This window comes from Pocillopora damicornis, chromosome 1 (assembly GCF_964200805.1).
Source record: "Pocillopora damicornis chromosome 1, jaPocDami1.2, whole genome shotgun sequence".
Lineage (NCBI taxonomy): Eukaryota > Metazoa > Cnidaria > Anthozoa > Scleractinia > Pocilloporidae > Pocillopora > Pocillopora damicornis.
The window spans coordinates 35,031,591-35,138,094 of NC_142670.1; the positions used below are offsets into that span (position 1 = coordinate 35,031,591).

The following is a 106,504-nucleotide window of genomic DNA, read 5'->3' on the forward strand; positions in this document are numbered from 1 at the left end:
TTTTTTTTCCCGTAGGAGAGAAAATTGAAATGCAGGTATTGGAACACAACGAAACCCCAGGAGTGGAGGCCCCTGAATTGCCTGCACCACAACCAGGTCAGTTAACAAATATACGAGTTTTGATGCAAACAATAAAGCTGTAATTGACTTTTCAATCCAAAACTCTTGGCAATTATCTATAGTTTAATCAATTAGGCTAGCAAATATTAGCTCTCTCAAATTGAAATACCTATAGAAACCATAGCATTCCTTTTCTGCTCTGATAATTTCTGTAGGTGCATTTTAAGAAAGGATAGATACTTAATTCCTTTTTTTCATTTTCTTTCCCGTAGGAGAGCAAATTGAAATGCAGGTATTGGAACACAACGAAATCCCAGAAGGGGAAGTCCCTGAATTGCCTGCACCGCAACCAGGTCAGTTAATAAATATAAGAGTTTTGATGCTAACGATAAAGCTGTATTTGACTTTACAATCCAACTCTCTTGGCAGGTATGTATAGTTTAATCAATTAACCTAACAAATATTAGTTCTTTCAAATTGAAATACCTATAGAAACTATAGCATTCCTTTTCTGATCTGATAATTTCTGTAGGTGCATTTTGAGAAAGGATAGATTAAGGAATGGTTTCCCATGTGACAATAATGGGACGAAATTAGGTTATATTACTTTTGGTTGATAAGTTACCTCCAGACATTCTGGTGATAAATTGCCATATGCACTTTTTAAGACCTCCACTCAAGAGATCCCCATTCCTTTACATTGGTAACCTGTACAGTGTATTATGGACGGAAGATACCATCGTCTCCCATATGACACGGTTGTAGTTAATAAATGATACATATATATTGACAATGATCTTTCATTGTTTCCAGTTTTCAGTTATATTGTATGAAGAATAACTTAAAGATAATTCTTTGCTCTGTTGACAGCAATTGAACAAGCCTGTGGAGGGGATGCGAATCCATCTTCCTCAGGTAAAAATTTATTTATGAAAGAAATATAAAAAGAAGGCGTTTAAGAGAAGTACTATTATAGTACTGCAAAAGTCACAGTTGCCCAATGTGACTTCAACTGCAAATTACTTTTTACAAACGGTCTTAGGAATCGCCAAAATGAAAAAAGGTAATGCGTCTTAACAGCTGTATTTGGCAGAGGTATTATTTCAGCAACTATTTTCATGCGCCCAAATTAACTTGCAGATTTAAATGTGAGCTTTGTACCTCAGTGTTATTTCATAAATCAATAAATAATTGAATACATCTGAAATTCTGACGTACCTAAAATAAAATTTGTAGAGATATATATTGCAGAATAAGACATGAACCATAAGTATCATGAAACATTTTACTCTACTTGTTCCTTAAAACAGATTATCAGGAGGATTTTGACATCAGACCACCCACTACAAAGACTGTGGAAGGTAAACACCTTTTCAATTTTCATTTCATTTTTTTCGGAAATTTCATAACTCTAAAAAAAACCAGCGAATGGTGGCTGGTGCTATCAAGCTGGCGCACTTGGTATACTTGATTGCATGGTTTTGTACGTCACACCAATAAGACTGGGGTTATCATGTTAACGCTTAATCACCAATCAAATCACGATTCTAAGTCTGTCACATGAAAAAATTTACGAGAGCAGCTTGTCGGTCTCTATTTCCGGTAAGTTACAAACCCTTTCTCAGTTACTAAACCTAATGGGTAGATGAATTTAAAAAAGTCTTATTGGAAAGTTTGTTGTCGTCAAAGACTTAAGACTTAGTTGCGTTGTAAATGTAACTAACGTAACTTTTAATAATAAATCTGATTTCACACAGCTGGTAAATCTGAGGAGCAAGTGGAGGTTGAAGAGATTTCGGTGCCCAGTAACAAAGGTAAAGGAGATAATGGGTTTTGATTGGTCACTAACCATTAATGATTTTAACTTCTAAGTACAAACACAAAATTTAATGACTGTATACTAACTTTTTTCGTATCAAATAAATCATTTTCTAAAGGAGCTAAAAAAGGTGAAGAAGAAGTGAAGGCGCCTGAGCCTGACATGGATGTCGCAGAGGAAGGTAACATTTTTTTATAAATCAGAAGAGATAAATTCAAATTGGTCCACACATGCTTTATAAGGTGATGCATAATCAGTCTACTCAATTGGCTGAAAATCACTTGAATTGCTTAGTCGAAAGGTCGTGGTTCATATCGGGAGGTGACTTCATTGAGAAAAAACAAAAAAACCACACCACTTGGGCATTATTATACCTCCTCGTAACGAAGAGCCATAACTTTTTATACAATCAAACATTTATGAATTTATGAAGCCGTTTTACTAGTTTGTTTGTTTGGGTTTTTATGGATACAGAAATAATTTTCCCAGATACAGAAAACATAGCCGCCTCCTACCCCAGCTCATTGAATGGACATGGTTACTTTGATGTTGTGTACCTCAGTTTTCAAAACACCTCAACACAGACATGCAAAAATTTAATGAGCTTTGATAAGTGGCAGCCCTCTTTTCTGTGTTTGTGAAAATTATTATTGTATCGCTTAAAAGAAAATGAGCGCATTGTATTTCAATCTCTTTTCGTATTCCATCCAGGGGAAGAAGAGGTGTTTGATACCAGACTTTAGTTCTTTGTTTTCGAACCAAGGTAAATGCTTATTACGTCTTCTTTAATACTGAATACCGCTGACTAAAGGGTTGTGGAAAACAAATCCCTCTAAAGAAAATGGTTTTTTTTTGTTACATACATCTTTCTAATCTTATAGAATACGTGTAATATTTGACATGTAGAGTGAACTCTATGCTAAATTTTTTAAATCCTTGGCTAATTCAAACCAATTTCAAATTTGATATTTAACCGCAACTGTAATGATTGAAGTTATTGGAGATGAGGAAGGAAGTCTGATTTTTTATTGCTATAATATGCTGTTTGTCTTTTTTCAAAGTTACTTGCGAATTTTTGTCAGCTATCCCCTTCATTGTTGGCAGAAAGGGTACCAAAAAATTTTCAAATTGATCAATTTTTTTCTCTGCTTTTGTCGATGTATGATTTGAAAAATTACAATTAAAAAAAAACTTCTGGGTGGCGAGTATATCGCACTGATGAGTGCTCTCTCTGTATATGCTTGTATATTCATATCTGCCTTCTGTCCTTAAAGCACTGACCAGCTCACTGATTGACAGTCTGGTCACTTGACTTTCTGACCAACTGGCCAGTAAGCCGTCAAATTGAACTGACTACCTGAGCTATGACTACAGGCTGACTGACAGATGGGCTGATTATCTGCCTGACTGTTTTCCGGACTCTCCACCTGGCCAGTGGGCATGGTTATTACTAACTAGATTATATTATGGCTGCAATACACTTCAATGCAGACATGTAAACATTTAATGCTAGACTGACTGATTGTCGGGTCAGTATATCAAACAAACAACTAATCGATAATTAACTTTTGCATTCATGGATTACCATGCTTTTTTCTTTTGCGTCTGACAGTCTACAAGAGCCAAAAACATTGCCATCAGTATGGAGACCGCGAGTGCTAGAGAAAAACTAGAAAAAGTTCAAAGAAAAGGGAAAAAATAATTCTAGTAATCAATACGTATGGTCGTATGGTAACATCTTAGTAAAAAAAAAAAACGGCTTTTTAATCCCTTTTTTTTAGATTTAATTTTAACAATAATTAGTAATTAAGTATAGTTATGGTAATTATGGTACATTATGGTAATTAAGTATAGTTGGAGTGGAACATATTGTGCTATATCTGAGTAGGCGTGTAGTGGTAGTTCATCTTTCTTTTGTTTTCTTTTCCCGTTTTTGGTTTGTTTGTTTGTTTGATTGTTTTTGTAACATGTACATCTACCTGACACTTTAAGTCTGTTAGTTTTAGCGTATTTCTAAAGACCATGATTGCTACACCGCAGTTAAGTCGGATGGCTCAAAACGGAGTACAACAATATCAGGGGTGTAGCCAGCCTAGAGTCCTGTACCATTAAATTTTATCATATCACTCTTGCAAATTTTGAAACAAAAATTGAACTTTCTCAGGGTATATGCCCACGATAAGTCGAAAAGCTGGCTATAGTCCTGATGTAATAAGATACTCTATTCTGCATACTGATCTTTCCATCATTAAATAAAATATAGCTGAGTAACTGTTTTGATTTGCAATGCCTCACTGGTTTTAAAAGTAATGTTTAAGCTCATTTCCATGGAAAATGTTAAGTTTATTCGGAGCTTACTCATAGTTTAGAGGGGATTTGATGTCCCAGAAGAACTTTCTGGTAGAGTTCCTGATATAGAAAAGAGCATAGAAGGTTAATAATGTGATAAAAATAGAAAACTAACGAGCTTTAAAAGAATTATCAGATATTAATCTGCACAACAACTATTTAGATAATTCATTTCTAGGTTTTGTTTAAACACGAAAAATCATCTAAAATTTGACAAGAAAAACTTAGACAAATGCACGGGTTGAGGACGTCCACTTACAAGATATTTGAGGGTACCCTGGTAATCTAAATAGTTCATTTCTTAACATTTTAGAACTCATCCGCGAGCATTAAGTCATAAGGAGTTAAAGTGACGTTAATTTTGGGTTGTACATTAAATTAAAGAACTTAAACTTGCGGTTAAGATTTCCGCAGCTAGTAGACATTAGGCGGTACAGTAACAATCTGAATAGTTCGAACATTACTACAACTCGTCCGGCGAGTATTCAGAATACGTGTCGAGTTGTTTAATTTCGTTAGTATCTCTAGCTAAAAAAAAAGGTAAAAATGTCACACACACAAAAAAAGAAACATTTACTGGATAAGACGTCATGCATTAGAGATTTGACAATATATTGAAAGACCTAACTAGCTCATTTCTAGAATTTTTATAACTCGTATGAGAGCATAATGATAGCTAAAAGGTAGAGTGACGTCTATTTTCGTTATGTTACTACGTTCTTTATGAACGCAAATTCCTTAAAAAAGAAATTAGAAAGATGTTGTGGTAACGAGTAACAAGTCAGATATAGGATATTAATTGGTACAACAACAATCTGATAGTTCACTTCCACAACAAGCTTGCGAGTACTTTGCATGCAAACTACGTTTAGAATTGTTAGAGGAAATAAACAAGGTCAGAGTTCGTTTGTTAGAGGTTTTTATAGAATGAAAATAATTTAAATAAGTCCTGTCTTAGAGTTTTTATAACTCGTTTGCGAGAATTATAGTCATTAGTGACCTCTGTCATGGCTGAAGCCTGCCTCTTTACATAATTTACATTATTATTAACATTAACCTGAAAATCGACAAAAAAAGAAAAAAGGTCTTAGAATACCACTAACTTAGATATTTAGTAGTGTTTTTAAATCTAATTTTGTAGTCCATTTCTAGATTTTTTTTAACTCACAACGAGAATTCTAGTTAATTGTAGTATGTGGTATTTTTTTTAACTTTGTTCCAACGTGATCATTAACATGGCTTCTACAGTAAGAATAACTTGAATGTGTGAGTGGCTTTTTGAGGGAAGTAACACCGAGTTACGAAGAAGGGTTCCAGATCTACTGCAAAACGTTAACGAAGACTTCAATAAAACATCTTTATGACCTTACACATGAGTCCGTTCTCAGTTTACCCTGTCAAGGTCTCTAAGTCACGCTTCGGGTTCATCCACAGTGTGGATTATGTGCCACAATGACCTGTGACAAGTAAACTGATACAAAATTGCTTTCTGTATCTCTCATAATGTTGAACGTTTCGTTTTAATGAATTATTCAGTCTGAATTTTTCCCAGAAACTGAGCTGTTTTCTTTTAAAACCATAATGTATCTTCTTGACGCGACTCTCTTCGAGGTTTTTGGTTACACCCGATGTAAAAAAAGGGGTAACAAATATATATTTCCGGGAGGTTAGGAAACATTTTTAAGCTTTACATTTCTATCCTGAGACCTCCACCAAGGGTGGGTGGAGTGACGGTTGGCATTTAAAAAACCCTCAGATATGAAATCTTTACTGCACTGTGATTGGTTTAGAAGTCTCGCACCACCCTTTGTTCTGTTCTAGGGTGTTGACTCGTCATGAATTTTAGTCCTTAGTGACTGCTTGTGATATTTCCTTCTTGTCAACCGCTGAGCGAACTTAAGAAATTCAATAATTTGCCATTGCGGTTAAATTTACTGGGGGACTAGAATTTACGCTCCAAAGTTATATTTCCAGTGAAGGACTCGAAGGTGTAACATGTAGAGATACACAGCTAATTATGACCACACTTGAAAGAGACCTTCAGTTAAACCTGAGTAAATCGAGCCACAAACCCGAGTGAAACTAACTTAACTTAAATAACTTAACGTCTGTACAACCCACTAGAAGCAAACCCGAAAATCTTCCCTTCCATTCTACACTCTTCCTCGTGCTACACAGCTAACCTTGCCTCTGGAAGCCTGACACAGTGAGGACGAGCATAAACTTGGGGTAAGTGAGAGTAAAATCGAATTAGAATGAAGGAAGGTGTCATACCTTCCCAGAACCTCGCCAATTTTTGCTCGCTCTCTTTTACTCTTCTCTCCTCTTACCGCGAGCCAATCACCAGCTATGCCTTTAACGACAAAAAAAGAGGTTTTCTCACAAATTTAATTCACGCGGATCACATCTACATGAACTGATCACTTTATAAAATGAAACACATGGAGAAAAGGTAAATCAATAGAAGGCGTTCATGCATATTAGCTTCTCAATGAATATTTCTGCAGTTAAACCACTTTTTACATATAATTACAAATACAACATTCTTTTGAAATATACTCGAACTTATATTATCTTCAAATTCACCGGTGTCTTCTGTAAAAACTCCATTGACGGGACAAGCTAAGTTTTCAACTCCACCTCGAGACAGAGATTTCAACATTTTAGTTGGCACCTTTGATATACGATTGTGGAACACCAGGGTACGCGTATCGTCGACTCTCAAGTGTTTTCATTCCTATGTGAAATTGCGTTAGTTAATCGTATTCTTCTCACTTTTTTCTTAAGCATGAAATCTTTAATAAACTGTGATTCGTCTAGAAATCTCGCGCCACCCTTTTTTTCCTACATACGACTATGGAATACCAGGTTACGAGTTTGGTTCGTTAGCACGTAGCGTCTACTACAACGCCTTTGCGCATTTACGGGCGGAACGGGGAAAGACAGAATGTGGCCGAGACTAGTTCAGAATCATTATATACCACTTCGATAAACAAATCATGGCCGGTGTTAGAAATTGACTCCAATAGCACGAATGGTAATGTACACTGAAGAGGTTCGAATGGTGAGGACTGAGCCGCTCTCCTTGTTTCAACCAGCATGCATTTCGTGCGGGTAGAGTTTCACAATTGGTTCAATTTAACGCACTATAAAGATGGAATTTTAGTCTGCACTGTTTACAATACAGCGTATACCCAAAGCGATGCAAATGACAGTAATTTCCTTTACAATTTCGAATTACATTTTATCGGCTAAAGCAATACTTAACTGGATGAAACTTTACAAGATTACCAAGTTAAGTATAAATCAGAGCTGGAAAAAATATCCAGTATGGTTTCTAATTAAGCTGCCATAAGCCCGGGGTAAGTGTTTAATCATCATAAAAAATAGTTCTTGTTGCGCTGGGGCTTGCAGGAGGGCGAGACGAACTTGTGGGTCTTCTTTTGTTTTTTATTTTAACTTTCCTCTTCGATAGCATCAGCGCCTAAAGAAAAAAATAAGTGAACTTACGATGAAATTTCGAGAAGTGTTCGATGGCCGTTTGGGTTCTAGTAATATTTTCGTAATTCTTCAAAGAATTCCGAACCAAAGTCGTCCGGTTATAAACGTTTTATTGAATTATTGGATGCAAATGTTGACAAAAAAATAATAATAAAAAGTTTCTCAGGTAAAAAGATAGAACTAAATTGATTTTTCGAAATGTTCTAGTTGCATTTTTAACACTGAGATATGCGAGTCCAATCACAAGCCTTTCATTTTCCCCAAACGGTAATCTTTTACAGCGTCGTTACACAGTTTTCTGTAAATACCTGTGTTAGTATGGGCCGTACAATCACATTACCAGGAGGCTGCATTCAAGGTTCACCATCTATTTGTACGGGCATCTCTGATTTTAATTTGATGTTGATCTGTAATGAAGTAAAAATAATTGTCATCAATTAAAAAAAAGCATTGAAGCGGATGAACGAAGAGGGTAAATTTCTAAAGAAACTGTGGTTCTGCGTCGGTGTGGGGGGGGGGGGGGAGGGGGGGAAAGGGAAGGGGTGGTATTTCATGAGAGTGTTTTTATCAACTGATTTCATAAAGTAAATATGCAGAAAAAAATGACGCTACGCCACTGGTGGGAACATAGTAACGTGAAACACAGAAATTACAAGAGAATATTACGAGGATAATCAACTTATGGCTTCATTATGTTATTTACTGGATTACAACCAGACATCTATACCTGGGCTCCCTGTGCTAGCCGAATACCAGTCCTGATTCCACTTTGAATCTGACCCTTTCAATAAAGAATTCGTCTCAATTAAGAACTAAGGCACCATTTTTATCGCTAAATAAAAACGTTTCTTATGCAAATATTTAAGAAGAAAGGAAAAGGCAGGATACAAAAATTGTGGCAGTTAGTAGAAAAAAATACGCGGAGCAGATTGGAGAGAACAGTATGGTGCATATGCCTGCTGATGTTAGGGTGTGAAGGGTAAAGATGGTGGTGATTCTGACTCACTAGGTGCATTACTCCCTGAAGTCCAACCACCTCGACAAGACCGTCACAGTGACAAGCTGGGGAATGACCCTGCAAAAAGATTCAAGCAATTTCAATTGTGTGTGGAAAAGGAATCCGGGATTGCCTTTATTTCGTTTAACTTTGCTTTGCGATTGGTCCAGATAATTCAAGCCACTCTCTGAACCAATCACGGGCAAAACTAAAACCAACGGTGGTTTGGTCATTTGCTACTTCCCGTGCTATTGGCGGTTTGGACAATTCTACTCTTCGCACTTATTGGCCTCTTTATAGCTAATGCGCTGAATCTTTGAGTCTTTTCCAGACCTCATCTTCTAGGGACAACATATCATGGTTATTTTATCAGTTGTTTGGTGCTAAGAATATGAGCAGATATCACCACTAAATTCATGAAGTACTACATACATCTTCTTTGTCTGGTCCCCATGCATCTGTGCCTGCTCCCCAACTGGCCGGAAAACAAATTTTAAAAAAAAAGTTAAAGCGCAAAATTTATACAAAAGAATAAAAGACTTTACAAGTAACGAAGTAATAATCGCAGGTCAGCTGCTATCAAAGCAATCTCAGAAAAGAAGCCTTAAAAATTCAGACTTTGACTAGAATCGAACCCTGGCCTCCCAGATAATAGGCGGGGACTGCTGCGAAGCCACGTGATGTGAGTGAGACAAATTTTAAAAGGTTGTTCGTTCCCGTAAAGGAATCAGATCATAATTATATGAAACAAATAATGTTGACCTACACGAATCATACTTTCACCGGGGATAAAAACTGTGCAGCTTAAAATTACTTGTTAAAGCCGATGTTCAGCGATTTTCTTGCAATTAAATTGAAAATCTAACCACTGCAAAGTTAATTCGAATTAATTTGATTGACCTCAATTTCCAGCTTTTACTTACCTGCCTATGTTCAGAATTACAATTCCTTCTGGTGTTGGTAAATCAAGTTTTTTGCCATCAATCTGCAGCGAAAAGGAAGTAAATAAGATACTGGTCTCTAGAAAGTTAAAGAGGACGAAAGGCAAACAAGCACCGCAAAACGCCAAAACAAAACGCCCAGGTGTGATTGGGGCATGAAATAAAAATTGTGCAACTGATATACATGCAATCATTAATACAACTGACAGACGATGATGATTTGGACCGACACTCGATGCTAAGAAAGTTAATTCTGATACAGGGGTTTCAATAACCTTTTTCTATAAGCAGCTGTGGATGGTAAAATAGGCGGCTGTGCCCGAAAAGGGGCAGTATGGTCAAACCCAAACATGAGCCCACTCGCAGGGTAAACAAAAGGCAATAAGAGGTCTTATAGTCAGCGATACACCCCTTTTATTGTGATCAGCCATTCGATACCATCGTTCTACAGATTAATCACCTCTATTTCGACCTCTTGAGTAAATGTCCGCGAGTAGCCTTTGACCATTTTCTTTATACCTGCTCTAAAGTAAACTCCTTTGTTATGAAGCCTGAAACAAAAAGAAACCAAAAAAAAAAAAGGGGGGAACTAGAGATTAAACACAGTCGCACTAACAATTAATTGCAAAACACAAAGTCGGGGGTTTTTTTTAACCTCAACGGAGGTTAAAATTTATCCGGAGTTTGAGTACATTAAACGCAGTAAAGATGAAACAACAGTAAATCTCAGAAGACTATGGAACCTTTGTTACCATCCAATGGCTTTCGCAATCAACACTCTTTTTCTTCAATCGAATGCACTACGACTAATTTTGTAACCTGTAAATTTACTCCTTTGTATCCTCACCTGCTATGGAATTTATCAGGTGCTTCCTCCCTCTGAAGATGAAAATCTAAACAAAGCTCAGCTCCAATTCCGATGCCAAAGTAATTATTCATGGTAAAAATACTAGGATCGTCTTCTCTTCCTCCCATCGAGCCAAGCGCACTGTCGTTTGACATTTTATCTGGAACATTAGTGTCCGCTGAATCAAACATGACACACCATCTATCAAGAAACACTTCGTGTGCCTGATCAACGGCCACGTGAAGCGATACAGGACTCTCGCCACCAGAGTAACCACCTCCCCGATGGAGAACACGAGAGAGATCATTACCTGTAAGTTGAGAATCTCGTTCAATTTTCCACTCATTTTCTAGCTGCTATAGAAATCACGAGAGAGATGAATACATGTAAGCTGAGAATCTCATTCAATTTCCCACTCATTACCTTGCTACTATAGAAATCACGAGAGAGATTCATTCATACGAGAGTCTCATTCAATTTCCCACCCATTCTCTTTTCACATTGCTATACCACCCGAAACGGCAGCTTTTCAAAATACGCTATAACGGTTTTTCTACTAATTTAAACCTCTGCTATTAACCGTAACTTGAAAATGCATATAATTACCGTATAGAGTTCCAGACTTGCAGTAATCAATACTACTTGATTTACTTTCAAATACTACGAACTTTTCAGGCCTAAAAAGGGAAAATCTGCATGACTTTCCAGGGTCTCTATCGCTTAGAAAACACGAATGACTAAGTCATGATTAGTTTCAGATTTCTATCCCATTGACCAAGTTTGTCGAACGAGTCTTGAAATCTATGACATATCGCAGAAAAACAAAACGTACAAAGGTACTTTTGACTCTGGAAATAAATTTTCTTTAAGTCGTGGGGAACACGAATACTTTGGAAAAAATCCACTTACCAATGCCAAGAGGAAGAACTGCTGATGCAGGTAGCTTACACTTTATCTCTTAAACAACATCATCCAAACATGACAGCACCAAGCCAACTGTGCCATTACCACCACAGATCAAGACACGAAAATCAGAGATAGATCTGAAAGCATAAACTCTGAAACAAAGATAAAAATCGATTCATATTTTAGATATTCAGAGATTTAAAGACGATGGGACAAAGCTGACAGAAGAAGACAAGGCTTATAGTTTTGAGTATAGAATAGCTGTAAATGATTAATTTGGGAGGCAACCTATACAACAAAATATAAATCGCTCTTCTGCAGGACGACGTCATATAAGGAAAACTAACCGCCATGCCTTTTTTGGACTAAAAATTTTACATCAATCTTTACCACTTCCTTGCTTGTTCCATTTTGAAAGCGAGGCTTGGGGGGAGACATTGGGTTATCTCATGTAAATATGGGTATCGCCCTTTAAAGGGTGCAATCTGCACTGGAAAGATTCTGCACCCACCCATATCTGGCAGTTGGTCAGGGAAATGAGGACTCAAGAAACGTACATTAGCCCCTCGTAAAACAAAGGTACTTGTTTAGAAGCATCTAAAAAACACACAAAACAGAACTTACTTTCTCCTAGAATGTTGCCAATCAAAATTTTGTATTTGCTTGTGTCAAGGCCAACTGGGAGACTACCAATGCAAATGCATAAACTGCCCAAGGGTTCTATGTTTTGCCTCAGGTAGAATCCTGTGAGTTTCATTTTCCTTACAGACTTCTGAAAAGAAAAGAAGTACATTAACTTTTATAAGGAGTCTAACACCACCAGATGAATATAAGATCTATAATTTATCATTGAAAATCACCTTGCAGTTATCAAAGGAAGTTAATAACAAAATGGGCGCAAAGACATGAAACTATGGAAAGCAAAGTTGTCACCATCTTACCACCATACATTCAATGGCTGTAACTTAAAAATAAGAAAAGTGGAAGATAAAAAGGTAGAGGAGCCCTTCACCCAGATAATTAACCCTTTACACCCAAAGATCAGTGTGCATATTCTCCGTGCTGTTTTCTATACATTTCCTACGGTGCTGACATGGAGCTTTTGGTTAACAATCAAGAGCTCTGGTATTTTTTGATCATTATTTAATTCTCATGACCTTAATGTTTGATTCAGGGGTGATACTGTAAGGAGAAATTAGATGTTGGTCAGTCTAAGGGGTAAAAGGGTCAAACTATTATACTGTTTAATACTACATAACTACATCTACTGTTGACTTACTACGTGAGAGGTTGATGATTCTCTGTTAGCTTCTGTCCTTCAAATGACAACCAATAAGTTTTCCAAATGTACTTCCTATTAGTTTTTATTTACAAAATTATATTACATTATGATTTGTGTATTGGTAAACAAACATTAAACTGTTTGTCTGATGATGTCAGAGTCAGGCTAATTGATCGATCAACATCTATTTAATCCATCAACACCTTCATCAGGTGTTGAGGTCGAAAGTTGATATGTCACTATTTGTAGCACATTGGTTTGTAATTATTGGTGGATTATAGCTTGCTGTCATTGGAGTATTTCGATACTCATTAATTATTACCTTAAAGGTCTACTTTGTTACTGATCAGCTGTTATGCTATTTGATAGTAAGCATTTCAATTTCATCATCTCTACTGACGTATTAGATTTGTGTATAAGTTGAACAGTTAAAGTTAATATCTAACCCTCTACCACCTTGAGTGTTGTACTATGAATATTGACAAGTTTTCAAGCAGAAAGCTAATAAGAAGACAGGTCCTTAATGGTCGGCTAATGGTCGAATAAATGAACATTAGGTTATATTGTTTGATTCAGTATCAAATTTTCATGGCTGAAAACATAAATATGTATCAATCACACAATGCAGTGGACTGATATGTTGATTTTGCAAGTGCAGTGTATAGGGGCCATCTGATTACATCAATCAGAAATATAAAACTATGTAAAACCATACTATGTAAACTTGACATCATTGACATCATTGACAATATGCAGACCTCCTTCCCTGAAGAGTTTAAGTGAGATGTGTCTTTGTTTTGCCTTCTTTAAGTGGTGCACTGTCGCATTTTGGATGACAACTACGGCTGAAAGTTTATTAAAAGGCATATAAAATTATATATATATATAAGGAGTGTATCTTCCACTATGTTCCCCAAATTTTTTCACCAAAGAGAACCATCACTTCTGGATGCGATAGAGGGTCAATCTTTTTCTCCGATTCTTCTGGGCTCTCTCCGTCCGCCATATTGAGTTGATGTTCATTCCCAGGCTTTCTCGAAGTGCAAGAAGAGTTGCGCCTGCCTCCGCTTGCCACGATAAGATTACAGCCGACATTTCAATACACTCAAAGATCGCGTAAATTGGATGATGATTTCCAATGAAGAACAACTTAAGATTGTTGTTCTGTGGTACTTTTTTTTTTCATGTGGGTATGCTGCTGGAGCTAAAAAGAAGAAGGATCTATAAACTAATGTTGAGGTATGTGAAGAGATTGAAATCTCAGACAAGCTTCTTGCGCTTAAATTACTGGTAGTATTTCTTTGTGATCGATCGGGTGCTAATTTCTGCAATTTTGAATTTTGATTTTATCTTTCTTCGAAAAAAAAAAGCGAGCATTTATAAAGTCTGTGAAATTGATATTATTTGAGGGAAAATTCACGAAATTTGTCGCGATAACCTACCCGCGCGGATTTTGTTATGCAGTCGAGAAAATTAGAAGATTAAGTTTTTAAACTTTGCGTACGTACGGTACGTACGGGAGGAGTTTGGGTGAACTTTATGGCAAAATATGTTATACTGAAAAAAATCAATATTCGTTTGTTCGCCAAACGTGGCTAAGCTAAAGCTTGTTGTTGGAATATCGATTAAACTGTTGATATGTATTGTGTACTGTATGCCAGTTGATAACACTTCTGTCGTAAATGTGAACGAGATTAGTCCTTCGCGGGCGAAAGACACTAAAATATCACGCGATATTTTTTTTTTGTCCTTTTATCGCGGTATTTGTTTCATCGATATTCAAAATAATATTTTTCAAGCGCTCCTCATGGAGAAAAAGTGGAAAATTAAATAACTATGAACATTTTTGCTTTTTTGTTCAAATACATGCACACTACATAATAGTCTGGGCTATTTGAGAAGGAGTGTCACTACAGGTGGTCTAAAGTGATGCTAGAAATTAATAATTTGTTACAAATCTCGTCTCCTGGAAGCAGTGATTAGGTTAACATCATGGCTTTGACATTCTAGTTTATATGAAATATAACTTGTAAGGACTTAAAAGCATAGATCTTATTAGAAATCTGTAGACTGTTCTTCAATAGATGGGTGCAACTGGTTCACATGTGATTCATACAACGTAACTCATACAATGTAACAATGAATCATATTCATACATGTACCAATCCAATAAGCACAAGATTTTAATTGTAATATATATTTAAGAGAAAAAGTATGATTTGTGCATTTCTGAAGAGTAGTTCAAATACCTGACTGTGTATATATTGTTGAATTAAGACAAACAAAATGGAATTGAGAGGGGAAATTCCTACAGTCTCATTAAAACATTCACTAGAATTTTCATTCAAAGTATGATGTTGAAACTCAGTAGAATATGAGTGACACAACATGTTAAGAATATTCTCAAAATATTTATACAAAAAAAAGTACAGGCCACTATAATTTTAGCAAGAAAACATGGTCTGCACATTAATCTGAATGTTCTCTGATCTGTGATGGCTTTTAGTTTTCTTTTCAATAAGCTATTTTATTGCCAAATTTGGAAACTGGTGGGCAATGGACATAATCAAGTAAATTGTGTTAAATTAGATGAGTATTGTAAATACAATTAAGTGAGGGGGCAAAATCAGATCCAAGGGATTAAAGACATTACTTAAATTCCCTCTAGGGTTTGCACAGAATGCAGTTATTTAATTTCTTAAATTATAGAAATTTTCACACTAATCAGGAAAGAATGCAAAAATGAGGACTAATTAGTCTAGATGAAATTTTGAGTTTTCAATTCTTTTTCTAGTTTAGAAGCTTGACTAGTAGAGCTAGTAAATATGTTTATGTTATGTCATTATCTGTCTGCACTTGTTGGTTTTATATCAGAAATCTCAGTCCTTGAATATTTTAACTGCTGACTTGTGTGTAATTACCATATGGACAGACTTTCCATGAAGTATTCTATATAAAATCATATGATCTTTCTATTTCAGTACAAGCCTGCTACCTGTGAGGACAAAGCAGATAATGGCCACATTGTGTCTGTTCACTATACAGTATGTACATATATGACTTTGCTTCTTACTTGAAAGCATTACAGTGAATTCCTAAGGAAAGGATGCTCTCACATCCTTACATCTTTCAAGCCAGAAATTTGAACCAAAATTGTTTTAACCCTTTCACTCCCAAGATCTAATTTGTAATTCTCTTTACTATCTGCCATACAATTCTTATGATGTTGGTTCAGAGAATTTGGTATTGGATCAACTTATCATCCCATGATTGACATTCCTCTCTATTCTCATCACTTGCCTGCTTGATATTGTATTGATATTGTAAGGAGAAATTCTGTCTTGATCACTTGTGGGAGTGAAAGGGTTAATCACTTGGGTGCCAAGCTGTTATTAGTAAATAGAATTTGGCATCCTCTCCCTTTAGCTTTCTGTTATCATTTTAAATTAGACTGCCTAAACAAAAAGACACAAATAAACCGTCAAAATAAAAAAAAAATAAAAAAAACCAACAACAGCACAAAGTAAACAACAACAAAAAGTAAAAACCTGTTCTCAATTCTTATTAGAAATGTAGCTATTGCAAATGTTTGAATTTCCTTAATTTTTCAATGAACTCTTTTAGGGTACACTGGTGAATGGACAAATGTTCAACTCATCCCTAGCAAAAGGAAGGGAGCCACTTGAGTTCCAGTTGGGCAACGGGAAGGTTATCATTAAGGTAACTTGCATTAGGACCTCTGATTATTTTGCTATACTATCAGGATGATTTATTTTGGATTCATAAAGCCATTAAGCCAAAGTGATCAGTCAACTGCTCTCTAGAACAAAAAAGATAAAACATTTTAAAATCATGAGCTGACGAGAACACATTTTGGCAACAATTAAATTGCATAAAGCATGAGAAAACTCAAGTGAGCACTTGACTGGCAATTGGTTTTATTTTTTAATCTGATATGTTGAGAATATGGAGCAAGTGTTCTTGGCCAATCACATAGAAACGTGAAGTAAAACCATAAAATCAAACATGGTTACTGTCAATACTTACACAAAGTCAAATAAAAATTGTTCTAATTGTTCTAAGATTTTGACTTCTTTTACTATCTGGTTTCTGACTCTTTTCTAAAAGTTCCTAGTTAACCCTTTCACTCCCATGAGTGACCAAGACAGAATTTCTCCTTACTATATCTGTACCATATCATGTAAACAAGTGACGAGAATTAAGAAAAATATCAATTATGGGATTACTAATTGATCCGATACCAAATTCTCCAAACTGGCATAATGAGAATCATTTGGCAGACAGTAAGGAGAATTGCTATTGAAATCTTGGGAGTTAAAAGGGTTAAAACAATTTTAGAGATGCTAAGATATCCCAATTCTTCATTTCATGTAAATGAAGTATTCTCTTGACTTATGATTTGGGAATTATTTAGCTACTATAGTTTTGCTTACAACTATGTGACATTTTGTTGGTCATGTATACATACATAGTGAGGTATAAAAATTATAGGAGGAAACATTAAAAGCTAGACTAGAAAGGAACCACTGTGTCCTGAGTCAAGTGTTCTTACTAGTGAATTTGATCATATGAGGTTACCTTTTGTGATATCTAATACCTGCTTAAAATTTTACTTCTAAGCGACAAGTTGGGGTGCAAAAATTGTGCCCATGGATTGATACTATTTTCCAAGTTCTATTAATTTGAAATAAGCTATTTGCAAACATAACTGACAACAAGATTGGCATGGCAACTTTTAAGTAAAACTCCCTTTGGGCTTCATAGCCCCTTACTGTCTTAACTGCCTTTCTTATTCTTCTTTTCACATTGTTTATTCTCTACAAATAAATTCAAAAACCCCTTTTGGTTGATCATTTTTGTAGCTCCCTCAAATGAGTTTAAAGAAGCAGTGCTCAGGCTGATATTTTTTAACAGTCCTCGATTCTATTTTTTCTCTTTTCAGTGAAAAAAGAAAATTGATCATCCCTCCTCACCTAGGGTACGGAGCTCGTGGAATTCAGAATGTTATTCCTCATAAGTAAATGTTGATTGTAAAAATGATCATGGAGGAACAAAGGGGGCCTGTAAATACAGAAAATGGCACGAGCGGAAGTGCAAGTCCTGATTTATTACACAAGTGATATTTGGGAAATTTACTTAATTGAACTTGGACGATCATAACATTTCAGAACGTCACAAGCAGCCATTAATCATTAAATGCAAAAGCAGTTTGTATGATTTTTTATTTTTAAGTCATTTTCCAAATCTCTTTGTATGTCCTCAGTCACACATTACTTAGAATAAGAAATTTCCAACGAGTTGGAAAATGCTAATATTTTCTTTGTAATGGCAATTTGATAAAATAATTATGACATTTCAACCAAGTTTAAAGTTTTTTGAAATATTTAGAACTTAGCATTTCTTGTTTGTCTTTAATTCTGAGGACATGCAATATGTAAATCCTGTGTTGCAATCTATAACTTATTTTATTGAGCATGAGTCATTGACCAGTCATGATTGAGATATCTGTTGGATATGTGGTAATAGCCAAATAGGGAAAAAAATTTATTTAAATTTCTTGTTATAACACGGAATGGGAATGGTCAAGAAGCCTTTCCTTTTCGCTCCCTTTGCAAGATTTCTACACGGCCCCATTTTTCATTATGCAGATAGTTTATGGATAAAGAAAATAATGGCAGAAACAATATTTTGCCTTTAGGACTACAACTTTGATTTGTTTTAGAATAGTATGGGGCTATAAAGAAATCTTTCTGCTAATCGGGATATTAATATTATTCTACGTTACTGAATAAGCAGCAAATCCTAACATTTTCTTATTTTTGCTCTATTCACACATAGCCGACTCTGTACTTATTTTTACCACCGAGCTCATGTCCATTAAGAGGAAGTCGCTTTTCGATCCAAAGTTACTGCTGCAAATAGGATTTTGGCCGTTCCTGGCTGGAGTGATTTTGTACTATCTGTATAGAAAGGCATGTAAGAAATCTGGAAAGCCTGAAACAAAGTCGAGCAAGAAAAATAAAAGGAAGTAATAAAACTGTGAACCTTTTTATTTACGAGGTTATTCGTAAATGATATCACAGTATGCCTCTTACTCGGCATCAGTTGACTATGACACGATTTTGTACCCTAATTTGGGAAACTTTCCATGCGCAACGCTTGAAGTTCGTTGACCACTCTGGAGCAATCAGCGTAGAAACCAGAACTCGGTTAGTGATTGATAAAGGTGACAATCAACCCTTTAACTCCCAAGATCTGATTGTCAATTCTCCCCTCTAGCTACTACACATTTCCTTGTTAATTGATTACGAGAATTAGGTGTTCAATCAAGGAAGTAAATTGTACCTGATGAGTCTGAGTGTTCACATTACCTGTTTGCTGTATAATATATGAATACTAGAGGGAGAAGTTACTTGGTAATCACTTCAGGGAGTTAAAGGGTTAAAGTACATTGCCTGAAGCGCGGGCAAACGCGACTGACCAATTCGCGACTAGCTTTTAATTTAGATTTGATTGGTTGAGAGGATGGTGCGAGTTTTCTGGACCAATCACAGAGCGCAGTAAAGCAAACCCAAAGAGAACTTGGCTTGCTTTTGACACTTCACACTTACTTTAGACAGCGAAGATTGTTCTACATTTTCTTAAGAACCAGTCAAATGATCTATCGAAAAGTATTGTCCGCCTCTATTTACGATTATTCAAAGGTAATGCTATTCACGAAATGACATGGAAAGTCACGGTTAGTAGAATTTGTTCGTTTGCTCGTAATGGCGCTTCTACATGTTATCTCTCTTCTCATGGTTAACTGAAGAGATAACTTTACAAGAAACGAGGGGATTTAATTTAATTTAATTCAGCTTTCGCTCCCTGAATTCTTTCGGTTTCTGATGTGGAAGCCCGAATTGAAAGAACTTACCGAAAGTTTAGTTTAGAAGAACTCATAACTATGCTTAAATTTTTGTTCACCGAAAAAATTAGGAGAATCCAGGCATTAAATGACTGAACGTGAGGATTATTAATTAAAATGCCAATAAATACCTTTCCAAGTCATTTTGCAAAGGAGTGAAAAATACCCATGGTGTTTAGGCCGCATGTCAACCCAATCAATGATATATTTGCGATAACAAATTTGTTTGGAAACCAATTTTACGCAAACAACGAAAATGATTTGAGGAGTAAAAATTTACATAAGTCATTTGTAAGGTCAACCTTAACAGTAGTGATCTATGAGAAAGGCTTTAAACACGCTGTCCCCCGCTGACAAAAAATGGATATCTACATATAACACAACTCATCACCTGACGGATATCACCCGCTGTGAGCGTGTGTGGGTGTGTGGGTGTGTGAGAGGAGGGGGGAGGGGATTGGGCGATAAGGGAAGAAGCGGGACTGCCCGCTCCTAGAACCGATCAGATCAGAAAATTGTAAAATACCCCCCCTTCACGAACTGAGAAAAAAAAGAGAAAGTGATGGTAAACTATCAACCGGCTGAGGAAGGTCCTTGTGGGGTAAACTTGAAAACCTTGCCCTCTAACGGAGAGTTAAACTCTAAGAACCTCCCCATATCAAACTCTTTCCCCAGTGCGACGAACATTTGTTTTTCTCGGTTCCAAGTGTACGCAACCACTAACCCCAGGTAATGCGCATGCTCTCTGTTACGAATTTTCAAAATGGCGGACAGGTCAAAGAGGGAAATTAAAAAACACAAAGCGGTTTTGCAATGAATTCTCATGATACACCCTCGTTAGAAAGGCGAATCCGCGGAAGAAAGATACAAAACTGTATGATATTGAGATCGATATGATATTAAATCGATACCGAGGGCATGTTTAATTGCTTTCCGCCACGATTATTAGCTTTGTTGACAGCTTTCTGAAGGCAGAATACTTTCTTTCTGAACACTTCTGATATGCGGCTATTGATTATTACACCTCGTATACCTGATTGCTCAAACACTTTGTTTACGATTGTTGAAAGGACCGACTCATGGTTCTCCGTCTTCGTCTTGACATTGCTTTGAAATAGTATAGACTAGTAAGCTGAAACGAAAAATTAATCTGGGAAGTTTACGAAAAATCCAGCAAACAAGCTTTAAAAAGGCATTTATTTAGACTTCATACTTCAATGAACTTCACAAATCTTACTTGTTTATCTTGTAAGTAAACGATGGCAGATTAATTCCCGAAGCGCTTTCTGAGTTTCCCGATTCCTCTCCTACTGCTTTCACGGTTACAAAACAGGAAAAATCAAAAGGAGGAAGATACAGCTGTTTTGAAACGCCATTTGACGAAGGTAAATCTGCTTTTTGTTCGACACTTTACATATCAAAACAAAGGAAATTTGTCCCTCTTTTTGATTCTGGCGGTACATTTTTAATTTGCGACTGCGTAAAAGAGATATCGCCCGAGACCCTGCGCTCGGTCGTGTTTTGATCAAAAACGCCTTGTTAATTTCACGCAACCGCTCGGAGAAAAGGTAAAAATGACGAGGGAAAAACTTTACCTTCAAGTTAGAAAATTAGCGAAACAGAAAGCCACAATATTTTAGTTTAATATTTCAGAGGTACATTGAGTGCTTTTTCCGTAGAGAATCCGCACGATGGTAAAACATTCGAAAATTACACACGATTTGAGTGGGGTGTTGAAGTGGGCGTGGTCACTACATTCATGTTAAGACTATTTGTACCCCATGAGTTTGATATGAGTCGGTAAATAACATATTTATCTTTCCACTGACGGGTCATTTTCAATCCAGGGACATTATATCGTGGAAATAAGTTTCGTTTTCGAGAAGTTGAGAAAATGAAAATGCTTTTGAGATGAGATCCGTAGTTTTGGATTCTCGGTTCAAAAAAGTAAGTCAGTGTTAATGAAAATAAAAAAAAAATGTATTTAGGGCAAAAAATTTGGCATAATTTGGATTTGAAAGTCAAATACTGTTATGAAATAATAAAAGCGTTGGTTGCCGATGAATAGTCACGTCAGTCATATAATTTAGTCAGTTTATTCAGTTCATCGCAACATTTTATAAATTAGTTTTTAAAACTGCTCAAAGAGAAAAGGGAGAAGAAAAAAAAACAAAAACAAAAAAAAATATACCTTATTTCAGTTCCTCTTTTGAGGTAGACGTGGACTTAAGAAATTACGTGATGGAAATTTTTGTCTATTTAAAACTCTCAATTTATTAAAAAGCAACAGTTAAAACAGCTGTAAAACCCTTTACCCCTTTGTGAATTAATTGTCTTCTGCTTATGCGGATAAATGCGATCAGATTCTTTCAGAGTAAAGGGACAATCAACATTCAGGTACTAAACATAAGAGCTTCGTTTCTTTCTGTTCTTATTTCATAATAGTTTAATTCATCTCTCTCGCTCACTATACGGTACAAAAGTTAGATTTGAAAGTAGAGAGAATTTTTTTGTTGATAGGACATAAGCTTCCTAGATGTTGACAGATGGCGATCCTTTCGATGACATCATTTTTGTTATGTTTGTTACCACAATATTTATCCTAAACTATTCTAGCTTCTGAAGTTCTGTAATTCGATCATTTTAGTTTGTTTTCTCTATTTTTGTGATTTTTATGTTATAGTTAGGTGCATTTTCCGCCTTTTTTGAGAAACAAAGGACACGAAAAAAGTTAAACAAATTAATCGACTAGTTGATCGACATAGAAAAGAGTCTAAATTCTTCGACAAACACAAATAGTAGTATTATCCTCGAAATAATAAACAAGAGTGTATGTTTTGTAATGGTATTTTCCAATGGAGATTCGAATTTTACTGAAAGGGAAACATATTCCTTGTAAGTTGTTCAAACGTTAATTTGAAAGTCAAATGACACCTGAGGAAAAAGACACGAAGAAGTCAGTTTGTGAACGATAAACAGTTATATTCACAGAGTATCGGACATAATCTTTAGAAAATAAAATTTACAACTCTTCGATTTTGTGGAATTTTTCCAGAAGCCTTGTTCAAAAATCTGTCCTGATGAGAGATTGAAAAAATTGCTGAATTAATTATTCTTTTACGTGATATAGAAAGCGCGCAACGCATACAGATCTTTTTTCCTGTCAGTTCTTTGATGATGTGCTGTCTAGCAATTTTTGCAGTAGAGTGATAAAAGCGCGATTTCTCCTTCTATCGTCAATATATGATGATATTGAACAGATTTACTTTGATAAGAACGAGACCGGTTAAACCACAAAATCGAAAACGTAACATTTCTGTGGCTTTTCTTCATCTAAAGATTAAAAAACACTTTTGAATAGTTTCTCGCGACATTCGCACCATAAATTATGCAAAGTATAACTAGTATATTTATATAGATATTGAAACATCTGTTGTTTAAAGGGCAATAGCCGTTCTCTTGCCAAAAAGAACGAATAGTAACGGTTTTAGAATTTAAGGTAAATTTTAGAACAATGAAGAACCTAGTTATTCTATTACGAGCTCTTTTTATCTAAAGGTGGCGAGCCTTCCTTTTTATTGCTAGATAACTACATGTACACAGTCAGTACAGATGTCGATCCTGTCGATGAATATGCTAGGTGCTTTACCACAATATAGTTTCTAATATGTCTAGAATATTTTTCCACTGCAAAATCAACTCGATTCCTTTCAGTTTTAACCATTGTATCTGTGAGTTATGCTCTAGGTGTGCATTTTACGCCCTGTCAAAACCAATACACGACAAAATGAGTAAAACTTGAATCAATTCATGATGACACTTCATTTAATCCATCGAAATCTCATTTCCCTCTACCAACATCGTTATATTGTCAAGAAAAATGGTGTTGAGAATTTTGGAAAACGATCAACTCGATCAAATGAAAAATTCAAATGACATCAGAGCACAAACAAGAAGCAGGCAGCTTGTAAAATTATCAGCTGAGTGATGGATAAAAGGATAACTGTTCACAGCGCGAGGATTTCAATTTATTTCCTCCAAAACTCTTATTGTGTCATCAATATTCTTGCTGAAGGGGTTGGAGAACACCACACGGGAAAAAAGAAGCACTTTCTTTGTACGAAGGAAAATTCCAAAAAATTTTTACATTCTTTCTTTTTTACATTAAAAACGCATGAACATAATATTACTTAATTAATATTTACTTATATACTTTATATTTACTTTGCGCCACGGTGGGAATTTTGTTCAGCGGTTCAAAAGGAATAAAAATCACCTTTATATTTCTTGTTTAGAGGATGAAAAGCGCCAAATATAGTATGGAATATTTTTATCGTTCACCATGAATTAGCAATAAGTTTATCAACGATTCATCTCCTAACTGAATTCTAAATAAGCTCAGTGATCACATTGGAATTCCTATTTCTTATTTTAATGCATTGTTAAGTGGTCTGTTAGCGAGAATTGAGAGACTGATCTGATCCAGTTTGGGTGCATGTCGATGAACTACGTAATCAAACCTGAAAATATGAACTTATCGAGATACTTTAAATGGCCTCTTTTCCGAGATATTTTGGCTGAAAAAGGAAAAAAAAGCGTTGGTCGCCGATGAATAGTCATAATTAAGTCGGTTCGTTCAGTTCATTGCAAAATTATATGAATTAGTTATTAAAACTGCTCAAAGAGAAAAGGGAGGAAAAAAAAGAGAGCCAAGTAGACCTTATTTGAATTTCTCTTTTGAGGTGAACGTGGACTTGGAAAATTACGTGATGGAAATTTTTGTCTGTTAAAACTCTCAAGTTATTGAAAACAACAATTAAAACAGCTTTAAAAACCTTAATCTTTGTGTGAATTAATTATCTGCTTATGCGGATAAATGCGATCAGATTCTTACAGAGTAAAGGGACAATCAACATTCACGTCCTAAACATGAGAGCTTCGTTTCGCTTCGTTTCTTTCTGTTCTTACCTCATAAAATTTTAATTCATCTGTCTAGCTCACTTTACGGTACAAAAGTTAGATTTGAAAGTAGAGAGCAGTTTTGTTAACTAGGATATTAACTTCCGAGACGTCGACAGGTGACGATCTTTTCGATGAAATTATTTTTGTTCTGTTTGTTACCACAATATTTATTCTAAACTATTCTAGCTCCCGGACCTATAGTTCTTTAATTAGATCATTTTAGTTTCTTTCTTTGTTTTTGTGATTTTTATGTTATCGTTAGGTGCATTTCCTGCGTTTTCTGAGAAACAAAGCACACGAAAAAGTGAAACATAATTGTTTTTTCACAGCACTTCATATAATTTCTCAGAATCAAGTTTCTCCTCACCATTAACGGTACATTTTCAAGAAGAACGATGTTTAGAGTTTAGGAAAATTGATCGACAGCGAAAAGAGTCCAAATTCTTTGACAGACACGAATAGTAGTATTATCCTCGGAATAATAAACAGGAGTGTTATGTTTTGTAATGGTATTTCACAATGCAGATGCGAATTTTACCGAAAGGAAAACATATTCCTTGTCAGATGTTAAAACGTAAATTTGAAAGTCAAATGCCATCTGAGAGTAAAGACACGAAGCAGTCAGTTTGTAAACGATCAACAGTTACATTCACAGAGTTACTCTTCGACTTTGCCGAGTCGTCTTAAAAGCTTTGTTCAAAAATCTATGTTTCGATAAGAAAATGAAAAACAACTAAGGAAAACGAAAATATATGCTGAATTAATTATTCTTTTTACGTGATATAAATAATCCTTTTTCTCTGTAAGTTCTCCGATGATGTGCCGTGTAACAATTATGGCAGTAGAGTGATAAAAGCGCAATTTCTCCTTCTATCTCCAATTTATGTGGATATACTTAAGCAGATTGCTTTCGAGAAGAGCAAGGCCGGTTAGACCACAAAATTGCAAACCTAACATTTCTCTGGCTTTTCTTCATCAAAAGATTGAAACACACTTTTAAATAGTTTTTCGTGACTTTCGCACCATGAATTATACAAAAGATAACTAGTATATTTATATAGATATTGAAACATCTCTTGTTTAAAAAGCGATGGCCGTTCTCTTGCCAAAAATAACGAATAGTTACGGTTTTTTAATTACAGATAAATTTTAAAACAATGAAAAACCTAGTTATCCTACGAACACTTTCTATCTAGAGGCGGCGAGCCTTTCTTTTGCATTACAAGATAACTGCATGTACACAGTCTGTAGAGATGTCGATCTTGTTGATGAATGTGCTACCTGCTTTACCGCAATATATTTTCTAATATGTTTAAAGTATTTTTTACTGTAAGATCAACTCGATTCCTTTCAGTTTTTAACCATAGTATTTCTAAGTTATGCTCTAAATTAATTCATTGAAATCTCATTTCCCTCCACCAACATCATTACATTGTCAAGAACAATGGTGTTTAGAATTTTGGAAAACAATCAACTCGATCAAATGAAAAATTCAAATGACATCAGAGCACAAACAAGAAGCAAGAAGCTTGTAAAATTATCAGCTGAGTGATGGGTAAAAGGTTAACTATTCACAGCGCGAGGATTTCAATTTATTTCCTCCAAAACTCTAAATGTATCATCAACATTCTTGCTGAAGAGGTTGGAGAACTCCACAAGGGGAAAAAAGAAGCATTTTTTTTGTAGGAAGGAAAATGTTCAGCGTTTCAAAAGGAACAAGAAATCACCTTTAAATTTCTTGTTTAGAGGATGAAAAGCGCCAAATATAGCATGGAATATTGTTATCAGTCGCCATGAATTAGCAATGAGTTTATCAACGATTCATCTCGTAACTGAATTCTAACTAAGCTCAGTGATCACATTATAATTCCCATTTCTTATTTGATTGGGTTGTTAAGTCGTCTGTAAGCGAGAATTGAGAGACTGATCCATTTTGGGTGCATGTTGATGGACTGCGTAATTTAAACCTAATAATATGAACTTATCGAGATACTTTGAATGGCCTCTTTTCCGAGATAGTTTGGTTAAGAAAGGAATAGAAGAATGATTATCCGCTCTACAAAATTTCGCACTTGTATCTGAGGTTATTAAAAAATAAAAGACAAGAATTATGATAAGGAATCAAATTGGAACTAGCTTTTACTACCTTTTACTATTCCTCACATTTAGGATTAGTACGGGCTTTGGAACCGGTAGCGGACTAGCAAGACTTTTTAGGATTAAAACTTTTAATACTCTTCACATTACTATTATTACTTCTTTTCCAATTATCTTAACCTTCTTTAAAGTTCAAGAAGTAAACGTAAACGAAGCGTGTATCTGTTAGTATTCCTTAGATTTTTATAAGACATTTAATGTAGTTTTTGATTTTTAAGGATTTTATCATTATTTTGTAAATATTTTCAGTAGTTATGGTGAATAAAGGATTATTATTTCTACCTGTGATCAAAATAAAGGGGAAAGAATGATTTTTATTCGAAAATTGCCGACTCTATGTAGATGAAGTTAATACAAAAATTGCTTTCTTATAAGGTGAATAAAAGCGTTTAAATTATTTCACATATGGCTTCCTTTGGTACATATATTACTCCACATGTTAAAACAAGACAAAAAATTACATTCACAAAGCTGCTCCTTCAATTATTTTTTCTTTTTATTTCGTGTTCCTATTTTTGAATTCTTAGTCCAACAAAACATTTTAGAACCGCTTTATTAATCTTTCTTGTTGGCTTTTGCTGACCATAGACAGTGGCTTTTTCCTCCTTTACCATAAAATATTGAAAGCTTAATAAAAGACAGGATTCGAATTCAATTTCTATTTAGATTCTGAATGCAGAAAAAGTCATCCATCAGTCGTAAGGGTTTCAAGAATTAATATTTATTTTGATGCTGATACTAGATGACATCGGCCTCGGTAACTAAAGTACATTATCCCAATTTCAGATTTAAAGAAGAGTTAATTCTCTCACCATATCAACATATTTTTTTCAGAAAACAGATGTCGAGAAAAACAAGATTCATCGTTTATGGACTATCCAGTCCCAAACTACGTAATGAACCGAACGAGAGATTCGGCTTCTTTTCAGTAAACTTTTTTTCCAGAGTTGGTTCTAAAACTAGAAATGATTTCCAAAACTCAGGTGAAATAATGTTTTTTTAAAATATTGTCAATCAATTTTGTCGAAGATAAAAGCATACATAAACATAATTTTCTATTTGAAAACAATTATTGCTTTTCACTGCGTCTACATGGATTTTGTTTAAAAAACTATGTTGTAGGTCGTATAGTGTGATCGTCCGGGTGAGTGTAGTTCTGAAAAGAACTGTTGTTGGTGAACCAACAACAGTTCTTTTCAGAATTACACTCACCCAGACGATCACACCATACGAACTACTGATACTCTTGGGTTCAAACCATTTACTTTATTAAATCTATGTTGGCTTACTCAGTGAATAAGGAAAAATTAAGCATATTAACTTTACTTCTAGAGCACACAACATTGTGATGGTATCTTCAATGGCCAAGTGGAGTTTCATCCTTGTTTTCTGTAAGCGCCCTAGCTGTTTACAACCATTATCTAAAAATTTTAAGCTTTTTAATTTTTTTTTTCTAATTCAGAGGGAGGGGTCCCATGGGTGGGATGGGCGCCACTGGGAAGGGAATAGAGGTAATGAGTGGGATATTCGTCGAAGGAGGGTACTGAAGAGTTAGAGGATGAACGAAGATGGCATCTGGTGAAAGATGAGCAAGAGATCCTTATCTCTTGAATATGAGTATATCATGCAACTTTTAAGTTTAAAAACTAATCACGTGAAATGGGGCGCATTCTTTGTTACAAATTATCCAAGATTGTCCCATCTCAAGTTGAAATAAGGATATCCTGCATATTCTGCTGGTGCACTAATTTTTATGAGATTTCAATTTCTTCAAGCTCGATAAAATTATCTCATGTTAAAATTCAATAAAATAATTGCAATGAAATGTATTTCAAAACCAGTAATAAACCAACTTTTCTCTATCCTCAATACACTTTTTTTCACAAGGAAACTAGAATTACAGTCTTAATTCTAAATCGCCAGCACGTTTTCCATTTGGAATCGGATACTCTTTGGTGCAGTGGCTATAAAAAAACTTTCAAACTTGGTGAGCCCTAGCCCCGACTGACAATTTATGTTGTGTTATTGAGCTAGTTACTTCATAGAACGTCTGTGCTTATTTCTTCATTTAGTTTTTGTTTCTGTCAAGCTAGGATAACCTCTGCGGGGCAATATATGGATTTTTTAAGATTTAATTTAACTCGAATGTTTAAAACTGTCATTCGTTTCGTCCCAGCTGGAGCAGAGGTCGACTTTTCGGTACTACTTCACTCTCTCCTGTGCGGAGTATAAAAGTAAATTTTTATTTAGGATTTTTTTAATGTTTTAAAATCTAATATATAGAGTAATTGTGCTTGCAAGACAGAGGTCAGTTTTTTTGCAAGCCACTGTCTTTTTCTTGGTCTTAATGTACCATTTAAAATTTCTTCACAATAACTATCAATTGTTTTTGTTGCAACCAGACTAATTGACTCGTTGCAGTTATTGCAGGTTTGTTTAAGTATGACAAGCAAGCACGAGCACAAGATTGGCAACGAGTCCACGAGTTTGACGGAAAAAAATTCCTCTCAGTTCCACGGGGAAATTATGTGGAACTAAACTTTACAATACGCAGCAAGCTTCCCGGACTATGTATATGGGGATTAAATCTTGAACTTCGTGATGGCAGTAATCAGTCAACCAATCTTCTCGGTGAATTCTGTGGAGATTACGGAACTGGAGTATTGCGATCCAGTGGACGATACATGTGGTTGAAATTTATCCGAACAGATCTCTATGACTTCGACATATTCTATACCGCCAGATCCATCAATGAAACAGGCATGATGTTTCTTTAAATAAATCAATATATACCTATGTATATATATATATATATATTACTAATTGTAAATTCCAGAAACAACTAGATTTTTCGTTAATAGAGTAAGAGAGTTGGTAAGTTTTGAGTTTGGTAAAGAGGTAGAAAAATACGTTTTTTGTCTGGTCTCGAGCGTAGGACGAAGAAAAAACTCTGAGTCTCCATGAGGAATCAAACCTCAGACCCTCGGCTTCGATGCTCTACCACTGAGCCACAGAGACTCTACCGTGAGTGAGGTCTATTATAAAGTTCATATGACACGCGTCTTGCATACTGCTAGGATGAACAACGTCGATAGCGTCATGTTTGTAGGTCAAATTGTGGATCAAATTGTATTGAGCAATTGTTACCTCGCCTAATAACTACCAAGTTAATGATACGGTAGACCTCCGCGGTCTATTACTGTCAAGTTTACCGATCAAAACTTCACCGATCTACATTACGTCAGAGGCCATCGCGGAGATCCATTTTGAAAGACGCAATTCCCACACACGGTCGTTTAGGTTGATATCTTGGGACTCTTCATACCAAATTACAAGGCAATGAGTAAAGTTTAAATACCCTACAGACTCTTCAAAAAAATGCACCTTCACGTGCAAACGAAGTAGATTGATTTATGCTTTTCAGGTTTATACAGCAATTCACGCCATTGGATGACTACATGTCAAGTTATGTCAAAACTCGGAAAAACTTAAAATACCAACCCCTTATAAAATCATAGAAACGTCCTGCAGAGTCTCAGGAAGTTCCTAGCAAAAACAGGATTTGCGGTAACTACTTAACAGTAACCCGTTACAGGCCTTAAGTTCAATTCTGCTGAACGGCAATTTTGATTTCATTTTTTTTTTCTTTTTTTTTCAACTTAAAAAGCGGCCTAAGCACGCCGCAGCAAAAATGAATGGTTGCTGATCGAGTGCGAGCAGCGAAAATTGCCAAAACTACAAGGCTTTATCCATTTTGGTGGATTATTTCGCCATTTCTCAACGAATTTCTTTACGTCTTTTGCTGAAAGCCAGGCTTCTTTTTTACTTTCACCTATGGACTCTTTTCCTTTTTAATCTTTATCCATTCACATGCTAGTTTTAAACGCAGACCGATAACAGAGATTTTCGCCCGCATTTCAGTATTTCACCATAATGTTCTTGGAAATTATAGTGAAATCAATAATGCTTAGTTTGACATGAAAAAAAATTTAAAACATAACAAAATAAAAAGTTGGCACTCGAAGGTCTATCATATCCTTAAATCCACAAACAGACAGGCGGAGACAGAGGAAGGGGAAGGATACAAATAGAATCCGTATGTTACTTTGGCCTGAACACTGAATTGTGTCAGAATCAGAATATTTTTTGACGTGCATGTATGAGTTATTCTCCCGAACTGTCTCTGAGATTTTCTGCATACATGCACCATAATAATTCCAACAATTACTTTCCTTTTTTCTTTGAAATCTAATATAGTCAATCCTACGTTGGATCAAGCTCCAAAGACGCAGTATCTATTTTTGAACAGAACCTCTTACCTGTGGTGCCCAGTGAAAGGCGCGCCGGCTCCATACATTGTATGGAGAAGAGATGGTGTCGCTGTTCAAAATAGTACCAGCATAACATTTCAGCTTAAAGTAACTTCAGAAAACAACGTGAATTACAGCTGCGAGGTAAGAAGAGATGGAGAGGTATTAAGAAGAGACATCAGCCTCAGAATTGAAGGTGAGGTATAATTGTTTTGTTGAAGTATATCAGTACTTTACATAATTGGATTATCTAAACCTGTACTTTTTCATTTGCTCAAAATTCTAACCACCCGGAAAAAAGTTTAAACTACTTTGGTAGTTGGATCTTATTTAACCTTTTAAAATTAATTTTTCTATATCCCTTTAATTTAACTTGTATTTTGTTTTTAGGTTTGAATTTTAATTATTGGTATGATAGTTATCTGGTGAAGGGAAAGGCGTATATGATGATAACCAACGGAAATTCACATTTGTACGCTTAGACTTGTTTCTATTCTAAGTGAAGTTACTATGCCACAGTTTGTCGATTTTGGCGCCTGCATACAGTGTGCCTGAAGTTCGTGTTTTCAATCCAGTTTTCATCTTTGATTCATGATCAGTTAATTTACATCGTAACTCTGAAGTGTTCATGTAATATTGGTAATTGTGATTTTACAGTAATGTTCTATCAAAATGAAATATTCTTCGTTGCCAGAACAACTGACTTAACTCTTTCAAATTTGAAGCCTTTGTTGACGAATTTTAACGGCCAATCATTTCTTGCCTCATTTTAGAGTGCCCAGACCCTTGCGAATGTGGCGTCTTCCACCAAACTATTGTTAGTGTGAATTGTAATGGAAAAAGCTTTGACTCAATTGCATGGAAATTTCCGCTTGCCATATCAAAATTGTGAGTGTAATTAAACAGTTATAAACACCAAGAAAAGGTTGACCCAGAGGACTGCTTCTCCACCAAAGCCCTATTCTTAGAGGAATTCCTCTCATGCTATCTTGGACCTTATTCTCAAAGGAATTACTTTCATGTTATGGCAAGACTCAAATCGATTAGGATAACCCCAGGAAAACGTAAAATGTACCATAACAGGTAGTCGAGTCGTGGGAATTCTTAATGTGCACAATTTTCTACGCTGGATTGGCTATATCCTCCAAAGATCTACAAGGAAGGGTTTGATCCTAAAATAATTTAACAGAGATAAGTTCAAGAATAAGGCTTACATGTGGGATTCAGTCTCTTTACTTGATCCTCTCTTAAAACTAGTAACGCGTACGTCCTGAACCGTGCGAATTTAACACTCAGCGTGTAGTTTAATAAAAAATTGGGAAATGAAGGATTTCCTTTATCGGGTTGATCAAAGAGTGCAATTCGTTCTCAAGCCACGCTAACGAAGAATCTAAACTCATTTTAAGTTTTAACTCTCAATTTCAACAAAGGTTGCAGCACACAGAGCTGTAAACGTTCTATAATAAAAAAACTTATCAGTTCAGTTTGGTTTATCTGTTGACGTTGTGACAAATTTAGTTTGCGCTACTTTTTCACTTTCACTGGTGTAATAACTGACCAGGAATCAATGTAACTATCTTGATGCCAAGGCTAAAGATAAGGAATAAATTATTCGATCAATGAGATTTGAACCATAAAACAGTTGCTTAATACCAAAGGAAGTAAAAAAACGCCAATAATAAGAAGCACCGCATGAGCCAATTGCTAACACTGCTCTTAACATTGCAAGGTTCACTGACCAACTGCTGAGAGTGTTTGACTCCAGATTGACAGGTTCGGATTTAAGCCCTGGCCAGATCAATGTATTTTGTTTTGGGGAAAGACATTCTCTCTAGCCAGAGATAAAAAATAGATACAGTGAAACTAAGAAACAATATCCCTACTCTTCAGAAAGTGACAAAATTTCAGGCGGTGATGGATCATTCGGCTGACAAGAGTAACCTATCATTCAAGATAAGATATTAGTCATTTATTAGTTGTTTTATTTATAAATTTCCTTATAGTTTTGACAATGAAGAGATTAGACGTTCAAGTGTCATTCTTATCGTAACGGTTGTGCTCAGCATGTACTTTACACGTTCTAACGTTATCTTGATAGGCACTTAAGCAACAACAAGCTGAGGGACTTGCCGCAAGGAATCTTCAGTAATTATACCCAGCTGGAGTGGCTGTAAGCCAGGACTATTTGTTATTTGTGTCAGACACATTTGTAATGATTCTTGATAGGAATTTGAGTAACAGTGAACTAAAGGACTCCTCACCGAGTAATCTGCGGTTTTAATGTTGAGTCTTTCTAGCTCCCAAAAATCATGACTAGCTTCGCCCAACCTTTACATGAACACCTGAAGTGTACCTGAACTCATTACTTCAGTCACTGTGTCAGTGACACGGACTGACGTGTGATCTTCTGGCCTGATCGTCCGGATGGGGGTAGTCCTGCGAAGGATTGTTGTCGACTGACAATATTTATTTACTCGACCCTTAGGATAACCTCCACTGGACTTATCGAAACGTTGGAATTGGTTCCGAACACAATCCTTCGAAGCACCACTTTCACCCGCACAATAATAATTATCCGATAAATTATTCTTAATTTGGGGAGCCTCCCAGCTAGAGATTGCGAAATCCCCCCCACCCCTGCTTTTTTAGTGTTAGTGGGTATTTAACCAATGCCCTCTCCCCCTCCTTCAGGCTCTGGGTTTACATAGAGCTCCCAAATCTAAGAATTAAGGCACAGTCTCCAAAAATAAAGAAAAAATACTTAACGTGAAAATGGAAGGAGCTCACTTTCAGTTCTGGTTAAGCAGAAGATAGGCTATATTCATGGCTGATAGAAAAGAAATGATTACATAGATTTGTTTGAGCCCCCCTATCAAAGCTCACACGAAAGTACAGCATTACCGGATGCACCCTTTGATTTAATGTAATTATCGAATACATGGTAATGAACACCACCCTCTATCAATTCTTGGCAGGGATATTAGCAACAACCAGTTGAAGGAATTACCATCAAGCATATTCAGTAACAATACCAAGATGTACTACCTGTAAGTTCGGACTCCTTCTCCTTTTTGTAAAGAATGCCTCTAGAGGAGAAAGTTTCTTCTTCTTGCGCTTGATTTTAAATCTACTATAAAGTATACGTTTGTTTGGTAAAGAAAAATAAACAATAGACCATCAATGAAGCAACACAAAATAAGACAACTGGTCAGGTCGAATTTAACGTATGCAAGTTACAAATTTATTCTAACATTCAAGTTGAACCTTGTGGCGAAGTGATGTTATCTCACTTTTCCAGCTTTACAACAAAATGTGTAAAGCACTTAGTTGTTCTCAGTGCTTAAAAATTTAAAAACCAACAAGTTTCAATTAGTTTTGAGCCATATTATGATTCATAATGCTACCTTAGGTTCTTATATCTAAAAAAACGGAAAAGAAGACATCGGTTCTTGTAGAATATGACTTTGTTAGGGGATTAGAACATTAAAAAATAAGAAATTTCTAGTATACACAGTTCCTTCACTTAACTTTCATAACTGGAGACACATAGTTTGTCTTCTGACTTTTTATAGACCTGTTTCATACGTCCCCAATATTAAACTAAAATATATGTAAAGTAAAAAGTAAAGACTATTCTTCTTAGTTTTAATCCTGCTGACATTTTAAAAGGAAGACAGTAGGACGTAAACAGATAATTTCAGGGACAATTAGTGGCATTCAAGGCTTTATAATAATTAGACTGTGTCGCTAAAGTCACAGATTTGTATTATTGCTTGATACATTAGTCTTGATAGACCCGTCAGCCCCCGCTACAAAAAGCTGAGATCGGAATCCATCTTACATGCAGGGAGGATGTAGTTTTTAATTAGTTGGTGATTATTCACCCCAATGAAATCAAATTAATCCTTAAAAATTTATACAGTCATCCATTCAAGCACTTCTCAACCTTATTCCCTTTGGAGTGTTGAGTTGGGAAAAGGGGGAAGTGGGGGAATAGCCTATTTTTACTACCCAAAGGGAAGTGCGTCTCGTTGTGTCGTTAAATCGTCCTTGATTTCGATAGATGAAAAGAAAACTCAGGCACAATATCATTTATTCGAGTCTCTAATTAAGGCTCTCTAAGAGTCTTATTCATTGTGTATTAATTTTGGTCCAGAGAATGTGACCATCACTTTTGAATGCGGGTTGCAAGTTTCAATTCTGCGATAAAAAGACAATCTGTATAAAACAAAGTGAACTTTATCAATGCTGGAATGCTGATTATGCGAAGCTGTCGAGAGATGTACCCATTAGTCGCATCTTCTTCATTTTCAATACATCTGCTTGTAATCAAGTGTAGATACCGGTCACAAGTTTCAATTTCTCAATTAAAGAAAATCTGAATAGGATTTTTGTGATATACTATAACCGAAAAACATCCAATGTAGAGTATAAACCTTGACTTGCATAAAACTATGCATGTTTTGTTGTTTTTCCCCCCAAATTGTAGGAGGGTCCTTTAATGGTAGGACTGTGGTGCAAGATATCGTGACCTTGTAGAACCATGTGTTTTTGGGTTAGTAAGCCATCAAACCTGTCAGACATGAATTTTACCCTCGATTTACACTCGAAGCTGGATATCTATCGAGTAGTATCTCCCATCACATACATTGCCCAGAAGCCCTGGATATACATACACTCTGGTTTCACCTTTATCTCCAAGGAAGAGAAAGGTAGAATCGATACAGTCCTAGAGATGTGGAATAATTACTGCTTGGCAAGACGAACACAATTTTCGAGCGTTAAAGAAATTTCAGTCTTAGTAGAGCGAGACTGACATGTAAGAATGTAAGTGGATCTGGACTCCTGACCAAAGAGATGCCTTCGAAGAGATCAAAGACGCTGTTGCAAAAAAGCACCAGAACTCAAGTACTTCAGAAAGGGTGACCCAACAGAGGGCCAAGGAGATGCGTCCAAGAATAGACTTGACTTTTTACTAATACAGCATGGTGAACCAGTGACACTCCCGTTGGCAGAGAGGAAGTACTCTAAGATCGAGAAATAATTTTTGTTCCCGGTCTTTGGCACGGAGCACAACCACCAATATGTGTTCGTTAAGAAAGTCATCCTGCGGACTGATCAAAAAGCCCTGGTCTTTATTATCCAGAAGCCCTTAGCATCAGCACCCAAGAAGCTAGAGTGCCTTGTTACCACTTCAGCAGTATGACTACGAAATAAGCTACAAGCGTAACAGAGGTATGCTGCCGGCCGGCTATCTATCGTGAGCTTTCATGAAGGGCTGTGAGCTTACCCTCGCAGAACAAGTGGTCGATCGCATTCATACCGACCACTTCTTTTCCGTTCCAGATCACCAACTCAATGAAACCCAGAGAGAGAGATTCCTGACCCAACTCTACAGAGGGTAAAAAAGCACAGTCTTGAACGGCTTCCCTGATACAGAAGATGATCTCCTAGCAGTCATCCATCCGAGCCACTCCAGACGAGCCTCAAGCACCTCCGTTAGCAGACGCTACAATATGACCCAACAACTAGACAAAGCCAGAGCGGCAAAACCAAGAACTGGCCAGTCACTTTCTGTAACACCCAACAAGCCCCAAGTAGTGTAGACCAGACCATTAGATCTGGACAGTTGTCAAAGCCATCAAGTTACTTGCAGGACCATGCATAAGTAAAATCGAATGGCTGTCTGTAGGCCACCTTCCTCATCCACCTCCCGCTTGAGAGTTCATAGCCACAGAGTACATATCACGGACCATAAGGCATGCAAATTTTGCTTCACGAAGCCTAATCAGGAGACTAACTTACCGGTTTCTTTTATTCAATTATTTTGAAGTCTGAAGCAAATTATTTTAAAGGTGATTTTTATCTTAAATAATGACTATACCTGGCATTATAAACCTGAACATAGCGTTCTAGTTTGCACCTGCTCAATTTAACACGCTGTTTATAATTTTTGATACAACTATTGAGACGTTTTGTGTCATTATTTTAAGTTTCCCACTCTTGTCCTTTATCGGTAACCATTTACAGAACTTCAAGAGGTCAAGTTTGACAAGGCCACTCGAAATCAATGGAAAAACTACTTTAAAGGAATGCTAACTCAGCTTTTACATGCGCGTTGTTATTGCTCAAAGGAACGATTACAAAATCATAAAAACAGAGGTAAACATTGTAAGTACGTTCGTGACTAAAACGTAGAGACAATTATTAACTTATCGCTGGCGTTGAAGAGATCCTGTCATTGAGCAGAAAGTGCCACACAGGGAGATCCGATCGCTATGGCTTTTTGTGCTTTAAGCATCTAACCTCTGATCACGAGTCTACAGGTGACGTCCACAGCAAAGCAGTGCTCGTTCGCCGATGACGCAGGTGGGACGAGCTCTACTTCAGAGATGAAGAGATAGCTAGAGATAACACAATCGTCTCGCGAGAATGATAGTTTTAACGAAGAGAGACCGATATGCAAAGTAGGGAAAAAACATCTTTTTTCCTAATAAAATGCGCCTTCATCTGCTCGAGGGGTTCAAGACTAACGCAAAGAGCGCCTTGCGATGCAAAAAATGCTGATTTTTTACGTCCAGACAACGGAGAGAAGGAATTCGACTCTGAATTTTTAGATTTCATCAGCTTTTGATCGATTTTTAGGTGTAGTTATTTTAAAAATGGATTCAATTTCTAGCCACATATTGTTTTATTTTATTAATTTTTTTTCATAAAGATAAGTATTAAATCACAGTACATACCTGCCGGATATCTATAGCTTGGAAAGACCTTTTTTTCGCTGCTGTAAAAGACAATATTCCTACAAAACGTCCGAAAGGTCGTTGCCCTGTTCCTTGGCTGTCAAGTGCAATTCTCAACCTGATCGAGAAAAAGGAGTCTGTACGTAGGAAGCTCAAGTCGCATCCATCCGTCAGGCTGAGGGAGAAATTTCGTAGCTTATGGGCTCAGATCAAGCGTATGCTCACGAAAAGTAGAGAAAAATTCTTTGAGACTGTGAACATGGACTTCAAATCCAATCCTGGACGCTTATGGTCAGTTCTTAAGATAAACTCCAAGACACGTAGCATCCCAGAGCTGGTCTCCATGGAAACAGGCCATCAAACCTCGACAAACATGACGTCGCAAGCAGGTAGCAGCAACGCATCAGTCCCCAGCCACAAACACCGCAGCAAATCTTCACTTCTCTGTGCGAGTTCTTCCGAGGCTAAATATTTGCGGAGATTTAGAAAAAAATTGCAAAAATTGACGTCAAACATGGAATTTACCCTCCATTTACACTCGAAGCTGGAAGACTATCTAGCAGCGACGTTCATCACATGTATCGGGTCAGAAGCCCTCGGTATCCTTGTTTACCTAATAAAGCAGGATATCGAGGGCTTCTGCTTTGCCTCTAAAGAAGAGAAAGGCAGGGTCGAGATCAATCTTAGTTTCTTAGCAGATGTGTTCCTAGGCCTCATTCAGAACATAAAAGAGACATGTTCTTTTGGATTGTTTGCCCATAACGATAAAATGTAACCAAAAACAAAATTACAAAGGAACCCACAAATCAGTCCCGCTTGAGCCAAGGGTCAAGAGTCAAACAACATCAAGAGGTTGACAAAGCCACTCGAAATCAAAGGGAAAATTACTTGAAAGGGATACTAACTCGGCTTTTGTATGCGTGTGGTGATGCTCAAAGGACCGATTACAAAAACCGAAAAAAAAACAAAACAAACAACACAAAAGTAGACGTTATAGGTACGTTCGTGGCTAAGACGTGGAGACAATTATTAACTTATCACTGGCGGTAAAAAGATCCTGTCACTGAGCAGAAGGGATCACACATAGAGCTCCGGTCGCTATGGCATTTTTTGTTCTTAGCGTCCAGCCTATGATCACGTGTCTACAGGTGGCGTGCACAGAAAAGTAGTGCCGGTTCCCCAATGACGCTGGTGGGACAGATTATACTACAGAAATGAGATAGTAGGGCATGCAGAGTACCCTGGGTCCAGATTTTGGCTTCCTCCCAAACAAAACGAAGTGATGGATTATCCCAAAAGCGGACAAGACAGAAAGTGGGAAGAAAGTATTTAAAGAAACGGACATCAACATAACAGTATAGAATGGAAGGCATAACGGAGCGATAGGCTAACGAGAGTATCAAGAGGAACTCGTCAATGAGAAGGTGCCTGATTGGGTCAGTGAAATAGGTTAATTGGCAAAGTTCGCTTAGACACAGCCACAGGAATGCCATGCCGTTACCACGTTCGACTTAAAACATCGGTGTACTTACTTTCTGGCAACACTGCTCAAGTACCAAGATCTACTAGAGCCACTGGAGAATATAATATCTCTGGGACTTATTACTTGGATAACGAAACGCAATCAGTTAGATACGGACATCCAGAGCTCCTATTTGCCTGGGAGGCGCCTGTACCTTGCAAATCCAAGGCGGGAACAGTCAAAGTGACAACGCACCTCGTTAAGCATCTCAAACATCTTAAACACAACAGCTACCAGACGAGTCTCTTAGTAAGTCGACACACAATGTAATCAGTTGCGAAAGACCAGGAAAACTCAAAGACACCAAGGTAAGGGCACCACCAAAGATTAAGCTGGTGCTTGACCCGGCAGCTGAAAAAGGGTCATCGGTATGGCTGACACACTCCGAGAAATGGGCTCCAATTTGATTAAACAGGAGTTCTGTAACGCTGTCAAACTACAATACGGCTGGCCAGTCGACGATATTCCCTCCAAGTATCCACGAGTGTATGCGGACAAGTTTGTACGTTAGACAACGCCAAGATTTGTAAACGGGGCAGATTTGTCATACAACGACATAATGAGCTAAGAGTTCTCGACATTGAACACGGAATCATAACATCCCTAATATTTACCGGCAGAATGAGCGAAAGCGATTTTATATTTTTTTCTTTTTTATAAAAATGGGCCTTTGCTAGGTATCCTTAACGCTCAGAATATTCACCAGATTCCAGTCATTGAAATGCGACCAATGTTCGATTTGATGGGATTTCATAAGGCAAGAAAAGACAAAATGCAACGTCAGGGAAAGAAAAAGAGTTAAAGAACATTCTATGTGTACCGCAAATAATCAACTATAAGAGTTTACAGCTTTACGCTTACGAGCTGTCAGTGGATTATGAACCAAGTCTCAATACGACCATTAGGCAAAATACGAAAATGCTTTCGAACAAAGTGGAAGTACTCGGTTTGAGTCCAGAAATGTTCTTTGGATTTTTATAGAGCTGTTTCATGCATCTCTAAAGATTACTAACCCTTCAAGCAAGATCCTTCGTAAGCCAAAGTTCTGTGTTTGCAATAATGGTACTAATGCTGGAGACAACTTAAACTGCAGTTACGATTGTTCCTTATCGGTCTTAACAATAAATTGATATTTCTGTGAAACTTTATCAGCTTCAGAGCTCAGAGGCCTATTTTCAAAGATGGCTGCTGTTCTAATGTTGTAAAATTACACACTATTTGCGGCTCTTTTATTCTGCCGTGACCATGGGAAATTAGCCTTTTCCTTAGCAGTCCTACCACAAATTAGTGGCAAATGGTAAAAAAGGAGTCAATTAAGTTTATCGGGGTTCCTCCTAGGAAGGATGTAATTGAAGAAATCATAGATGAATTTTGCTATAGGCACCAGCAAACGAAGATCAAGATTTAGAAATGGATTTGTTCGGTGCTTACCCGAAAAAACTCTAGCTGGTCAAAATATTGATGATAATGATAATGCGTTTAGAATGATAAAGCAGCTGAATAATTCTTACAAACACTAACTGTCGTCTTTTGCTGAAAGGTACTTGCACGACAACCAGTTGGAGGACTTGCCAAAAGACATATTCAGTAACAATATCAACCTAATAGAGCTGTAAGTAAAAAAGTAAAGAGTATTTTCAATAGTTTTACTCCAGGCCTACTGAATTTGTAAAAGGAAGACAAGAGGACATAAACAGATAATTTGAGGGACAGTTGAACAATTTAAGGTATAACAATGATTAAACCTTGTAGCCAAGGTTATAAATTATGGTCACATTCTAAGTACGCAGACCATTAATTTATCCTAGCGGCCAAGTTGCAATTATTGCGTGAAAAATTTATCTCCAGACCGATTTTGGTCAAAAGTACTTACCAGTGAAACCTGTAGTACTAAGCGTACGACGTAAAGCGCATGAAATGTGCTTGTTTACAACGAATGAGCCTGGAGAGACAACAAGAAAACTCAGGCACGATATCATTTATTCAAGTCTCTCGATAAGGCTCTCTAAGAGTCCTATTGAATGTGCATTTAATTTACTCCAGAGGATGTGATTATCGCTTTTGAATGCGGGTTGCAAGGTTGAATTGTACGATAAAAAGACAATCTATATTAAACAAGGTATGAGTTATTTGTGTTGGAATAATAACTATGCGAAGCTGTCGAGTGGTATACCCACTAGTCACATTCTCTTCATTTACAATATAATTGTTTATAATCAGGAGAGGACATTGGTCGAAAGTTACAATTTCTCAATTAAAGAAAATCTGAAAAAGGTTTTTGACATATTATCACGGAAAAACATCCAATGCAGAGTAAGAACCTCGAATTGCTTAAAACTATGCATGTTATGTCGTTTTCCCTCCAAAATTGTAAGAGGGTCTTACAGTGGTAAGACTGTAGTGCCAGATATCGTGAGCTAGTGACCTTAAGTGTTTTTGAGCTGGTAGGCCATCAAACTGGTTCAAAGTCCTGTTTACCTTGTTTTTTCTAATAATTCGGGCCGCTAACGCTACATGGAAGCAGCTTTTAACCTGTTTTGCAGTCGAATTTAAGTTGACTTTGGACCTTAACACAGCGACAGAATCTAGACAAATATGACGTGGCTAGTAGATAGCGGCAGCAATGCATCAGTTCCACGCAACAAACATTGGAGCAAATCTTCACTTCTAGTGTTCAAGTTCTTTCGAGGCTAGAAATTCGAGGAGATCTAGAAAAATATTGAAATAAATGACTTGAAACACAGAATTTATCCTCCATTTACACTTGAAGCTGAAAGGCTATCGAGTAACGTCTTTTATCACATGTATCGGGTCAGAAGCCCTCCATATCCACCCTGGTTTACCCTTTACCCCTAAGGAGGAAAAATGCAGGATCGATAAAGTCTTAGAGATGTGGATTAATTACTGCTAAGTAAGACGAACACGATCAAAAGTGCAGAGATTATTAGGGCTAGTGAGGTACTTTTTCAAATGCGTATAAAACCTTTCAAGAATGTAAGAGCCACTACGCCGCCGTTTACGCAAGAATGCTTAGTGGATCTAGACTCATGAGCAGAAAGATGCTTTCAAAGAATTCAAAGACGCTGTTTCTAAAGCACCAGTACTCAATTACTTTAGTAAGAGTGACCCAACAGGGAGACAAGAAGATGCGTCCAAGGATGGGTTTGGCTTTTTACTGTTGCAGAATTGTCAACCAGTGACATATATAAGTCGGGCGCTCTCGGTGGCAGAGAGTAAGTATTCCCAAGTAATTTTTGGCGTCGGTCCTTGGCATTAAGCGTATCCACCAATATGGACGGCTTCTTTGCTGCAGAAGATGATCTCCTTGCGGCAATCCATCCCAGGCGCTCCAGACGAGCCTCACGTACTTCTGCTAGCAGACGCTCATATATTATTTTCACAACTAAGCAAAGTTATAGTGGCAATACCAGCAAGGCCCAGTCTATGTCTGTAACACGAGAGAAGCCCTAAATAGTGGACGACAGGCCACTAGATCTGATCAGTGACCATAAGGCATGCAATTATGCTTCATAAAGCCTGATCAGGAGACTAACACACCGGTTCTCTTTTAATCAGCTCTTTTAAACTCTTAAAAAAAATTAGATTATTTTGCACAAAAATTTGATTTTAGGTCATGACTATAACTGGCAGTATAAACCTGAACGTAGCGTTCTTCTTCGCACGTGTTGGATTGAACATGCTTCATATAATTTTAAATGGAACAGTTGAGACATTTTGTAATTATTTTAAAATTTCCCACTCTTTTCCTTTATCGGTAATCAACCCCTAGCCTCCCTTGCAATCAATGTTTTCGGGCACATGAAAACAACACTACATGACCGAACATAATCTTACCCGTAACGTTAGTTTTTGGGAAGCTTTATAATCTATTTAAGGCATTAATATGAAACACGAAGAGAAAACATCGCATCCTAAACAAAAGAGTCTGTTAGCGGGTGTGTTTTAGGGCGTCATGTAGAACATGAAAGATATATGTTCCTTTGTAATGTTTGCACATAACTGTAGAAAAAGACCTAAAAACAAACTTACAAAGGTACTTACATATCGGTATCGCTTGAGCCAAGGGTCAAGAGTCAAAAAACATCAAGAGGTCCAGGTTGTCAAGGCCACTCGAAATCAAAGGGAAAATTACTTGAAAGGGATGCTGACTCAACTTTTATATGCGCGTGGCGATGCTCAAAGGACCGATGACAAAAACAAAAACAAAAAAAAAACTAGAATTAAACGCTAGAGGTACGTTCGTGGCTAAGACGTGAAGACAATTATTAAATTATTATTGGCGGTAAAAAGATCCTGTCATTGAGAAGAAGGGACCACGTAGGGAGATCTGATCGCTGTGGCTCTTTTTGTTCTTACCGTCCAGCCTATGATCACGTGTCTACAGGTGGCGTCTGCGGCAAAGCAGACGTAGTTCCCCAATGATGCTGGTGGGACAGGTTATACTACAGAAATGAATAGAATGGAAGGCACAACGAGGCGCGGCCATAGGCTTACGAAAGTAGCAAGAGGATTTCGTCAGTGAGAAGGTGTCTGATTGGGTCAGTGAAGTAGGGTAATTGGCGGAGTTCGCTCAGACGCAGCCACAGTCACAGTCATGCTATGCTGTTTCCATCTCGGGCTTAAAAAAATCGGTGGACACACTTTCTGGTAACACTGCCCGAGACATTAGGATCTACTAGAGCCACTGGAGAAAGCAAGAACTCTGAGATTTATTCCTGGAATATCGAAACGCAAGTGTAATCAGCTGGCTACGACCATGCTAGCTCTAATGTTCGCCTTGGAGGCGCCTGTGCCTTGCAAATTCAAGCCGGAAGTACGCTTCATCAGTCAAAGTGTCAACGCACCTCGTTAAGTATCTCAAACATTTCAATCACAACAGCTAACAGGCGAATCTCTTAGTAAGTCGGAACAGAACGTAGTCACTTTCGAAAGACCAGGAGAACCACAAAAGATCGAGAGAGTGCTTGACCAAGTACCTAGAGGATCTAACAAAGCACAAGGCTGGTCATTCATGCACGCGGACTCTACGAGCACCAATGATCGGAATTCTTTGATGTCAGGGTTTGCCACCCAAATGCGAAGTCCTATAAGAGCCTAGAGCTACAAAAAACCCACAGATATGCATGAGAATAATAAGAAGCACCACTATTTAAGGACAGTTCTCGACATTTAACACGAGACAAATATGATAGTACTCGAAAGTAGTACCATAATTGTATCTTTGTCATCATTATCATTGTTATTATTGCTATGGTTGCTTTTTTTCCACAAAATGGGCCCTTGTTTGGTAACCTCAACACCGGCTGCCTTGTCATTGAAATGCGATAAATTTCGATTTGATAGGATTTAATGACGCAAGAAAAAATAAAATGCAACGCCAGGGAAAGAAAAAGAGTTAATGAACATTCTATGAAAAGGGGGGAGAAGGGGGAGGGGGGGGGAGATGGTCACTACTAGAGGCCTATTTTTTGCCACCCGAAGAGAAGGGCGCTTCGTTGTGTCGTTCAGTTGTACTTTGTTTTTGAATCTGCTGACAAGGATGAGTTTGTTAGTTACGCCGTAGATAAACGATAGACCATCAATGGAGTGACATCACAAAGTCTCTAACCTCTATGTGACATATAAAAAAAAAGTCCTGTCATATTTAAAGTACGCAGGTTACTAATTTATTCTAGCATCCCAGTTGCACCTTGTTGCGCCCAAGAGTTGATTCAATCTGACAAGTTCATGAGGATCTAAGAGTCCCAAGTACACACCAGTGAAAGAACTAAATGTTCACTGCAAAGTGGAGAAAGGTGCTTATTTCGATAAGTGCGGGAGGCCTAGAGAGACAAGAAGAAAACTCAGGCATAACATCATTTTTTGGAGTCTTTCAATAACAAATCCATCCTTTGAGAGATAAAAATCACAGGGAGGACACTGTGTATCTAAAGTTAAAAAAAATTATTCAGACAATTTGTGTCTTGGTATGTTAAACTCCCCCTCCCTGTAATCAACGTCACCTAGCTTGTAAGAATGCTCTAAATGACAGTGTGTAACCTTAGATCTCAATATGTAAAACTGGGCAGAAGACATCGGTTTTTAGACAATGTGACTTTGTCAACAGATTATAATTCTAAAAAAATGTCATTTTCGAGCATTCACGGGGCCTGCACCATGTTGACTAGCACAATGTAATCAAAACCCCTCCCTATTACTTTTGATAGGCTTTTGGACATCAACCAGTTTTTTCTGCTCAACACCACATACCATTCCCATTTATATATCTTCATATTTTGCTCGCTATATTAATTATCAAAGAAAACTTGTGAAGTGCATTCCGAAGTCAATGTGTTCTGAAGTTAGTGTTTTCAAAAAGAATTTCCTTTCTTATCGTAGTTTATTATATTGCATAATCTCTTTGTCAAAGACTGCACTCCTAAGTTTCGGCTTTTAAAAGTTTTCCCATGATAAGCTTCTTTGGTCAAACAGTGGCATAGCTCGTCGAAAAGAAAATCTAGTAAACCAGAGAAAGAAATCTGTACAATGAAGGAACATCATACAGCGTCAATCTAGAGTTTGATTAGCGAAAAATGGTTTAGACATGGCGTTATCATTTGTGCTGGTACAAGTGAAGACACTGTGTATGTAAAGTTGAAAAAAACTATTCAGGCAATTTGTGTCTTGGTATTTCTTAAACTCCCCCTCCCTGCAATCAATTTCGCCTGGATTATAATGAGGACTGCTCTAAATGACAGTGTGCAATCTTAGGCCTCTATATGTAAAACTGGACAGAAGACATCGGTTATCAGACAATATGACTTTAATAGCAGATTATAACTAAATTATACGTCATTTTCGAGCATACACGGTGCCCCCACCATGTTGATAAGCACAATGTAATTGAAACCACTTTCTGTTACTTTTGGTAGGTTGTTGAACAACAACCAGTTGAAGAAATTACCATCAGGTATTTTCAGTAACAACACCAAGCTGAGATCGCTGTAAGTTTGGAGTCTGTCTTATTTATGTAAGGAACGCGTTAAATCCATCGCGCATTGATATAAATAACAACAGATACGAGCAGCGATGTCTTAGCTCCAAATGAAATCAGCTACGAAGCAGGAATGTTTTATTTTTGTGAACATGGAAATTTATTCCCCTGCAAGTACAATGGAGTAGTAGTGTAGGTCAAATGCACCCTTTGACTCCACATTCCTGCCCCCTGTGCTACATCCCTATCCTTACTTCTGCTGAACACTACATACCATTCCCATGTAAATATCTTCAAATTTTGCTCACTATATAAATTATCAAAGAAAACTTGTGAAGTGCATTCCGAAGTTTATGTGTTCTGAAGTTGGTGTTTTCAAAAAGAATTTCCTTTCTTATCGTAGTTTAGTATATTGTATAATCTCTTTGTCAAAGACTGCACTCCCAAGTTTCGCCTTTTAAAAGTTTTCCCATGATAAGCTTCTTTGGTCAAACAGTGGCATAGCTCGTCGAAAAGAAAATCTAGTAAACCAGAGAAAGAAATCTATACAATGAAGGAACATCACACCGCGTCGATCTCCATGCAACAAATCGAAACAGAGTCAGGTCAATAATCACTGGGACACACCTTAATTTACCTAGTGCTCTGTCCAGACAACGGAGGGAAAGAATACGACCGTGAAATTTAAGATTTTATCAGCTTTTGATTGACTTTTTAAAAGAAGCCATTTAAACATTTCATAAAATATAATACCTACATAATAGTAGTATCATAATTGTTATTATAAATGTCATTGTTATCATTACCAAATGTAGTTATTGCTGGGGTTGCAGGATTTATTTGACACTTTGTTGTATCCTTTGTTTGGTATCCTTAACCCTGAGACTCTTCACCAGCTTCCTGTCATTGAAATGCGATCAATGTTTGATTTTATATGATTTATAAGGCTAGTAAAGATTATATGCAACGCTAGGGAAAGATAAAGAGTTAAAGTACATTCTATGCGCACCGACATCAAATAAACAACTATGAGAGTTTACCGCTCTACGCTTGCGAGGTGTAAATGGATGATGAACCAAGTTTAAATGAAACCATTCGGCAAAATACGAGAAAATACTGTAGAAAAAGGTGGAAGCACTCGATTTTGAGTTCAAAAATGTTATTCACATTTTTGTAGAGCTGTTTCATATGTCCCCAAAAGAACATTAGCCCTTCAAGTAAGATCCTCTGTGAGCTAAAGTTCTGTGTTTGTGATTACGGCACTCATGAGACAACTTGAACTGCAGCTACGGTTGTTCTTCATCAGAGTTGGTCATACAGTGATATTCGTTGCGGTTCCAATGTAATAAAATTAAACATCTATTTGCGGCTCTTTTATTCTGCTGTGACCGTGAGAAATTAACCTTTTCCTAAGCTGCAACACCTGGCAAGACCCAAGTAGTGGAAGCCGGAGACACTAAATCTCGACGGTTGTAAAAGCCATCAAGTTACTCGCAGGACTATGCATAAGTATAATCGAATGGCTGCCTGTAGACCACCCAAAATATGAAAAAAGGGAAACATTGAACACATAGAGCCTGACTTTACTCGTACGAAAGATTCACAGTAAGTTTTTTTTAATTTAAGCTTCCTCAAAAAATTGTGTCTTTTTACCATTTTCTGTGAGAATATGGATGTAATTGTAAGCCTGTGGTGTGAGGTCAGGTGGCCTAGTAGACCCTATTGGTTTGAACTGGTAGGCCAGGAAACCTGATCAAAGCCGTGTTTACCATGTCCCCTCTGATATTTTGGACTGCTAACATTGCTAATATATTTCATTATTTTCCCTACGAAATTTGACACCGAGACGAATATTCCGTGACGTTACAACAAGGGGCACTAGAAGAGCTCTCACAGCACATACTATCAGCACACAGAGATTCTGCGAGCCTCTTGTGCTGGCTGAGGCGCGAAACGTTTTTATTCGTTAGTTTCCTGAGATGAAAACTAAATTGAAACGACCATCATGCTTTAACTAATGACATAATGACCCTGATATTACTTACCGTTCAACAGAATTCAAACTATGTTTAAGTTCTCGCATTCGACGTCTCCTTGAAATATGAGAAAGCCCATACTATTTTTCCGTTAATGATAGATTTTGTAAGCGGCCCACAATCAATCATGAGATATTTTTTTTATGAAGTAAGAAAGATCTTATCACCAATCCCTAGCTTTCAAGTGTTTTTATCCCTTTCGCTCGCAAGATCTCATCATTAACTCTCTCTACTGTCTTATAATTATCATGACAATAGCTGGCAATATAAACCTAAACACGAATAAAGGGGGTAAGTTTCTAAAGAAACCGTGGTGCTGCGTTGGTGGGGAAGTATAACAGGGTAATTTAGTGTTAAAAACTGAGTTGAACACGTAAATTGGCCACCGTAAAGAGTGTAAAGGCTTTACCCTCTACGGGGGCCGGCTTATGTTTTGAAGTCAGTTGATAACACCAAATTACCTGCTAAACCAAAGCATAGCGTTTTCATTTGCGCATGCTCAAATGAACACACGGTGTAGACAAAGCGGATAAATGAGTGTACATGCTTGTAACACACGAGAAATTTTACGCGCGTAAAGGAATAGGAACGACAATATTTACATAGTATAACTATCGAGGCAAAATGGCGGCATTTTTTAAATTCCCATTGTCTGTTTTCATTTCACGAGGAGAAACCCAAACCAAAACAGAAAAGACTAACGTTTTCAGGAAAGTTTCCGTCTGCGTCACTAAAACCTTCTAAAACCTTAAAACCTTCTACGTCACAAAATAAAAATATGTTGCAGAAGCAGGTGTGGATTTATCAACAGAAATAGAGCATCCTTAATATGGCTACAAAGTTCGTAGCACCTTTTGCCTTAAGCCGGCGACACACCTTGGGATTTTATGCGCCAATGGCAGCCAATTTGATCGCCACAGATAGCTGTGGACACACTTGGCGATTTTTTTTGCCGATCGCGACAATGTGACACTTCATCCCAGGTTCCACAGGGTGACGTTTAAAAATTGCGCCAACCAATATAAACAAACAGAATGGCGACAGCGAAGCGAAAAAGTTGTTGGCTGCTGCCATAATTTTGTACCCAAAGCGCTCCAGGAAGCGTTCTTAAAAGTGGGACAATGGAAAAGTATGGTCAAAGACATGGATTTATTGAGACGCAGAGTCTTTCTTGAGACGATTACCGTAGTCGCTCGAAGTTACACCAAATAAGCATGGCTTTTCTGAACACAGTGTGGTCAAATTTACCTCTTTTTCTTCGGTTCAGAAACAATTTTCGATGCCTTTCTCCATTTTGAAAAAAATCATGTGATAATATCGCCCAACTTGATTGGTTAATTTTACTACCGACTCCCAGAGTAAAAAGGCGAGAAAATCGCGGGAACGGGCAGACTTAGCGAATGCCAAGCCTTGCGTATTGTATCGCTGGGCAATGAAATGAGGGAGAAAAGGCATATGTAAGGCATTCAGTTGTTTTTAGTGCTTAAAAAAAAAACAAGAAGTCTCAATTGGTTTTGAGCCAGATTTTAATTCATAACGCTACCCTAGGTCTCATTATCTATTTCTGAAAAGAAGACATCGGTTCTTGGACATGTGATTTTGCTAGAAGATAAGAAAATTAAGAAAAATACGACACTTTCAATACCCGACACCCTCTTTCTATTACTTTTTGTAGGGCGTTGGACAGCAACCAGTTGAGGAAATTACCATCAGGCATTTTCAGTAGCAACACCGAGCTTGGATATATGTAAGTTTGGAGTCTGTTTTATTTTTGTCTAAGGAACGCGTCAAATCCATTGCGCATTGGTGAAAAAAAACCAGCAGATACGAGCAGTGTTGTCTTGGCTCCAAAAAAATATCAGCTACGAAGTAGGAATGTTTGGTTTTCGTAAACATGTAATTTATTTCCTCTGCAAGTAAAATGGGGTATGGGTGTGGGTCAAGTGCATCCTCAGACACCACCCTCCTACCCCCGTGTTACATCCCTGTCCTCACTTCTGCTGAACACTACTTTACGAATCTTTAAATTTTTTAGATCATTTAATTTTGCTCGTTCTGCAAATTATCAATGAAAACTTATGACGTCTATTTCAAAGTTAGTATGTTCTGAAGTTAGTGCTCTGAACGAAAATTCTTTTCTATCTCTGGGGTTTTTTTTATTTTTATTTTATTTTATTTTTTTTACACAATCTCCTTGTCAAATACTACACTTCTAAGTTTCGCCTTTTACAAGTTTTCTAATGGTAAGCTTCATCGGTCAAAAAAGTGGTATAGCTCATTTTAAAGACAACCAAGTAGACCAGAGAAAGAAATCTATTCAATGAAGCATCATTACACAGCGTCGATCTCTAAACTCCAAGCAACAAATCGAAGCAGGGTCAGGTCAATGTTCAGTGGAGCACTCCTTAATTTACCTATTTCTTTATCTTTGTGATATGAGAGTCATAAGTACTTGCTAGAGACACTTATGGTGTTTAACTTGCACAAGAAGAGACGTCAAAATATAAATAAGTATCTAGTTCGTTTAGTATCATTATTTGGCATGTAGTTTCTATAGGAATTCGATGTTCAAAGTTATTTAGGTTTAAGCCATCGCAGTGAGTTTCCAAGTTGGACACGTGTTGTTTAACTTCAATAAGTGGACGCTCATATTTTGTCGACGAACGTTTTATAGAGCTGTTTCATACGTCCCAAATAACGAACTAAAATATTTCTTGGTCAAAAGTGAAGACCATTCTTCCCAGATTTAATCCTACTAACTTTTTAAAAGGAAGAAGAGTACATGAAGAGATAATTTCAGGGACAGTTAGTGACGTTTAAGGCATTAAAATATATAGACTTTGTCCCCAAAGTCACAGATTTATATTAATGTATGATACATCAGTCTTGATAACTCTTCAGCTCCCAAGAAAAAATGCTAAGCTTGTAATCTATCTTATATGAAGGAGTAATATAGTTTTTAATTACTTAGTGATTATTTACCCTAATAAAATCTGATTAATCATTAATGATTAATATATAGTAATTCATTCAAGCACTTCTCAGCCTGATTCCCTTTAGACCGTCGAGCTGGGAAAAGGGGGTAGTGAATGCCCACCAGAGGCCAACTTTTGCTACTTAAGGGGAAGGGCGCCTCGTTGTCTCGTTCAATCGAGCCTGATTTTGAATGTGCTGACAAGAAAAAGTTCGTTACTTAGGCCGGAAGACAAACCAAAAAACATCAATGCAGCAACATGACAAAGTCTCAAGGCTGCTATGTGACAAATCAAAACAAAGTCTGGTCACATTTTAAGTACGCAGGTTACTAATTGATAATAGCGTAAAAAATGTTCTCAATGTGACCAGTTTTTAACTGAAGCCTCTAGAGGTCAAAACAACTTACCAGTTAAACCTGAATTAGTTCGCGTACAAAGTAAAGCGCATGAAAGCTGTTTATTTTCTATGAATTTACAAGGCCTGGAGAACAACAAGAAAACTCATAACATTTATTCGAGTCTCTCAGTAAGGCTCTCTAAGAGTCCTATCGTGACTTGGTAGAACCATGTGTTTTGAGATGGTAGGCCATCAACTCCTTTTTAAAGTTCTGTTTACCTTGTCTTTTCTGATATGTCGGGCTGCTAACGCTAATGGTGGCGTGGCAAATTCTCAGAAAGACATATAGCAACTTTTAACCTGTGTTTTAGTCGAATTTAAGCTGACTTTGAACCGAGACACAGTGACAGAACCTAGACAAATATGACGTCCCAAACAGATAGCAGCTGCAGCGCATTAGTTCTAAGCCTCAAACACCGCAGCAAATGTTCACTTCTGTTTGCCAGTTCTTCTGAGGCTAGATCTTTTTGTGGATCTGGAAAAGAATTGGAAAAATTGGCTTCAAACATGGAATTTACCCTCAATTTACACTCGCAGTACCGAGTAGCGTCTTTCATCACATGTAACAGGTCAGAAGCCGTCAATATTAACTCTGGTTCACCATTTGCCTCCAAGGAAGAGAAAGGTAGGATCGATAAAGTCTTAGAGTCGTGGACTAATTACCGCGTAGGCAAGACGAACACAATTTACGAGCGCTAAACAAATTTCAGTCATAATAGGGTAAGTCCATTGCTGAGCAAAATTCATCAAGCTGGAAAAGGAGAAGTTCGAATTCAAATGAAGCAAAGTGCCATTCATTGGACATGTGATGACAAAGAATGGATTGAATTCGAAGGCAGAGCATAGGAAATCGGATGCAACAGTCAAGATGGAGCGAACAGCACATGTATCAGCAGTGCAGAGTTTATAGGGCTAGTGAGGCACCTTCCTAAATTCCTTCAAAACATTTCAGAAATGTGAGACCATTACGCCGCCTGACACACAAGAATGCGAGTGGATCTGAACTCAAGAGATTCAAAGCACCAATATTCAAGTACTTCAGCGAGAGTGACCCAAAAGAGGACTAAGGAGATGCGTCCAAGGATAAACTTAGCTTTTTACTGATGGAGCATGGTCAACCAGTGACATCTAGATGTGGGGCACTCCCGTTGGCAGTGAGGAAGTGCTCAAAGATCGAGAAGGAATTTTTTTGCCCCGGTCCTTGGTATACAGCGTGACCACCTATATGTGTTCGGTAAGAAAGTCATCCTGCAGACTGCTTTTGTCGCGACTTCAGCAGTATGACTACAAGATACGCTACAAGCCTAGGAAAGGTATGCTGACAGCAAATACTATATCAAGAGGTTACATCAAGGACTGTGAGCGTCCCCCCCAGAAGTAGAGGTCGAACGCCCACATACCTATCACTACCTTCCAGACAACTAATTCAAGGACATCCAGACAGAGAGAGAGACGACTTGTCCCTCTGCGCTTCAGAGCTTGAAAAACAAATCTCGGAAGGCTTCCTTGTTGCAAACGTTAGACTAAACAGCTAGACAAACCCACATGTGGCAATACCAAGTAAGGCCCAGTCTCTCTCTGTAACACCTGACAATTTTCAAGAAATCGCCCATAGATTCTGTACGCAATAAGTCTACTGGACTTCAAGAAATACGACGACAGTTGAAAACGCTCAGATGGGATCTAAAAGTGTGAACAAGGACCACGAGAAATTTGTGCGTGGCACCGGGCAACCGAAAGCTTCGTCGAAAAGTGGAATTATTTCTGAGGTCCAAAATGTCCGGTCGGAAATCAATCTCATCGAGAATCAGTTGATCATGAACCAACCAATTCATTTAGATGGACATAATCGAGGGGTTCTCGAACTTAAACTGGCGGAGATTGAAAGCAAATTGACATATTACAAAGCCAATTAAAAACAATTTAAAAAAGGAAAAAGCAAGCCTTTAGAATATTTAAAGTCCAATTTCATTGAAAGGAACGACTTACTTCATATAATCTGAGAACTACTGGGATCATAATTGCACTTCTCCTCTCAGAATTTTTGAAGTGAAGCTCTAGTTACGGCAATGCAGTGTTGTGAAATAGCTTAGGTCGCCACTTGCGTCAAGCGTCATCGCTGACAGAATTTAAACTTTAATAAACCGTCCCAATTTTTTAGTCAGTTCTCCTTTCATTATATCTGTAGCACGGCATCCTTGCAAATCTGTATTATGACTTGCTATATTTTAATCTTTTAGAAGTACAGAAGGTAGAAGTACGACGTTCTTACTTGGTAGACTCAGTGTCAGTGTCTATATTTATAATCATAATCTTGTAATTCCACGAGGATTGACCGTGAGTAAACGTAAAGGTCTTTCACGTAAATTAAGTGACACATTCTGACATGTAAAGGAGGCGATTTATGTTAAGAGCGTTTTATCGGATAACCATTTATTTTTTTTATTCTTTATATCAGTATAACAAATTTCTTATGCATATCGATGTTTTACTTGACAATGCCAAACTGACAGCTTAAAGAAGGCCACTATTAACAATTTCAAATTGCATTTCTAATTTTTTTTCTTTCTTATCTTTCAGAGTCTTGTCTGATAGCCCGTTGAAGAGTTTGCCATCTGACATTTTCGCTACAAATACTAAATTGATTTGGCTGTAAGTTAATTTTTCCTCTATTAAGGAACATCAAACAATATTTGTCTTTGTATTTTAAAACACACTAACCCACTATTACGTGTTTATAAATGTTTGGGTACCACTTTTAGCTTGAAAAACAAGAAAAATTTCACTCTGATATTATGATTATACGCTGAGACTAACAGATCATATGACGACATTAGAAAGGCTTTAAGGAAAGAGTATAAAATAAAATAAATTGGACAATGATCCTCGAAGTTGACCGGTATTTCATACAATTGCAAAAACTGAGAAGCCCGAGCAAAAATTCAGGCTTCAACAAGATTCAAACCCGTGCCTCCCCAAACCTAGCGGGGTGCCTCAACCAACTGAGCTAAGACACCACTCGTTGAGATCAGGGCCCATTTTGGAGGGTTCTTCTATCCCGTAGAGGAATATTATCATATTTTTTGATGAAATAAATTTTGCGGATGAAAATCAAGCAAAGCAATAATCCTTGCAGGTAAGGTGCAATTGCAAAAACCGCGCCTGTGAAGATCAGTTTTGTACTTGATTTTCATTTGCAGGTCAAAATGAAACTTATTTCCTAAGAAAATAGGATCAAAATACAAGACAATATATCGCAAGAACTTTCGGAATCATGTAAGGAGGAAAATACGATGGTGTATTCGAGAATCAGAAAGATAACCTTTCTATATGTTTTCGGAGCAACAGATTCGGAAAGGAAACGGGGAACCACAAATTATCGTAAGATGAACCGCCAAAAAAAAGAAAGCCTGTTTCAGTTCATCTATCATGGGAAAAGGCCCGAAAGGTGGCCTAAGACCGATGTAGCTGGGGGATTGTTTTCGAGGCCTTACGAGTAGCTTGTTTCTCCGTCAAAGGGTACATAACTGAGTTAGGATAAGCACGACAGACAAAACCTTGCTCGTCTTGACAAGTGAGAATATTAAAACATATGTACGTGGCTGCACCATTTTGATTTCACGGCAAAATCTCAATAATAATCATTTTGAGTTGTCTACACAATCCTCAAGCTGCATTTCAAAACTGAGTTTATTCCACTAGTCATCTGATTTATTACTTTATATGCATCCCAGCTCTGGCCTTTATTTAGTGTGCTAAATTTTCGTCGAATTCATAGGTACTTGTCTGAAATGCAATTGCACCACCTACCTCCAGGAATCTTTGACAAGAACACACAGCTAAGGAGTCTGTAAGTAACCTCATTTTTTTCTGTCTGATCCGCGCTCCTAGATTCTTAGTGATGCAATATATGCGTTAATAAGATTGACAAAATTTGCAAATATTTCATTCATAATATGTAGCTATTTAAGTACAAAATAAATTCACCTTTAATTAACACTACTAGTCAACTTTCGCACCAGCAGAATAAGAACTCTAATCTCAGACCAGCTGCACAACAGTTCTACAGGCCTCCAACTGCTTTTTGTCGTTGTCGTTGTTTATTAAATTTACCAGATTATTCGTTTCGCTTCGCAAATTAAGAATTAATATCAAACATCATGAAGATCACATATCTACTGTTGCGTTCTGGATCTTTGTCCAGGAATAACCGTTTATGAGATTCCGTCCTCTGTATAAAAGGCATCAAGAAGTGCCTTCATGAAATAAAAAGAGTATTCAAGTTTCCATCATTAACAAATTATCATATATATGTCAAATGGAATTATGTTGTAAGACGCGTATTACGTGTGAAGTTAGCACAAGCAACCCTTCACGCGATGACGGCGATGCCGACTATTGCTCACATTTCAAAACATCCTTAACTGTCCTGAACAAGTTAAAAAAAGTTTTCAGTAATACTGCTACCTAAACAGATAAACTTCTTGTGCATCTTAGAAATATTGATCAGTTTTATATGGTAAATAACGCAGACGTCTGAATGACAACGACATGAAAGAATTGAATGGAAGTGTCTTCAAAAACCTGATATGGCTAGAGGAACTGTAAGTAAATGTATCAATACTGTTGTGGAAAAAATTCCTTATCCTAAAAACAAAATTATGGATGATAAAATTTACTAACTGCTTTGGCTGGATCAGGACATATCGTAATCTGCTGAATCATGTTGTGAAAATAAAACAGAGGCAGATAATGATTTTATAGCACTGCATCGAGTTTGGGAACGGTCGATTGGTTAAGTTTTTATTGTGTTATTGATAAGGTAATATGCTGAATCGTATCTCTTCGTATTGCACTACATCCCATTGCGTTATATTGTATAGTCAGAGGTAATATATGGCTATTTTCTTTGCTGTGGATCAAATAATACAGCTATCAAAGAAAAACTGTTTTCATAACGCAGCAGCATTCCCCTCTCCTACTGCCCTGTCTATACTTGTTTTTCCATTTCATTTTTTTCTTTTCTCTTTTCTTCCCTTCCCGTCAGTGATCATAAGACAAGGCGGTAAATAAATGTTTCAATAAAACTAAATAGATTTTGCATACAGATCATATTTTTTTTCAAATTACAACACAGATGGTTGCAAGACAACAACTTCACTGAATTGCCTCCTGATTTATTCCAAGATCTAAAACTCCTAAGCCTACTGTAAGTCAACTCAAGTTTTCCCCTTGTTTAAACTCAATAACTGCAGAGAGTGTTCCAGCATTAATTAAATTTTTTCTCCCTTTTGTAAAATTACAGCTCGTGATTGCTTGTATATTTTTACACAGATCCTGCCAGTATCATAATTTTCTTTCCTTTATGTGATTAAAGCATGTAACAAGAAAATGATCTAAAATCTTCCCATCTGCACCGATAGCACAGAAATTAAAACTGAATCATCCTATATTGTGTTTTCGTTGCTGAATTGACATTTTTAGTACAAAGATAATACATACATTAAGGAAATTCATGCATGGTATGAATATCAGAGTTGTTTTCATTGCACATCTATCTCTGTTTTGAGCCATGTTGGAATATTTTTTTAGATCACGAGCTTAATGATCTCTTCATTGATACACGAGAGGCAGCCATTGTCTATGTTGGGGAAAAGAGTTCAGTGAATACGCAAATTTCAAGTTATTAGCGGCCTATAATTGCTTTTCTTGTAATAGATATTGACCAAACTAAATGAATGAAGAGACTCTTGAATATTTTCTGTATTATAAGACAAACATTGCATGTATATATATGACTACATGCTGCTCTTTGGTTGGTTCTGATGACTAGCAATTTTATGTACAATAAATAGAATGAGAGATGGTAAGTTTTGATCTCAGTAAAGAAAATAGAGAAAGATGTTTTTCGTCTTGTCACGAGCGTGTAACAAAGAAAAACTTCTGAGTCCCTATGAGGAATTGAAAATCAGACCTTCAGAGCTCTATACTGAGCCACAGAGACTCTATGGCGGGCGAGGTCTATTACGAAGTCTATGACACGCGTCCTGCATACTGCTAGGACCAGGAATGTCGATAGCGTCACCGTAGATAATTTTTTCTTTATCCTACATTCGTGACAAGACGAAAAACATCTTTCGCTATCTTTATGTATTTTAACTTGGAAATTTCAGATCGCAGGCTTAATGAAAGTGCTTTTTTTTGTCTCGTCATTCCAACCAGCCTTCTGTCAAATAACAAGTTGAAAAGTCTACCGGACGGACTTTTTAACAGCCTTTCCAAGCTGACACATCTGTGAGTGAAATTACAATTTAACCAAGGAGATAATTGTGAAGAACCAAATGATCATTTTTAAAATATTGTTTACAAAAGCATAACCGTCACAGCTAAAAAATCATGACTTTTCCAGCTTGAATTTGTTAATCTGGTCAGTTGAATTAGAGGATGCTATTTTATGTGGTTGTTGTGCTTTGATTAGTAATGTTAAGGTACTAGGAGGTGTAAAAGTTCAAAAGCTTCTGTTTAAATAGGAACCTTATGAACTCCCAGATTTGTTTTTTTGCAGGATAAAGTACCTTCTTTTAAAATATGATAAGCTATTAACTAACGATGATGATAATAATAGCAATGATAATAATAGTAATAATAATGATGATGATGATGATGATGATGATGATGATGATGATAGTTGTAACGGAAAAGTAATTTTGCATTTGGATTGCATCTCCCTGCCGCAGGTTTGTTTTGTTTTTTTACCTTTTTTTTGGCTTGTTTGTTTTACGGTTTTTGTGTTATTGAGGTTTTCCCCCAAAAAAGTCGGGGAATGACATTTCCTTGATTTACCCGTTTTTCAATTTTGTATAAATGAAACATGTTTCATTTAATGTTTTCCCTTAAAAAATTAAACATTTTTTTTATCGTAGCGTTCTTAGCAAGGATAATTTGCTAGGATCTTCTTGAGCTGGAATTTAAAACATTAACCTTTTTTCTGGGAATATGTCTGAGGGATTTAGGGGAAATAAACTGAAAAGGGAAAGCAAATGCACCAGTAAACAATATTTTCTGAGAGTTTGGTAGTTCCGTCATAAGCGAAATCTTTGTAGCTGTGGTAATAATTGTTTTCAGGGATTTGTCAAACAATGAAATTGGAAATCTGCCACCGTATATTTTCAGGAACATTACAGCGGTAGAATTTCTGTAAGTAAGATAAATATTGGCATAAAAAAAATTATTAGTTATTGTTATAGGATTTTCTTGAATATAAAAGCACTTAATGACTATAAAAGCTTCCTAGTTAATGACAACTTACTTTATAATTTACCTCTGGAAGGCCAAGGTTTTGTTTTCCTTGTTATCCGAGTTGACAATATCTAAGAATTTGTTGTATTGCAGGATCAAACTACCCTGGCACTAATGTTGTAACTTGTAACAGGAAGCGAACCAATAGTGATTTTTTTTCAACTTCAGCTTTAAACAACAGTCCTCGTTCGAGGCCCATGGGAATAAACTTGAGAGTTTTTGTGCTTAATCTTGAGATCATTATAGATATGTCTAATGTGTTATTTGAAGATTAAGATATAAAGACTGGGAGCTATTTTACTGGAAAACGTTGCCATTCCCTGCCTTAACTACAGAAGTTACCTTTAAAAAGCAGATTTAAAAATATCACTCCCACATGAGCTAATTTCAGTCTAAACTGCCCATGATGCTCTCTTCAGGAAAATGGACTACAACAAAATTGAGAAACTTTATGAAGATCAGTTCCAGGGCTTGGTGGAGCTGTTCGATTTGTAAGTACACTTAGACCTCAAAATCTTTCTTCATGATGATCTGAATCGCACACTGTACACAGTAATATTATTTTAATGTTAACTCCATTATAGCTTTAATAAAAATTGCCTTACCCAATCATGTTATGTTAATGTATTTTAAAATTTATTTCATTATCCATTCCACCTATTTAAGATATCTCTCAGAGAACAAAATCGAGGCTCTGCCTGACAAAATTTTCAAGGGCGTCAAAAACCTCAAAGCTCTGTGAGTACAGATAATCACGCACAAAAGAATTCTACAATATTTGAAGTGATGGAATGAATATAATATAAGCGTTCAAAATCTGAGATTTTAGTCCAAAAATTTAACATGATGTAGTACAGATATGGTGAAAGTTACCTTGTTCAACGAAGCAATGTTGTTCAATTTCATGTTGCACTAAAACTGTGCCTTTTAATATAAACAAAGGTAGATATCATAGAAACAAAAAGAAAAATTTTGGAGATCTGTTTAGTTTTAACGAAAAGTCCATGTAAATCAATTAGGACAAGGAATATGGCTACTGCAAGTCCCCGTTTAGGACCTAATTGTAAATGGTTACGTACTTCGTTTCAGCAATATCTTCGGCAATAGGATACAAAACGTTACCAGCACGACTTTCAACTATGCCCACGAATTGCGATTTTTGTAAGTTTACTGAGAATGACAGATGTTTATCTAGGCAACTAAACTTTGTTGCAGATATTGAAATCGGATAACTTGTGGGCGAGTATTCTTTTGATTTTGTTGTAAGCAAAGAAAAGACTCGTAAATGGTAGTTTTTGAAAATAACTTTGACACACCAGAGCAGTATTTCCCTGGATGAGGCCGGAAAGAGTCTTTTATACAGCGAACGAACTCAACCGAATGGGCTGCCACGTTCATAAAATCAGTAGCCATCAAAAGTTTCCAAGAAAGCATGATGAGACCTATCTTGGGCTTAATGTTCAGATTTGAAAAATCTTTGAGAAAATATCATGCTAGGGTCCGTAATAAAAATCCTCAGTTAGGGTTCTTTATTTTGTCCTTTTGGACAGTTTTTTTTAACATTACATTAGCTTGATGAATCTTATTCTTGAAAATTCATTTTTTGGAGTGAATCATTTTGTTCGGTTAATTATGATATAAACCAACTTAATGTTCACATCATGATTATTTGAAATTACAGGTTCATGCATTACAACCTGATGGCTGAGCTCCCCAAAGGCTTTTTCAGGCACTTGACGCACATCATCAGAGTGTAAGACTCCATAACGATCCTTACCTTCACTCACCCCTTCAAACAATCATTTTAACAATAGTCTATGTTATTAATCAATTAATGATTATTAATGGCTTTCAAAGATGCAATAATGAAATGATATTTCTTCTTTTTCTTCTTCTTCTTCTTTTTTGGAATTTTAGAACCTTGGACACCAACCTGATGTGCTGCCATCTCGATCTTTTTAGGCAGGATGCTGATTGCGAATATGTCTTCAATGATAACTTTGCAAGCTGCCACTCCATGTTCCGCCACCATGCTCCAAGGAGAACTCTTTGGATTGTCGGTCTGCTCTCGTTGTTAGGGTCTTTATTCGTAGTTGGGTGGCAGTATTTCTACCCTGATAACAATGTGGTCCAGTCTATCATGTTGGTGAATCTAGGTGTATCTGACGGCATCATGGGGATATACCTTATCATTATAGGTATAAAAGACCTGCAATGGTCAGGGGAATACTATCTGCATGACTATGAGTGGCGCACCGGGTGGTTTTGCCATTTCAATGGTGCCATGTCTGTCTTTTCAAGTGAAGTGTCAGTGATGATGATTTCTCTGATCGCATTGGACAGACTCAAGAACATCGTGTTTCCTTACACCTTTGCAAAAATTACCCCAAGGCAGACCCGTATAATGTGCGTAGTTATCTGGCTGGTGGGAGGCGTTATGGCATTCCTTCCCTTGTCCGGAATGCACTATTTCAGTGAGAGGTATTACGGCAATAATGTAGTGTGCCTGCCCCTGCAGCTTTCCCCTGAATTACAAAAAGGCTGGGAATACTCCACTTCCATCTTTATCGTTTTGAATTTTTCCCTATTCATCTTCATCATGGTTGCTTATATTGCCATCTTGTGGAAATCATGGTCGTCAAGCAGACAGCTTGGTGCACATGGAACTGTTCGTGAAATACGAGCAAGAGCACAAAGTGCTCAGGCCAAAAGAGAAAGAACACTTGCCAAAAGAGTCTTCTTCATTATTCTGACCGATTTCTTGTGTTGGATGCCAATCATTGCTATCGGCATCCGTTCCCACGTCGAGAAAACATTTGATCCACCTGGTGATCTGGCAGTGTGGATTGCAGTGTTCGCTCTGCCGATAAATTCAGCCATCAACCCATTGCTGTATACGCTTTCTACTCCACAGGTAATATGTTTCTCTTTTTTGTTACTTTGGAATAGCACCTACCGTTATGTTCAAATTTGGTTTCGTGTCAGAGCAGGCTGGCAACTCAATTTTGTAAGTGTAACGATTGACATACAAAACAAGCATGAAAAAGTAAATGATCGGACAGATTTTTTTAGCTTCTCCGCCGTTGACTTTAGCCATAGAGACCAACGTGACTTCTAAATACGTTACTTGAAAGTCATAACGTAAACTATTCAATATATTTTGAATGTCTAGGTTCAGCCTGTGTTGAAAGCAAAACTGAGGAAGTTGTGGTCCAATGTTCGATCTATTTTCAGCAGAGGACAAAATCAAGAAGGTACAGTTTTAAGTTCCATTGAAAAATACCATGATAACAATAATTATATTTCAAACCTTGAAATGAAAAAAAAACTAAAAAACTAAACTATTAGGGAACATTGAGACAAATGGATGCCATTTGCGATAGATTTTTAAAATAGCATGCCAGTCAAAACTCATTCTGCAAACAATTCTCAAAGTATGAATTGCTATACTTCTGTCTTAAATCATAAGGTTAAGATTCTCAATTGTAGAATGCTTTTTTTTATATAAACCTGACAATGGCTATTAAGTTTTAAATTGGCGTTACTTTTTCATATGAAAAGCAGATAATGATCAGCAGGGACAGATTGGAAATGGAGATGAACATGCTAACGTCGAAGAGGGTAAAAATAGAGTGCTTCTTAGTGTAGTCACATACGAAATATCTTCTTCACGCCTTTGTAGGGTTCTCTGTATGATACTTTTCTTTCCTTTCTCTTTTCTATACTTGATTCCTTTTTTCATTTCCTTTCCCGTAGGAGAGCAAATTGAAATGCAGGTATTGGAATACAACGAAATCCCAGAAGTGGAAGCCCCTGAATTGCCTGCACCGCAACCAGGTCAGTTAATAAGTATAAGAGTTTTGATGCGAACGATAAAGCTGTAATTGACTTTGCAATCCAACTTTCTTGGCAGGTATGTATAGTTTAATCAATTAGGCTAGCAAATATTAGTTCTCTCAAATTGAAATACCTATAGAAACCATAGCATTCCTTTTCTGCTCTGATAATTTCTGTAGGTGCATTTTGAGAAAGGATAGATTAAGGAATGGTTTCCCATATAACAATAATGTGACGAAATTAGGTTATTTTACTTTTGGTTGATAAGTTACCTCCAGACATTCTGGTGTTAAATTGCGATATGCACTTTTTAAGACCTCCACACATGAGATCCCCATTCATTTACATTGGTAACCTGTACAGTGTATTATGGACGGAAGATACCATCGTCTCCCATATGACACGGTTGTAGTTAATAAATGATACATATATATTGACAATGATCTTTCATTGTTTCCAGTTTTCACATATATTGTATGAAGAATAACTTAATGATAATTCTTTGCTCTGTTGACAGCAATTGAACAAGCCTGTGGAGGGGATGCGAATCCATCTTCCTCAGGTAAAAATTTATTTATGAAAGAAATATATAAAGAAGGCGTAGACAACCGCTTGATTTAAGAGAAGTACTAGTACTGCAAAAGTCACAGTTGCCCAATGTGACTTCAACTGCAAATTGCTTTTTCAAACGGTCATAGGAATCGCCAAAATGAAAAAAGGTAACGCGTCTTAACAACTATATTTGGCAGAGATATTATTTCAGCAACTATTTTCATGCGCCGAAATTAACTTTCAGATTTAAATGTGAGCTTTGTGAAACATTTTACTCTACTTGTTCCTTAAAACAGATTATCAGGAGGATTTTGACATCAGACCAGCCACTACAAAGACTGTGGAAGGTAAACACCTTTTCAATTTTCATTTAATTTTTTTTCGGAAATTTCATAACTCTAAAAAAAACAGCGAATGGTGGCTGGTGCTATCAAGCTGGCGCACTTGGTATACTTGATTGCTTGGTTTTGTATGTCACACCAATAAGACTGGGGTTATCATGTTAACGCTTAATCACCAATCAAATCACGATTCTAAGTCTGTCACATGAAAAAATTTACGAGAGCAGCTTGTCGGTCTCTATTTCCGGTAAGGTACAAAACCCTTTCTCAGTTACTAAACCTAATGGGTAGATGAATTTAAAAAACTCTTATTGGAAAGTTTGTTGTCGTCAAAGACTTAAGACTTAGTTGCGTTGTAAATGTAACAAACGTAACTTTTAATAATAAATCTGATTTCACACAGCTGGTAAATATGAGGAGCAGGTGGAGGTTGAAGAGATTTCGGTGCCCAGTAACAAAGGTAAAGGAGATAATGGGTTTTGATTGGTCACTAACCATTAATGATTTTAACTTCTAAGTACAAACACAAAATTTAATGACTGTATACTAACTTTTATCGTATCAAATAAATCATTTTCTAAAGGAGCTAAAAAAGGTGAAGAAGAAGTGAAGGCGCCTGAGCCTGACATGGATGTCGCAGAGGAAGGTAACATTTTTTACAAATCAGAAGAGATAAATTCAAATTGGTCCACACATGCTTTATAAGGTGATGCATAATCAGTCTACTCAATTGGCTGAAGATCACTTGAAGTGCTTAGTCGAAAGGTCGTGGTTCATATCGGGAGGTGACTTCATTGAGAGAAAACAAAAAAACCACACTACTTGGGCATTATTATACCTCCTCGTAACGAAGAGCCATAACTTTTGATACAATGCCAAAACCCAACATTTATGAATTTATGAAGCCGTTTTACTAGTTTGTTTGTTTGGGTTTTTTATGGATACAGTAATAATTTTCCCAGATACAGAAAACATAGCCGCCGCTTACCCCAGCTCATTGAAAGAACATGGTTACTTTGATGTTGTGTACCTCAGTTTTCAAAACACTTCAACACAGACATGAAAAAATTTAATGAGCTTTGATAAGTGGCAGCCCTCTTTTCTGTGTTTGTGAAAATTATTATTGTATCGCTTAAAAGAAAATGAGCGCATTGTATTTCAATCTCTTTTCGTATTCCATCCAGGGGAAGAAGAGGTGTTTGATACCAGACTTTAGTTCTTTGTTTTCGAACCAAGGTAAATGCTTATTACGTCTGCTTTAATACTGAATACCGCTGACTAAAGGGTTTTGGAAAACAAATCCCTCTAAAGAAAATGTTTTTTTTGTTACATGCATCTTTCTAATCTTATAGAATACGTGTAATATTTGAGATGTAGGATGAACTCTACGCTAAATTTTTTAAGTCCTTGGCTAATTCAAACCAATTTCAAATTTGAGATTTCACCGCAACTGTAATGATTGAAGTTATTGGAGATGAAGAAGGAAGTCTGAATTTTTATTGCTATAATATGCTCTTTGTCTTTTTTCAAAGTCACTCGCGAATTTTTTTCAGCTATCCCCTTCATTGTTGGCAGAAAAGGTACCAAAACATTTTCAAATTGATCAATTTTTTTCTCTGCTTTTGTTGATGTATGATTTGAAAAATTTTAATAAAAAAAAACTTCTAGGTGGCGAGTACGCCGCACTGATGAGTGCTCTCTCTGTATATGTTTGTATATTCATATCTGCCTTCTGTCCTTAAAGCACTGACCAGCTTACTCATTGACAGTCTGGTCACTTGACTTTCTGACTAACTGGCCGGTAAGCCGTCAAATTGAATTGACTACCTGAGCTATGACTACTGGCTGACTGACAGATGGGCTGATTATCTGCCTGAATGTTTTCCGGACTCTCCACCTGGCCAGTGGGCATGGTTATTACTAACTGGATTATATTATGGCTGCAATACACTTCAATGTTGACATGCAAACATTCAATGCTTGACTGACTGATTGTCGGGTCAGTAGATCAAACAAACAACTAATCGATAATTAATTTTTGCATTCATTGATTTGCATGCTTTTTTCTTTTGCGTCTGACAGTCTACAAGAGCCAAAAACATTGCCATTAGTATGGAGACTGCGAGTGCTGGAGAAAAACCAGAAAAAGTTCAAAGAAAAGAAAAAAAATAATTCTAGTAATCAATACGTATGGTCGTATGGTAACATCTTAGTAGAAAAATCTGACCTCTATTTTTTTAGATTTAATGTTAACAATAATTAGTAACCTTGTTGTCTGAACTAATCATTGTATGGTAATTTAGTATAGTTGGAGTGGAAAATATTGTGCTATATCTGAGTAGGCGTGTAGTGGTAGTTCATTTTTCTTTTGTTTTTTTTTTCCCGCTTTTGGTTTGTTTCTTTGTTTCTTTGTTTTTGTAACATGTACATCTACCTGACACTTTGAGTCTGTTAGTTTTAGCGTATTTCTAAAGACCATGATTGCTACACCGCAGTTAAGTCGGATGGCTCAAAACGGAGCACAACAATACCAGGGGTGTAGCCAGCCTAGAGTCCTGTACCATTAAATTTTATCATATCACTCTTGCAAATTTTGAAACAAAAATTGAACTTTCTCAGGGTATAAGCCCACGACAAGTCGAAAAGCTGGCTATGCTCCAAGTGTGATAAGATATTCTATTCTGCATGCTGATCTTTCCATCATTAAATAAAATATAGCTGAGTAACTGTTTTGATTAGGAATGCCTCACTGGTTTTAAAAGTAATGTTTAAGCTCATTTCCATGAAAAGTGTTAAGTTTATTCGGAGTTTACTCTTAGTTTAGAGGGGATTTGATGTCTCTGAAGAACTTTTTTTTAGAGTTCCTAATATAGAAAAGAGCATAACTGAGCGTGAAAATCTTTAAAACTCGGAATGTTTGTTTTCCATTGAGGATTTTCGTATCTGCTCACGTTTTAATAACGTAAATTACGGCGCCTGATATGTTTACAAACCTTTGTTTGATTCTTCTGTTGCTACTTGCCGGCTCGCTTCAGTTCCGAAATTTCACTTTCAATTATCGGAAAAAAGCTAAAAAGAAGTCCCGGAAAGGCTCGAACATAGTACAGTTTGGCAGATGGCTCAGCTCTATGCTCTATACTCTCATAGAGCACGCTCTTTCAACCAATGACAGTGTGCGTTATATCTGAACTTTATTATAACATTAAATAAAATATAGCTGAGTAACTGTTTTGATTAGGAATGCCTCACTGGTTTTAAAAGTAATGTTTAAGCTCATTTCCATGGAAAGTGTTAAGTTTATTCGGAGTTTACTCATAGTTTAGAGGGGATTTGATGTCCCAGAAGAACTTTCTTGTAGAGTTCCTAATATAGAAAAGAGCATAGAAGGTTAATAATGTGATAAAAAAAGAAAACTAACGAGCTTTAAAAAGAATTATCAGATATTAATCTGCACAACAACTATTTAGATAATTCATTTCTAGGTTTTGTTTAAACACGAAAAATCATCTAAAATTTGACAAGAAAAACTTAGACAAATGCACGGGACGTCCACTTACAAGATATTTGATGGTACCCTGGTAATCTAAATAGTTCATTTCTTAACATTTTAGAACTCATCCGCGAGCATTAGTCATAAGGAGTTAAAGTGACGTTAATTTTGGGTTGTATATTAAATTAAAGAACTTAGACTTGCGGTTAAGATTTCCGCAGTTAGTAGACATTAGGCGGTACAGTAACAATCTGAATCGTTCGAACATTACTACAACTCGTCCGGCGAGTATTCAGAGTACGTGTCGAGTTGTTTAATTTCGTTAGTATCTCTAGCTGAAAAAAAAAGGTAAAAATGTCACACAAAAAAAGAGAAACAATTACTGGATAAGACGTCATGCATTTGAGATTTAACAATATATTGAATGACCTAAGTAGCTCATTTCTATAATTTTTATACCTCGTATGAGAACATAATGATAGCTAAAAGGTAGAGTGACGTCTATTTTCGCTATGTTACTACGTTCTTTATGAACGTAAATTCCTTAAAAAAGAAATTAGAAAGATGTTGTGGTAACGAGTAACAAGTCAGATATAGGTACGACAACAATTTGAATAGTTCACTTCCACAACAAGCTTGCGAGTACTTTGCATGCAAACTACGTTTAGAATTGTTAGAGGAAATAAACAAGGTCAGAGTTCATTTGTTAGAGGTTTTTATAGAATGAAAGTAATTTAAATAGGTCCTGTCTTAGAGTTTTTATAATTCGTTTGCGAGAATTATACTCATTGGTGACCTCTGTCATGGCTGAAGCCTGCCTCTTTACATAATTTACATTATTATTAACATTAACCTGAAAATCGACAAAAAAAGAAAAAAGGTCTTAGAATACCACTAACTTAGATATTTAGTAGTGTTTTTAAATCTAATTTTGTAGCCCATTTCTAGATTTTTTTAACTCACAACGAGAATTCTAGTTTATTGTGGTATGTGGTATTTTTTTAAACTTTGTTCAAACGTGATCATTAACATGGCTTCTACAGTAAGAATAACTTGAATGTGTGAGTGGCTTTTTGAGGGAAGTAACACCGAGTTACGAAGAAGGGTTCCAGATCTACTGTAAAACGTTAACGAAGACTTCAATAAAACATCTTTATGACCGTACACATGAGTCCGTTCTCAGTTTACCCTGTCAAGATTTCTAAGTCACGCTTCGGGTTCATCCACAGTGTGGATTATGTGCCACAATGACCTGTGACGAGTAAACTGATACAAAATTGCTTTCTGTATCTCTCATAATGTTGAACTTTTCGTTTTAATGAATTATTCAGTCTGAAGTTTTCCCAGAAACTGAGCTGTTTTCTTTTAAAACCATAATGTATCTTCTTGACGCGACTCTCTTCGAGGTTTTTGGTCACACCCGATGTAAAAAAAGGGGTAACAAATATATATTTCCGGGAGGTTAGGAAACATTTTTAAGCTTTACATTTCTATCCTAAGGGTGGGTGGGAGTGACGGTTAGCATTTAAAAAACCCTCAGATATGAAATCTTTACTGCACTGTGATTGGTTTAGAAGTCTCGCACCACCCTTTGTTCTGCCTTTTAGGGTGTTGACTTGTCATGAATTTTAGTCCTTAGTGACTGCTTGTGATATTTCCTTCTTGTCAACCGCTGAGCGAACTTAAGAAATTCAATAATTTGCCATTGCCGTTAGATTTACTGGGGGACTAGAATTTACGCTCCAAAGTTATATTTCCAGTGAAGGACTCGAAGGTGTAACATGTAGAGATACACAGCTAATTATGACCACACTTGAAAGAGACCTTCAGTTAAACCTGAGTAAATCGAGCCACAAACCTGAGTGAAACTAACTTAACTTAAATAACTTAACGTCTGTACAACCCACTAGAAGAAAACCGGAAAATCTTCCCTTCCATTCTACACTCTTCCTCGTGCTACACAGCTAACCTTGCCTCTGGAAGCCTGACACAGTGAGGACGAGCATAAACTTGGGGTAAGTGAGAGTAAAATCGAATTAGAATGAAGGAAGGTGTCATACCTTCCCAGAACCTCGCCGATTTTTGCTCGCTCTCTTTAACGACGAAAAAAAAAGGTTTTCTCACAAATTTAATTCACGCGGATCACATCTACATGAACTGATCATTTTATAAAATGAAACATATGGAGAAAAGGTAAATCAACAGAAGGCGTTCATGCATATTAGCTTGTTAATGAATATTTCTGCAGTTAAACCACTTTTTACATATAATTACAAATACAACATTCTTTTGAAATATACTCGAACTTATATTATCTTCAAATTCACCGGTGTCTTCTGTAAAAACTCCATTGACGGGACAAGCTAACTTTTCAACTCCACCTCGAGACAGAGATTTCAACATTTTAGTTCGCACCTGTGATATACGATTGTGGAACACCAGGGTACGCGTATCGTCGACTCTCAAGTGTTTTCATTCCTATGTGAAATTGCGTTAGTTAATCGTATTCTTCTCACTTTTTTCTTAAGCATGAAATCTTTAATAAACTGTGATTCGTCTAGAAATCTCGCGCCACCCTTTTTTTCCTACATACGACTATGGAATACCAGGTTACGAGTTTGGTTCGTTAGCACGTAGCGTCTACTACAACGCCTTTGCGCATTTACGGGCGGAACGGGGAAAGACAGAATGTGGCCGAGACTAGTTCAGAATCATTATATACCACTTCGATAAACAAATCATGGCCGGTGTTAGAAATTGACTCCAATAGCACGAATAGTAATGTACACTGAAGAGGTTCGAATGGTGAGGACTGAGCCGCTCTCCTTGTTTCAACCAGCATGCATTTCGTGCCGGTAGAGTTTCACAATTGGTTCAATTTAACGCACTATAAAGATGGAATTTTAGTCTGCACTGTTTACAATACAGCGTATTCCCAAAGCGATACAAATGACAGTAATTTCCTTTACAATTTCGAATTACATTTTCTCGGCTAAAGCAACACTTAACTAGATGAAACTTTACAAGATTACCAAGTTAAGTATAAATCAGAGCTGGAAAAAATATCCAGTATGGTTTCTAATTAAGCTGCCATAAGCCCGGGGTAAGTGTTTAATCGTCATAAAAAATAGTTCTTGTTGCGCTGGGGCTTGCAGGAGGGCGAGACGAACTTGTGGGTCTTCTTTTGTTTTTTATTTTAACCTTCCTCTTCGATAGCATCAGGGCCTAAAGAAAAAAAAAGTGAACTTACGATGAAATTTCTAGAAGTGTTCGATGGCCGTTTGGGTTCTAGCAAAATATTCTTAATTCTGAACCAAAGTCGTCCGGTTATAAACGTTTTATTGAATTCTTGGATGTAAATGTTGGCAAAAATAATCAGGTAAAAAGATAAAACTAAATTGATTTTTCGAAATGTTCTAGGTGCATTTTTAACACTGAGATATGCGAGTCCAATCACAAGCCTTTCATTTTCCCCAAACGGTAATCTTTTACAGCGTCGTTACACAGTAAATACCTGTGTTAGTATGGGCCGTACAATCACATTTCCAGGAGGCTGCATCCAAGGTTCACCATCTATTTGTACGGGCATCTCTGATTTTAATTTGATGTTGATCTGTAATGAAGTAATAATAATTTTCATCAATTAAGAAAAAAAACATTGAAGCGGATGAATGAAGAGGGTAAATTTCTAAAGAAACTGTGGTTCTGCGTCGGTGTGTGTGTGGGGGGGGGGGAGGGGGGAAGGGAAGGGGTGGTATTACATGATAGTTTTTTTATCAACTGATTTTATAAAGTAAATATGCAGAAAAAAATGACGCTACGCCACTGGTGGGAACATAGTAACGTGAAACACAGAAATTACAGGAGAATATTAAGAGGATAATCAACTTATGGCTTCATTATGTTATTTACTGGATTACAACCAGACATCTATACCTGGGCTCCCTGTGCTAGCCGAATACCAGTCCTGATTCCACTTTGAATCTGACCCTTTTAATAAAGAATTCATCTCAATTAAGAACTAAGGCACCACTTTTATCGCTAAAAAAAAAAGTTTCTTATGCAAATATTTAAGAAGAACGGAAAAGGCAGGATACAAAAATTGTGGCAGTTGTAGAAAAAAATACGCGGAGCAGATTGGAGAGAACAGTATGGTGCATATGCCTGCTGATGTTAGGGCGTGAAGGGTAAAGATGGCGGTGATTCTGACTCACTAGGTGCATTACTCCCTGAAGTCCAACCACCTCGACAAGACCGTCACAGTGACAAGCTGAGGCATGACCCTGCAAAAAGATTCAAGCAATTTCAATTGTGTGTGGAAAAGGAATCCGGGATTGCATTTATTTCGTTTAACTTCGCTTTGCGATTGGTCCAGATAATTCAAGCCACTCTCCGAACCAATCACGGGCAAAACTAAAACCAACAGCGGTTTGGTCATTTGCTACTTCCCGCGCTATTGGCGGTTTGGACAATTCTACTCTTCGCACTTATTGGCTTCTTTATAGCTAATGCGCTGAATCTTAGAGTCTTTTCCAGACCTCATCTTCTAGGGACATGTCATGGTTATTTTATCAGTTGTTTGGTGCTAAGAATATGAGCAGATATCACCACTAAATTCATGAAGTACTACATACATCTTCTTTGTCTGGTCCCCATGCAACTGTGCCTGCTCCCCAACTGGCCGGAAAACAAATTTAAAAAAACGTTAAAGCGCAAAATTTATACAAAAGAATAAAAGACTTTACAAGTAATGAATTGGTAATCGCAGGTCAGCTGCTATCAAAGTAATCTCAGAAAAGAAGCCTTAAAAATTCAGACTTTGACTGGAATCGAACCCGGGCCTCCCAGATAATAGGCGGGGACTGCTGCGAAGCCACGTGATGTGAGTGAGACAAATTTTAAAAGGTTGTTCGTTCCCGTAAAGGAATCAGATCATAATTATATGAAACAAATAATGTTGACCTACACGAATCATACTTTCACCGGGCATAAAAACTGTGCAGCTTAAAATTACTTGTTGAAGCCGATGTGCAGCGATTTTCTTGCAATTAAATTGAAAATCTAACCACTGCAAAGTTAATTCGAATTAATTTGATTGACCTCAATTTCAAGCTTTTACTTACCTGCCTATGTTCAGAATTACAATTCCTTCTAGTGTTGGTAAGTCAAGTTTTTTTGCTATCAATCTGCAGCGAAAAGGAAGTAAATAAGATACTGGTCCCTAGAAAGTTAAAGAGGACGAAAGGCAAACGAGCACCGCAAAACGCCAAAACAAAACGCTCAGGTGTGATTGGAGCATGACATAAAAAATTGTGCAACTGATACGCACGCAATCATTAAGAGTTAAATACAACTGACAGACGATGATGATTTGGACCAACACTCGATGTTAAGAAAGTTAATTCTGATACAGGGGTTTCAATAACCTTTTTCCATAAGCAACTGTCGATGGTAAAATAGGCGGCTGTGGCCGAAAAGGGGCAGTATGGTGAAACTCAAACATGAGCCCGCTTGCAGGGTAAACAAAAGGCAATAAGAGGTCTTATAGTCAGCGGTACACCCCTTTTATTGTGATCAGCCATTCAATACCATCGTTCTACAGATTAATCACCTCTATTTCGACCTCTTGAGTAAATGTCCGCGAGTAGCCTTTAATAGTAGTAGTAGCCTTTAGTGCATTAAACACAGTAAAGATGAAACAACAGTACATCTCAGAAGACTATGGAACCTTTGTTACCATCCAATGGCTTTCGCAATCTCTTTTTCTTCGATCGAAGGCACTACGACTAATTTTGTAACCTGTAAATTGAATCCTTTGTATCCTCACCTGCTATGGAATTTACCAGGTGCTTCCTCCCTCTGGAGATGAAAATCTAAACAAAGCTCTGCTCCAATTCCGCTCCCAAAGTAATTATTCATGGTAAAAATACTAGGATTGTCTTCTCTTCCTCCCATCGAGCCAAGCGCACTGTCACTAGTGTCCGCTGAATCAAACATGACACACCATCTATCAAGAAACACTTCGTGTGCCTGATCAACGGCCATGAGAAGCGATACAGGACTCTCGCCACCAGAGTAACCACCTCCCCAATGGAGAACACGAGAGAAATCATTACCTGTAAGTTGAGAATCTCGTTCAATCTCCCACTCATTTTCTAGCTACTATGGAAATCACGAGAGAGATGAATACATATAAGCTGGGAATCTCATTCAATTTGCCACTAATTCTCTTGTTACTATAGAGATCACGAGAGAGATTCATTCATACGAGAGTCTCGTTCAATTTCCCACCCATTTTCTTTTCACTGTGCTATACCACCCGAACGGCAGCTTTTCAAAATACGCTACAATCGTAACTTGAAAATGCTCATATAATTACCGTATAGAGTTCCAGACTTTCAGTAATCAATACTACTTGATTTACTTTCAAATACTACGAACTTTTCGGGCCTGAAAAGGGAAAATCTGGATGACTTTCTAGGGTCTATATCGCCTAGAAAACACGAATGACTAAGTCATGATTAGTTTCGGATTTCCATCCCATTGACCAAGTTTGTTGAACGAGTCTTGAAATCTATGACATATCGCAGAAAAACAAAACGTACAAAGGTACTTTTGACTCTGGAAATAAATTTGCTCTAAATCGTAGGGAACACGAATACTTTGGAAAAAATCCACTTACCAATGCCAAGAGGAAGAACTGCTGATGCAGGTAGCTTACACTTCATCTCTTGAACAACATCATCCAAACATGACAGCACCCAGCCAACTGTGCCATCACCACCACAGATCAAGACACGAAAATCAGAAATAGATCTGAAAGCATAAACTCTGAAACAAAGATACAAATCGATTCATATTTTAGATATTCGGCGATTTAAAGACGATGGGACAAAGCTGACAGAAGAAGACAAGGCTTAGAGTTTTGAGTATAGAATAGCTGTAAATGATTAATTTGGGAAGCAACCTATACGACAAAATATAAATCGCTCTTCTGCAGGACGACGTCATATAAGGAAAACTAACCCCCATGCCTTTTTTGGACTAAAAATTTTACATCAATCTTTACCACTTCCTTGAATGTTGTGCCGCGTAGCACTGGGAACACAAATGGTGAAACAGAGAATTAACTCTGAAGAGTAAATTAAAGTGCTATTTAAACCCATGAATAACCCACAGGGCGTTAGCCCTAATAAAGGGAAACAGGGAACCACACGAGGCAAAGAAAAAATCTTTTGACCTCTTTGCCTCGTGTGGTTCCCTGTTTCCCTTTATTAGGGCTAACGCCCTGTGGGTTATTCATGGGTTTAAATAGCACTTTAATTTACACTTCAGAGTTAATTCTCTGTTTCACCATTTGTGTTCCCAGTGCTACGCGGCACAACATTCATATGTACCCTTACTCTCTTCGCCGCGATTCACCATCCTAAATCGTCCCCGACTTTCTCTGTGCGACCTCGTAGCTCAGTCGGCAGAGTAACGGTAGATCTGATCCGGAGGTCGTGGGTTCGATTCCCACCGAGGTCAAAAGATTTGTTCTTTGCCTCGTGTGGTTCCCTGTTTCCCTTTATTAGGGCTAACGCCCTGTGGGTTATTCATGGGTTTAAATAGCACTTTAATTTACACTTCAGAGTTAATTCTCTGTTTCACCATTTACCACTTCCTTGCTTGTTCCATCTTGAAAGCGAGGCTTGGGGGGAGACATTGGGTTATCTCATGTAAATATGGGTATCGCCCTTTAAAGGGTGCAATCTACACTGGAAAGATTCTGCACCCACCCATATCTGCACTATGGCTTGATTAGCTCGGCCTCGGTCAATTCTCGTGGACACAAGAGTCTAAGGAAATAGTTCCTACTAAGTAAACAACTTCCGTGTAACCTCAACAAATTCAGGTGGGAATTCGTCTCGATATGGAGGGGGAGCGAGTTTAACATGCCCTGATAATGGGCCTCCCTCTAAGAGGCTGTACACTTGATTAGGGTTGAGCAGTCTCTGGAAAGCTGTGAACATGTCTGCCCCCTGACCGCCGCCACTTTTGGAGTTTACCAGTACTAGAAGGGGTTGGCTTTCAGGGGGGAACAGTCCAGGCTATAGGGAATAACAAAAAAATCAAAATAGGCATAACTCCTTAACTGTAGGAAGAGAATACCGATATGCAAGAAACAGAAATCTTGATTTCAGTCAGTCTTTTTCAATTCATCTGTTTTTTAAAGTACTTCTAGGAAATGCTCTACAGAAAGAACACAGAATTCGCTTTATACTTCCCATGGGCACTGCCAGTGATATAATAATGTGTCTTAATTATTAGATACATGAACTGAGCTCTAAGATTACTAGTAACTCACCACAACTTGAAAACACACTTTTCACCTCACAAAATTCCATGGCTACAAAACAATTACAAGAAAAAATATGAGAACAGCCAAAAGCCTCCCTTTGAGTATTTTAATGTGTAAAATATTAGGTCACAAAGGTGTCGTCAATCTTGTTACCAGGGTCTCTGTCACTCTTAAATAGCTGAATGGACATGGCAGATGGTCAGGGGAACGAGGACTCAGGAAACGTACATTAGCCCCTCGTAAAACAAAGATACTTGTTTAGAAGCATCTAAAAAACAAACAAAACAGAACTTACTTTCTCCTAGAATGTTGCCAATCAAAATTTTGTATTTGCTTGTGTCAAGGCCAACTGGGAGACTACCAATGCATATGCATAAACTGCCCAAGGGTTCTATGTTTTGCCTCAGGTAGAATCTTGTGTGTTTCATTTTCCTTACAGACTTCTGCAAAGAAAAGAAGTACATTAATTTTTGTAAGGAGTCTAACACCTTCAGATGAATATAAGATCTATTATTTATCATTAAAAATCACCTTGCAGTTATAAAAGGAAGTTAATGACAAAATGGGCGCAAAGACATGAAACTATGGAAAGCGAAGTTGTCACCATTTTACCACCATAATTATATTCAATGGCTGTAACTTAAAAATAAGAAAAGTGGAAGGTAAAAAGGCAGAGGAGCCCCTCACCCAGATAATTAACCCTTTACACCCAAAGATCAGTGTGCATATTCTCTGTGCTGTTTTCTGTACATTTCCTACAGTGCTGACATGGAGATTTTGCTTAACAATCAAGAGCTCTGGTATTTGTTGATCATTATTTAATTCTCATGACCTTAATGTTTGATTCAGGGGTGATACTGTTAGGAGAAATTAGATGTTGGTCAGTCTAAGGGGTAAAAGGGTCAAACTATTATACTGTTTAATACTACATAACTACATCTACTGTTGACTTACTATGTGAGAGGTTGATGATTCTCTGTTAGCTTCTGTCCTTCAAATGAAAACCAATAGATTTTTCAAATGTACTTCCTATTAGTTTTTATTTACAAAATTATATTACATTATGATTTGTGTATTGGTAAACAAACATTAAACTGTTTGTCTCATCATGTCAGAGTCAGGCTAATTGATCGATCAACATCTATTTAATCCATCAACACCTTCATCAGGTGTTGAGGTCGAAAGTTGCTATGTCACTATTTGTAACACCTTGGTTTGTAATTATTGGTGGGTTATAGCTTGCTGTCATTGGAGTATTTCGATACTCATTAATTATTCCCTTAAAGGTCTACTTTGTTACTGATCAGCTGTTATGCTATTTGATAGTAAGCATTTCAATTCCATCATCTCTATTGACGTATTAGATTTGTGTATAAGTTGAACAGTTAAAGTTAATATCTAACCCTCTACCACCTTGAGTGTTGTACTATGAATAATTTTGACAAGTTTTCAAGCAGAAAGCTAATAAGAAGACAGGTCCTTAATGGTCGGCTAATGGTCGAATAAATGAATATTTGGTTATATCGTTTGATTCAGTATCAAATTTTCATGGCTGAAAACATAAATATGTATCAATCACACAATGCAGTGGACTGATATGTTGATTTTGCAAGTACAGTGTATAGAGGCCATATGATTACATCAATCAGAAATATAAAACTATGTAAAACCATACTATGTAAACTTGACATCATTTGATTCCTTATCCACTTACCAAGAGACAATATGCAGACCTCCTTCCCTGAAGAGTTTAAGTGAGATTTGTCTTTGTATTGCCTTCTTTAAGTGATGCAATGTCGCATTTTGGATGACAACTACAGCTGAAAGTTTATTAAAAGGCATATAAAATTATATATATATATATATATATGGAGTGGATCTTCCACTATGTTCCCCAAATTTTTTCACCAAAGAGAACCATCACTTCTGGATGCGATAGAGAGTCGATCTTTTTCTCCGATTTTTCTGGGCTCTCTTCGTCCGCCATATTGAGTTGAGGTTCATTCCTAGGCTTTCTCGAAGTGCAAGAAGAGTTGCGCCTGCCTCCGCTTGCCACGATTAGATTACAGCCGACATTTCAGTACACTCAAAGATCGCCTAAATTGGATGATGATCTCCAATGAAGAACAACTTAAGATTGTTGTTCTGTGGTACTTTTTTTTTATGTGGGTATGCTGCTGGAGCTAAAAAGAAGAAGGATCTATAAACTAATGTTGAGGTATGTGAAGAGATTGAAATCTCAGACAAGCTTCTTGCGCTTAAATTAGTTTCTTTGTGATCGATCGGGTGCTAATTTCTGCAATTTTGAATTTGGATTTTATCTTTCTTCGAAAAAAGAAGCGAGCATTTATTAAGTCTGTGAAATCGATATTATTTGAGGGAAAATTCACGAAATTTGTCGCGATAACCTACCCGCGCGGATTTTGTTATGCAGTCGAGAAAATTAGAAGCTTATGTTTTTAATTTTGCATACGTACGGTACGTACGGGAGGAGTTTGGGTGAACTTTATGGCAAAATATGTTATACTGAAAAAAAATCGATATTCGTTGGTCAGCCAAAAGTGGGTAAGCTAAAGGTTGTTGTTGAAATATCGATTAAACTGTTGATATGTATTGTGTATGCCAGTTGATAACACTTCTGTGGTAAATGTGAACGAGAGCATAGGCGGCCCAAGCTCACGTCTCGAGAAAAAGCCAACGATGAATTCATGAACGCGTCACGCGTTGTGTGACTCGGTGTTAAGTTACGGGAGGAACCGTTGAAAATTTGAACACGTTATAAGGCATAGTATGGGGAACGACATATGGTCGATTTATAACGATAAATATTTCGAAATCTGAATATTTTACACGTAAAATCAATAAAAACTTACTCATGCCCTGTGTATCCGTCGTAGTTTCTAGCGATTTCTGCTGTTTTAAGCTTGCTTTACCATCACTGTTATCCATGTTAACAGTGATGGTAAAGCAAGCTTAAAACAGCAGAAATCGCTAGAAACTTCGACGGATACACAGGGCATGGGTAAGTTTTTATTGATTTTACGTGTAAAATATTCAGATTTCGAAATATTTATCGTTATAAATCGACCATATGTCGTTCCCCATACTATGCCGTATAACGTGTTCAAATTTTCAACGGTTCCTCCCGTAACTTAACACCGAGTCACACAACGCGTGACGCGTTCATGAATTCATCGTTGGCTTTTTCTCGAGACGTGAGCTTGGGCCGCCTATGACGAGAGGATTAGTCCTTTGCAGGCGAAAGATACTAAAATATCACGCGATATTTTTATTTTGTCCTTTTATCGCGGTATTTGTTTCATCGATATTTAAAATAATATTTTTTCAAGCGCTCCACATGGAGAAAAAGTGGAAAATTAAATAACTAAGAACATTTTTGCTTTTTTTGTTCAAATACATGCACACTACATAATAGTCTGGGCTATTTGAGAAGGAGTGTCACGACAGGTGGTCTAAAGTGATGCTAGAAATTAATAATTTATTACAAATCTCGTCTCCTGGCAGCAGTGATTAGGTTAATATCATGGCTTTGATCTTCTAGTTTACATGAAATATAATTGGTAAGGACTTAAAAGCATAGATCTCAACTGGTTCACATGTGATTCATACAACGTAACTCATACAATGTAACAATGAATTGTATTCATACATATACCAATCTAATAAGCACAAGATTTTAATTGTAATATGTATCAGAGAAATAGTATGATTTGTGCATTTCTGAAGAGTAGTTCAAATACCTGACTGTGTATATATTTTTGAATTAAGACAAACAAAATGGAGTTGAGAGGGGAAATTCCTACAGTCTCATTAAAACATTCACTAGATTTTTCATTCAAAGTATGGTGTTGAAACTCAGTAGAATATGAGTGACACAACAATTTTGTTAAGAATATTCTCAAAATAGTTGTAAACAAAAAAAAGCTTGGGCCACTATAATTTTAGCATTAGAAGAGATGGTCTGCACAGTAATCTGAATATCCTCTGATCTGTGATGGCTTTTGGTGTTCTTTTGAATGAACTATTTTATTGCCAAATTTGGAAACTGGTGGGCAATGGACATAATCAAGTAGATTGTGTTAAATTAGATGAGTATTGTAAATATAATTAAGTGAGGGGGCAAAATCAAATCCAAGGACATTACTTAAATTCCCTCTAGGGTTTGCACAGAATGCAGTTATTTAATTTCTTAAATTATAGAAATTTTCACACTAATCAGGAAAGAATGCAAAAACAAAGACTTATTAGTCTAGATGAAATTTTGAGTTTTCAATTCTTTTTCTAGTTTAGAAGCTTCTAGTAGAGCTAGTAAATATGTTATCATTATCTGTCTACACTTGTTGGTTTTATATCAGAAATCTCAGTCCTTGAATATTTTAACTGCTGACTTGTGTGTAATTACCATATGGACAGACTTTCCATGAAGTATTCTATATAAAATCATATGATCTTTCTATTTCAGTACAAGCCTGCTACCTGTGAGGACAAAGCAGATAATGGCGACATTGTGTCTGTTCACTATACAGTATGTACATATATGACTTTCATGTTGTCTGCTTCTTACTTGAAAGCATTACAGTGAATTCCTAAGGAAAGGATGTGCTCACATCCTTACATTTTTCAAGCCAGAAATTTGAACCAAAATTGTTTTAACCACTTGGGTGCCAAGCTGTTATAAGTAAATAGAATTTGGCATCCTCTCCCTTGAGCTTTCTGTTATCATTTTAAATTAGACTGCCTAAACAAAAAGACAAAAATAAACCGTCAAAATGAAAAATAAAAAAAAACTAACAATAGCACAAAGTAAACAACAACAAAAAGTAAAAACCTGTTCTCAATTCTTATTAAAAATGTAGCTATTGCAAATGTTTGAATTTCCTTAATTTTTCAATGAACTCTTATAGGGTACACTGGTGAATGGACAAATGTTTGACTCATCCCTGGCAAAAGGAAGGGAGCCACTTGAGTTCCAGTTGGGCAAAGGGAAGGTTATCAAAGGTAACTTGCATCAGGACCTCTGATTATTTTGCTATACTATCAGGATGATTTAATTTCGGATTCATAAAGCCATTAAGCCAAAGTTATCAGTCAACTGCTCTCTAGAGCAAAAAAGGTAAAACATTTTAAAATCATGAGCTGACGAGAACACAGTTTGGCAACAATTAAATTGCATAAAGCATGAGAAAACTCAAGTGAGCACTTGACTGGCAATTGGTTTTATTTTTTAATCTGATATGTTGAGAATATGGAGCAAGTGTTCTTGGCCAATCACATAGAAACATGAAGTATTAAACCATAAAATCAAACATGGTTACTGTCAATACTTATACAAAGTCAAATAAAAATTGTTCTAATTGCAAGATTTTGACTTCTTTTACTATCTGGTTTCTGACTCTTTTCTAAAAGTTCCCAGTTAACCCTTTCACTCCCATGAGTGACCAAGACAGAATTTCTCCTTACTATATCTGTACCATACAAGTGATGAGAATTAAGAAAAATATCAATTATGGGATTACTAATTGATCCAATACCAAATTCTCCAAACTGGCATAATGAGAATCATTTGGCAGACTGTAAGGAGAATTGCTAAAGAAATCTTGGGAGTTAAAGGGTTAAAACAATTTTAGAGATGCTAAGATATCCCAATTCTTCATTTCATGTGAATGAAGTATTCTCTTGACTTATGATTTGGGAATTATTTAGGTACTATAGTTTTGCTTACAACTATGTGACATTTTGTTGGTCATGTATACATACATAGTGAGGTATAAAAATTATAAGGAGGAAATATTAAAAGCTAAACTAGAAAGGAACCGCTGTCTTCAGTCAAGAGTTCTTACTAGTGAATTTGATCATATGAGGTTACCTTTTGTGATATCTAATGTAGTGAGCATCATTGAAAATAAAAACCAAAGTGTAATTACTGTATAGTGATTTTAGACATATGAAATTCATATGTTTGCACTGCGGTGAAGAAACGAATTTAAGAGATCCTTGCAGCTAAGAACACTACTGAACTAGTAGCTGAAAATGGGACCTGAGAAAAATTCAGGCCTGTAGGGGATTTGAACCCATGACCTCTGCGATACCAGTGCAGCACTCTACCAACTGAGCTAACAAGCCATCTGGGAGCAGGTCAATATGTTGGGTCCAAATAAACCATCCAGGTGATGAATAATAATGACTTCCAATATTTTGAGTTCTTCTTTTGCCTGGCTGGTAATACTTTTTTTAAAAGCTCTCAGTTAAAGCCCTTTTAGAGATGTTAAGATTTCCCAAATTGTGATTTTATGTGAACTGCAGTGACAGAAAGTTCACCACTTTACAAGTAATTGCCACCTTAATTTTTTACCCTTATTTCTGTAATTTTTTTTTTTACAGGTTGGGAGATGGGTATAAAAGGAATGTGCATAGGGTAAGATTTAGAAATATTACAGTATGCGTATAATGATTTTAGATATATGAAATTCATATATTTGCACTGCAGCAAAGAGATGAAATTAAAGGATCCTCGCAGCTAAGAACTCTACTGAAATGAGTAGTTGAAAATAGGACCTGGAAAAAAATTCAGGCTCGTACTGGAGTTGAACCCATGACCTCTGTGATACCGGTGCAGTGCTCTAGCAACTGAGAGCTGGTCAATATGTTGGGTCCAAATATACCATCCAAGTGCTATACATACTACAGTATGTGATAAAAAAACAACAATAAGGTCAAATATTTTCATCATGAGCAGGTTTTTGTCATTAGCAATTAGTGCCATTGAGGAAGGGACTTCTTCTAAAGTGGGTCTTAGCTTAGCAGGATTTCCTCAAGTGAAAAAAAAAATACCTGCTTAAAATTTTACTTCTAAGCGACAAGTTGGGGTGCAAAAAATTGTGCCCATGGATTGATACTATTTTCCAAGGTCTATTAATTTGAAATAAGCTATTTGCAAACATAACTGACAACAAGACTGGCATGGAAACTTTTAAGTAAAACTCCCTTTGGGCTTCATAGCCCCTTACTGTCTTAACTGCCTTTCTTATTCTTCTTTTCACATTGTTTATTCTCTACAAGTAAATTCAAAAACCCCTTTTGGTTGATCATTTTTGTAGCTCCCTCAAATGAGTTTAAAGAAGCAGTGCTCAGGCTGATATTTTTCAACAGTCCTCGATTCTATTTTTTCTCTTTCCAGTGAAAAAAGAAAATTGATCATCCCTCCTCACCTAGGGTACGGAGCTCGTGGAATTCAGAATGTTATTCCTCGTAAGTAAATGTTGATTGTAAAAATGATCATGGAGGAACAAAGGGGGCCTGTAAATACAGAAAATGGCACGAGCGGAAGTGCAAGTCCTGATTTATTACACAAGTGATATTTGGGAAATTTACTTAACCCTTTAACTCCCAAGATCTGATCGTTAATTCTCCCCTGTAGCTACTACACATTTCCTTATAAATTAGTTATGAGAACTTGATGCTAGATCAAGATAGCAGCTTCTACCTGATAAGTTTGAATATTCTCATTACCTGTTTGCTGAAGAATGTCTGGATATTGTAGGGAGAAGTTTTGTGTTGATCCCTTCTGGGAGTTAAAGGGTTAATTGAACTTGGACGATCATAACATTTCAGAACGTCACAAGCAGCCATTAATCATTAAATGCAAAAGCAGTTTGTATGATTTTTGATTTTTAAGTCATTTTCCAAATCTTTTTGTATGTCCTCAGTCACACATTACTTAGAATAAGAAATTTCCAACGAGTTGGAAAATGCTAATATTTTCTTTGTAATGGCAATTTGATAAAATAATTATGACATTTCAACCAAGTTTAAAGTTTTTTGAAATATTTAGAACTTAGCATTTCTTGTTTGTCTTTAATTCTGAGCACATGCAATATGTAAATCCTGTGTTGCAATCTATAACTTATTTTATTGAGCATGAGTCATTGACCAGTCATGATTGAGATATCTGTTGGATATGTGGTAATAGCCAAATAGGGAAAAAATTTCTTTTAAATTTCTTGTTATAACACGGAACGGGAATGGTCAAGAAGCCTTTCCTTTTCGCTCCCTTTGCAAGATTTCTGCACAGCCCCATTCTTCATTATGCAGATAGTTTATGGATAAAGAAAATAATGGCAGAAACAATATTTTGCCTTTAGGACTACAACTTTGATTTGTTTTAGAATAGTATGGGGCTATAAAGAAATCTTTCTGCTAATCGGGATATTAATATCATTCTACGTTACTGAATAAGCAGCAAATCCTAACCTTTTTCTTATTTTTGCTTTATTCACACATAGCCGACTCTGTACTTATTTTTACCACCGAGCTCATGTCCATTAAGAGGAAGTCGCTTTTCGATCCAAAGTTACTGCTGCAAATAGGATTTTGGCCGTTCCTGGCTGGAGTGATTTTGTACTATCTGTATAGAAAGGCATGTAAGAAATCTGGAAAGCCTGAAACAAAGTCGAGCAAGAAAAATAAAAGGAAGTAATAAAACTGTGAACCTTTTTATTTATGAGGTTATTCGTAAATGATATCACAGTATGCCTCTTACTCGGCATCAGTTGACTACGACACGATTTTGTACCCTAATTTTGGAAACTTTCCGTGCGCAACGCTTGAAGTTCGTTGACCACTCTGGAGCAATCAGCGTAGAAACCAGAACTCGGTTGGTGATTGAGAAAGGTGACAATCAACCCTTTAACTCCCAAGATCTGATTGTGAATTCTTCCCTCTAGCTACTACACATCTCCTTGTTAATTGATTACGAGAATTAGGTGTTCAATCAAGGTAATAAATTGTACCTGATGAGTCTGAGTGTTCTCATTACCTGTTTGCTGTATAATATATGGATACTAGAGGGAGAAGTTACTTGGTAATCACTTCAGGGAGTTAAAGGGTTAAAGTACATTGCCTGAAGCGCGGGCAAACGCGACTGACCAAGTCGCGACTAGCTTTTAATTTAGATTTGATTGGTTGAGAGGATGGTGCAAGTTTTCTGGACCAATCACAGAGCGCAGTAAAGCAAACCCAAAGCGCACTTGGCTTGCTTTTGACACTTCACACTTACTTTAGACAGTGAAGATTGCTCTACATTTTCTTAAGAACCAGTCAAATGATCTATCGAAAAATATTGTCCATCTCTATTTACGATTATTCAAAGGTAATGCTATTCACGAAATGACATGGAAAGTCACGGTTAGTAGAATTTGTTCGTTTGCTCGTAATGGTGCTTCTACATCTTATCTCTCTTCCCATGGTTAACTGAAGAGATAACTTTACAAGAAACGAGGGGATTTAATTCAGCTTTCGCTCCCTGAATTCTTTCGGTTTCTAATGTGGAAGCCCGAATTGAAAGAACTTACCGAAAGTTTACTTTAGAAGAACTCATAACTATGCTTAAATTTTGTTCACCGAAAAAATTAGGAGAATCCAGGCATTAAATGACTGAACATGAGGATTATTAATTAAAATGCCAATAAATACCTTTCCAAGTCATTTTGCAAAGGAGTGAAAAATACCCATGGTGTTTAGACCGCGTGTCAAGAGTTATAACCCAACCAATGATATATTTGTGATAACAAATTTGTTTGGAAACCAATTTTACGCAAACAACGAAAATGATTTGAGGAGTAAAAATTTACATAAGTCATTTGTAAGGTCAACCTTAGTAGTAGTGATCTATGAGAAAGGCTTTAAACACGCTGTCCCCCGCTGACAAAAAATGGATATCTACATATAACACAATTCATCACCTGACGGATATCACCCGCTGTGAGCGTGTGTGGGTGTGTGGGTGTGTGAGAGGAGGGGGGGGGGAGATTGGGCGGTAAGGGAAGAAGCGGGACTGCCCGCTCCTAGAACCGATCAGATCAGAAAATTGTAAAATACCCCCCCTTCACGAACTGAGAAAAAAAGAGAAAGTGATGGTAAACTATCAACCGGCTGAGGAAGGTCCTTGTGGGGTAAACTTGAAAACCCTGCCCTCTAACGGAGATTTGAACTCTAAGAACCTCCCCATATCAAACTCTTTCCCCAAAGCGACGAACATTTGTTTTTCTCGGTTCCAGGTGTACGCAACCACTAACCCCACGTAATGCGCATGCTCTCCGTTACGAATTTTCAAAATGGCGGACAGGTCAAAGAGGGAAATTAAAAAACACAAAGCGATTTTGCAATGAATTCTCAACATACACCCTCCTTAGAAAGGCGAATCCACGGAAGAAAGATACAAAACTGTATGATATTGAGATCGATATGATATTAAATCGATACCGAGGGCCCGTTTAATTGCTTTCCGCTACGATTATTAGCTTTGTTGACAGCTTTCTGAAGGCAGAATACTTTCTTTCTGAACACTTCTGATATGCGGCTATTGATTATTACACCTCGTATACCTGATTGCTCAAACACTTTGTTTACGATTGTTGAAAGGAGCGACTCATGGTTCTCCGTCTTCGTCTTGACATTGCTTTGAAATAGTATAGACTAGTAAGCTGAAACGAAAAATTAATCAGGGAAGTTTACGAAAAATCCAGCAAACAAGCTTTAAAAAGGCATTTATTTAGACTTCATACTTCAATGAACTTCACAAATCTTACTTGTTTATCTTGTAAGTAAACGATGGCAGATTAATTCCCGAAGCGCTTTCTGAGTTTCCCGATCCCTCTCCTACTGCTTTCACGCTTACAAAACAGGAAAAATCAAAAGGAGGAAGATACAGCTGTTTTGAAACACCATTTGACGAAGGTAAATCTGCTTTTTGTTCGACACTTTACATATCAAAACAAAGGAAATTTGTTCCTCATTTTGATTCTGGCGGTACATTTTTAATTTGCGCCTGCGTAAAAGAGATATCGCCCGAGACCCTTCGCTCGGTCGTGTTTTGATCAAAAACGCCTTGTTAATTTCACGCAACCGCTCGGAGAAAAGGTAAAAATGACGAGGGAAAAACTTTACCTTCAAGTTAGAAAATTAGCGAAATAGAAAGCCACAATATTATAGTTTAATATTTCAGAGGTACATTGAGTGCTTTTTCCGTAGAGAATCCGCACGATGGTAAAACATTCGAAAATTACACTCGATTTGAGTGGGGTGTTGAAGTGGGCGTGGTCACTACATTCATGTTAAGACTATTTGTACCCCATGAGTTTGATATGGGTCGGTAAATAACATATTTATCTTTCCACTGACGGGTCATTTTCAATCCAGGGACATTATATCGTGGAAATAAGTTTCGTTTTCGAGAAGTTGATAAAAGAAGAAAATGAAAATGCTTTTGAGATGAAATCCTTAGTTTTGGATTCTCGGTTCAAAAAAGTAAGTCAGTGCAGATGAAAATAAAAAAAAATGTATTTAGGGTAAAAAATTTGTCATAATTTGGATTTGAAAGTCAAATACTGTTATGAAATAATAAAAGCGTTGGTTGCCGATGAATAGTCACGTCAGTCATATAATTTAGTCAGTTTATTCAGTTCATCGCAACATTATATAAATTAGTTTTTAAAACTGCTCAAAGAGAAAAGGGAGAAGAAAAAAAAACAAAAACAAAAACAAATAAACCTTATTTCAGTTCCTCTTTTGAGGTAGACGTGGACTTAAGAAATTACGTGATGGAAATTTTTTGTCTATTTAAAACTCTCAATTTATTAAAAAGCAACAGTTAAAACAGCTGTAAAACCCTTTACCCCTGTGTGAATTAATTGTCTTCTGCTTATGCGGATAAATGCGATCAGATTCTTTCAGAGTAAAGGGACAATCAACATTCAGGTACTAAACATAAGAGTTTCGTTTCTTTCTGTTCTTATTTCATAATAGTTTAATTCATCTCTCTCGCTTGCTATACAGTACAAAAGTTAGATTTGAAAGTAGAGAGAATTTTTTGGTTGATAGGACATAAGCTTCCTAGATGTTGACAGATGGCGATCCTTTCGATGACATCATTTTTGTTATGTTTGTTACCACAATATTTATCCTAAACCATTCTAGCTTCTGAAGTTCTGTAATTCGATCATTTTAGTTTGTTTTCTCTATTTTTGCGATTTTTATGTTATCGTTAGGTGCCTTTTTTGAGAAACAAAGGACACGAAAAAAGTTAAACAAATTAATCGACTAGTTGATCGACATAGAAAAGAGTCTAAATTCTTCGACAAACACAAATAGTAGTATTATCCTCAAAATAATAAACAAGAGTGTATGTTTTGTAATGGTATTTTACAATGGAGATTCGAATTTTACTGAAAGGGAAACATATTCCTTGTAAGTTATTCAAACGTTAATTTGAAAGTCAAATGGCACCTGAGGAAAAAGACACGAAGATGTCAGTTTGTGAACGATGAACAGTTATATTCACAGAGTATCGGGCATAATCTTTAAAAAAAAAAATTTACAACTCTTCGATTTTGTGGAGTCTTTCCAGAAGACTTTTTCAAAAATCTGTCCTGATGAGAGATTGAAAAAATGGCTGAATTAATTATTCTTTTACGTGATATAGAAAGCGCGCAACGCATACAGATCTTTTTTCCTGTCAGTTCTTTGATGATGTACTGCAATTTTTGCAGTAGAGTGATAAAAGCGCAATTTCTCCTTCTATCTTCAATATATGATGATATTGAACAGATTTACTTTGATAAGAACGAGACCGGTTAAACCACAAAATCGAAAACCTAACATTTCTGTCGCTTTTCTTCATCTAAAGATTAAAAAACACTTTTGAATAGTTTCTCGCGACATTCGCACCATAAATTATGCAAAATATAACTAGTGCATATATATATATAGATATTGAAACATCTGTTGTTTAAAGGGCAATAGCCGTTCTCTTACCAAAAAGAACGAATAGTAACGGTTTTAGAATTTAAGGTAAGTTTTAGAACAATGAAGAACCTAGTTATTCTATTACGAGCTCTTTTTATCTAAAGGTGGCGAGCCTTTCTTTTTTATTGCGAGATAACTACATGTACACAGTCAGTACAGATGTCGATCCTGTTGATGAATATGCTACGTGCTTTACCACAATATAGTTTCTAATATGTCTAAAATATTTTTCCACTGCAAAATCAACTCGATTCCTTTCAGTTTATAACCATAGTATCTGTGAGTTATGCTCTAGATGTGAATTTGACGCCCTGTCAAAACAAGTACACGACAAAATGAGTAAAACTTGAATCAATTCATGATAACACTTCATTCAATTCATCGAAATCTCATTTCCCTCTACCAACATCGTTATATTGTCAAGAAAATTAGTGTTGAGAATTTTGGAAAACGATCAACTCGATCAAATGAAAAATTCAAATGACATCAGAGCACAAACAAAAAGCATGCAACTTGTAAAATTATCAGCTGAGTGATGGATAAAAGGATAACTATTCCCAGCGCGAGGATTTCAATTTATTTCCTCCAAAACTGTAAATGTGTCATCAATATATTCGCCGAAGAGGTTGGAGAACACCACAAGGGAAAGGAGAAGCACTTTCTTTGTAGAAAGGAAAATTCCAAAAAATTTGTACATTCTTTCTTCCTTACATTAAAAATGCATGAACATAATATTTACTTTGCGCATTTTGTTCAGCTTTTCCAAAGGAATAAAAATCACCTTTATATTTCATGTTTAGAGGATGAAAAGCGCCAAATATAGTATGGAATATTTTTATCGGTCGCCATGAATTAGCAATAAGTTTATCAATGATTCATCTCGTAACTGAATTATAACTAAGCTCAGTGATCACATTGGAATTCCTATTTCTTATTTTATTGGGTTGTTAAGTAGTCTGTAAGCGAGAATTGAGAGACTGATTCATTTCGTGTGCATGTTGATGGACTGCGTAATTTAAACCTGATAATATGAACTTATCGAGATACTTTGAATGGCCTCTTTTCCAAGATATTTTGGCTAAGGAAGGAAAAGAAGAATAATCATCCGCTCTACAAAATTTCGTACGTGTATTTGAGGTCATTTTTTTTTAAAGAAGACAAGAATAGTGATAGGGAATCAAAGTGGAACTAGCTTTTACTACCTTTTACTATTCCTCACATTTAGGATTAGTAGGGGCTTTGGAATCGATAGCGAACTACCAAGATTTTTTAGGATTAAAACTTTTAATATTCTTCACATTACTATTACTTTTTTTCCAATTATCTTCTTATTCAAAGTTCAAGAAGTAAACGTAAACGAAGCGTGTATCCGTTAGTTGTTCTTAGATTTTTATTTGACATTTTCATGTTTTTTTCGATTTTTATGGATTTTATCATTATTTTGTAAATATTTTTAGTAATTACAGTGAATAAAGGATTATTACTATGATCAAAATAAAAGGGAAACAGCGATTTTTATGCGAAAATTGCCGACTCTATATAGATGAAGTTAATATAAAAATTTATTTCTTATAAGGTGAATACAAGCGCTTAAATTATTTCACATATGGCATCTGTAGTATCAGACGAAGAAGAAAAGAGACTTCGAGTAAACACAAGCTAGCTAGCACGAGGTTTATTCATGATGGCCGACCTTTAACCCAGCATGCAATGCAAAGCCTAATCCTACAGCTTCCTTAGATACATATATCACTCCACGCGTTAAAACAAGACAAAAACTTATATTCACAAAGCTGCTCTTTCAATTACTTTTTCTTTTTATTTCGTGTTCCTATTTTGGAATTCTTAGTCCAACAAAAGATTTTAGAACCGGTTTATTAATCTTTCTTGTTGGCTTTTGCTGACCATAGGCAGGGACTTTTTTCTCCTTTACCATGAAATATTGAAAGCTTAAAAGACAGCATTCGAATTCAATTTCTATTTAGATTCTGAATGCAGAAAAGTCATCCATCAGTCATAAGGGTTCCAAGAATTAATATTTTTTTATGCTGATATTAGATGACATCAGCCTCGGTAATTAAAGTACATTATCCCAATTTCAGATTTAAAAAAGAGTTAACTCTCTCAAGGAAATACGTGTCGAGAAAAACAAGATTCATCATTTATGGACTATCGAGAATAAACCGTATAATAAATTATCTTGTTGTTTTCAATTTTGGTCCCAAACTACGTAATAGACCGAACAAGAGATTCGGCTTCTTTTCAATACACTCTTTTCTAGAGTTGGTTCTCACACTAGCAATGATTTCCAAAACTCAGGTGAAATAATGGTTCATAGAAAAAAAGAATCACTTTCGTCGAAGATAAAAGCATACATAAACATTATTTTCTATTTGAAAACAATAATTGCATTTCACTGTGTCTACATGGATTTTGTTTACAAATCTCTGTTGGCTTGATGTAAGCTTACAGTGAATAAGGAAAAATTAAGCATATGAACTTTACTTCTAGAGCACACAACATTGTGATGGTATCTTCAATGGCCAAGTGGAGTTTCATCCTTGTTTTCTGTAAGCGCCTTGGTTGTTTACAGCCATTATCTTAAAATTTTAAGCTTTCTCATTTTTTTTTCTAATTATGAAGGAGAAGAGGCTCCATGGGTGGGGTGGGCGCCACTGGGAAAGGAACAGAGATAATGAGTAGGATATTCGTCGAAGGAGGGCATTAAAGAGTTAGAGGATGAACCAAGACGGCATCTGCGGAAAGATGAGCAAGAGATCGTTATCTCTTGAATATGAATGTATTATGCAACTTTTAAGTTTAAAAACTATGCATGTGAAATGAGCGCATTCTTTGTTACAAATTGTCTAAGACGTCACGATTGTCCCATCTGAGGTTGAAATAAGGATCTCCTGCATATTTTGCTGATTTTACAGAGATTTCAATCTCTTTTAAGTTCAACAAAATGAACTCAAATTAAAATTCAATAAAATAGTTCCAATGAAATGTATTTGAAAACCAGTGATGAACCAATTTTTCTCCATCCTCGATACACATTTTTTCACAAGGAAACTAGATTTACGGTCTTAATTCTAAATCGCTGGCACTTTTTCTATTTGGAATCGGAGACTCTTTGGTTCAGTGGCTATACTCCAAGTTTGGTGAGCCCTAGTCCTGACCGACAATTTATGTTGTGTTATTGAGCTAGTTACTTCACACAATGTCTGTGCTTATTTCTTCATTTAGCGTTTGTATATTTTGTTTCTGTCAAGCTAGGATAACCTCTGCGGGGTAATAAATTGATTTTTTTAAGATTTAATTCAACTCGAATGTTTGAAATCGTCATTCGTTTTGTCCCAGTTGGAGCAGAAGTCGATTTGTGGGTACTACTTCACTCTCTCCTGCGCGGAGTATTAAATAAAGTAAAGTATATTTTTATTTAGGATTTGTTTAATGGTCTAAAATTCAATAAATGGAGTAATTGTGCTCGCAAGACAGATCTCAGTTTTTTTGCAAGCCATTGTCTTTTTTCTTAATCTTAATGTATCATTCATAATTTCTTCATAATAACTATCAGTTGTTTTTGTTGCAATCAGACTAATTGACTCGTTGCAGTTATTGCAGGTCTGATTGAGTATGATACGCAAGCACGTGCACAAGATTGGAAACGAGTCCAGGAGTTTGACGGGAAAAAATTTCTCTCAGTTTCACGGGGAAATTATGTGGAACTAAACTTTACAATACGCAGCGACATTCCACGACTATGTCTATGGGGATTTAATCTTGAAATTCGTGATGGCAGCAGTCAGTCAACCAATCTTCTTGGTGAATTCTGTGGAGATTACGGAACTGGAGTAGTGAGATCCAGTGGACGATACATGTGGTTGAAATTTATCGCGACAGGTCTCTATAACTTCGACGTATTCTATACCGCCAGATCCATCAATGAAACAGGCATGATGTTTCTTTCAATAAATCAATACATACCTATATATATGCATATAGATATATATCTATTACTGATTGTAAATTCCAGAAACAAGTAGACTTTTAGTTAATAGAGTAAGAGAAGTGGTAGGTTTTGAGCTTGGTAAACAAGTAGAAAAAGATGTTTTTGGTCTGGTCTCGAGCGTAGGACGAAAAAAAAAATTCTGAGTCCCCATGAGGAATCAAACCTCAGACTTCAGGATTCCGCGCTTCGACGCTCTACCACTGAGCCACAGAGACTTTACGGTGAGCGAGGTTTATTATGAAGTTCATATGACACGCGTCCTGCATACTGCTAGGATGAACAACGTCGATGGCGTCATGTTTGTAGGTCAAATTGTAGATCAAATTGTATTGAGCAATTGTTACTTCGCCTACACGTTTTATTCTGCAGAAGTAATAACTACCAAGTTAATGATACGGTAGACCTTCGAGGTCTATTACTGTCAAGTTTACCAATCAAAACTTCACCGGTCTACATTACGTCAGAGGCCATCGCGGAGATCCATTTTGAAAGACGCAATTTCCTCACACGGTCGTTTAGGTTGCAAACGACGAAGATTGTTTTATGCTTCTAAGGTTTTCCCGGTAATTCACGTCTTTGGGTGAACACATGTCAAGTTATGTCAAAACTCGGAAAAACTTAAAATGCCAACCCCTTATAAAATCATAGAAGCGTCCTGCAGAGTCTCAGGAGGTTCCTAGCAAAAACAGGATTTGCGGTAACTACTTAACAGTAACCCGTGACAGACCTTAAGTTCAATTCTGCTGAACGGCAATTTTGATTTCAATTTTTTGAAGGACGCCGCGGCAAAAATGAATGGTTGCTGATCGACTGCGAGCAGCGAAAATTTCCAAAACTACAAGGCCTTATCCACTTTGTGAGATTATTTCGCCATTCCGCAATGAATTTCTTTACTTCTTTTGCTGAAAGCCAGGCTTCTTTTTTACTTTCACCTATGGACTCTTTTCCTTTTAATCTTTCTCCATTCACATGCTAGTTTTAAACGCAGGTGGATAACAGAGATTTTCGTCCGCATTTCAATATCTCACCAAAATGTTCTTGGAAATTATAGTGAAATACATAATACTTAGTTTGACATGAAAAAAAATTAAAACATAAAAAAATAAAAAGTTGGCACTCGAAGGTCTACCGTATCCTTAAATCCACAGACAGACAGGCGGAGACAAAGAAAGGGGAAGGATACAAATAGAATCCGTATGTTACTTTGGCCTGAACACTGAATTGTGTCAGAGTTAGAATATTTTTTGATGTGCATGTATACGAATTATCCTATCGAACTGTTTCTAAGGTTTTCTGCATACATACACCATAATAATTCCAACAATTACTTCCCTTTTTTCTTTGAAATCTAATATAGTCAATCCTACGTTGGATCAAACTGCAAATACGCAGAATGTATTTTTGAACAGAACCTCTAAACTGTGGTGCCCAGTGAAAGGTGCGCCAGCTCCATACATTGTATGGAGAAAAGATGGTGTCACTGTTCAAAATAGTACCAGCATAACATTTCAGCTTCAAGTAACTTCAGAAGACAACGTGAATTACAGCTGCGAGGTAAGAAGAGATGGAGAGGTATTAAGAAGAAACATTACAGAAGGTATTATTGTTTTGTTGAAGTATATCAGTACTTTGTGTAATTGGATTGTCTAAACCTGTACTTTTTCATTTGCTCAAAATTCTAACCACCCCAAAATTGTTTAAGCTACTTTGGCGGTTGGATCTTATTTGACCTTTCAAAAGTGATCTTTCTATATCCCTTTAATTTAATTTGTATGTTGTTTTTAGGTTTGAATATTAATTATTGGTATGATAGTTATCTAGTGAAGGGAAAGGCGTATATGATGATAACTAAAGGAAATTTACATTTGTATGCTTAAACTTGTTTCTATTCCAAGTGAAGTTACTTTACCAGTTTGTCGATTTTGGCACCTGCATAGAGTGTACCTGAAGTTCGTGTTTTCAATCCAGTTTTCATCTTTGACTCATGATCAGTTAATTTAAATCGTAACTCTGAAGTGTTCGTTTAATCTTGGTAATTGTGATTTTACAGTAATGTTCTATCAAAGTGAAATATTCTTCGATGCCCAAACAACTGACTTAAGTCTTACAAATTTGAAGTCTTTGTTGACGAATTTTAACGGCCAATCATTTCTTGCCTCATTTTAGAGTGCCCAGGCCCTTGCGAATGTGACGTCTTCCACCAAACTATCGTTAGTGTGAATTGCAGTGGAAAAAGCTTTAATTCAATTGCATGGAAATTTCCGCCTGCTATGTCAAAATTGTGAGTGTAATTAAACAGTTATAAACACAGCGTGTGGTTTAATAACAAAGTGGGAAATGAAGGATTTGCTTTATCGGGTTGATCAAAGAGTGTAATTAGCTGTCAAGCCACGCTAACGAAGAATCTAAACTCATTTTAAGTCTTAACTCTCGATTTCAACAACGGTTGCAGCACACATATCGTAACGGTTGTACTCAGCATGTACTTTACACGTTCTAACGTTATCTTGATAGGCACTTAAGCAATAACAAGCTGAGGGACTTGCCCCAAGGAATCTTCAGTAATTATACCCAGCTGGAGTGGCTGTAAGCCAAGACTATTTGTTATTTGTGTCAGACACGTTTGTAATGATTCTTGATAGGAATTTGAGTAACAGTGAACTAAAGGACTCCTCCCCGAGTAATCTGCGGTTGTAATGTTGAGTGTTTCTAGCTCCCAAAAATCATGACTAGCTTCGCCCAACCTTTACATGAACACCTGAAGTGTACCTGTATTTCAGGCACTGTGTCAGTGACACGGACTGACTTGTGATCTTGTGGCCTGATCAGCCGGATAGGGGTAGTCCTGCGAAGGATAGTTGTCGACTGACAATATTTCTTTACTCGACCCTTAGGATAACCTCCGCTGGACTTATCGAAACGTTGATATTGGTTCCGAACACAATCCTTCGAAGCACCACTTTCACCCGCACTATAATAATTACCCGATAAATGATTCTTAATTTGGGGAGCCTCCCCGCTAGAGATTGCGAAATCCCCCCCCCCCACCCCTGCTTTTTTAGTGTTAGTGGGTATTTAACCAATGCCCTCTCCCCCTCCTTCAGCCTCTGGGTTTACATAGAGCTCCCAAATCTAAGAATTAAGGCACAGTCTCCAAAAATAAAGAAAAAATACTTAACGTGAAAATAGAACGAGCTCACTTACAGTTCTGGTTAAGCACAAGATAGGCTATATTCATGGCTGATAGAAAAGAAATGATTATATAGACTTGTTTGAGCCCCTCTATCAAAGCTCACACGAAAGTACAGCATTACCGGATGCACCCTTTGATTTAATGTAATTATCGAATACATGGTAGTGAACACCACCCTCTATCAATTCTTGGCAGGGATATTAGCAACAACCAGTTGAAGGAATTACCATCAGGCATATTCAGTAACTATACCAAGCTGTCCGCCCTGTAAGTTAGGACCATTTCTTCTTTTTGTAAAGAATGCCTAAGATCCATCTCGCACAGGGTAAGATAGATATCATATCAAAGCATGCAAGGAAATACAGCATTACTGGATACACCCTTCAATTCAACGTAATTGTTGAATATATCGTAACACCACCCTCTATCAATTTTTGGCAGGTTTATAGGCAACAACCAGTTGAAGGAATTACCATCAAGCATATTCAGTAACAATACCAAGCTGTACTACCTGTAAGTTCGGACTCTTTCTCCTTTTTGTAAAGAATGCCTCTAGAGGAGAAAGTTTCTTCTTGTTGCGCTTGATTTTAAATCTTCTATAAAGTATACGTTTCTTTGGTAAAGAAAAATAAACAATAGACCATCAATGAAGCAAGGTCGAATTTAACGTATGCAAGTCACAAATTTATTCTAACATTCAAGTTGAACCTTGTGGCGAAGAGATGTTATCTCACTTTTCCAGCTTTACAACAAAATGTCTAAAGCACTTAGTTCTTCTCAGTGCTTAAAAATTTAAAAACCAACAAGTTTCAATTAGTTTTGAGCCATATTATAATTCGTAGTGCTACCTTAGGTTTCTATATATAAAAAAACGGAAAAGAAGACATCGGTTCTTGTAGAATATGACTTTGTTAGGGGATTAGAACATTAAAAAATAAGAAATTTCTAGCATACACAGTTCCTGCACTTAACTTTCATAAGTGGAGGCACATAGTTTGTCTTCTGACTTTTTATAGACCTGTTTCATACGTCCCCAATATTAAACTAAAATATATGTAAAGTAAAAAGCAAGGACTATTCTTCTTAGTTTTAATCCTGTTGACATTTTAAAAGGAAGACAATAGGACGTAAACAGATAATTTCAGGGACAATTAGTGGCATTCAAGGCTTTATAATAATTAGACTGTGTCGCTAAAGTGACAGATTTGTATTATTGCTTGATACATTAGTCTTCATAGACCCGTCAGCCCCCGCTATAAAAAGCTGAGCTCGGAATCCATCTTACATGCAGGGAGGATGTAGTTTTTAATTACTTGGTGATTATTCACCCCAATATAATCAAATTAATCGTTGATAATTTATACAGTCATCCATTCAAGCACTTCTCAGCCTTATTCCCTTTGGAGCGTTAAGTTGGGAAAAGGGGGAAGTGGGGGAATAGCCCTTAGAGGCCTATTTTTACTACCCAAGGGGAAGTGCGTCTCGTTCTGTCGTTCAATCGTCCTTGATTTCGATGGATGAAAAGAAAACTCAGGCACGATACCATTTATTCGAGTCGCTCATTAAGGCTCTCTAAGAGTCTAATTCATTGTGCATTTATTTTGGTCCAGAGGATGTGACCATCACTTTTGAATGCGGGTTGCAAGTTTCAATTCTGCGATAAAAAGACAATCTGTATAAAACAAGGTAAACTTTATTTATACTGGAATGCTGATTATGCGAAGCTGTCGAGGGATGTACCTATTAGTCGCATCTTCTTCATTTTCAATACATCTGCTTGTAATCAAGTGTAGATACCGGTCGCAAGTTTCAATTTCTCAGTTAAAGAAAATCCGAATAGGATTTTTATGATATGCTATAACCAACAACATCCAATGTAGAGTATGAACCTCGACTTGCATAAAATCATGCATGTTTCGTTGTTTTTCCTTCCAAATTGTAGGAGGGTCTTGTAATGATAGGACTGTGGTGCAAGATATCGTGACCTTGTAGGACCATATGTTTTTAGGCTAGTAGGCCATCAAACCTGTCAAACATGGAATTTACCCTCGATTTACACTCGAAGCTGGACATCTATCAAGTAGTGTCTCCCACCACATACATCGCGTCAGAAGCCCTCGATATATACACTCTGGTTTAACCTTTACCTCCAAGGAAGAGAAAGGTAGGATCAATACAGTCTTCCAGATGTGGAATAATTACTGTTCGGCAAGACGAACTCAATTTTCGAGCGCTAAACAAATTTCAGTCTTAGTAGAGCGGACTGACATGTAAGAATTTAAGTAGATCTGGAGTCATGACCAGAGAGATGCCTTCGATGAGATCAAAGACGCTGTTAAAAAAAGCGGCAGAACTCAAGTACTTCAGAAAGGGTGACCCAACAGAGGGCCAAGGAGATACGTCCAAGAATAGACTTGACTTTCTACTAATGCGGCATAGTGAACCAGTGACACTCCCGTTGGCAAAGAGGAAGTACTCTAAGACCGACAAGTAATTTTTGTTCCCGGCCTAGGCACGGAGCATAACCACCAATATGTGTTCGTTAAGAAAGTCATCCTGCGGACTGATCAAAAAGCCCTGGTCTTTATTATGCGGAAGCCCTTAGCATCAGCACCCAAGAAGCTAGAGTGCCTTGTTACCACTTCAGCAGTATGACTACGAGATAAGCTACAAGCGTAGGAAAAGGATGCTGCCGGCCGGCTATCTATCGAGAGCTTTCATGAAGGACTGGGAGCTTACCCGCACAGAACAAGTGGTCGATCGCATTCATACCAACCATTTCCTTTCCGTTCCGGATCACCAACTCAATGAAACTCAGAGAGAGAAATTTGTGAGCCAACTCTACAGAGGCTAAAAAACACAACCTTGGATGGCTTTCCTGATACAAAAGATGATTTTCCAGCAGTCATCCATCCGAGCCGCTCTAGACGAGCCTCAAGCACCTCTGTTAGCAGACGCTACAATATGACCTAACAACTAGACAAAGCCACAGCGGCAAAACCAAGAACTGACCAGTCACTTTCTGTAACACCTGACAAGCTCCAAGCAATGGAGACCAGACCAGTAGATCTGGACGGTTGTCAAAGCCGTCAAGTTACTTGCAGGACTATGCTGGCTATAGACCACCAACCCCACCCATCTACCGCTTAAGAGTTCATAGCCACAGAGTACATATCACTGACTGTAAGGCATGCAAATTTTGCTTCACGAAGCCTACTCAGGAGACGAACATGCCGGTTTTCTTTTAATCATCTCTTTTGAAGTCCGAAGCAAATTATTTTAAACGTAGTTTTTATTTTAAATCATGACTATACCTGGCATTATAGACCTGGACATAGCGTTCTAGTTCGCACCTGCTCAATTTAACACGTTGTTTATAATTTTTGATATAACTATTGAGACGTTTTGTGTCATTTTTTTAAAATTTTCCACTCTTGTCCTTTATCGGTAACCATCTACAGAACTTCAAGAGGTCAGGGTTGACAAGACCACTCGAAATAAATGGGAAAACTACTTTAAAGGAATGCTAACTCAGCTTTTATATGCACGTTGTTGATGCTCAAAGGAACGATTACAAAATCATAAAAACAGAGGTAAACATTGTAAGTACTTTCGTGACTAAGACGTAGAGACAATTATTAACTTATCATTAGCGGTAAAGAGATCCTGTAATTGAGCAGAAAGTACCACACAGGGAGATCGGATAGCTATGGCTTTTTGTGCTTTAAGCATTCAACCTCTTATCACGAGTCTACAGGTAACGTCCACAGCAAAGCAGTGCTCGTTCGCCGATGACGCAGGTGGGACAGGCTCTACTACAGAGATGAAGAGATAGTGAGACATGTTGAGTACCTTGGGTCCAGACTTTGGCTACTTCCCAAACGGCAAAGAGCGCTGGATTATCGCAAAGCCGAACAAGTAAGAGAGTGTGAAAGAAGTATTTAAGGAAACGGTCATTAACATGGGTGAAAGCGAAGATACATCTGGTCGCGGCGATAAGCTCACGGGAGTATCAGGAGGATTACATCAGTGAGGTGTCTGATTGGGTGAGCGAGGTAGTTTAATTGGCAAAGTTCGCTCAGAAAAGAGGCACAGTCATGCTATGCTGCTTTCACCTTCGGCTTAAAATATCCGTCGACTTACCTCCTCAGAACCAGGATCTACTAAAGCCACTGGAGAATGCAATATCTCTACTACTTATTGCTGCAATAACGTATCGCAATTGTAATCAGCCAGATTAAACGGGAGTTCCGTAATGCTGTCAAACTACAATATGACTGGCCAGTCCATGATATTCCCTCCTCATGTCCACGTGTGTATGCGGGAAAGTCTTTACGTTAGACCACGCCATGATTTCGTACAACGACATAATGAGCTGAGAGACCTGGACCCTGAACTCTTAAGTGCCGTATGCAACGATGGTAAAGGCGAACCCGTCCTTCAAGACATCAGCTGAGAACAACTGAACAGAGGAGCTAACAAAGCACAAGGCTGGTCATTCTTGCACATGGATTCTGCGAGCACCAACGATGGGCATTCTTTGACGTCAGGGTTTTTCCAACCAAATACCATGTCTTGTAAGAGCCTAGAGCCACAAAATATCTATGGTAAGTATGAGAATGAGAGGAAGCGACAGTACTCAAGGACAGTTCTCGACACTAAACATGGAACATTTACACCTCTAATATTTACCACAACCGGCGGAATTGGCTAAGAATGCTTGACTTCAGATAACACAGTCGTCTCGCGAAAATGATAGTTTTAGCGAAAAGCAATATGCAAAGTAGGGCAAAAACCTGTTTTTTCCTAATAAGATGCGCCTTCATCTACTCGAGGGGTCAAGATTAACGAGAAGAGTCGCTTGCGATGCAAAGAAAGCTGATTTTGACGTCCAGACAGCAGAGAGAAGGAAGTCGACTCCGAAATTTTAGATTTCATCAGCTTTTAATCGATTTTTTAAGCGTAGTTATTTTAAATATGGATTCAATTTCTAGCCAAATATTGCTTTATTTTATTAATTTTTTAAAATAAAGATCAGTATTAAATCACAGTACATACCTGCTGGATATATAGCTTGGAATGACCTTTGAGTTTGAGTTGAGTTTGTTAGTTACGCCGAAGATAAACACTGAAAAGACTATCAATGAAGCAACATCACAAAGTTTTTAGCCACTGCGAGACAAATCAAAGCAACGTTCGGTCACATTTTAAGTACGCAGGTTACTAATTTATCCCAGCATCAAAAATAAGTCGAAAAGTTATCTCATTGCGAATGGTTTTTTAAGACTCTAAAGGACAAAAGTAATCACCGGTGAAACCTGTACTACTTAGTGTATGAATTAAAGCCCATTAAAAGTACTTATTTTCGATGAATGTACAAGAAAGGAGGAGAGACAACAAGAAAACTCAGGCAGGCAGATATCATTTATTTGAGTCTCTCAAAAAGGCTCTCTAAGAGTCCTCTCCTCTGTGCATTTGATCCACAGATTGTAAACGTTATTTATGTTAGAATAATTATTAAGCAAAGCTGTCAAGTGGTATACCCACTGATTACATTTCTTCATTTACATTATAACTGTTTGTAATCGGGTGTGGACACCGGTCGCAAGTTACATTTTCTAGTTTGAAGAAAACCTGAAAAAGGTATTTGTGATATACTATCTAGGTAAGACATCCAATGCAGAATATGAACCTTGACTTTAAATTTAAAATAGAAATAAAGATAAAATTATGCCTGTTACGCTGTTTCCCCTCCAAATTGTAAGAGAGTTTTTTAATGGTAGGAGTGTGTTGCTAGATATCGTGACCTAGAAGAATTATGTGCTGTAGAGCTGGTAGGCCATCAAACCGGTTCAAAGACCAAACTGGTAAGCCATCAAACCTTAACAAATATGACGCCTCAAGCAGATACCAGCAGCAAAACATCAGTTCTCAGCCACAAACAGCGAAGCAAATCTTCGCTTCTTTGTGCCAGTCCACCAAGGCTAGATCTTTGGGAGATTTAGAAAACAATTGCAAAAATTGACTTCAAACATGGAATTTACCCTCCATTTACACTCGAAGCTGGAAGACTACGAGCAGCGACGTTCATCACATGTATCGGGTCAGAAGCGCTCGATATCCTGGTTTACCCGGTAAACACAACACAAAAGTAAACGTTATAGGTACCTTCGTGGCTAAGACATGGAGACAATTATTAACTTGTCACTGGCGGTAAAAAGATCTTGTCACTGAGCAGAAGGGGTCACACAGGGAGATCTGGTCGCTATGGCTCTTTTTATTCTTAACGTCCAGCCTATGATCACGTGTCTAAAAACAGGAGTTCTGTAATGCTGTCAAACTACAATGTGGCTGGCCAGTCGATGATATTCCCTCCACGTACCCACGAGTGTATGCAGACAAGTATGTACGTTAGACAACGCCATGATTTGTAAACGAGGCGGATTTGTCATACAACGACATAATGAGCCGAGAATTCTGGACATTGAACACGGAACATTAACATCCCTAATATTTACCACAACCGGCAGAATGAGTGACTTCGATAAGAAAAAAATATGATTGTACTCGAAAGTAGTATCAAAACTGCTATTATGAATACCATTGTTATCATTACCACTGTTGTCATAGCTGTGGTTGTATCATTTATTTGACACTTTGATTTTAATTTCAAAATGGGCCTTTGCCAGGTATCCTAAACGCTCAGAATATTCATTAGCCTCCTGACATTGAAATGCGATCAATATTCGATTTGATCGGATTTCATAAGGCAAGAACAGATAAAATGCAACGTCAGGAAAAGAAAAAGAATTAAAGAACATTCTATGTGCACCGCTATCAGATAATTAACTATAAGAGTTTACCGCTTTGCGCTTACGAGCTCTCGGTGGATTATGAACCAAGTCTTAGTACGACCATTAGGCAAAATACGAAAATGCTCTAGAACAAAGTGGAAGTACTCGGTTTGAGTCCAGAAATGTTCTTTAGATTTTTATAGAGCTGTTTCATGCGTCCCTAAAGATTATTAACCCTTAAAGTAAAATCCTTCGTAAGCCAAAGTTCTGTGTTTGCAGTAATTGTACTAATGCTGGAGACAACTTAAACTGCAGTTACGATTGTTCCTTGTCGGAACAATAACAATAAATTGATATTTCTGTGAAACTTTATCAGCTTCAGAGCTCAGAAGCCTATTTTCAAAGATGGCTACTGTTCTAATGTTGTAAAATTACACACTATTTGCGGCTCTTTTATTCTGCCGTGACCATGGGAAATTAGCCTTTTCCTTAGCAGTCCTACCACAAATTAGTGGCAAATGGTAGAAAGGGAGTCAATTAAATTTATCGGGGTTCCTCCTAGGAAGGATGTAATTGAAGAAATCATAGATGAATTTTGCTATAGGCATCAGCAAGCGAAGAGCAAGATTTAGAAATGGATTTGTTCGGTGCTTACCCCAAAAAACTCTAGCTGGTCAAAATATTGATGATGATGATAATGCATTTAGATTGATAAAGCAACTCAATACTTCTTACAAACACTAACTGTCGTCTTTTGCTGAAAGGAGCTTGGAAAACAACCAGTTGGAGGACTTGCCAAAAGACATATTCAGTAACAATATCGACCTAATAGTGCTGTAAGTAAAAAAGTAAAGAGTATTTTCAATAGTTGTACTCCAGGCCTATTGAATTTGTAAAAGGAAGACAAGAGGACATAAACACATAATTTGAGGGACAGTTGAAACATTTAAGGTATAACAATGATTAAACCTTGTAGCCAAGGTTATAAATTATGGCCACATTCTAAGTACGCAGACCATTAATTTGTCCTAGCGGCCAAGTTGCAATTTATTGCGTGAAAAAATTTATCTCCAGGCCGATTTTGGTCAAAAGTACTTACCAGTGAAACCTGTAGTACTAAGCGTACGACGTAAAGCGCATGAAATGTGCTTGTTTACAACGAATGAGCCAGGAGAGACAACAAGAAAACTCAGGCACGATATAATTTATTCAAGTCTCTCGATAAGGCTCTCTAAGAGTCCTATTGATTGTGCATTTAACTTACTCCAGAGGATGTGATTATCGCTTTTGAATGCGGGTTGCAAGGTTGAATTGTACGATAAAAAGACAATCTATATTAAACAAGGTATGAGTTATTTTTGTTGGAATAATAACTATGCGAAGCTGTCGAGTGGTATACCCACTAGTCACATTCTCTTCATTTACAATATAATTGTTTATAATCAGGAGAGGACATTGGTCGAAAGTTACAATTTCTCAATTAAAGAAAATCTGAAAAAGGTTTTTGATATATTATCGCGGAAAAAACATCCAATGCAGAGTAAGAACCTCGAATTGCTTAAAACTATGCATGTTATGTCGTTTTCCCTCCAAAATTGTAAGAGGGTCTTACAATGGTAAGACTGTAGTGCGAGATATCGTGAGTTAGTGACCTTAAGTGTTTTTGAGCTGGTAGGCCATCAAATCGGTTCAAAGTCCTGTTTACCTTGTTTTTTCTAATAATTCGGGCCGCTAACGCTACATGGAAGCAGCTTTTAACCTGTGTTTCAGTCGAATTTAAGCTGACTTTGGACCTAAACACAGCGACAGAATCTAGACAAATATGACGTGGCTAGCAGATAGCAGCAGCAATGCATCAGTTTCAAGCAACAAACATCGGAGCAAATCTTCACTTCTAATGTTCAAGTTCTTTCGAGGCTAGAACTTCGTGGAGATCTAGAAAAATATTGAAATAAATAACTTGAAACACAGAATTTATCCTCCATTTACACTTGAAGCTGAACGGCTATCGAGTAACGTCTTTCATCACATGTATCGTGTCAGAGGCTCTCCATATCCACCCTGGTTTACCCTTTACCCCTAAGGAGGAGAAAGGCAGGATCGATAAAGTCTTAGAGATGTGGATTAATTACTGCTAAGACGAACACGATCAAAAGTACAGATATTATTAGGGCTAGTGAGATACTTTTTCAAATTCGTATAAGACCTTTCAAGAATGTAAGAGCCACTACGCCGCCTTTTACGCAAGAATGCTTAGTGGATCTAGACTCACGAGCAGAAAGATGCCTTCAAAGAATTCAAAGACCCTGTTTCTAAAGCACCAGGACTCAATTACTTTTCTAAGAGTGACCCAACAGGGAGACAAGAAGATGCGTCCAAGGATGGGTTTGGCTTTTTACTGTTGCAGCATTGTCAACCAGTGACATATATAAGTGGGGCGCTCTCGTTGGCAGATAGAAAGTATTCACAAGTAATTTTTGGCGTCGGTCCTTGGCATTAAGCGTATCCACCAATATGGACGGCTTCTTTGCTGCAGAAGATGATCTCCTTGCGGCAATCCATCCCAGGCGCTCCAGACGAGCCTCAAGTACTTCTGCTAGCAGACGCTCATATATTATTTTCACAACTAAGCAAAGTTATAGTGGCAATACCAGCAAGGCCCAGTCTCTGTCTGTAACACGAGACAAGCCCTAAGTAGTGGACTTCAGACCACTAGATGTGATCAAAGACCATAGGACATGCAAATTATGCTTCATAAAGCCTGATCAGGAGACCAATACACCGGTTCTCTTTTAATCAGCTCTTTTGAACTCTTAAAAAAAACTGGATTATTTTGCACAAAATTTTTATTTTAGGTCATGACTATAAGTGGCAGTATAAACCTGAACATAGCGTCTTCTTCGCACCTGTTGGGATGAACATGCTTCATATAATTTTAAATGTTTTCGGGCACATGAAGACAACACTACATAACCGTACATAATCTTACCCGTAACATTAATTTTTGGGCAGCTTTATAATCTATTTAAGGCATTAATATGAAGCACGAAGAGAAAACATCGCATCTTAAACAAACGAGTCTGTTAGCGGGTGTGTTTTAGGGCCTCATGTAGAACATGTTCCTAAGTCTTAGAGATGTGGATTAATTACTGCTAAGTAAGACGAACACAATCAGCAGTGAAGAGATTATAAGGGCTAGTGAGGTACCTTTTTAAATTCCTATAAAACCTTTCAAGAATGTAAGAGCCACTACGCCGCCTGTTACGCAAGAATGCTGAGTGGAAATGGACTCATTACCAGAAAGATGCCTTCAAAGAATTCAAAGACGCTGTCTCTAAAGCACCAGTACTCAATTACTTTAGTAAGAACGACCAAACAGGGGGACAAGACGATGCGTCCAAGGATGGGTTTGGCTTTTTACTGATACAGCATGGTCAACCAGTGACATATAGAAGTGGGGCGCTCTCGGTGGCAGACAGGAAGTATTCACAGGTCGAGAAGTAATTTTTGGCGTTGGTCCTTGGCATTGAGCGTATCCACCAATATGGACGGCTTCTTTGCGGCAGAAGATGATCGCCATACGGCAATCCATCCCAGGCGCTCCAGACAAGCCTCAAGTACCTCTGCTGACTGACGCTCAAATATTATTTTCACAACTAGACAAAGTCATAGTGGCAATACCAGCAAAGCCCAGTCTCTGTCTGTAACACCGGACAAGCCCTAAGTAGTGGACGCCGGACCACTAGATCTGATCAGTGACTATAACGCATGCAAATTATGCTTCATAAAGCCTGGTCAGGAGACTAACATACCGGTTCTCTATTAATTAACTCTTTTGAACTCTTAACAAAAACTAGATTAATTTGCGCATAATTTTGATTTTAGGTCATGGCTATACCTGGCAGTATAAACCTGAACGTAGCGTTCTCCTTTGCACCTGCTGGATTGAATACGCTTCATATAATCTTAAATGGAACAATTGAGACATGTTGTGTCGTTATTTTAAAATTCTCCACTCTTTTCCTTTATAGGTAATCAACCCCTAGCCTCCCCTGCAATCAATGTTTTCTGGCACATTATAAAGACAACACTACGTG

The 106,504-nt window shown here is 37.1% G+C and overlaps 4 protein-coding genes, 1 long non-coding RNA gene and 1 pseudogene across 9 annotated transcripts; 3 read left to right on the forward strand and 3 right to left on the reverse strand.

Moving 5' to 3' along the window:
* Positions 1 to 6,601: 6,601 nt before the first annotated feature.
* On the reverse strand, positions 6,602 to 77,438 carry LOC149053501 (diacylglycerol kinase theta-like). 3 transcript variants are annotated; one of them, XR_016185532.1, is made up of 10 exons: positions 77,301 to 77,438; positions 76,541 to 76,572; positions 75,593 to 76,029; positions 74,903 to 75,335; positions 73,928 to 74,076; positions 73,073 to 73,361; positions 10,128 to 10,218; positions 9,650 to 9,711; positions 8,457 to 8,804; positions 6,602 to 8,136 (listed from the first exon to the last, which is right to left on the reverse strand). XR_016185532.1 is itself a non-coding variant. In XM_089202736.1 (8 exons), the coding sequence occupies exons 4-8, from the start codon at positions 73,971 to 73,973 to the stop codon at positions 8,744 to 8,746; spliced, it is 549 nt and encodes a 182-aa protein (XP_089058862.1). In that variant the 5' UTR covers positions 73,974 to 74,076; positions 75,882 to 76,029; positions 76,541 to 76,572; positions 77,301 to 77,438; the 3' UTR covers positions 8,538 to 8,743. The 3 variants fall into 3 exon arrangements, 2 of the variants coding, with proteins under 2 accessions (XP_089058862.1, XP_089058853.1); XM_089202736.1 differs by lacking the exons at positions 6,602 to 8,136; positions 74,903 to 75,335 and having other exon boundaries at positions 8,538 to 8,804; positions 75,882 to 76,029; XM_089202727.1 differs by lacking the exons at positions 6,602 to 8,136; positions 74,903 to 75,335 and having other exon boundaries at positions 8,538 to 8,804.
* LOC149053502 (FK506-binding protein 2-like) lies at positions 13,466 to 16,876 on the forward strand (annotated as a pseudogene). The gene is made up of 3 exons (XR_016185548.1): positions 13,466 to 13,941; positions 15,684 to 15,746; positions 16,327 to 16,876. The product of XR_016185548.1 is annotated as an FK506-binding protein 2-like (transcript).
* On the reverse strand, positions 18,468 to 21,086 carry LOC149053503 (uncharacterized). Its single transcript, XR_016185572.1, has 3 exons — positions 20,868 to 21,086; positions 20,664 to 20,762; positions 18,468 to 18,717 (listed from the first exon to the last, which is right to left on the reverse strand). It is a non-coding gene; the product is annotated as an uncharacterized LOC149053503 (long non-coding RNA).
* On the forward strand, positions 57,332 to 64,971 carry LOC149053504 (uncharacterized). Its single transcript, XM_089206007.1, has 15 exons — positions 57,332 to 58,020; positions 58,852 to 58,923; positions 59,445 to 59,516; positions 59,692 to 59,763; positions 60,115 to 60,186; positions 60,707 to 60,778; positions 60,943 to 61,939; positions 62,198 to 62,279; positions 62,587 to 62,646; positions 62,782 to 62,862; positions 63,380 to 63,424; positions 63,711 to 63,761; positions 64,159 to 64,215; positions 64,339 to 64,401; positions 64,940 to 64,971. Exons 1-15 carry the CDS (start codon positions 57,875 to 57,877, stop codon positions 64,969 to 64,971), a joined length of 1,974 nt encoding a protein of 657 aa, XP_089062133.1. The 5' UTR covers positions 57,332 to 57,874.
* LOC149053505 (diacylglycerol kinase theta-like) lies at positions 69,361 to 71,794 on the reverse strand. Its single transcript, XM_089202836.1, has 4 exons — positions 71,460 to 71,794; positions 71,182 to 71,235; positions 70,760 to 70,858; positions 69,361 to 70,470 (listed from the first exon to the last, which is right to left on the reverse strand). The coding sequence occupies exons 1-4, from the start codon at positions 71,466 to 71,468 to the stop codon at positions 70,357 to 70,359; spliced, it is 276 nt and encodes a 91-aa protein (XP_089058962.1). The 5' UTR covers positions 71,469 to 71,794; the 3' UTR covers positions 69,361 to 70,356.
* Positions 77,337 to 84,101, forward strand: LOC149053506 (uncharacterized). 2 transcript variants are annotated; one of them, XM_089202761.1, is made up of 6 exons: positions 77,337 to 77,804; positions 80,070 to 80,132; positions 80,512 to 80,605; positions 81,989 to 82,022; positions 82,785 to 82,855; positions 83,890 to 84,101. In XM_089202761.1, exons 3-6 carry the CDS (start codon positions 80,533 to 80,535, stop codon positions 84,081 to 84,083), a joined length of 372 nt encoding a protein of 123 aa, XP_089058887.1. In that variant the 5' UTR covers positions 77,337 to 77,804; positions 80,070 to 80,132; positions 80,512 to 80,532; the 3' UTR covers positions 84,084 to 84,101. The 2 variants fall into 2 exon arrangements, with proteins under 2 accessions (XP_089058887.1, XP_089058882.1); XM_089202756.1 differs by lacking the exon at positions 77,337 to 77,804 and adding an exon at positions 78,828 to 79,572 and having other exon boundaries at positions 79,941 to 80,132.
* Positions 84,102 to 106,504: the final 22,403 nt, after the last annotated feature.

Coding starts and splice junctions, on each gene's coding strand:
- LOC149053504 (XM_089206007.1), top strand. CDS start 57,875: ATGTATTTTAACTTGGAAATTTCAGATCGCAGGCTTAATGAAAGTGCT. Junction 59,517..59,691: donor TTGGTGGAGCTGTTCGATTT/GTAAGTACACTT, acceptor CACCTATTTAAG/ATATCTCTCAGAGAACAAAA. Junction 64,216..64,338: donor TTCGGTGCCCAGTAACAAAG/GTAAAGGAGATA, acceptor CATTTTCTAAAG/GAGCTAAAAAAGGTGAAGAA.
- LOC149053505 (XM_089202836.1), bottom strand. Junction 70,859..71,181: donor GGCTAGCACAGGGAGCCCAG/GTATAGATGTCT, acceptor ACTTCATTACAG/ATCAACATCAAATTAAAATC. Junction 70,471..70,759: donor TACGGCCCATACTAACACAG/GTATTTACTGTG, acceptor TTTTTTCTTTAG/GCCCTGATGCTATCGAAGAG.
- LOC149053501 (XM_089202736.1), bottom strand. CDS start 73,973: ATGAAGTGTAAGCTACCTGCATCAGCAGTTCTTCCTCTTGGCATTG. Junction 10,219..73,072: donor CCTGGTAAATTCCATAGCAG/GTGAGGATACAA, acceptor TTTTTGTTTCAG/GCTTCATAACAAAGGAGTTT. Junction 9,712..10,127: donor CTCAAGAGGTCGAAATAGAG/GTGATTAATCTG, acceptor TTTTCGCTGCAG/ATTGATGGCAAAAAACTTGA.
- LOC149053506 (XM_089202756.1), top strand. CDS start 80,052: ATGATCTTTCTATTTCAGTACAAGCCTGCTACCTGTGAGGACAAAGCA. Junction 80,133..80,511: donor TTGTGTCTGTTCACTATACA/GTATGTACATAT, acceptor GAACTCTTATAG/GGTACACTGGTGAATGGACA. Junction 82,856..83,889: donor AATTCAGAATGTTATTCCTC/GTAAGTAAATGT, acceptor ATTCACACATAG/CCGACTCTGTACTTATTTTT.